Source organism: Pituophis catenifer, unplaced genomic scaffold (assembly GCF_029215685.1).
Source record: "Pituophis catenifer annectens isolate HBS135680 unplaced genomic scaffold, rPitCat1.0.hap2 SCAF_3, whole genome shotgun sequence".
Taxonomy (NCBI): Eukaryota; Metazoa; Chordata; class Lepidosauria; order Squamata; family Colubridae; genus Pituophis; species Pituophis catenifer.
The window spans coordinates 36,484,614-36,628,792 of NW_027256883.1; the positions used below are offsets into that span (position 1 = coordinate 36,484,614).

The 144,179-nt window shown below is 35.8% G+C and overlaps 1 protein-coding gene across 7 annotated transcripts; it reads left to right on the forward strand.

The window, feature by feature from the left end:
• The first annotated feature begins 19,779 nt into the window (after positions 1-19,779).
• Positions 19,780-97,838, forward strand: EYA1 (EYA transcriptional coactivator and phosphatase 1). Of its 7 annotated transcripts, none has more exons than XM_070942216.1 (18): positions 19,780-19,812; positions 21,252-21,379; positions 22,885-22,947; positions 33,714-33,791; positions 43,384-43,453; positions 43,734-43,879; positions 47,268-47,405; positions 49,561-49,643; positions 52,345-52,531; positions 54,952-55,088; positions 55,892-55,975; positions 63,914-64,003; positions 86,041-86,099; positions 86,294-86,454; positions 86,644-86,758; positions 88,508-88,629; positions 89,027-89,127; positions 97,261-97,838. In XM_070942216.1, the coding sequence occupies exons 2-18, from the start codon at positions 21,256-21,258 to the stop codon at positions 97,339-97,341; spliced, it is 1,839 nt and encodes a 612-aa protein (XP_070798317.1). In that variant the 5' UTR covers positions 19,780-19,812; positions 21,252-21,255; the 3' UTR covers positions 97,342-97,838. The 7 variants fall into 7 exon arrangements, with proteins under 7 accessions (XP_070798317.1, XP_070798319.1, XP_070798318.1 ...); XM_070942218.1 differs by having other exon boundaries at positions 47,283-47,405; XM_070942217.1 differs by having other exon boundaries at positions 43,737-43,879.
• The last annotated feature ends 46,341 nt before the right edge of the window (positions 97,839-144,179 follow it).

Here is a 144,179-nt window from a genome sequence, read left to right on the forward strand (position 1 = left end):
TAATTTCCAGCAAATTATTTCAGACTGTATCCCTATTTTACAGGATTATGAAAAGAATCTAAGTGCCAAAGCTCCCTGTAATAACATCGGCAAAAAGGCATTAAGTTGTAAACCTAATCTTGCATAGCTTCTTCTCCAGTAATATTACACTACTAACCAGAGCATACAAAACATTTGCTAGACCAGTTCTCGAATACAGCTCATCTGTCTGGAACCCGCACTACATATCGGACATTAATACAATTGAGCATGTCCAGAAATATTTCACAAGAAGAGTCCTCTGCTCGCAACAAAATAACTTATGCCACCAGACTTGAAATTCTGGGCTTAGAAAACTTAGAACTATGCCGTCTTTGGTATGACCTAAGCATAGTTCATAAAATCATCTGCTACAATGTCCTACCTTTCAATTACTACTTCAGCTTCAACCACAACAATACACGAGCAAACAATAAATACAAACTTAAAGTGAACTGCTCCAAACTTGATTGCAGAAAATATGACTTCAGCAACTGAGTGGTCAATGCCTGTAATGCACTACCTGACTCTGTGGTTCCATCCCAACCCGCAAAAAATTTTAACCTAAAACTGTCTACTGTCTACTGTTGACCTCACTCCATTCCTAAGAGGTCTGTAAGGGGCGTGCATAAGAGCACCAGCGTGCCTACCGCCCCTGTCCTAAATATCCCTTTTTTTGTATTCATTTTATGTATTCGATTCATGCTTATACTTATATATATTATCTAATACATACTTGACAAACAAACAAAACAAAATAAAATAAAAATAATTGCCTTGAGTGGTGAGTTATTGTTCAAGGAGTCATCCCTTTGTGATCCCTTCATATCATCCCTTTATATCACTGGGACATGAAAGTGATGGCGTGTCTCCCCTCCCTAATATATAAAAATAAAAATCCAGCCTATGCTATCTTGGCCACTGAACCATCTGCTTAAAGTCTATTTACCATCTAATGGTTTTAGGGTCAGATGAGTTATAAAGTGGAATGGAGAGCATGAGATGGGAGAAGTGACCAGTATGTTTTAGCAGCGTTTTTTTATACATTCTGAGAACTCTAGTTTTTCTTTAAAATGGTTGGATGCCGGCTGGCGGGCCCGTGGGGGAGGGCCTTCTCTGTTGCTGCCCCAGCTCTCTGGAACCAGTTACCTCCTGAGATCCGGACCATCCGCACCCTATTGGCCTTCTGAAAAGCGGTGAAGACCTGGCTTTTCCGGCAGGCCTGGGGCCATTGATCTCGCTCTTGCGATCTGGCGAGATCTGGCCATGAATGGTGTGAATGAGTTTTAATGTTTTTAATGTTTTTAATTTTTAAATGTTTTTTATAATGATTTTAAATGCATTGTGAACCTTCGGAGAGGGGCGGCATACAAATTGAATTAATAAATAAATTTTTCATACTATTTTTCTAGATTTTCTTCAGCTTCTTAAGCTCAGTGGTAGCAAAAAAGGGGTCCTGCTATCTTTATGATATGTTATGATAATGAAAATAAATCAGCCCATTTATTTATTTATTTATTTATTTATTTATTTATTTATTTATTTATTTATTTATTTATTTATTTATTTATTAAGCTTATATGCCGCCCTCTCTCCAGAAAGGACTTAGGGCGGTTCACAGCAATAAAAACAGATAAAATCAATATTAAATATTAAAAACCCTTAAAAACCCCTTCAGTCCAATCCGGCCTGGTGAAATAACCATGTCTTAAGATCACGGCGGAAAGAGCGCAGGTCAGGGTCCACCCGGAGCTCCAGGGGGAATTGATTCCATAAGGTAGGTGCGCCCACAGAGAAAGCCTGTTCCCTAGGAGTTGCCAGACGACACTGCCTGGCCGACGACACTTCAAGGAGGCCCTCCCTGTGGGAACGCACTGGGCAATGGGGAGCTGTTGCTGGCCGCAGATGGTCCGTCAGGTACCCCGGGCCTAGGCCATGTAGGGCTTTATAGGTAATAACCAGCACCTTGAATCTCACCCAGAGGGCAACCAGTAGCCAATGCAGGTCGCGCAGGAGGGGTGTAACATGAGAGTGTCGGAACACTCCCATCACTACCCGCGTGGCCGCATTCTGCACTAGCTGAAGCCTCCGAGTGGTCTTCACGGGCAGCCCCATGTAGAGAGCATTGCAGTAGTCGATCCGGGAGGTCACGAGTGCATGAGTGACTGTGCGGAGGTCATCACGGTCCATGTAGGGGCGCAATTGGCGCACCAGACGAATCTATTAGTAGAAAAGAGGTAGTAAACAACTGTTCTTCCTTCCTAAAAAATCCATTCATAGCAACATATTGGTCTAAAATGCTTATACTATATCTGATCAAAAAAATGATTTCTACAATATGATCTATGAATTAGTTATAGAAGAAAATGATCACCTAGCTGATGTGGTTAAAACTTTGTGGTAGTTGTGTGTGTTGGGTGAGGAGGGATTCGTATGTCAGTAGCTCAATATTCAAATTTTAAACACTGCATTATGAATCATGGCAGGATAATCACTGATGAACCTTTTTATCTTTTTAAAAAAGTGATATTCAATTAAGAATTAGGTCATATTAAGGCTTTACGTTTCAACAGGTTGGATTATCCGAGTTCTTCATTCCTTTTACAAGATGAAATAATGGCATTTTTCTATACTGTTCAGATATGTCTGTAGTTCTGTGTGTCATATTGTAAAACTATCATTGACAGACTGAAATGTAGCCATGGTACTGCATCTAAACACCAAGTCCTAGGAGGAAAACTAGAGTTAGGTTTATTTCTTATGTCTACAAATTAATTTGTGGTCCCTTATTATTACATTCATTAAATAATATATAGCTCTAATTATTTATATCACATGTCCAGTCAAAATGTGTATATGTATATTGGATTCATAAAAACAAGCTGCAAGATAAAGAAAAAGATGTCCCAAACATGAGATGGAAAACTGCTCTTCAAAATCAAGAGTGCTGAGTTATGATCTGAGAGAATTTATTTTGTCTCCAAACTATTCAAAATATATGTGAATTGGAATTGCTTTAGAATTGGTGCTTTGGAATTGGTTGCCATCAACATACTGGTATCCTTGGTTCTTACTATCCAAGTCCAAAAACTGACCATATGAGGGTGAGCAATCTGAAATTAAATGCAGGTAAAGCTACTGTTGGTCAATAGAAAACCAGATTCAGTTATTGTAGTTTAGTCTGTTTGGAATAGGCTTGAATTCCTCTCTAAATATGCAAGTGTGTAGTCTAAGGATGCTGCCAATCAGATTTAATGGTAATTGAATATTTTTATATTTATGCCCAATGTACTCTTCATGAGATAGGGCAAAAGTTTTGTGCTGGTTTCAAATAACAAGGTTCCCAGCTCCCAGGTAGCAAGACTTTGCCTTAAGTGACAAGAATAACTATTAAACAGAATGTCAATCAATCAATCAACTTATTTTTTTAAGGGGACTAAATGAAAATGAAGTTCAAGGAAAAGAATGATATATTTTTCAGTTTCTGTTGGGTTCAGATCTATCAGTGTTCCGTGTGAAAGGAAAATGTTATAACTTTAGCAGCATTATTCTGAAAAGTCATACTGAAAGATATTAAGAATCCAAATGAAACAAACAAAATGTTAAAAAGTTATGATATTTATGTAGTTACTTACATCTAAATTATATTAAAATAACCAAAATATCTTTACAATCCACAAGACATGTCACAACTTTTGAGCATGTTTCAAAATTGAAAGTTGAAAAATGTGATATGCCCTAAGACTCCATAGCAATCATGGAACCAGTTGAGGGGGCAATCTTACCTTTGCAAAGTTGCCAAAATGAAGGAATTGTCTTAAAAAAAATCAGGCAAAACAGCAGCACCAGTTTAAGCAACTGAAGCAGGAAAACAATACTTAGAAAATGCAGCAGAAAATCACCCCTAGAGGTAGCTTTGACAGTGGGTGAGGGGTGAGTAGAGAATGATGTCACCATACTGAAACAGTTGAGCACCAATAGAGGCGCAAACAGGTAATGCCGAGGTCAGAATAGCCTGAAACCGGATTAGTGTGTTACTAAAACAAAAGACAGTTGGAAACTATTCTTCCAAAAAATAGTTTCAACACTTCTGCAAAACATAGATAGGATTAAAAAGGCACAAGAATTTAAACCTTCACTTCAGTATAAATAGGGTTTGCATCTGATATACAGCAGGTATACAACTATTTTTCAATACTTCATTTTTTAAAACACTAAATTTGCTTATCAGAGATTTGCATCCTTGAATGCCTGCTTGTGCCTGTTTGGAGGTGCATTGCTTTTGAGAAAAGCCTGACAATCAGGTTTTTCCAGTAGCAGAAGCTGCATTTGGTGCAAAATGCTACAGAAAAACTGCTAACAGGTATGCAATCTCATATCACTGATATTGGAAGATCTACGCTGGATGTCGACTGCTCAGTTGTTAAATTTAAGATGTTGGTCATAACTTTTAAAGTTTTAAATAGTTTGGGGTTAAGTCATTGAAGACACAACCAGTATCTTAATTTATTTGGTAATTAAGAGCAATATAAGTTATTCCTTTGAGGACACCTCTAGTTACAAAGGCCAATTTATTGTACTTATAGGAAAATAGTCTTCTCATGTATGGGCTCCAAAATGTGAAATCTCTTCTCATGACATTCCAGAAAGGAATTTAAGACACACTTCTTTATTCTGTTTTTTAAGAATTGTTAATAGTTGATTTTAACAATATTTATATTGTTTAATGTTAAATAATGTCATTTATTGCATTTTGTACTATTATTTTGTCCATACTGTATATACTAGATTCTGGATTCTTTTGATGCCAGAACAAAACAAGAAATTGAACAAGTCTCTTAAAAAGAATATTGCTATAAAAGTATACATAATAAAGATATCTTAGATGTAGACAAAGATTTATAACACAAAGTTTTGATTCCCCCCCCCCTTATTCCCATGAACTATTTTTATCGTGTTCCCTGCCTATTCAGGTCTGTTTTATTTACCATTCTATACTCCAATTATGTATAATTCTTAATACTAAATATACTACTCTTTAATATTTTTCTACAATATTTTTTTATTTATTTAAACAAGCACAAACTATTTTCCTTTTAAATTCTTTTAAATCATTCTACTTGAACGATTTCTCCTTAGTCTTTTCCAATGATTTGCATGGCCCCAAGTAGACTGGGTATTGCATTTCCCTTGTTTCTTGAAGGCCCTAGCTTCTGTTGACAAGGAATTGGCTTTTTGAAAATTGGTGGTTGTGACTTCCTCAAGATTCCTTCCATTTCTTCACCTTGCCAGCTCTTGGCCTCTAGGGTTTTGTGCTTCCTGAATTTTCTCCTTTTCCACCACCATTTCTGTGTTATGAGATTCCTGAAGTTACAGCACCACTGGTGTTATGGGGGCCATTTTTTTTAAATTTGATTTATATGCCGCCCTTCTCCGGAGACTCAGGGCGGCTTACAATGCGTTAAGCAATAGCCTTCATACTTTTGTATATTTATACAAAGTCAGCTTATTGCCCGCACAAACTGGGTCCTCAATTTACCCACCTTAGAAAGGATGGAAGGCTGAGTCGACCTTGAGCCTGTGGAGAATAGAACTCGCAGTAATTGCAGGCAGCTGGATGTTAAATGCTGCCTTAGGAGGTATTAACCTCCTGGATCTGCCGGTGCATGCTATCCAGCTTCTCTTATCAGGAATGTTCTTCTTTCTGATGGGTAGGATATAATTATTCAACTGCAGCTTCCTCCCTTCCCAAGGTGTTACTGAAGCTCTCAGTGTGGCTTCAGCTCTTATTTATGGATTGATTATATATATATTTATATAGTTGGAGATCTCACATTTGCAACTCTGAGTAGTGCATACAGGATTAAAATCAGCAAAAGAGAACACAATACACCATAACAAAAATTTAAGGAAAGTAACAGTAACAGGAAAAACTAAACTAAGGTCATAAGAAAGACAAACATAGTGACAGAATCAACTAATCTCTAGCCCTCATGCCCAAGGACTTCCAGAATATTAGCAGGTTCAAGATTCCACAAATCTCAGGTGGGAAGGGTGCCAGGAGGGGACTGCAGCCGAGAAGACATGCTTCCTCAGTACAATTAGTAGTCATTTTTAAGAGATGGGAACTTCTTAAGCTGGCCTTCTTCCTTTTTATTGCTACTTAATGTTCCAGGGCAAAAGATCTAGCCAAGTTGTTCAGTTCAATTCTGTTTCTTTTTCTCTTTTTGAGATCATCTTTTTATGGTGGTTCTTTCTGAAGGTCTGCTGACTTGTGCTTCTTCAGCTGAACTCTGGCTTTAACTGCTGATTCTCTTTCAGTGCTTCAACCCAACTACTTCTGGTCCTGATCTGTCCTATCTTGTCCTTTTCTGTCTCTTGGGAAAAGCATGAAACACATAGGAGCATGCTATATGCTCATTGTTTCATTCTGGTACTATGAATACAAACAAACAAATAAATAAATCTTCCTAGTAATAAATAATCACTATCCTATACAGTGGTGTCTTTTGTTTTAGAGAAAATGTTCTAATTTTCAAATTCAGTCTCATTTGTTTACAATACTGTACTGAAGACAAAATTTCCTGAGATTTATATGATGTTTATGAAAAGATAACCAACATTTTCTATACTTATGGTGACATTTAATTTTACATACATATGGATTGACTGATTAGGCTTAACACAGATACCTGGAAACTGTTTTCACATTAGATGAGAAATGTGCTTAACTATTAATTACTATGTTCAATTGTTACTACCCTGAAAGTGTCTAAAGCCCAATAATAGTTAAAACTTTATTTGTATCTTGTCTGAAAAAGGTATCTCTTCTGAGTATTAGATAAGCAAACCAAAGCTGCTGTTTTGATTAGCCTATACACAGTTTGGTTTTCTTAACTTCCAGAGCATAAAGTCAAATTCAGTAGGATGAAGCAACTTGGTTTCCTGCAACTATCAGCCTAAGTAAACTTTAAGCTTTATAATGTTGAAAAAAGCCTGTCCAGATTGTATAGTTATTGACATTGCTTAAAAATATCTAGAATACGGGTGCTCTTTCGTGTGTTTCCAATAGCAATGTGATTACAGAGTTCTGTGTATTAAGTTACCACAGACTTTGAATTCTGACCTTCAGTCTAAAACAGCTTTAGAGGTTACTCTTTTTCCGATTTGTGAGACTGCAAAAAAGGAGCTAATGCTTCTGAAAGGAAGGGGGAGGGCAAAATCTTTGAAGCTGCTAGATTCCCTGCTCACATTGCTTCTGCAAATATAACTGCTTGGGTTTTAAGTATTTCTAAAAGTAAAATAGGAAGTTCTGTGTCTATCATTACTACTTTGATTCTAATATCTTATCCTGCCTGGTTTCAAGTGATGAGTGCAATCTATGGCAGACTAGTGACACTTATACATAGCACAAAATTAAATATATTGTATGAAGGATCCAAACAAGTCATGTTAGTTAACTAAAGTTAACTGATGTTAGGTAGGTATGTCTATAAAATGGACTTCCTTTTTTTGAGTTGGTCTGTTTTGATAGCACTATTACAAGCTCAATCCAATCCAAACATTCCTAATATATGATTATCTAATTGATTTGAATGGAACAAATTAATCATACTTGAATTCTTTCTTTTACATAGGTCACAGAAGAACTTAACAACCTATGTAATCCATGCTACATTGAAAAATCAGTGGTGAAATTTCCAACGATGTACTATAGATATTAATGTGAGAAACAAAGATCAGATTATAAATGCTGGATCTGGATTACTTCCAATGATCAGTACTCTAAAGAAAATTAATAGAAAATAATGATAAAACAAAACTTTTAATAGATAAAGGTTATTGCAATATATTTATGTGGATGCAATCTGAGAACCAGTTTGGTCTAGTGGTTAAGGGACCAGGCTAGAAACTAGGAAAATGTGAATTAGTCCCATCTTAGGTATGAAAGCCACCTGAGTGGCTTTGGGCCTGTCACGCTCTCACACAATGCCATGTTTGGGCAACTAATGTGGATACAATGCTTGCAGATAATGAAATATGGAAAATTGTTTAATGCATTGAAAAGAAAACAAAGGACATATCTTATTTTATACAATAACACATTGTAGAAATATAGATGGAGACAATAGGTGGGGTGAATCATATAAGATGATGGCGTTGAAATAACTGGCAGCCCTTTTGAATGAATAACATTTGCATAACATTCAGACATGTTATGCAAAGACCTAGCTCTCTGGAAAAGCTCTCCTAACTGGGAAAGGTCGAAGGAGCAGAAGAGAATGACCAGCAGCAGGGTGGACAGACTCAGTTACAGTAGCAATAAATACACCATTGGAAAGCCTAAAAGAACAGATTAGGAATAGATTGCCATGGAAAAAAATCTATTTGTGTCTAGGACTCAAAAATTACTACTTGATGTCACATAATTAATCAATGAATATTATTAGGGGATTGAAGTAAGAAAGAGAAGGCCTCATAAAAGTCCAGCTCAACCATGGCAGCTTATTTTGTGCCACGGCCAATTATTCTTAGCCAAATCACTGCCAAAGGCATTTACAAAGTTACTATTGTGACAAAAAATATATGGAGGAAATAGTACTGAGCTCATAGAGAAAAAGGTTGGATGTAAACCTAATAAATAATAAATAGTAAATGGAATTAAAGGTTTTACATTCTTTTTAGCTGCAATGACAATTAAGGACTTGCTTTATCTTTCTCACTGAAATCAATAGCTGAGATCTATTTTAAATGTTCTTAGATTTCATAAGATCTCATCCACTGCTAGCTGTACCATACCCTATTAAAGATGAAATATGTTTTTTTTTTCTTTTGGAATATTTTAAAAGACTTCAGGATGCTAATCACGTGGATGCTAATCTTTTGTCTTTCTCATAAAAGTCCATGAACTGTCTCAGTTATAATTTGGTTGTTGTCAATTAAATATATACCTATAACAATTATTATCAGTCATGAAAAATTAGTATTGTCTGCATTGAGTGGTTTATTAAAATGAATAATTGACAATCTATCTGGCAAATGACCATGATATTCTGTTCTCTTAGTTTAGGGAGTACATTTTTTTTCCTATAAATATTTGTGCACAATGTTTTGCAGAAAACTTATAAAGTTCCTGTGCTACTTTATCTTGACCTTCTGGGCAATAAAGTGTCGAAACTGCTTGTTTCATATGTTTTAAACCTCAGAGGAATTATGCATGAGAAAGAAACTAATTTTAACAGCTAGAAGTTCTAAATCTTATTTTACTATTAGTTACATATCAGTGTAACTGAAACATGTTGTTTTGGAAACAATTTATATTTTAAAAGTTCTTGATAGATAAAATTGAATTACACTTGCATCGCCTATAAACTCCAATAGGGTATGACTTTAATGTAACATGATGTTATAGAACCACAATGACAAAAGTAGTGGCTTTTTCAGTTTCAAAGGTTAGGGTTGGAAATATAATTATGAAAATATAATTCAACATGTCAGGCACTTTTTAGTTCTGCAAGTTTTATTAAACAAACACAATCTCATCAATTTTTCCTCAAAACAAGCAAAGAAGTCATTACTGTCAAATTTATCCTAATAGTAACTATAGGTGCAGGTAAGAAAGAACCACAAGAAGTTTGGGATGCTTAAAAAGTGTCAGGAATGAGATCTAAATGATATATGTGGATCCATCCTATTAGTACATATTTATACTGGGTAAGTTTGTTGGTGGCTTGTTATTCATATTTTTTTCCTGATTGAATGATGTTATTTTTTAATTGAAAGCAAGCCATTCTGAAAGTACTTTGAAGAGAAAGAAAGAAAAAATATAACTAATCAATCAATAAATCTGTCTGTCTGTCTGTCTATCATCTATCTATCTATCTATCTATCTATCTATCTATCTATCTATCTATCTATCTATCTATCTATCTAAAGAATTTGTGTCCTGATTCCTGTTCTAGAAGTAACTATAACCATAAGGACTTGCGGTCTTTGGAAGGATCTTCACTCTGCAAAGATATGAGTAAGATTTGCAATTGGTTCATTTTTTTTCTTTATAAACATTCATTAAATTATTTCGTTATTTGTATTAAAAACAGTGGAAAGAGCTTGAGAGTACAATAAAATCTAGTGGGAATGAAAGAAAATACTCCTTTTATCTCTTAAAATTTGGGGTTCAGATGCTTTTTACAATATCACGTGTGGTTAACAATAATATCTGTTGAATTTGGTCAGAATATATGAGTAATATCATTTAAATTGAGTGGTCTGAATAACACCCTCCTGAAATTTATGCATTTCTTCATAACTGGAGTAAATGGAACTTGAGATTTTTAAAAGTTAGAAAACAGAAATAGCAGATTTATCCTTCTCTAATTTTGTCTACTTGTTTACTCAAGGCATATACCGGTATCTCCTCTTAAAACTATCACTTGAAGCAATTAAGCTTTTTAAAAAATAAATGTATCGATAAGTGCATATTTGTGCTACTATGCCTAAAAAGAATTGCTGGATCAATATAGGTAACTTTAGAATCCAATAGAATTGAAATAACTCTGAAATTAAAATAATTTTCTTAATCATTATCTTCAGATTTGATCTGGGATACATTTTTATCAGAACTTCCAAGTACTGCATCTGCTTGAGGGTACTGGCAGTATGTCAGTTCCATATATCTCCAGAAGCATCATGTTTTGAAACTTCACAGCATTTCAGAAGCAGTTTTGTGATATATCACTAGGGACAGCTGTTCAAAAATATTTCATTGAATATAGTACTGTCAATGCTTGAATGTGCCAAAACTAGCTTTTATATGAACTTCTATTTTAAGGAGAGAAAAAAAGTACCTCTTAATACTTCTTCTAATATTCTTTGTGTGTTCACAATATAAATATTGTAGGCCATGCCATAATATATATCCCATAATATTTTCATCTATGTACAGTATTGCTAGTGCAACATCTGCATCCCAGCAAATGATTCCCATTCAGTATTAAAGTTACTTATGAAGTAAATTGCTATTTTAAAAAATCAAAGATAGCAAGATATTATCTGAAGTTGCCTTATGCTAACCATCTTTGCCCTTTGTTTCAATATTTGAAATGTAAGAGATTCCAGATTGTTTGGCTTTGGACATCATAGGCAGAGATCTATATCCGAATATGCCATACGCAGATTGGGAAGAATACCAGACAGACCATTCTCTCTTCATCTCCAGAAGTTACCCTAGAGACCAGGCTGCATTGTCCCCTTATGATATTTACAGTACTATCAAGCAAACAAAAAGCTTTTGGTTTAGTCCAGCAGCATAGAACGACTTCTGAATTTTTAATAGCATTTTCTTGTGCTGTATCTTAGTGATACTTGCTGATTTACTCAAAAAAGATAGTGTAAACTTTCCCAAAACATTTGAATGGAAGTATACCATCCTTGAAAGCAAATAAAATGTACCCTTTATTATTGTTTTATGGCATTCTGCATTGTCCTGGGGAGAAAGCAACTGTTTAAACATATTCAGAATAACTACAGTGGGCCTATGCAAGTTCATAAACTAAAGCACTTAAGTGTGGTTCAACTGTTTTAGTGGTCAAAGAAGTTCACTGAAGTATGATACCCTGATTTTAAATACATTAAGTCACCCTCATTGATTTCAGTAGAATTTACTACCAAATATGTTATGCATAAGTACTATAATTTGAGAGTGTGGATTGGATATTCAGTGACAAAGAGGAGGAAAATCAATGAGAAGTAATAGTTAACACTCCTCCCACAAAAGAATACACAGTCAAATTATAAAAAGCCACTAAGCACAAGAGCTTCATCTACTATGAAGACAAGATGAAATCAAATACTCAAAATTCTGTTTCCCTCAGATAATGATAATATAGGTGGCTAACTGCTGAAAAGCACTGTATTAAAACAAATGTTAGCATAAAACACATGTTCTGATGCTACTACCAAATTTAACACTTTGTTAAATATTTGCTAGCACAGAAATATAATTGCTTAGCAGCATGTTAGTTGTAGTCAAGAATATAATAAGTATACATCATGATTTTACTCAATAATGCAAATCAAAAGCAGATCATTATTCCCAGATTCATATGCACCTGTCTTATTTGAAATAGCTTATATGTTAATCATTAATCATATATGAATAGACATGATTTAAATACAGAGTACATAAAATTACTATTGATTTGTAACACTGAAAAATGCAAAATGTTTAACTAATATTGTATTGTCATTGGTAAGGTAACATTTTAAAATATCTTCTAAAAGAATTTGGTTTCAATCTTAAACTCACTTTCTTGGGTATAACTCTCAGTAAACTGAATTGGCCAGAATAGGACTGCACTGTTAAAACGTGTGGTTACTTCAAGTCCAGTGTTTGCCATACTGCCTTGTATTCTCTTTTCTTGCCTTTTAGAAAAAAAATCATTGTGTATTTCAAAATAAATATAAAACCACTTTTTCCAATAAAGTTTTGTATTAACCATATCCTTGAGAGATAAGACATTACTTTATATATTACTACAAATTAGTTAAATAAATTACTTATGGAAAGAACTCCCAAAATAAGGAGCATTCTATGTCATCCCAAAAGTATTTTACCTTAGTAAAGTGTTTCAATGAAATTAAAATATTGCATATGATTTTATTGGCAATGCAGATTAATATAACATTACAAATTCCACTTTGAACGTAAGAATTAAAAGAGGGGATATTTTGTGAATATATGTGTCATGCTACAGAGGCAGACCTAGCAGACATATGTGGATTTTGACCTTAACCTTCCATATATGGAAGTGTCTATCATGATTCTTTGCCTTCACTAAGCAACCAGATTCTGTTCAAGGCTGTCATGGCACAATTTCCTTCCCTTGTGGAAAGTTTACCCAATGTATTTTTTTCTGAAAATATGTAAGCTGGACATTGCACAATATTTTTGTAAAGTATGTTGAGGTTATAAGTTTTTATTTATAACAAACATTATTTGAAGCTAACTTTGTACAGTATTCCAATATTCAACTGTGTACTCATATTACTTCATGTTGCAATACATTCAGGCACAACTATACCCTTCATTCAAAAACAGTTTTTACAGATATTTTAACATGTTTTAACAAACAACCTTACTATCTTTGATAGTACATTATTTGTACTGGAATTGGACCAGTATTAATTTAGAAATGGGTGTGTGTTCTCAGATTGGTTAAATTGCTCAAAGCAACATATATTAGCTATCTGGATTTTAGATAGTTGTCTTATCTAAGAATTAGCTTTAAAAATTGTCTCTAAAGTATTGCCATTCAACGTTAATATTTAACATACGCAAAGGCAACTATATAAACAAACATATTAAGAGTCGTTGTGCAGAAAAAAAATGAGTAGAAATAAGGATAATGCAGAATTACTTCCACCCACCCCACCCCCCCAAAAAAAGATTGAATCCAAGTATTTGGGGTTTTTTTTTTTTTTTTTTTTTGCCCACCATTGTTTTAATCCCTACATTATAAACAGTTGAAAGGTTGCTGGTTATTCTGTCAAATTGCTGGAGGTTGGCACGGGTGAGGGGTTTAGTTTAGCGTTTAACCTTCTTGTTCTCTTTCGTATTTTTGCTTCTTTAAGGAACAACCAGGAACAAAAATCCGATACGCATCCAAACAAGTGCAGACGCGGGAGTTGGTATTGCTGGATCGCCTTCTTTAGCTGTACTTAAAGCAGATCTGGAGACTGCCGCGAACGCCGTTCTTGGTCGCCTGCTTTGGGGATCGGGCCAAGGCTTTTAAGTCCATCCGCACCTCTCCCATCCCCCAGCTTTGCTCCCGGCTAAGGAACCCGACGCCGGACTAGCCCGCTCGGAAGGTGCAGAGGGGGCTTTTCCGCGCCGCCCGCTCTGCGAAGCTCTACGTGGCTCGGGTAGCGCCGCAGCAGAAAGCCAGCCCGTCGGCCCGCTTCTTGACAGGGCGCGCTCAGCTGCATCTCTTCCCCCACCACCATCACCACCCACAGCTGTTTATGCACATGCCGCAGGATCCTTCATTTGCATACCAAAATTGCTTGCCAGCAAAGGTGGCCTCCGACGAGCCAGCCCAAGGCTGACTTCGATTGTTCGCATGTTCAAACCAATAAGACTAAGCTGTGGTTTGCATTAGGAATAAACAAAAGGGGACGAGTCGCAAGGAGGGTGTGTTGTTGGGGAGGTGGGGGGGAGGTGGGGAGAGAGGAAGGCGGAAAAGCCTCCGGGCTAGATTGGGGCAGACCTCCAAGCCTGGGCCAAGGTAGAGGCAACGAGCGAGCGCCGACGAGGCTTCGGCTGTTCCTTTGTCTGCTCTTCAGCGATCGTATCTGCGGCCGCGTTTGCGGAGAAGCCGAAAAGCGAGCGAGCGAGAGAGCGCCTTGGTTTGCTGAGAGAAGATTTGAGCGGGAATTTAGGCGCGCGCCGATTTGGGAACTGGGTGCTGCTGCAGACGGACCCCTCAGTGCCACTTCCGACTTTAAGCCTTCCTGGGAAAGTCCTCGTTGGCTGTTTTCAATTTCGCTCTGGAGACCCGAAGGCCCCCCCCCTCCCCGCCCCTCCCGCCGCCGCCGCCGCCGCCACCTCACTCTCTCTCCTTTTGCCTCACACAGACGCTTGGCAAGCACAGCCCGCGGCGGCGGCGGCGGCAGCAGAAGTCACCCTCACTCCGCTCCTCGCCCTAAACGCGAAATTGTCCTCCAGAGCGAGCGGCGCTTCTAGGCTGCGCTTGGAGTGGGGTCGGGGGGTTCCTGGTTTGTTTGTTTTGTTGTTGTTGTTTCAATCAGCACAGGCTGTTGAGCTTTTAAAGAATAAAACGATGTGAGCAACACTGGTTGCTTCACGTGAAGGGAGTCCCTAACCCGGGTGGATGCTGCAAAGCCGTTCGCTGTAAGTACAAACCTGTCTGTTTCGAAAACTGCATGGATTTGACAACTCTCCCTTCTTGTAAAACGGTGAGAAACCGCCCCCCCCCCACACACACACACACTTTTTTTGGCTCCGCTGAAGTTTTATAAGGAAGTCACCCGCAAGAATGCCCTATCTTGCAAAAACAAGTTTTCCAAGCAACTAAATGATCCCCCACCGAGGGATCATATGCACGTTTCTTCTCTCCCCCCCCCAATCCCTGTTAATACCTAATATACGTCACAAAAAAATTTTGCAGTCAAATTTGGCTCTTTATGTAGATGTCTTTCAAGTCATATGTTCTGTGCTTTTAAAGTATTTATTGTGTTAAATTTGGTTGATATGGACTGTTTAGTTTTCTCAAGTGTTCGCGGGTCACTGAAAATAAATAACCCAGTGATGAGCGATTTAAAAAAAGATCCTTGAATTGGTGAAAGACAATTCAGAAGGAAAGAAAATAAATTTGGAAGAAGGATGTGTGGCAGAAATGTTGACAGCTTACTCTGAAGGAGGAAATCCTGGAAAAATTGCTGAGCATTAAAGGATGACTTTATCAAGCTACCTGACATAATTATAATGTAAAACCTTTGGTATTTCTGGAAACTAAATGCTTACAATTAACTAGCTTTAATACACCACTGTATTTATATGAAGCTTCTGAATTTCATCATTCATAAAAAATGTAAGTTTCATTTTTGACCTATTTTATAAATGCCACCAGATGTTTAAAACACCCAAACCATAATCATGTTAAATTAGCCTCAGATAACAATGTAAGTGCACTTTACAAGATAAATGATAAAATCTGAATTCAGAATTTGAATAATATTTAAACCAGCTAAATATATTTTTCTGCAAAAGAAAAGTTAAACTGACAAATTTTAAGAATAGTATTCTAGAAAGTAGAGTGTTTTATTTATATTTATATTTATATTTTTCTTTAAAGCATACCCAATCTCATTGCTCATTTTTTTCTTGTTTTTCTGAAAGGATTATAGTTTTTGTTAATCCATGTCACATTTGTTTAAAACAAATGTATGTATTATTCAAATCTTACTATTTGGGTTGTAGCAGTCCCTTTAAATGACCTGTCTTATACTTTTGGAAGCTGAATCCCTGCACAGTGACAGATTTATAAAACAAGCCATTGTTTCATTTTTCATAAATACAGCAGGGAAGTACATGATTCCAAATCATGGAGAAAAAATGGAAGAATGGCTTGTTGTTGATGTTTTTGGGATTATTCATAGAATTAAAAAAGATCCCTGATTCAAGAGCAGAGATTGTATATATACTTATGAAAAGAAAGATCCATTTTGTACAAATCAAAATATTTTATTTTGACTTCCATGTCTATTTAAGACAACCTAGTCTTTAGTTTTATATTTGAGTCATATGTCAATATATTTCATTAGTAATGCCAATATCAGTTGGGTAAAGATCCAATGCTAGTTAAAACTAGTTTTAATAATTCATGCACTTTTGATACATGCATTATAAAGTAATTTTTAAGTAACTCTGTGTTTGAAACCGCCAACATTTGTGACTCTTGTAAGTCAACTTTTTTTTTTTAAAGGGGGGTTGAAAAAAGTAACTAAAAACTCTCGGAGGGGTTAGATTATAACTGGCTGAATATAATTTATTAATTCAAATATAAACTTTAGAGTATTTTTACTTCAGAGAAATTCCTTTTAAATTATAAATTTCTTTTTATAAGAATTGCTTCTAGTAATTTTTTTAAAAGTCTGGAAAACTAATCATTTAGACAAGTACCTTCACTTTACTTGCTCTGTGCTGCTGAGATTTAGAAACCCTTCCCATTTACAGTTTACTTTTCACGGAACATTATTAAATTTCTGGCTTCATACATGATTTTCTGTCAGATGCTTTTGATTTGTAATTTACCAAAGTATAATAAACAGTGCAAAAGTCATGAATTTTCTTCTGCATCCTGAGCTCTGTGGTAGGGAAAATGTGATAAAATGTGTACCTTAAGTTCTGTTTGATGAACTCTTAAAGCAAGTTTGCCTTCTGGAAATAATTTCTGGGGTTGAAGAGCATGGTATTAACAGATTTAATGTGGCTATTCATTGGATTGTTGGAGTAGTATGTGAGGTTTAACAAAATGAGAGAGACAAATTGAATATCAACAAAACCTACATCTGTGAAGAATTATGAAGTTAATTAGGAAAAAAAGACCAACTGAAAAGATTTTATAAGATGGGCACAATTTGGTATTATTTGTAAAGATATTTAACAGTGCACTTTTATGCAGGCCTGCTCACAAGTAAACTTTACAGAGCTTCATGAGTCTATTCTCACCATCCTAATTGTCACTGTAATTTTACTAAAATTTCATGTTTTTAGGAAGAATTAAAAAGCAGTTTTGTATTTTATCATGTAATGATTATATGGCAAAGAAGTTCCAGATTTTGTCTTTTTAAAACTTATTGATCTGATTTCACAACTTGATTTTTGCATATTGCAATAATCCTGTCTTTCATTTTTAGTGCATCAATTCTTCAGTTGATTCTAATTATTGCTACAAACTTCTGCTGTATGGAATGATTTGAGTAGTAAAGCTATGATTTTGAGCAGTTTACACTTTCTGAGTAAAATTTTAAGCTTCAGTAGATGTATATTAATTAAAGTACTAATAAGTATCATTCATCAATGTGTTATTCTCTGTAAATTGGTCATCATACTGTAATTACTCAGTATAGTATAATTTTGCATCCCCCATAGTCCTCCAAAAACATATGAAGTATAGTATTTTGTAAATTATAACTAATGTCACCAACATCTGTGTCTAATTGTTGCTTGCATTTGCATTCTTGAGTGTAGATTTATTTTTCCTGTACCACTATGTGGATTCATTTGACCAATCTAATAGGAGATTAGTAGTTTTAAAGTTATTTTGATTAAAGAATTATTTTTAAATAGTATAATGAATAACACATGGCTTAAATAATCCTTAATAGGGAAAGGATTGCAACTGAAGTATAACACAAAAATGAAGGTCTTGCAAATGAACTCTCACAGCCTCTATAATATTAAAAGATAAGCAAATATTTGTATTATATATGGTATCATATGTAATTCTAGTATACAAAAGACGCAAATATTGTATTATTGTACATGATTAGCACATTATATTATATATATTAAATATAATACAAATAATATAAAATATAAATATATATTATAGCAGTTAGTTTAAAATACTACAATATCTGTATACTTAAGAACAGATAGTTTTAAGCATTCTACTTTTCCATCTATAATTTATTCAAAATGTATTCAAGAAGCGTGAGGGAACATATCCTAAAGGCGCTGTTTTGAGTATTAGAGTAAAATGTTTCCATTTAACACTTAACGTCTTTTTAAAAAATCTTGAAAGAATATGGTTTAGTTGTTGCAAACATACACTTGATAGTTTGAATTAGCTTTTTATGGTCTCTTAAAAATACACTATGTGGCATTTTAAAACAACACAAGAAAAATATTGTAGTTCTATGTCTGTTACAGCATGCTTTTTGCCCTTATGTGTAACATTATATGTTGTCTGGCTGCTTATAGGAGTGGTGTGTGCTTTCTAAAGTAGTAATTCTGTCTAAGATTAAAAATAACAAAAACTACAAACACATAAGTGAGATTTGCTTAGATAACTTTTATGGCACTTAAAATGCCTCATCTCTCTTGTCTTTGTTCTGTGATCATCTAGAAAATGTCAGTTCAGGTTGGGTGGAATCCTGAATTCAGATTTTTTAAGATAATATATGCCATAGCTGGAGAAGTTTTGTTTGTACTTTTATGCTAGCGATGGATCTTCACCTGAGATACGTATATCACCTGCTCTTTAGAAACACATTTTCTGTCAAGTCTGTTCTTAAATACAGATTATTTACAGGTTATTTTGAAATTTAAAAGCTATTCTACATTATATAAGTCTGAAAAGATTCTGATTTTTTTAAAACAAAAAGTTAATTGTCTTGAAGGATAGTACTTATTGAGAACATATAGTAGCTTATTTAGCAATACCATTTTTGTATGTGGGATTCATATTTTAAAAGACTGCATTAAGTTCATTTTTTCTGAGGCATGTATGGTTATTTTTAGCTTAATTTAAATTAGTAGAGGAGGGCAGAGATCGAAGGCTACAGAATCTCTGGCCCAGTTAGACATGAAGAAACTTCACAGTTGATTTATAGAAGTATAACATAGCTGTACTTTACATGCTTAGCACTGACTTGAAATTTTTTTAAATTATCTGGAGTCTGAACTTTAAAACATAAATTGGGAGAAAAGATAAAAATTAACTTGCTAGGCATAAAAGACTGTAAAGAGTTAAAGAGTGGGAGGGAGATATATTTCGGTTAGTGATAATAAAAGCTGGCTGATAGATCTTTAGAGGGTGTTGGAGTGTTAGAGCGTCTTTCCTTAAAATTGCTTGCTCTGTTAATAGGTTCCTTACCTAGGCACTTCTTCCTAAACTACTCTAGGAAGACAGCTTTACATGTTGATTGGGGGAGGGGTAATGCAGTGTGCAGCTGTCATAGACAAGTGATGAATCACTATCCCGTCATTTGGCTGCCTTCCCCATGACATGGGCAGGAGGGGGATAGACCTGCTGGAGGAAACAACAGTTGAAGCTTCAATTTAAAGACAATATGTCTTTCACTGAAGTACTGTCCCCCTCCTCTTTGGTTAAAAAAGAGCATTATGATCCCCAGGAAGATTTCTTTGTTTAGTAAGATTAAGACCTGACATGAACATAGCATAACATAGATTTCTGTTTGTGTCCCTGGTTTGCAGGTGTAAAAATCCCAAGTCAGTTCAGATGTTGCTGCTTCATCCTTTCGCAGGTAAGGTTAAAGTGAAAGTCGCTTCTCTATGGAAAGAAAAGCTTAGAATGAAGTTGTGTTTGTTTACTTCAAGTGACAAATATACAAATGAGATTTGTTTCTTAAATTTAAACTGGAGAAATGTTTTCACTCTTTGGAAAATACTTTAAATATTCTGAAATGATTATTTTAAAAAATACTTTTCTGAATTAGAAAAATATTCTGTTGCTTGGAATTTTTTAATCACAGTGATACAGAGCCTTGTATATAAGTTGGAAAACTAGTTCATTTTTAAATATAGATTTGATAAACAGAGCCATTGTCAAAATAATTTATTACAAGAAAGTAGTCATCAGTATTGAAAACTAAATACATTATAATGAATTTTGAAAAATATGCTTCTTTGCATGGGTTTGACAGAATATGAGGTAAGTCTGGAAAGATTCAATTTAGTTGCTTATTGAACTTTGTCTACCTGTAAGTATAATTTCAGATAGTATTTTACAAAAAAAATCCTCCAAGCAAACTTGAAAATCCAAACTAGTAAGTTTATTAGCATTTTGGAAAGTCTAGAATTGATACCAATGATGTTTTCATATTGTAAAAATGAATAAAGTATTTTAGCGCTATCTCTTTATTCAAAAATCATTTTTATTTCAGAATATGTATTTTGACTATTGCCCTAACATATTTATTATACAAAGCACAAATGGAAATTTATTATAAAAACTGGTATATGTAAGAATTCCAGTATTTTACTAAAGAGAAAACATTGGCAATTTTGTACTTAGCTCAGTTTTTATTTTCTTTAAGTGACAGTTCAAGTACCGCAAAGTGCTAAGATATATTAATGCTAGAACCATTCATTGTGCATTGGTCTTATCCCTTTTCAGTGGGGCACACTTTATGTAATCCACAAAACAAACACGAGAAGAAACATAATAATATTTTAATGCTGCATTTGTTTCAATAGAAACAGAGGAACAATTAAGTAGTTTGCTAGAGTAAACACATACATCAGGAATATCTCATTCCTTGTCAGTCGACTGTAGGTTCAACGATTGCTTCAAGTGTTTTCTTTGGTTTGGAGGCCCATTAAATTTCAATTGGGTGGTAAATTATATGCAAGCAAGCAGTGTTAATTTTTAATGTGCTATTATTGTCTCTGCCACAATAATTTATACAAATACATGGATATATTATAAGAAGTAACTTGTTTTTGCTATGTTAAGGTTCTAATTAGACATTAATGCATTGTGTATGGAAAGGTGCAAAACTTCTTACCTGGGAATAAGATCCATTGGATTTTATTTCTCACAGACTTTCCAAAGCTATAAATATATGTAGATTTGCACTTACAGAAATGAGATTATGTGTTTGAGGTAGAAAAATTAATTGTAGACATAGCATGTGAAAAGTCTTGAACTGTTTTTCTATAGTTACTTTCTTTCTTTCTTTAGGTCTATGGAAATGCAGGATTTAGCCAGCCCACATAGCCGTCTGAATGCTGGCAGTGAGTCTCCTAATGGTCCAAAACTTGATAATTCTCACCTAAATAATAATTCCATGACACCCAATGGCACAGAAGGTTAGTTTCTGATCGTGTATGTTGCCTATTTTATATATATATATATATATATATATATATATATATATACCCTGTTTTCCCAAAATAAGACATTACCTAATAATAAGCCCAATCAGGCTTTTGAGTGCATAGCAATAAGGCCAAGAGCTTATTTCAGGGTTCAAAAAAAAAATGTAAGACAGGGTCTTATTTTCGGGAAAACACAGTAAAAACTTCATTAATTTACAAACAATATGAAATTTTGGATTAGGCCTTACCCATTACATTTGGGGTTTACTATTTGAATGAAAGTGGAGAATATATGCTGGAATGTTTCTCCAGTTCTCTGCATAAAGGCTAGGGATGATTAACCTTTTCATCTAGCTGTTTGTTTGTTTGCTGATTTTAAGTAGCAGCTTTGTTTTGGCATCTGAAAGTTACTATCATGACTTTCAGGTTTAGCATCTTGGAAACCAGACTTCTCTAGTAGATATGCAAGAATGCTTAACTAGATAAATTCTGCTATTGTATACATTTTAATGAATATAAGGTGGTGCTAGGAACCAATTATAATTAGTTAGTAGTTTATTTATAGATGTTTTGAAGCTTGCTGTTGGTAATGTTTCAGGATTTTTTTTAATCTTGCATGTTCATTTACCTGGTTAATTTGCCACTAAATGAAATATTGTGATATATAAAGAAAGTAATATGGATACTCTGTTGCTATCTCTAGTTTAGGTATATATTTAAAATATTATTTAGTATGAAAATGTGCAAAATAGCAATTTAATATATTAAAATGCATAAGCACATGGTACTATAGGAGATGCAAATGTAAAGGACTTGTTAGCGTTCCAATATGCATTGAATAAGGCAATTAGCACAGCAATATTTTAGGGAAACCACACGTACAATATGCTGTGTAGGATAAATTAACAATTTCCTTTGAAATATTCAAAAAAGGTAATAGGAAAATTTAACTTTTTTATAAGAAAGTTTACTATATTAAAAGAAAAAAGGTTTTGTTTCACTTGTACATAATACTGCATTCCTTTAATAGAATAGATGGAATAGAATAGTGGATAGAACCCATCCACTGACCATTGTCATCCCCCTTCTCCCAACCATCTTTACTCTCAGTTTTAATTAAAAATTACTTGGAGATACATAGAAGGACATCTAAAATGGGAGAGGTGGCGTTACTTTAAATCTTTTGGTTTGGTATATATTGTATAGGTATATGTATGATGAGTATAAGTATGATGATAACTATTTTATTCTGGAGTTAACAACTTTAACTAATTAAACCCACAAGGGTAACTCTTCTTTCTAAACAAACCTATCAGGATGTTAAGTTAAAATTATTTTAATGCAACAATTCCAAATAATTGAGAGAAGGAACAGAACTTAAAATGCCTTACCAATTTAAAAGAAATAAAACTTCTGATGGATATTATATACATGTAATTCTGTGACATATATGGAAAAACTACTAGCGTTTTATTTTCTTTGCAATTTCCCTTTAGGTGACATGTCTCTGCTCAGCACTGCAGACTGGTTGTTAAATGTTAATACTCAGACCACTGCAGGTTTGTGTAGCCAAGATGAATGCAAAATTGCTAGCATGCATTTTAAGATTTGCAAAGTTGTAAGATTCTGACTCTTGTTTGTTAGTGGTGTTAGTTAACTTTATTGAAAGGTAATTAATTCACAGTACTATGTACACATACTTGAAGTAAGCTTCATTGATTGCTACAGGATTTTCATGTGTGCCTATATAGAAAAACACACAGTGGGATAGAGTGAGAGTTGCTTTATCTCCTTAAAATGAATTCAATATTTGTTAAGAGGAGTTTCCTTTCCTTTTCCCTCTTACTTTACCTCGATTATTTTGACAAGAATTTGGAGGATACTCAGTTTTTTAAAACAGACAGATTATATTCATTTTTAAATAATAATGTTGGATTTTAACAAAGCATTTGTGGAAATGCAGTCCATATTTTGTTCTTCCATGCTTCATGCAAATTTATAATGTAAGGGGTTAGGGTTAAATAAATAGGGTTAAACCTATTTAGTTTACATGAAAAATAATAAAGGTAAAGTGTTCCTTTTACACAAATTCAACTCTTGATTACTATATCTCTCTAGTTTTTCTTATACACACAAATTCAAATGGTTTTCCATTCCTTTTTTCTACAATATTTCTTCCAATAATCTCTGCCTATAGTCTTGTGCATTCTTGGTGGTGTCCCATCCAAGTACAAGTTTGATCCAACCATACTTAGCTTTCAAGAGTTAGCTGAAATGTTTGCATTCTGCTATAGATAAAATAAGAAGACTGATTGAATAATCAGGTCATTGCTAGTTAATGATAAGTAAACAATTTGTATAATGTTTTAATAATGTTAACAATAATGTTACAGTATATGGAAGAAAGAAATTTGTGTTTCTATAGGGACTTTTTTGCATGTTATAAAACTGATTTCAAAGCAAAATTATATTGCTGTTGAATATATTTGAATTTTATACAATCCAAAGTGCTTTAAGTGATTAAATAGAGGAATATGAAACTGCTCTGTTTCAACCCCGTATCAGTGGTGGGTTTCATTTACCTTTGTTACTGGTTCGCTCGTGCGCCGCTTCTGTGCATACGCAGAGAGTATTTGATGATGTCCAGGGGGATGGGTGGAGCCTTCCGCCACCACTACTACTGGTTTGCCCAAACCGGGGCAAACCGATAGCAAGCCATCACTGCCCTGTATTCTTTCAATCCTTTCAAATGTACTGCAATATATTATTTTCTGTTATCCTTTTTATACCAAGGTATTATGAGTTAGGTGTAAGAAAAAAAAATACTTTGTTATAGTCCAATTTATTCCTGTAACATTCTTAGGAAACTGAGGCTACAATATATAGTATATACTGCCTTGGGAATAAACTCACAGGGCTCAATCAGACTCATTTGTGCATAGGACTTTAGAGTAAATCATAGTATCTGGATGTCATATGCAGGGGTGGGTTCCACTTACCTTTACTATCGGTCCGCAGCGGGAGCGTGTGCTTATGCGCATGCGTAGAAGCTTCTGCGCATGCACAGATTAGCCATGATGACATTGTGGTGGGTTGGCGGAGTAGTTCTATAGAACTATTACCAGTTCTATAGAACCGGACCGAACCAGGAGCAACCCACCACTGGTCATATGGCAACATACAGAGAACATTTTCTTAACCTGTGCATAAATATGTTTATTCAGAAGAAAGTCAAGATCAAATTGATAGGACTTGACATAAATTGCTTCAGTATTACTTATGTTTGAGACATCATTTTATGCATTTATATATTTGTAAGTTTTAAGATGAAGTAATTGAAACTCATTCATACTTTAATCACTGACAATTTATTGTACATCAGATCTACGCTCCTTTATTTAGATTTAGAACTTTGGTTTATTACTTGTATATTTTTTAAGAGTGTCTATTTTTTCCTTCTCATATATTTTCCCAAGGTAAAATGTACTGTAGAAAACTAAAGCTTAATTAAAAGTTGGCAGAGGTACTTAGATTCCTCACAAGAAATAAAATTATTCAAGTGCAATTTTCTATATACAGTGTGATACTATGATTATTATAGAAAACTTTAACTATTTAAATAGTTAGAGTTTCAGTGTAGCAGTTGGTATGGGAGATATGAATGTCAGGTTATCCTAAGTACAGTGGGAATTATGCATCCTGCATTTTGAGTCTGAATTTATAATGTAAAAGCATTTGAGGATCACAGCACTGTTATGAAAGGAGAAGCACGCTAAAGATTTCTTTTACCCTCTCTAGAGCGTATCAATTTTCTTCAAAGGCAAACTTGTTCATAGTAAAGATTTAAAATGATTATAATATTGAAGTTAACTAGTTACATTAGATACTGATTTTGGATTACTGTAACAAAAATGATGATTGCATATGGTATTGTATCAGTTGTAATATTTAATGATTTAAATGTTGCAATTGCACCATAGCATTGGTATTATTCTTTTTATTGTGCACCTGCTTACGTAGCATTGTTCTTAGAAATACCATAAACCATCTAACACTGGAAGTAGATATCTTTTATAGGGCAAGTACAGTACCCCAAAAGTCCAGCATTATGGATTCTTTTCAGCAACAAGTGCTGTTTACAGAGGAGCCAATTTTAAAAGAGGGATTTTGCTTTAGGGCAAATTATCCAGAACAACTAGGTGATTTGGGACTTCAGTCCAAAAATATATAATGTGCATGCATAGGTGATTTCTTTTGTGAAGAAAAGATGTAATGAATGGTTACGCAGAAACAGCCTTTTGGTAAGAAATATGTTAGTGGAGAAAAGTAGCAGTTTTAGAACAATAACATTCTGGTTTAATCTTATTGGATAAGGTTATAAAGGCCATATGGGCAGTTTCTGCAGATGAAGCACCAGTTCACTCTATTTTCCAAAACACTTGCAAAGTGAGAATTGCCTAGAAGGCCTATAGTTCAATTGGAAGTGGGCAAAAAATGTATTGCAGTTATTGTTGTTACTATTTTTTGCATTTTTCATCTTTCTTATATTGAATACCGAAGTATTCTGCTATTAAACATTAGCAATAATTATTTAAAGTGTATGTTAACTTTAAGCTATTATGGTCCACTTTGAACCTGGATAAACAGTTTCATTATAAGCAAGAAATGCATCTTGAATTCTTAGCTAAAGGTACATGGGACTGTACTTCGTTGCATATTTTAGAAATTGGAATATTGATATTTGTTTTATTTATTGATGAAAGTAGGCTTTTGAAGTTAGTTTTTCTAAATATGGATATATTTATTATCTCTTCTTGTTTCCAATTGTCCATTTGAACCATTTGCTGAAATTAAAATTACAATTACATATTTGGTCATACTATTCATATCAATAATTAAATCACCTTGATAATTAATGGATAAATAAAAGTCTACCTAATTTATTACATTTTTACTCTGCTATAACAGTTTTATAAAAGAATTCATAGAAAATAAGTTGCAGCTGTGAATTATTTACAGATGAACACAGTACTAATGACATTGTGGCAATACAACCATCAACAAAACTTTTCAAAATTATATCCTTAAATAAAATGCAAACAATACAGTATACAATAAAGTATACAGATTTTCTAATAATAGACCAAACCAAAATTGCTGAATGTGACTTTTTTTTTGAAAATTTGTTACACTTATATATTTATTTATTAATTTATGAAAGAAAAAAATAATTTACAGAGTGTTAGATGTGCTAGCAAACTGTAACCAGTAACTTCATATCATTATAAAGAATAAGTTTATTATATCTGAAACTTTTGATGGATCATGCATGAGAGGCTGTTGAAGGGGAAAATAGAGCCAAATGGAAAAATAAGAAATGAATATAGATGATTATGATTTATAGATGATGATTATAAACAAAACTAAATATGCATGTAACAGATATTACTGAGTTATAAGAGTTTGAATATACAGTTTTAACATAAATAATGTTGACTGATGAAACCAATATTCAGGTTTTACTGAGTATTTTGAATTTGAGTCCAAATCTCAAGGCTTAGTATCCATTTGGAGTCTTTCTGGTTTGTAACATATTGCTATTGCTTGCTGGGGGTACATTTTCTCTGGAAGTTCAGAATTACATACGGTACATGGAAATAATCCTTTATTTTATCCTAATTATGATAATCCTATGAAGGAGATTGGGTTGAAAGTGAGACTGAATGACCTCAAATCACCCAATGAGCTTCAATGACTAGGATGACCTGTGTCTCAGTCCTCGAAATCTAACACCTTAACTACCATATTACACTGTTTGATATATTTTATGTATTTGTACTGTCCTACCAGTTCCATTGTCTACATTTTGCCAACATTGGAATGTTATTCTTGGATGTATCATTCAAATATCTTGTACATCTGTGTGAAAATACAACATCGCCTTTGCCCTGCACAAGTCAATGTTAAAATGAGGTGTGTCATTCAACAACCTAACTGCTGAAATATAATAAAATGCTATAGTTTAAGGTATACTTAATGCCCTAGAACAGTGATGGCTAACCTTTTTGCCATTGTGTGCCAAAAGCGGGGGGAGTGCCCTCACCCATAATTCAATACCCCCCGTGCCCTGACCCCCCGTGCTCACCTCACTTTTGGCCCGTGACAGCAAAAAGGTTACCAGTGGACCCGGTAGGCCTGTTTTTCACCCTCCCCAGGCTCCAGAGGCTTTCTTGGAGCCTGGGGAGGGCAAAAATGGCCTCCCAGAGCCTCCGTGTGAGCCCTGTACTTACCTGGCATCCAAAACAGGCCACATGGAGACACCTGGGAGGGGAGGGGCAGCATGGGCGGGCCAGACAAAAATCAGCTGGCCAGTGCGAGTATGCGCGCTGGAGCTGAGCTAGGGCAATGGCTCGTGTGCCCACAGATATGGCTCTGCATGCCACCTGTGGCATGCGTGCCATAGGTTCGCAATCACAGCCCTAGAAGTAAACCAAAAGAAACTTTGGAAACATTTCTTTAGATCTTTTCAAGGGAGGGAGGGAGGGAGGGAATATAAATATATAGATTCACTTACATATCTAATATGATTCAGTGACAGTTGTCTGCCAGGATTCATAGGTTTTGACAGGGAAAAATATTGCCTATTTACAATAGGTATTGCCTACTTACAGACCTGTTTCTTCTGGAAGTTAAACCCATCTGCTTTAAATCTGCTCCCTAATTTAAAACTATTACAGAATGCTAAAATACTGATACTAGAGCCTTGTTTTTATCACTTCTCTGAAATTATTAAAATCTTGTTTAATAATTCGCAGCATTTCAATGCATTAAGTATATAGCAGATAAATAACTTGAGATGTTCCATGTCAGATATGTTACTTTTTAAAATGATGAAAGACCCTTTTCTTTAATAAAAGTAATAAATGTCTATGATACCATATTCTTTTGCTTTTACCATTAATAAAAATGTTACTTAGGATTATGATAGCATTGAAAAAATTCTGCTAGAGGTTTAGACTTCGTATAGCTGTCTAATGGTAAAAGCAAGAACTGCAGTTCTTCCTGGCTCTCTGATTTCAAATCTGACTGAATTTTTCAGCTTCACTAAGCTTCAGCTAATTCCATCAAAAATCCTTAATTTTATGAATATTCAAAGATTTTGTTTTCTATATATTAAAATATAACAACATTCTAAATTTAACAAATTAAATGGATTAAATAAATATTTGCTCTTATCTGTTAGATTAAGTGATGAATAATTCAGTCTGTAACAGGAAAAAAAATAGTGTCACCAAAACAAAATAAATGTGATATTTACATAGTGAAACAGACATCATAACAATCTATATATTTCAATCTGGATACATTCAATACTTTTTATGAAGAGTCATCTGGTGGGGTTACACATGGTACTCCATTATACATTGTTTTGGATTGATCTTAAATTTAAAAATATAATTTACTTATTTTGATAACTTTCACATGTCATATTAATAGACAATTAGGCATACAATCTGCTCATCAAGATACCATGCCACCACAACTTATTTTTAAATACTATTTAAATCCTCTATTTTTGTGTGTACATACACACATATAGTTACAGCATAATTAAAGGGTTAATTTCCTCTTTCCCTCATTGTAATCCAAATCTTGATTAAATTGTTTTTATTGCTGTGGTTATAAAATTCTGTTTCTGTTCAAATATAGTTGATGCTAATCCTTATGAATATCCAATACTGGCCATAAAAGCATCTATCCCAAGACTTTCGGTTAACTGTTCTATCTTCCTTCTGGCTAGCACTGCTATATTCATAGAATTTTAAAGTTTATAAGTTTTAAATTCCTTTCAGGTTTGGATTTTGATCAGTTTTTGATCAGTAAACCTTTGCTTTAGTCTCTTTCCCTATTTATTTAAAACATTAACCACTAACAATGGGAAGAATGAACAAAAATATCTTTCCAGTACCAACTATTTTACATACAGACAAGAAGATATTAAAAATAGCAACAGTGAAGTGATTCTTCCAAGGTACTATTACAATTCCCAGAGGACAACACTATAGGGCATGGGGATGGGGATGAGATCTCTTTCTCTTTTTTTTTTTTGCTTTTAATTTTGATTGAGGATTTACATATGCATTAAATGCACTGCTTGAATGATAGAAAGCTGTATATTCCATATTTTAATCTTTTGATCAGCTCCAAAGTGAAGATAAATTCTATGTAAGGGCAAATTCCCTCCATAATATTTAATTCAATTAATTATTTTAAAAATACTACAAAGGTTTACCAAAACTGATCAAAATCCAAACCTGAAAGGAATTTGGGGACCATAATATTTCTCATATAATATATAAAGCATTATATAGTCCCTAAAATTAATATTTTCATGGCAGAAGTATGAGAATCTATTGAAAGTATTAGATTATTGTCTGACTATGTGTCAGAATATTTTAAATAAGAGCTTGTCAGTTTTATACAGACTGGATTAAAAATACAAATCCATGTTTTTTATTTGACAAAATCATAAATATTGAATATTTTTATAAAAATAAATAAAATAAGTGGCAAATAATAAAGTTAAATATTTAGACTTAATCAACTTTCAACTAAATTAACTTTTTTCTCTATAAAACATTTTGTATATTTTATAAAGAGAGGGTCATGTATTTAAAAGGATTAAGGGTTTTAACTTTTAATTTTATATTAAAATTTATAATCTGTTTAAAGTAAAATCTGAAATTGGTGCAAATCAATTTTTAAGTGTCTTTTTATTAATTGTATTTTTATTCTAGACCTTTTATTTATTTATTTAAATGCTACCTTTCTATTTATGGCTCAAAACTGTTCCTATTATTATTCTGATGTTTTTTGTAGAGATTACTTTGTAATCAGTACACTTTTTTCAAAATGAATGTTCTGAGAAAATTGCTAATCAAAGATGTTTTTAGGTATGAATTTGACAATTATATGTAAGAACTTCATTTCTTTTTAACTTTATAAGAAAGAGAAAATAAACAAAAATGTAACATGCATCAGAAAACATTGCTGTTGGCACCATATGTGCTATTTTGCAGTACTCATTTGTTAACTTCATGATAATTACATGATTTTTTACTCATTCAACTCTAAACAGCTAATTTTGCTTGCCTGGTTCTTCGTTATTTGCTGTGTTTCTATAAGTAAATTTGTTAATATTGGGAGGAGGGAAGGAAAGAATACAGGTATAGTTAGGTAGGTAGGTAGGTAGGTAGGTAGGAAGGAAGGAAGGAAGGAAGGAAGGAAGGAAGGAAGGAAGGTAATGTAATTTTGTCATTACATTACATTACATTACATTACATTACATTACATTTTGGCACTCAAAAGAAGGTAGCTGTACATTTTGTAAGTGTGTATAATTCCAAAACAAATTCTATATATTTTACTAAATTTACAGAATTGTGTATTATGAAATAAATGCAACAGATGTGCCTTGGGATACAGTTTTCTTTTTTCATAAAATAACTTGCAAGTTATAACTTTTTAGGAGGCTACATATAGAACTCACCCACACACCTGCTTTAAAGACATCTGGTTGCTATCTTGGTGCTTAACTATGTGTTACATCATTATGTAGCATGTGCCCAATCTTTATTTGACTTCCATTTTTATGCACCTCTTGTATATGATAGTCTAGATTTAGATTAGGCCCACACATGTATCTTAAAAACAAGCAGAAATTATGCCTGACAGTTTGTTCTGGAGAAGGGAGCATTTTATTTTGTATTAAAGTATCTTATTCTGGAGAAAATTATGTCTGCAGTGTATTTGCTCTCTCCCTAGTCTGATTTAGGTCCTGTTTGTTTAAGAAAACTGTTGAATATATAATTAGCATATAGCATAGTTTGATCTTTATCAAATGTTCGTTTGTGTGTGTGTTTGTAAGTGTGTGATGTAGTAACCGTTGTAACAAGATCAGGATAAAAGGGATAAAATTAAGATAAAGGGAATATAATATTGTAAGATCATGTTAGATTTGGAAAGGGGAATAATTGGCAATATAGGAAAAATATAGTCAAAGCTAGGCAAAATTCCTGCAGTGATTGAATAAGGTTTCCATTTGCTCAAATAGTGGAGTTTTTAAAATGTGGTACAAGTGGTTTTTGTACACATTTGCTGCATTCCAAAGCATATTTTTCTTTAGAATAAAGAATGCATGTTGAAACAACTTACAATATCTTTCTGTTTTCACTCTTGAGACTGCTTTCAGAATATGTCATTTTGCTGCCAAACTTTATAGAGAATTCTTACAAGCTCTTACTCCTGTATCATACACTTTTAATTGCAGCAATTGTTATGTGCAGCAAAATAATTTTGCATCTGTTTCTTAATGCTTGTGTATGCCAAACAATCTAAAAAGCAATAATGTATACATGTATATTGTGTTTGTTTAATTGAATTTGATTTTTTTCCATTTGCCTTCATGATGTTTGGTGGTTAAGGCTTTCCTTAATAGCAGGAAAAGTTGAATATAGAAAAGCCCAGCTTCATATCTTACAAAGTAAAGTGTTATATTCTGTTCTCTTCACTTTCTTAGCTCAGTTTGGCATTTGTAGAAATAAAGTAACTACTGTTTCTTCTACATTATATACTAACAAAAACAGTGCAAATTGTTTAATATTTTATAGGTGCTTGAAGCCTATAAAAGAACTTTTATCATATCATGCAATGTGATGGAGATTATTCTAAATAAGTTAAATTCTTATGGAGATTGGCTTTGTTTGTCAGTTCCCATAAGTATTTGGGTCCTTGACAATCAATAAAGCTATAAAAACAATTCCTCAGGATTGAATAAAACATTTTCTAACCAGTCAGTAGAAATAGGAGATTTCATTCTAAGAGAAAGTACAATATATACTTTAGTAACTCAAAAAGGAGAGAAAGATAACTATAGTTAACACTATTTATGTACAGAGAAAGTAGCTACAGCTTTTCTCTTTAAAAAAGGCATATTTATAAATTCTTATCTTTATACTGATTTCCACATTGATAACACATTCTGTGTTAACTATCCAATTGGCTTTTTTGTATATTTTCTTTATATATGCAACAACTTTTAATGTAATATAATGACAACATCTGTTTTTTAATGTATTTTAGTTTTAATAACTAAATAAATGAGCTTGTCTTGTCACAATAGAAACTACACTACAGTTAGGAGAAGAACTTTAAAACAGGAATAAAGAATAGAATAGAATAGAAATGTTTGTGTGTGACCTCCTTTTGACACTGGGTCATGGAGAATTTCTAGACTGTATTTAATTGCTATTATCGACTTCATCTTGGTTCATCTAAACAAGGAATGTAGGGTGCTGGAGCTACAGTGAAGTCAAGGATTGGCTAGGCTGCTCATGAACATTAGGGAACTGGGCCCAACAGTCTGATGAATATACGCACCTCTGCATGCAGAATGCACACAAGTGTGCCAGGTCCTCCCTATGCTTTTCCCATTTGGAGCACTTTATTATCCCAGCAGATATGGAAAGTGATGGGTACTGCCTAGGATGCTGAGGGAAGCCCAGATGCCTGCCAGACTTTTCCACCAGTATACAGATGTTCTTTAGTAAAATTATACCATATGAAGAATAGAATAGAATAGAATAGAATAGAATAGAATAGAATAGAATAGAATAGAATAGAATAGAATAGAATAGAATAGAATAGAATAGCAGTTGGAAGGGACTTTGGAGGTCTTCTAATCATCCAAGGTCCCTTCTTTAACTCATGCTATCACCTCATAGAATAGGGAAGATTCTTGTCTGAAATCCTTAAAAGCACCTGTTGATCAGTGTAGATAATATTGAATAGACAAATGGTTTGAAATTGCTTGTATTCAGCAAGGGGAGCATATAAGAAGTCTGCAGCATATAAAGAATTAAAGCAGTCCGGTTTCTAATTACAATGTAATACATGTTCAGTATGGTAAAACATGGCAAAGAGATTAAAAGGATGAAAAATAAAATTATACAATTGGATGGATTTATTAATATTGTTCAGATTTGAGAATATTGACTTTCTTTTATGTTCATCACTTTTGATATTTCTCTAGAAAAATAATATATCATTTAACTGATTATTAATGAATTATTTACTCATTTTTAATTTAAGCACTTCTGGAATTGTATTCTATAAATGCACTTGTTGAGATTTGTGATGTGTTGCATTTTTGTATGTTATCCTACTGGATGCTTACAGTATATACGGGTTTTGCATGTATGCATGGGTTTGTGCACAAATAATAGGGTATATAGAACACATGTTATTTGTGGTTTTTTTTTTTTAGTTAAAACAGAGCCAATGAGCAGCAGTGAAATTGCTACTACTACAACAGACGGGTCTTTAGAGAATTTCTCAGGATCAGGTAAAAAATACAATATTTTCACTGTATTTAAATGTCTGCATTATAAATAAAAAAATAATGCTTTTAATACTTACTTAACAACTTGTTTCCATGGGAGAAGATTATATAGCAATAGCAATAGCATTTAAACTTATATACCATTCCATAGTGCATTACAGCATTTCTGAGCAGTTTAGAATTAACATTGCCCCCAACAATCTGGGTCCTCATTTTACCAACCTCGAAGGATGGAAGACTAAATCAACTAGGATCAAACTCCAGGGTATGGGCAGAGTTAGCCTGCAATACTGAATTCTAGCTTCTCTCTGTGTGTGTGTATATGTGTCTATCCATCCGTGTGTGTGTGTGTGTAATATATATTTCTTTCTTGGGATCTATAGTAATTGGCAAGGAATACAGTTTGGAGGTTGCAAATATTCCATGGGGTGACTGCTATAATAACAGATTTATTACTGCAAGATCATTAGGAAAAGAATAACATTCAAATCTGCCGGTTTTGTAATAGTTTTAAATCATACTGATACACTAACCATGGCTATTGAAAAAGATTAACACAGAACCAGAAAAGTTGCAGAATAGAATTAGATTCAAGGAAAGTACAAGAAAGACATGTAGGACATGCATTGTGTATAGTATGAAAAGAATCTCCCACCCTTTCTCATAATATTTTCAGAACAAATAACAGGATTTGTTTTTACATAATGAAGTATATAGCTAAACTCTGAAATCTAATTCTAGAAAATGTAATACGTTTCACCAACATAGACAGCCCTAAACAGTTATTAGACAAATTTATAGAAGATAAATATATTAATGACCATTATTTTTAATATACCCCGTATTTTCCGGCGTATAAGACGACTTTTTAACCCAGGAAAATCATCTCAAAAGTCGGGGGTCGTCTTATACGCCGGGTACCCGAATCTGAGTTGCTGGCGCTGACCGATGACACTTTGGGAGCGCCGGCAACATTGAGGGGAAGCTGTACTCCGAATTAGTTCCAACCTACAAGAGGTGCCAGGCAGTGCGCGGCCCACGAGAAAGGAACGCGTCCCCACTCAACCCCGGAATTCGGGTCACCTTCCTTCCTTTCCCAGCAGTCCACGGTGAAAGCGGCGGCGCGGTCGACCTGGGCCAGCGCCTTGCACACCTGGCTCTGAGTCTCCATTATGAGAAGCTCCATGCGACTTCGCATGTCTCCGCCCCAGTCGCACAGCTCTCGCAATCCGCTCACCGGAGGAGCCATGAAGTGCTCGCACCGCCTTGCCAGATCTTCCTCGTCCTCCTTTCCCCATGGCTTTTCCCGTTGTAATTGCTGCTGCTGCTGCCGCCGAGGCTGCTCCTTCATCTCCGCCCACCGCACCAGACCCAGCCTGGCCAGCACCGCCGTGGCTCCCGCAGTCCAAGCGGATCGGCACCTGGGCTCGCAGGCGAAGGGTGGGAGTGCGCAGCGATCGACGCCGATCGCTGCCACCCACCATCGCCCCAACGGGAAGAACCGCCCGGCAGCGATTCCAAGGAGCCCGAAGCGAACATCCTGGAGCAGCACGGGCTGGCCCAGAGGCTTAAACCCCGGGAGCCCAGGTGCCGAACCCCGCACAGCAGAAAAGACATGACAGCCGGTGCCCAGTTCGTTCTGCAGTCGTCCGGATCGGCGCCAAGCCAGGAAAATGCGCTGCGCACTCCCACCCTTTGCCTGCGAGCCCGGATACTGATCCGGATGGCTGCAGAAGGAACTGGGCACCGGCTGTCATGTCTTTTCTGCTGTGCGGGGTTCGGCAGCGATCAGCGTCGCTTGGATTGCGGGAGCCACGGCGGACTCCTTCCCCACGAGGTATTGCTCTGCATTTCACCACCTCTTCCAGGCTCGCAGCCACCCACCATCGCCCCAACGGGAAGAACCACCCGGCAGCGATTCCAAGGAGCCCGAAGCTAACATCCTGGAGCAGCACGGGCTGGCCCAGAGGCTTAAACCCCGGGAGCCCAGGTGCCGAACCCCGCACAGCAGAAAAGACATGACAGCCGGTGCCCAGTTCCTTCTGCAGCCATCCGGATCAGCGTCCGGGCTCGCAGGCAAAGGGTGGGAGTGCGCAGCGCATTTTCCTGGCTTGCTTACCTTAGCTCAGTGGTTGGGGGTCAAACAACCCTTTCACAGGGGTTTTGATGGTGGTGCAATACAGAAAAACGAGCGCAACCCTCGCCATCCGGAATGAATGGTGCTGTTGTGGCGGTGGGGGAGGGGGCGGCAGAAGCGGGAAGAAGCGGCGTTTGCGATGGCTGGAAGCTGTGGGAGTGAAGCACTACTTTCATTTGTACGGCAGCAGCATTCCGCCTTGGTATATTTGTGTCAGGAGTGGCGCAAGGCAGCCTTTGTTTCCTGCTGCCTGGGACTCAGAGTGGTAAGTGGCGTCTGATCCGGAGAGCTGCTGGATTTTGCTCTCTAATCCGGATGCCAAATCAGCCCCCTGCAAACTCTCGTCTCTCAAGGAGCGCTCCCTGAAGCGGGGCTGGAAACTTTGGTTGGACTGCTTGAGAGAGGAGAGCTTGCAGGGGGGCGATCTGGTGTCTGCAACGGAGAGCGGCATCCAGCTTTTTCTCTCCGCTATAAGAGCGCTGTAAGAGCGGCAGCCCTCATCTCCTAATGTTTGGGACTCGGAGCGGTAAATGGTGACTGGTCCGGGGAGCAGCTGGATTTTGCAGTCCCAAGCATTAGGAGATGAGGGCTGCCGCTCTTACAGCGCTCTTACAGCGGAGAGAAAAAGCCGGATGCCGCTCTCCGTTGCAGACACCAGATCGCCCCCCTGCAAGCTCTCCTCTCTCAAGCAGTCCAACCAAAGTTTCCAGCCCCGCTTCAGGGAGCGCTCCTTGAGAGACGAGAGTTTGCAGGGGGCCGATCTGGCATCCAGATTAGAGAGCAAAATCCAGCTGCTCTCCGGATCAGACGCTATTTACCGCTCTGAGTCCCAAGCAGCAGGAAACAAAGGCTGCCTTGCGCCGCAAATATAGCAAGGCAGAATCCTGATGCTGCACTTTCAGCAGACAGATGAGGGCTGCCTTGGCCATCGGCTGGTGCAAATATACCAAGGCGAATGCTCATGCCGCACAAGTTCAAGTAGTGCTTCGCTCCCACACTTCTTCCATCCCTCAGTCTCTCAGGGAGATGCTTGACTTCCTCTCAGCCCCAAGACACTGGCTGGCCCATGAGATGAGAGAGAGAGAGAAAGAGAGAGAAAGAGAGAGAATCAGAATGAGACAGAGAGAGAAAGAGACAAAGAATGAAAGAGAGAATGAGAGAGAGAGAATCAGAATGAGACAGAGAGAAAGAGACAAAGAATGAAAGAGAGAGAAAGACAGAATGAAAGAGAATGAGAGAAAGAGACAGAGAGAATCAGAGAGAGAGAGTGAGAGAGAGAGAATGAGAGACAGAGAAAGAGACAGAATCAAAGAGAACCAAAGAATCAGAGAGAGAATGAGAGAGAGGGAGAGAAAATGAAAGAGAATCAGAATGAGAGAATCAGAATGAGAGGGAGAGAGTGGGGAGAGAGAGAAAGAGGGGGAGGGAGAAAGAGAAAGTGGGGGGGAGAGAAAGGGGGACAGAGAGAAAGAGAGAATGAGAGAGAGTGGGGGGGAGAAAGAGAGAAAGAGAGTGGGAGAAAGAGAGAAAGGGGGGAGAAAGAGAATGAGAGAGAAAGAGTGGGAGAGAGAGAAAGAATGAGAAAGAGGGGAGAGAAAGGGAAAGAGTGGGGGAAAGAAAGAATGAGAAAGAGGGGGAGAGAGAAAGAGAATGAGAGAGGGGGGAGAGAGAAAGAGAGAATGAGAAAGAGTGGGAGAGAAAGAAAGAGAGGGAGAGAGAGAGAAAGCGAAAATGAGAGAGAGAGAAAGAGAGAATGAGAGAGAAAGAGTGGGAGACAGAGAGAGAGAGAGAGAGAGAGGATGGAGAGTGCCTGAAGGACCCCATCCCGTACTGGGAGTCCAGGTGCTTCAGCAAGCGGGGCACTGGATTCGTATTAGTGGTCTGCGAAATTTAAAATTATGAAGTTGGTGGTCCCTGAGGTCCAAAAGGTTGGGGACCCCTGGCCTAAGACCATCGGAAAACACATATTTTTGATGGTTTTAGGAATAACTTTATTGTTGGGGGTCACCACAACATGAGGAACTGTATTAAAGGGTCGCAGCATTAGGAAGGTTGAGAACCACTGCCTTAGTTGCTTGCCTTGCTTCGCTTGCCTGAATCCATTCCATCAGCAAGCAACTCCCTGCCTGCAACCAAGCAGGCAGGGAGTTGTGGACTTCAACTCCCAGAATTCCTCAGCCAGCAAAACAAAGCTGGCTGAGGAATTTTGGGAGTTGAAGTCTACAAGTCTTAAAGTTGCCAAGGTTGGAGACCCCTGTTCTATTGGGTACCGTAAGTTTTTTTCCCCTTTGGGATCTTTAAAAAAAAAATAGTTAATTGGGGTTTTTTTTAGTTCTTTTTTAGACCTAGCCATTTAAAGTTTAGGAAGTTTTAAATTTAGCTTTCATATAAAAATAAAAATAAAATAAAATAATATTTGTGCAGCTTTCTGAGATTTAGTGTGTTTCTGTAGTGTTTCACTCTAACTACACAAACACACAAAATCTCACAAAGCTGTATGTGGAATTTTGTGTGTGTAAAGTGTGAAAGTTGGGTTTTTGGGCTTTTTGTGGCTGTGTGAAGTTCCTGCTTGTTGCAGGGGCCATTTTGGGTCTAACACAGCTACTTTTACATTGTGGATGAGCCAGTTGTGTTGTGTTGTGTTGTGTTGTGTTGTGTTGTGTGTGTAAAGCGTGAAAGTTGTTTTTTGGGGCTTTTTGTGGCTGTGTGAGGTTCCTGCTTGTTTCAGGGGCCATTTTGGGTCTAGCACAGCTGCTTTTACATTGTGGGTGAGCCAGTTGATGTTTTTTTAATTTTTATTTGGTGTGCGTTGGAAGAGGGGTAGTCTTATACGGCGAGTATAGCCCAAACCCTATATTTTAACAGGAAAAGTAGGGGGTCGTCTTATACGCCCGGTCGTCTTATACGCCGGAAAATACGGTAGATTAGGTCTAGTAAAAGGGTTATGTTTTTTTAATGTCAATTGCTGGTGAGATAAGATGGAATCATTTGTTTATCTCAATTAGGAACTTCTCATAAGCATTTATTTGTCCATAGTACAGTAGGATCAGAAGACTGGAATAGAAAAAGGTTTTATATGATCCAGCTTAACTCTGAATCTTCCATGACAGAAATTGTGAAGTAATCACCTGCCAGTCTAATTCAAATAGTGTGCAATACAAATGGAAAACCTCAAATACTGTTAGCTAGGCTTCTAATTCATTATTTATTTATTTATTTATTTATTTATTTTATTTTATTTTTATACCGCCCTTCTCCAGCAGGACTCAGGGCGATGAACAGCCAAGGTAAAACATAGCATACAAAATTTAAAACAATTTAAAAAGATATTAAATAATTTTGGCCCACAATTTAAAAACACCCCAATAAAATCAATTACAAATTAAAACCAAAAGATGGGATCAAACCAGTCCGGCTAGATGAAATAAGTGAGTTTTAAGGGCCGGACGAAAAGTCCGGAGGTCCGGAATCATACGTATCTCTGGGGGTAGGTCGTTCCAGAGGGCGTGTGCCGCCACAGAGAAGGCTCTCCCCCCGGGGGTCACCAGCTGACATTGTCTGGCCGACGGCACCCTGAGGAGCCCCTCTCTGTGCGAGCGTACTGGTCGGTGGGAGGCTATTGGTGGCAGAAGGCGGTCTCGTAGATACTCAGGCCCTAAGCCATGGAGCACTTTAAAGGTAGTCACCAACACCTTGAAGCACATCCGGAAGACCACTGGAAGCCAGTGCAGCTCGCGCAGGAGGGATGTCACATGGGAGCGCCCCGCCGCTCCCATAATCCCCCACGTGGCCGCATTCTTGACCAGTTGGAGCTTCTGGGTGCACCCCAAGGGGAGCCCCATGTAGAGAGCATTGCAGTAGTCCAGGCGGGAAGTGACAAGTGCTTGAATGACCGTGCGTAAGGAGTCTCGATCCAGAAAGGGACGCAACTGGTGTATCAGGTGAACATGGTAAAAAGCCCCCCTGGCCACAGCTGTCATATGCTCTTCTAAAGACAGCCGTGCGTCCAGGAGGATGCCCAAGTTACGAGCCCTCTCCGTGGGGACCAATGACTCGCCCCCAATAACCAGCGATGGCACCAGCTGGCTATATCGGGACGCCAGAAACCACAGCCACTCAGTTTTAGAAGGGTTGAGTCGGAGCCTGTTTCTCCCCATCCAGACCCGCACAGCCTCCAGGCACCAGGACATCACTTCAAGGGCATCATTGGGGTGGCCTGGGGTGGAGATGTACAGCTGAGTGTCATCCGCGTACTGATGGAACTCCATCCCAAAGCCATGGATGATCTCACCTAGCGGCTTCACATAAATGTTGAACAGGAGGGGTGAGAGGACCGACCCCTGCGGCACCCCACAAACAAGGCGCCTCGGGGTCGACCGCTGCCCCCCTGCCAACACAGATTGCGACCGGTCAGAGAGATAGGAGGAGAACCACCGCAAAACTGTGCCCCCCACCCCCAACCCCTCCAACCGGCGCAACATGATACCATGGTCGATGGTATCAAAAGCCTCTGAGAGATCTAACAGGACCAGGATAGAGGAGCAATCCCTACCCCGAGCCCTCCAGAGATCATCCACCAACGCGACCAATGCTGTTTCCGTGCTGTGCCCAGGCCTGAATCCGGACTGGAGCAGATCTAGTTAGACAGCTTCATCCAGGTACTGCGGAAGCTGCCGCGCCACCACACTGTCAACAACCTTCGCAAGAAAATGAAGGTTGGACACTGGACGATAGTTAGCCAAAACAGCCGGATCCAGAGAGGGCTTCTTGCGGAGGGGCCTCACCACTGCTTCTTTCAAGGCGGCCGGCAAGACACCCTCACTCAAAGAAGTGTTAATAATCCTCTGGAGCCAGCCTCGTGTAACCTCCCAGGAAGCCAGCACCAACCAGGAGGGACACAGGTCCAATAAACATGTGGTCGCATTCAGCCATCCAAGAATTCTGTCCACGTCCTCAGGAGCCACAGGATCAAACTCCTCCCACATAACACTCTCAAGACCTGCCTCAATCATCCCATCTGAATTTACACAATCAGAGGCCAAGTCTTCCCGAATCTGAGCGATTTTATCATGCAGATACTACACAAAATCCTCAGCTCAATCCTGCAATGGATCATCCCGCGCTCCCAGATGGAGAAAGGAGCGGATCACCCTAAACAGGGCGGCTGGTCAGTTATCTGCTGACGCAATGAGTGGAAAAATAGCTAGATTTTGCCATTTTTATCACCACTAGGTGGGTCTTAATATGAGACCTCACCCGTGTTCAGTCAGATTCGGAACGGCTGGTCCTCCAACCTCTCTCCAGGTGTCTTTTCCGGCGCTTCATCTCCCTCAGCTCCTCGGAGAACCAAGGAGCTAGGTGAGTTCAGTGCCGGGTCAGAGGGCGCAAAGGCACGATGCGGTCCAAAGCCCCAGCGGCCGCACTATCCCAGGCGGCCACCAAATCTTCAGCCGAGTCATGAACCAGAGTCTCAGGAAATAGCCCAAGCTCCATCTGGAACCTGTCAGGATCCATCAGGCGCCTGGGGCGGAACCACCTAATCGGTTCCGCCTCCCTGCGGCGGGGTGTCGCAGTTAGAAAGTCAAGTCAAAGGAGAGAGTGGTCAGACCATGACAAGGGTTCAATGACTATATCCCCTGTATCAAGACCACTCAACCACTGACCAGAGACAAAAACTAAGTCCAGAGTGTGCCCGCCCATGTGAGTAAGGCCATGAATTAACTGAGTCAGGTCCATGGCCATCATGGAAGCCATGAACTCCCGAGCCACCTCAGATGTTTCACCAATGGATGGCAGATTAAAATCCCCCATGACCAAAAGCCTGGGGGTATCGACCGGCTCCTCGGCTTTGACGTTGAGCAGCTCGGGCAGGGCCATTGCCACTTGGCAGGGAGCCAGTTACGTGATCAACAGGCCCATCTGCATCCCACAACCCCACTTCACAAAAAGGGACTCACATCCGGCTATCTGCGGTACAGTGGTCTCCCTCGGATCAAGACCTTCCTTTATAATAACCGCCACCCCCCCCGCCCCTACCCTGAGCTCTCGGCTGATGGAATGCGCGGAAGCCTGGTGGGCACATATCCACGAGGGGAATCCCCCCTCCTGGCCCAACCAGGTCTCCGTAATACCTGCCAGTTCTGCTCCCCCCTCCTGCATAAGATCGCAAATGAGGGGGGCTTTATTTACCATGGACCTGGCATTGCACAACAACAGCCGAAGGCTCGGGCCCTGAGAGTCTGTGCAACCTGGGGAACGGGAAGAGCTTTGGGGACTGGGGCATGCCACTGCTCGAAGATAGTGAGTGCGCACCCCCACCACATGATATGGCCCCCTGCTCCCACCATATCTGCCCCTCCCACTCAGCGTATTGATAGAAAAGCCCTTAGTTCTTCAGTAGCAAATCAGCAAAGTATGAATAGAGATCCTGCTTGGGAAATTAATTCATCCATTTCTTGCTATCTCAAAAGCTAGATAGAAGATGTAGGAAACTGAAATACTGCTATATTCATAACTGAATTTGCTCTGTTTAAAAATTGTATTATTTTGTTGCTGTCCACTCCTCTATAAGAATTTCTGCACTGTGTGCCAATCTATTTATATAAAAACCACTGCTGCCAATTTGTGATTCAAAGAAAATGTGCTGTCAAGCTGGTGTCAGTAAATACATAGATGGATGTATTTCACCAGGATGATGTGTCTCCAGCCTAACCCTTCAGGTTTTCCAGAGGTGCGCTCATTGCTCGTATAATCGATTGCACCTATCCTGCTGCTGGTTGTCATCTTCTTCTCTATCCTTTCACAGCATTACAGACTTGCTAGGAGAACTGAGTCTCATATATTGCGCCTAAAATAAAGTAATTTGAACCTAGTCATTTGTGCTTTGAATGGGAACCCTGACTGATGAGTTCTATGATCCATCTGAAGAAGATTAAACACAACAAACATGGCCCTTAGGTGAAAAATATTCCTCAGCTTTGGTTTAGATAGTAATGGATTAAAAATCTGCAGTGATATAAAGAACATCCTGAGTTGTATAAATTTGTTGAAGTCAAGATTTTAAAGATATCATTTATTTTACATGAATAAGTGTTTAATATAGGTTTTTAGTGTGTGAGGAAGAAAGAGGAAGACAGATTTACTCATATAAAACGTAGAGTATTAAGGAAGAGGGGAAGTTGAAAGAAAAAAAGTAACTTCAACTATAATTAAATAGAGCCAAGTATGACAGGAAGTAAAAGTTATGAATGATCCCTTAGGAGCAATTGAAAAAATGTAATTTGTAATTAAGATACAGGGAGTCATCGTGCTAGTCTGACTTTAATAAATTATTACTTGACAATAGTTTAATAAACATTGTTAAATGTCTAAAGTTTCCTAACAAAAATAATATTTAGATTAGATATGTTCTGTGTATGTGCTTACACTTCCATGTGCTTTTTCTCCCCTTCCCTATAGCAATTGGGAGCAGTGGCTTCAGCCCAAGACAAACTCACCCGTTTTCCCCACCTCAGATATATCCTTCCAAGTAAGATATCTTTACTTTAAAGAGAAAAAAGAAGAAGAAAAGTTATACCCAGCTTTTTATCACTGTTATTGACTTCACCTGTTAAATTGTAGTTAAAATCAGTTTCCTGTTGCAAAAGAATGAACTTCAAAATAATAAAATAAATCTTTAGCTATAGAACTATATTAATGTACTTGCATATCACTAAAATGTTTAGATTGTGCCATGCACTTTTACCAATATGTCATTCTATTGTTTTAATGCATTTTTTCCCTATTTTCTATCATTTTGCATGTAACAGCAGACCATACCCACATATTCTCCCTACCCCTTCTTCGCAAACTATGGCTGCATATGGGCAGACACAGTTTACCACCGGAATGCAACAAGCTTCTGCTTATTCAACATATCCACAGCCTGGGCAACACTATGGAATCCCATCATATGGTGAGTGAAAGTGGAAAATGGCAACAGGTTTCCCTGTTACAGAGGGATAAGCAAAAACATTTTTTAAGCAGCTAACAGAATTTGCAAATACTGTTTTAAAAGTGCAAAAAGAACTTGACATTAAAAAAAAAAATAACTGTAAAGATTTTACAGTTTTAAAAAGATTTTAGTTAGGCTTGAGTATTTGAAACCTGTACATTGAATCAAGTGTTGGTGCTAAATTGAAGTAATCACTAGAGCGGTATACATCATTCAAAAGAAGTGGTTTGGAAGAAACAGGTGCACATGCAGGCATTTTTGAATTGTTAAAGCAGCTGCATCTTTTTCTAAAAAGTTGATTCCAGTTCTTTTGGCATACATAGAGATAGGGAGCATATGACAGCCCAGTTGTGCAAACCTGTCAAAAGATGCAACTGTTTTAACATTTTAAAAAGAGGTATTTGTACATCTGAAAGATTTATACAGCCCCAATTCTATTTGTTTAGTTGTGAATTTATAATCTGCTATAGCCAAGGCTGTGCTAAATGGTGAACAAAAGCCACCTTCAGTGTAAGAACATCAATAATATGCAATAATAGAAGTACAAAGTGAAATCCTGGATCAAGTTGCTACCTCTTTTCTAAATAGCTTACTAAAATTCAGATTTCTTTTTTAAAATGATAGAAAGATTTTGAGATTTTAAAATGTAATAAATGCAAAGCAGATTTTTCCTAGTTAATCTTGAACTGCAAACTTTTTTTGCAACTGGCTTCCAATGGTGGCAAAGGCTTTAACAGTTTTATTTAAGCATCATTATCCATCTCAATTAATTGGAATTGATCTATAACTAAATACATTGAAAGACAGCTTAATCACGTAAAGTACCTTGGATAATAAATATCGCCAATGGTTCTATGATAGATACTATATTACCTCTGGATGAAAACAAATTGTATATAGTACAATAGTCAAATGAATAAAACTGGGTTTTTTAAATATACATTTTTGAATACAAAATAAGATGAGTGTAAATCCATAGATAATTTTCTTATTTAGTCATTTGATCAGTTTTGCAATATATAAATTTTACCTATGAGTCTAGGTAAAAATGTTTTAAAAGATTAGATTCAAACATAAAATTAATTAAATTAACACAAAATAGCAAAAAAGCAGTAAGCTCTTATGCCCATATGTAAAAGCATAAATTTTAGAGGCTAAAAGGCTTAGATGAGCAGAAAGGCCCTTTAAAATATTAGAAATATCACAGAGTTAATAGCAACCACTCTTAAATCTTACATTACATATATATCAGCTTACTTAGTGTGGTGCATTTTTGAATGGACTCTTTTCCATTCCTCCATTATGCAATATAGTGTTGTTAAATGGGAAAAGGTAGTAGAGATGATTGAAGTGTATAACATTCTGGTCTATGATGTTTCCACAGGTTTTTTTTCCATTATATCCTAGCTTCAACATTTTTAATGGAACTTTATTTTATTTGTATTAGGGTTCAATATGCATGTGTAAATCCTCATAATTCTTATTACTATCATTACCAAAATTCTAGTAACATCATTTATATTTTTCCTCTAAAGAGAGTAAAATAATAGGAAAATCGTTTGAAATAAAGGTTTCCGCAGAATAATAGGATCAAATAAAAATTTACACCAAAGCTGTATATAATATTTCTGTAATGTCTGCTTTCCTTTTTCAATAAACCTCAAGGAGAAGATGATTAGCACCGAAGAAGGTCTTAGCTTTCAAGTTTATTCATAACACAAAAATACTTCATGTATAGCTTGAAACAATATTGGCATGATCCACTTGATGAGTTTCCTCTGTATGTCAAGTCATTATATTTATTTACTCCAAATAGATTGTTTTTTCAATACAATACAATGACTTGTGTTATGGAAACCAACCACAAAGTGAAAGTCATGTACAAGGCTTTCATGTAGCATTTCCAGGAAGTGTCAAGATGGTATAACTACTTTCCAGTACAGATTTTTCATGCAGTCCTTAAAGTTGGGAAAAAAATAGCCAAATCTTATGGCTAGTTGTTTGGTAATCTAACATCTTAACTTTCTCTAGACTGACTCTGTATAAATGGGATATTAAAAAAAAAAAAGTCTGTTCATATTGTTATGCTGAAGAAAAACGTTTCTAGATTGCATCTCTATATTTGCAAAGAATTTTGTTAATTTAATAAGGCTGAACATTTTTGGGTAATGATATGAATTTTATTTTTAGTAAGTATTTAAACCCTATTTTATTTATACCTATTTTAATCTATTCCTAAAGAATCTGAAGAAAGGACTGTAAAGTTAGAAAACATGAGTTGTTTAATGAACAGCAGGAATGGTTTTGAAGCATATAATCCCAATTATTGTGGATTCCTGGCACAGCCTCAATGGACATGTATTCTTAAATACAATCTGTGCTAAAAAAGATAATTTTCTCCTTTTAAATGGCTCTTTTGTCATAATTTGGGGTTGTAAACAGTACTAACTACAGAAAACTTAAACATTGTGTATATATTGGTCCTAGCAACTGATAAATATAAACATGGTTTAATTAATCATATGTTTAATATGTTAATCATATTAAAGTTCATAGACTTTATCGAAGTTCATAGACTAAATCAAAATATTGAATTTATTTCTTTTAGTAGGGCAAAAATGGATAATTCTTATATTTATGATATTTCAGTTTTAGGAAAATCAATTTTAATTCAAGATAAATCCCTTTTTATGAGTTGCAGTTTAGAACCACATAACTTCCACCTTCCTTGTTTTTTACTGCTACTTGGTATTTATCAGTTTCTAGTCATAAAGTATTTAATAGGAAGCACCCAGAAAAAATATATTAATGACTTCGTATTTGTTGAAATGAAAAAAAATTAAAAGTTTATCAGATACTTCATGTCTTCAAACTAAAATGATGCTTTATTATTACTACTTCATGCTGTCCATTACGTTTCTCTCTCTATAGAGAAATTTTGGAGTAAGATTTGCATTTACAAGGCCTTTATTTTCTATTTACTCAACAGTTAAACTCACCAAATTCTAAAGAACATAAATGTAATATTCTATGTTGAAATTCATTTTTCAACATAGAAAAATGTTGAAGCCCCACTGAACTCAATTGAAGTTGCTTCTTAGTAGACATTCATACAATTGCACTGTACATAATATAATCTAGGATTTGTTGATCAACAAATCCTAGATTGATTGTATTAGTTTACTCTAGATTAAGTATTTAAATTATAATGATTACATTCAATGAAATAGATAATCAATTGTGGTTTAGTATGCCTTTGCAGTTCAATGCATGGATCATTGTGTGATATATTAATGCCCTCTAAGTGTTGAAAATGAACAAATAGCTTTGCTATCACTAACTGATTTAGGTGCATTGTGGGCAGGCATCAAGACAGAAGGTGGATTGACACAAACACAGACACCTGGTCAAACAGGCTTTCTGAGCTACAGTGCAAGCTTTAGCACTCCTCAACCAGGACAGGCTCCATACAGTTACCAGATGCAAGGTCTGTATAAATTATTATAATTCATTTGGCTATAGCATATTATTTTGATTTATTAAATTCAAACTTTAATTCATTCAGTGAACCAGTTGGTGACAGTTATACCATTTAAATATTTTGTATTTAGGTATTGAGAAATAAGGTCATTCCACAGAAGTCCTGAATATTCCAACATAAATTATTACATGAATACAACATAGATATTTACAATGAAAATACCATGAATGTATATTGGATTATAAATATTCTAGCCTCCATCTGAGCTGAAACAGTGACAGTACAAGTTTTTTTATTGTCCGGAAATCAAAATATAAACATTTTTATACATGTTTGACTGCTATACTATCTGTACATATTCATATAAATTGTAGTTAGATGGGACAGGACTTATTGCAGGTTAATTGTTCTTGTGTCTGAACATCTGAATACAGTTTGTAAATAAGCATTTTTCATTCAAGCCACCAGTTTTAATGATTTTGCAATGTCAACATGTTCAAAATTGTTACTACTATTAGAATTCCATTTCTTAAAGTCTGAATCTTCATCATAATAAAATATGGTAGTGTGGAAAGAATATCAAAAATATAAATATAAGTTGGGAGTGTTGGGAGTGTTGTATCCATAAGTATGGGAGGGGGGTTGTTTCTGAAAATTTAAAATAATCTCTCAAATTAACTTGTTGGTACAATTTAGTTAATGTCGGAATACAGCTTTGCAATTTTTTAAAGTATAAGATATTACCAATTGCATATTAAATGTGTCTTCAATAGTGTACCTTTTTTCTAATAACCTGTATTTTTATGCCAGCTCAACTAAAACAATCCACCACCAGCAGTTCATCTCCTAATGACCCTGACCTAAGATAATCTCTTTATCATAAAACCCATCATAAGACCCATAACAAGACTCACTGATTATTCACAGCTTTACAGATTACGAGTCTTATAATGCCTATTCAGAATGATTACAAGTTAGGAGAAGAGAAAAGTATTTATATGAGGCATAGAGAATTATAGATCAGTGTCACCCTATTTAGCATATCTCTTTCTTTTCATTTTTGGGTATAAATTCAGTTTGCTTTAAAAATAGTTATAAAACTATGTCAAAAATATACATTGCTCCAACAGAGAATGAGTTTTTCTTCTTTTTCATAATCCCATTTGAAAAAATTATCAAATGAGTAAAACAGTTAAAGGGTTATTTACTTCAACTTTTCTGTATATAACAATATTTCTATCAATTACAGATTTTTTTCTTTATTGCTTTTTTTAAAAAATCCATCCTTCACATGTTTTCCTTCTAAGTATCCATATGTTCAAATTAGCTTTTAGGCATAAAAGGAAGTACAGCTTTGTAGAAAAAACATTAAAACAAGAAGGCCATCTGTCTATTTGGGAAACGAAATTGTCAGTGAATTGCAGTATCCAGACCCTTTTAGTCAGTGGCCTTTCTACTTGAAATGCCATGTAATAATACTTTGTGTATCAGGAGAAACAGTAATTTCTCAAGAAAGAGAAAAGGCTATATAGTGAATAACACTAAAATAATTTATAATTATCTGTGCTACCATTAGACATGACACAGGTTTGCCTTTAGCTAAAACTTTTCCTTTCTATAGCAAGAAGGTATACGTCATGATATTAAACTGCTTAAAATGAAAACTCTGAATACCTAGTTTCTTCCAGGATCAACAGAAATTAATTTTAACATAGTTTATGTCCTGTTCTTGAATGTCCCCGGTTAGCCACTATGAGAACAGAATGTGGAACTAAATATTAGAGATTTGCACTATATTTTGAATTCAAAGAATTATAAACATATTTTTTTTAATCTTGAGTTCAAAACAGATTGTTCTCACCTTACTATTTTGAACTTTGAACAACTCTGGTTCTGATTTGCAACTGTTGTTTTTGTTTTTGTTTGTTTTTAGTTCAAATGGGGCTAATATGTTGAGCACAAAATGGAATTGTCAAAACAGCACTGCAACACTTCCATTAAGATTGAAACAACCATGTTGATCTTAAGATTGTTCTTCAGTCTTGAAACAGAACATTTCAAATTCAAAATATGTTTTAGATCCCTGCTAGACATGTTTTAGTCTGACTGAATGTAGCTATACTAAAGATTTAGATACTTTCTCTTTAATGTTTTGTTTCAGGAAGCAGTTTCACAACATCATCTGGAATATATGCTGGAAATAATTCACTTACAAATTCTACTGGATTCAATGGTTCGCAGCAGGTAAATATGAGAGGTGGGGTTATTTGAAACATTTTTATCACTTTTTTTTGAAGTATCAGTGTACCTTTCCTGTAAGAATGAACATTGACTTCCTGTTCATTATTTATGATCTTAAATACATGGCACAAAAAGAATATGCAATGGAAAGACAAAAGCAGAAAAAGGAACACTTGGTAGAATTGTGGAAATTAATTGAAAAAGTGTTTTGGGTGGCTTGCAAACATGAGCATAGCATCTCCATGCCATTTAATGAAATAGCTCAACTTTTTTTAGACAAATCATAAAGAAAATGTTATTACATTATGAGTTGCCTTAATTTTAATGAGCAGTTGAAGTAGTTGGGTTGCTTTAATTAATGCCAGAGAAATGGTATGGTTTGATGACCTCTGAAGCATTTCTGAATATTTTTAGTGTTTACACCCCCAATCTTTTTCTTACACATACATACTCATGCAAAGAATACTAAAGAGCAAGAAATAATAAGCCAAAAAAAATTAAAGGCAAGCACTAAGTAAAATGAAATACAGCTAAATATAACTCACACAACATCACTTGATATACTTCTCTATATATTAATATCTTACAAAACATATTTGCTTCTACTGTGAGCTTATCCCACTTCCTAAATTGCCATTTGTTCTTTAAAAGTTCACCTGTCTCTTTTTAAAGATCACATCAATATCAGTAACTACAACTTTTTCTTGACCCACTTACTCTTGCTTGCCATTTTGATTTGACCTTTATCTAGTTTCTCTGTGATCAAACCATATCAGTATATTTTCTTCGCATGAATCATTCACTTTTGTATTTAATCCACACGTCTAACGTTGCTACAAGACCTTATAGATTTAGCCAAATATAAACCACCAAGAAGCCATCATACTTACTTTTTATTTGACATTGAACCATTTTATTTATTCTTACATTTCCATTTGCTTTTGGCAATCAACTTTCAGCTCATATGTTCATTCAGATCATTCCATAATTAAATGTACAATAAATCTTATTTCTCACCTTTGTACATTTCTGAATGATGTACTTAAACAATAAATATATAGTCTACCCATTTCATGCCCAACATAAAACCTAATTGAATTTCCCAGATGCTCACTGTAACTTCTAGTACTCATAATTAAAATACACCTTCCAAAGCACACTTACTGTAACTAAATATTATGTATGTTTTTGTATTTATTTTTGTTATATTTTCTTTTCACAAGGATGCAGTAAAATATTCTTCCAATAACATGTAATGGATGCAGTCTTCACATACATGTTAAAAAGTTGTACTACCACTCAAAAAGAAATCATGAGCATAAATTAAAATTTCCTCATTTATACCAGTTTTACTTGAAAACTTACTATGTTAACATTCTTACAGCAATCATTATTCCTTTTCCTCAACTATCTTTGACACTATTATGTATTTCCTTTTAGTTTGACACATATCAGAGAATGTATAAATCATTCTGTGCATAGAACTGTACTAGTAAGAGCAGTAGTGGATTCAGCTTACCTTCGCTACCAGTTTGGAACTGTAAGCGTGCGTGCTCAGTACCTCCTGCGCATGCGCAGAGTGGTCCATAATGACGTCCAGGTGGGTGGGTGGAGCCTCCCGCCGCCACTACCGGTTCGCACGAACCAGGGCGAACCGGTAGAAGCCCACCACTGAGTAGGAGTGAGGGTCCTCAGTGTTCTCTGAGCTTGGTTTTTTTTCTTGCAGACGTTTCATTACCAAAACTAGGTAGCATCATCAATGAGTACAACCAAGTTGTGGGAGCAACAAGTACCTCTCATTTCAACCCTGAGCTATAAATATTCTCCTTTATCAATGTAGTAGTAGTTCTTACAAAATGATCAGCTACATAAAGAAAAAGGAACAGGAAAAAGGAAAAAAATGATATTTCAGTGTGCTAATGGAATAGCTCTCCTTCTATCACCTTCCATCATCAAAGGGTGCCAGAGCTACCATTTTAAAAAGATTACAAAGCAAATACAGGTAGTCTTCAACTTATGATCTCAATTGAGCCCCAAATTTCTTTTGCTGAGTGAGATAGTTGTTAAGTGAGTTTTGGCCCATTTTACAACCTTTCTTGTGATATTTGTTAAGTGAATCACCGAAGTTGTTAAATTAGGAACACGGCTGTCAAGCGAATCTGGTTTATAGACTTCGCTGGTCAGAAGGTTGCAAAAGCTGATCACGTGATCCTGTGACACCATAACGGTCATAAATATGAGTCCGTTGCCAAGTACCTGAATTTTGATCACAAGACCATGGGGATGCTGCAACAGTCATAAATGTGAAAAATAGTCATAAATCACTTTTTTCAATGCCGTTGTAATTTTGAATGGTCACTAAATGAACTGGTGTAAGTCAAGGACTACCTGTACTTCACTCAGAAAAAGACAATTTGATATTATAGTAACTAGAACTTTGTGGTTTATTTTTATTTTAGTAACAGAATTTTAAAGCTTTTTAAAAATTCAATATATAACTTTCATTTTCCAAATTTAGTTCCATTTTTGTAGAAACAGTTTCTATAACTACCTGTTCTTTAAAAATAAATGTTAGAACAGTAATTTATTTAAGACTAAGGTAACAGAAAGTGCATACAGAATTTGAATTTATATTAGAAGTAAATAAAATGTAATTTGCATACTGGTGGAAAGTGTAATTCAGCTTTTCTCTTGCCTCTGATAGGAATATCCATCTTATCCCACCTTTGGCCAGGGTCAGTATGCACAGTATTATAATAGTTCTCCATATCCCTCACATTATATGACAAGCAGCAACACCAGCCCAACAACTCCTTCTTCCAATGCAACTTACCAACTTCAAGAACCACCAACTGGCATCACAAATCAAGCTATAACAGATCCTACAGCAGGTAATTGTTCTATTTTATTACCTCAATAAACATATCAGATGCATAAAGATAAATTTATGTTATTGTTTTGCCAGTACCGAAAAGATGGGTTGAAGGTAAATTGTATAGCAATGAATTTTCAGATGCATGATTTTCTACAGTTTTTGTAAAATAGTTAAAGTTTGCAGTAATAAAAATTGCAAGATGAGGAATAGTATTTAAAGAGTCTGATTTCCTAACCTAAACTATTTTAGGTGCTGGGCTAAGAGTGCAGTTTTGTAGCTGGTTATACTATATGTGAGTATGTGCAAATAAACTCAGTGAGATTTGTTTCAGAATAAGTTCATAAAAATAGTTCCAGAACAAGAAATTTTTGAGAAAAGCAAAACATTTGGCCACAAAACATTAAGTACAGGTTTTCCTGGTGGTAGATAGGAGGGAGATGTAGAATTGCATTTCTGCCTGCTATATTTAGGGAACTACAAACACAACCAAAATTTCAAACTAGAATATGTAAAACTGTTAAGGTAAATTTAATTCCAACAAATTAGGATCAAAAGATTATTATTTTTACTTGTTCTCCTGGAGACAACAGATGAGAAGAGAAAGAACTAGAGAAAACCACAAAATGCCATACAAAGACCTATAAATAGAAGTAGAATAGCTATGGCAAGGGGGTTGGACTAAACGCAATAGCGTTTAGACTTACATACCCCTTCACAGGGCTTTCCAGCCCTCTCTAAGCGGTTTATAGAGTCAGCCTCTTGCCCCCAACCATCTGGCTCCTCGTTTTACCGACCTGGGAAGGACGGAAGGCTGAGTCAACGTTCAGCCAGTGAGGATCGAATTCCTGACTCTGGGCAATGGACTCTGGAAGTCCTCCAAGATGCCTTCCAATCCAACCTTATTATTCTTTGTTCTATGTGCTAAAGCAAAGATAGTACCAATAGTAACGGGCACCTAAGGTTCAATCTCAAAACAACTTGTCTATAGAAAGTTCAATGTGTTGGACAACTTGTTTCTCTAGTCCCAGTTTTATTATGCTTATACTAAGATAAGGACTTAAACAAGATACCCAGGTTATACCTGTCTGAAGAAATTTTGTTCTGACTGGCAAACGGGAGAAGGAAATGTTTGAAAATTCATTTCATTGATTTTAGTGCTGAATGTGCTTATATATGATTAGAATTAGAGACATTGCAGAAGTAAAAGTTGGCATATTCAGATAAGAATTTCATACACTAAGCTGATTTAATTCTGGAATACATGAGCTAGTATTCTTCTCTTATTAAGTTATCAAGTAGCTGTTATTGGCTTACATCTTTAGATATCAATACTTCCAAATGAACAAGCACTCTAGTATTCACCTGAAAATTGTCATAAAACCATGAGAGACTTTTGTCTTCTCTTCCCAAAGAAAAATATTGCTACTTCAATATAGATTGAGTTTAAGTTGTCAATGCAATAGATTGAGGAAGGTCCTTATAGTAAAGAACTCATGGGCCTTCTCGGAAACAATTCTAACTAAATATAAGGGAAATAAATATATATTCAATTTCTTGAAGAAATTGAATTAATTATACAAAGGTAAACTGAAACTATTATTGTAAGTCTGTCATATTATGAACCCTGACCTTCCTGAAAATCTCTATGGGAATCTTAATTCGTATTATTTTCATTAACCCTATAATATAGTTAAAATTGATCATGAGCTTAAACCATGAGTAAGAATGTAAAATTAGGCACACATGTGCTTATTTTGATAAGTACTGAAGCCAAATTCTGTCCCAAATTTCTTTTGTACAAAGGACAGGTCTTTTGGCTACTGAAAAACACCACTCCATGATTTTTTTTCAGGAAAAAACAAACAAATCCAACAAACTCTCAAAAATTATTTTTTGTCTTATTATTTTGAGGCGTGTGGAGCAAGATGGGCTCCTCTTGCCATCTTACCCTCATTTCCAGGTCTGTCTCCCTAAGCCTAACCAGAGGAAATGGTAGGGACCGGCTGCGCATGCATTTAAGTATTTTCTGGGACGGGTTATTTTCGGGGAGGGCTTATTTTAGCGCATGCGCTCAAAAGCCCGATTGGGCTTATTATCAGGGGATGTCTTATTTTAGGGGAAACAGGGTATACTTAATTGATATCATTGAAATTTAGGCATTCTTGACTTTAGATGGGACATATTTTGAATTCTTAAAAATTGGAAGTCATTTTTTTTGAAGCAATAAGCATTTGATAATAGACAAGAAGTGAATTTCCTTTATCTAGTGATTGTTGCGGATAAGATTAGAAAGAGCTCTTCCAGGTTTGCTAATATTAACCCAAAAGTGAACACAAGATGATTGTATTGGCCAAATCTGTAGTCTACTTAAAATAATGAAATTCAGTAAGCTACAATTGAATTAAAATATGAGCAATTTTCTCTTCTCTTTTCCAGCAGAGTACAGTACAATTCCTACAACACCCGTTAAAGATTCAGAGGCAGATAGGTTGCGTCGCAGCTCAGATGGCAAATCACGTGGCCGAGGCAGAAGGAATAACAATCCTTCACCACCACCTGACTCTGACCTTGAGGTACTAGATACGAAACAGCTATTTTATTTGTATATTGATTCATCCTTTTCAGCAGAATTAGGGAGAGTTGGTAAGGAAAGTAAAGGTGAATTCATGAAAACTGTTAAAAATTAAGTGAAACAACACTTAGCAACACTTTTATTTTTACAATATTTTTACAAGTGAGTTTTATTCCACAAACTTATTCATCTTTAGCTGAACTCCTATTGTTTCTTTCTCAAGATAAAAGTTATATAATTTGTTCATGACTGATCAAGTTCAAACCTTGAATGTTACATTTTCCAAAGAAATAACTAAGTTATAATTAATGTTCTAGTCAGTTGATTGTGTTTATGGATACAACAAATAACTAATGAACTAAGACTGTGTGTTTCCATTGTATAATTTGTGTTTGAATTTATAATATTCAACAATTAATTGACCATACCCTTATTGCTATAAATATTTATATCTAGCTTGAACTAATTTTATGACAGATATATGTATGGACTAAGGCTATGCTTACTTCAAAAATAATTTAGAAGATATATTTTGAAAAGCAGAGGAATATGAGCATAGCATGTCACAGTACCTGAATTATTTTTAAAACTTGGCATAAACATGAAAAAGATATGGCTGCTTTAATAAGCAACTATTTTCTATCTTGAGAAATTTTGCAATATGTCATCATTGTTGACATTATATTATAGTATGGACATTCGTCTGAAATTGAATAAAAGATAGATAAGTTTATAATATGTACAACTTTCAGAACAATTATTTTAGGTAAAACATGACTGGTGTAAATATTTTTATGTTTATAGAGAGTTTTCATTTGGGATTTGGATGAGACAATCATCATTTTCCATTCACTTCTCACAGGATCGTATGCTAACAGATATGGGAGAGTAAGTATGAAATACAACATTTGTATATGTGTGCATGGAGAAGCAATCTATAGAAAAAAGTAAAAACTTAATAGGATAATAGGATGAATTATTGAAGCTAAAAGCGAAATAAAAAAATAATTGTCATTGGGGTTTCAGTTCTTCTGAAGCATTGAAAGTAAATAGTCAATTCTGGAGATCATCTGGAAATCTGAAAAGAAATAGCACCCTGGAAACATCCATATTGTAAAGAAATCAATACAAATGTTTCTGTGTAGTCATCAGGAGCTGATAGTGAATTCAGAAAACTTTTAACATATAATTGTAAAAGTAAAGTCATTTATAAACTTATATTGCTTTTCAAACAAATAAATAGATATTTGTATTTTAGTTGTAGTGTCTATATAACAATACACTAGGAATCCATGCTGCAACTTGTTCTCATGTTGACATAAAAAAAATTATGAATATTTAAAACTTTTGGTATTTTCTTTATTACTGGTGTATAAATTCCCTACTGAATTCTGGATGAGAAAATGCCACTCTAAAAAATAGCATATTTCTAAATACATAAAATGTCCATTTTTCCACTGGATGAAAGAAAAAAGGTACAAAATTATTAAATGAAATTTGTAATGTTAGAATTGTAAAACAAAGTAAACCCAATTTACGATATGGATAAAAAAAGTTGAGTTCCAGCTTTTTAATACTAGACATAAATATTCTATGGGAATTACATAAAGAACTTTCTATATCTGCCTGTCAGTATTATGTTATTTTTTTTTTTTAGATTAGTATATCACAAACTGTACTAATACAATGTGACCATAATGAAAAATAAATCTTGCTATTAAATAAATGGGCTGGTGAAAATTGGTTATATCATACAAGGTTATGATATGATAAAATATTTCATTGATGGATGGATTATGTGTCATCAAGTTTTAGTGACCAAATAGCTAGATTTTCTCCATGACAATCTCTCCCTAAACTGATTTTCTAATAAAATCTAATCTAATAGTGCATTTATGGCCATTGCCACTGAATTCACTCAGTTTTGTCCTCCTCCTGTATGTCTACTTAAGGAAATTATATATGTCTAGCCTAACAAAGAGAAGGATTAGGGGTGAAATGGCTAAATTGTCTACTTGATTGGCTGTCAGAAAGAAAAGCAAGTCAACTTATTCTCCAAAGCACCTGCGAGCAGCACAAGAAACAATGGCTGGAAGCTGGTTAAGGAGGATGGACTAAGTACTCCTGCGTTGGGCAGAGAGTTGGACTAGAAGATCTCCAAGGTCCCTTCCAGCTCCATAATTTTATGATTTTCAGCATTAAAGCCTTCTTCAGAGGGCTAGGTATGCATAATTTGTCCAAGTATAATAATTTGTGGACAGCTGTTTGTACCTCTGGTGAGAACTTTAGATGGGTTTCTTCTTTGACCCAGTTGTTTATTTTGCCTATCTCAGGAAACTTTTTTAACTTCATATTTCAGAAGTAAAGGTTCTCTCTGTTTAATTTTCATTTCCATAGAGTGGCACAGAGAAAATTTGCCTGCACGATTCTGACCTATATAAACCTATCAGGGCATCTGAATATCTTTTCCTAGGCCTTCATTGCTTCTACCAAGTGCTAATTTGCAGCATATTTTTTGAATGCTGGTTTTTTCCCCCCTGTTGCTATTGATCCTAAAAGGTAGAAACCATCTTCTGTTTCAATAATGGTTAGACCATTACTTACATGTTACTATAATCTAACTTATATTTTTTCCAGTTATTTATCCATTAGTCCTAAAAGAAAAGTGTATGTTTTCAGATTTTTTAGCAATAGCCTTGAATAAAGCTTGGTGAGAGGAGCACAAAGAAAAGTTTTTGGAGTAGCAAGCCTACATTAAAAGAAAGCTACTTGCATAACATTGGATGTAATTATTGTTATGGACATGAACAAAGGGTTGAATAAAGGGTTTAATCAATTTTTTTCACACTAATCATGATAGCAGTAAAAGTCATAGAGGAGAGAATTATTATATTTTCTCAGGAATAAAGTATATAATTTGAATGCTGTTGAAAAACAGTTTTTTGTGAGCACTACCTTGAATATAAACAACTAACAGCTGTGTAGATGTTATGCTGAAAAGAAAGTATAGAAGTAGTGGGATATGTTCTTTGAATATATGCAGTGATACCTTCTGTGCATCTGTAGCTATTGGTTTACTACTTATTAGTTCACCAGTGACCAGCTGGGATGCATTATGAAGTGGACAGGTCCTCCTGCCTGACAGCTGATTCTTTGAAGCCCAAATTGTCCCTGCAAAACATGGAGCAAGAATTGGAAAGTAGAAAAAGTAAAATAATTCAAATATAATATCAAGTTATATTTTGGCATTTTGTACATGAATGTCAGGCTTATGTATTGACTCTTTCTTGTTCTCAATGTCAAATACTGATTTTTAATTCTTCAAAGAGAAAATTGATTGTTTGCCAGTTTAGATTAAATGGAAACTAAATTGATTCAGATCAAGAAAGAGGTAGGAAATCACTGCAGAAGAACATATTAATTTTTAATTTTTAAAATTAAAATTTAATTTTAAATTAAACATTAATTTAACATTTTGCACAGTTAAACCTAAGCAACTCTGAATGTTATGGTAATCTTTCTCTTGCTATTGTAGATAGTCTGGAACTTGTAGCTGAATAGTGGTTGTATTATGTCAATTATACCTAATAACAATTAGGTATAATTGACATAATTACATATTAAGTACACCAAGGAGCCTTGGTGGCACAGCAGACTAAACTGCTGTTAAAGTAGCAGTTAGCTGCCAGCTGCCTGCAATTACTGCAAATTCAATTCTCACCAGGCTCAAGGTTGACTCAGCCTTCCATTCTTTCGAGGTAGGTAAAATGAGGACCCGGTTTGTGGGAGCAATAAGCTGACTTTGTATAAAATAGAACACCGTTCGGGGGGGCCAAAAAGCCCTACTGAGCAGGTATATACAAAAGTATGAAGGCTATTGCTTAATACATTGTAAGCCGCCCTGAGTCTCCGGAGAAGGGCGGCATATAAATCGAACTAATAAAATAAAATAAAATAAAATAAACATTAAAAGAAGACTATGAAACTTAGCTAAAATTCTGATAGTTTGTTTATGTACTGGTACTTATGGTTCAACACCTCATCATTTGAAGTTGTGTAGTGTTAACTTGAAATTGTTTTTTTTTTATTTAATTGTAAGAGATATATTTCATAACATGCTACATAAAAAGAAGGGGAAAGCCCAACTTCGTTCATAGAAGTATTCAATTCTGACTTTCGTGATAATTAGAAAATAAGGGAAGGGGAAGAAAACCTGAACTTTCCTGTTTTTCAACTTTTATTTCACCAGAAAACAAAGGGAGCAAGGATTTTAAGATGACATGCTAATACGGGTAGTAATAAATCCTAATAAATATGCTATTCATATTTATAAATGGTTCTTTTTAATTTTGCAATAATTATTCAGAAATGAATTAAAATAACAAAGATTAAGAGAATAGTTTTCCATTATTTTATCTCAGTCTACATGCCAGTTCTGGCCACTATTGTGTTGAATAGTGTTGAAGTATACAATCTTTAAAACAATGTTGTGCTTTTTAATATTTAGATTCTCTGTTAGGATATTTATCCTATAGACAGAGTGAACAAAGATATTTTATCTCCAAAGATGTATAGAGGGTTAAAACAGCTCTAAATATTGTGAAGATAAATTTTTTGTTCTAGTTGAATGTATATGAGAGTCTGTAGTAGACAACTGATATTAATCATCATAATAGGGTTCCATCACTTTGGATGTGGGAGAAATGAAGGTAATTGAATTAATGGTAATCATGTAGACAATAGGTTAGATTTAGAGAAGAATTCAGGACTACAAGCTTTGTTCACCATTGGACTCAGAAGTTATGAATATAAGATTTCTCCTCTCAATTAGTGTAAACCTGTACATGTCTAGCATTTAATTTAGCAATAGCTGAATTAGTTATCTCTTGAAAGCCTACAAATAGGAATTTATGTAGATTGCTTTTCCATTTTATTTATTTATAGTTTTCTAAATTTAAATAATAAGTAATATAATATGATAGAACTTTACAATAATGATCCCATTGTATAAAAAAAGCTACTTGCAAAATGGTCTATGAATAGCTAGCATTTCAACTTTACCTCATTTAACTCTTTCATGTTCTTTAAATTACTTGCATCTTATCTTAATTTCTTTATCTTCGCCTCCAATTTTACCTTCACTTTGGGATTGAATATGTTTATTTTTGGTTTTCTAATTTTGGTACTCAATTTTTTTGTAACTACCACTGCTATACTATAGGCAAGCTGATTGGTTTGTTTGATAGATATTATTCTGATCTTTGCAAGCATCTTATTCCCATCTTTCATTATAGCTGCCACAAAATTGCACTACTTTCTTGTGTTGGCAGTTTTTGTCTTCCTATTGGTGATTGTGCACATGCCATATTTTTTTCTTTTGATTCTTCTTGTCAGAGAGTTCATAAGTTGTTACAGTGCTGACCTGTACTTCTAGTTCTTTTGTTATTACTTGTTCTAAGTCTTGTAGCCCTGGACAACTATAGTATGGCCCCATAAGATCATAAAAAATATAAACAAATAAAGTTTGTTCTTTATATATATAGTATATATTATATATTAAAATGCAACCCAAGACAATTCCTTTCCACTTGATGTGGCCCAGGCAAGCCAAAGATTGAACAACCATTTTCTAAATTATCATTTATATCAGACGTTCCCTCTATATTTCCAATTTTTATTTCAGTGCTTTCAATGACTCTACTGTAGGTAGTCCTTGATTTATGATCACAATAGGGACCAGAAAATTCATCATTAAATGGTATGGTTATTAAATAAGATAGCACATGACCATCCCCAATTTTATGACCTTTTTTGACACTGTCATTAAGTGAATCATTATGGTTGTTAAACTCAACATCGCATGACTGCTACTTGCAATCTTTTCTATTGGCTTTCCCATTGACTTCGTTTGTTTGAAGCTGTCTGGAAAGATCACAAATGGTGATCATATGACCACAGATGCTGCAATCATCATAAATGCATGATAGTTACCAAGCACCCAAATCAGAATCACATTATTTGTAGGGATACTGTGATAGTCAGTGCAAGGACTGGTCATACATTATTTTGTTCAGTACCATTGTTACTTCAAACAGTGACTAAAAGAATAGTCATTGAGTATGGACTGTCTATATTGTTTTTGAGTCTATTGGGTCTATTGTCACACTTTTTCTGAACTTCTTCCAAGTCTGCATCCCTGAATAGTTTATTTCTAATAATGAACCTCCTTTTATCTGCTAATAGTTGTTCAGCAATATTTGAGTTTGAATAAATTCTTTCTAAAATTCAAACATTCACATAAAGTAGCTTCATACTGTTGGTTCCAATTTATAATAGGCCATAATGGCTTGGTTTTTGAATCACAGTATATTGTTACCTTTTTTGTGGTTGTTGTTCTTCCAATAATCCTACAGGGCTAAGCTCTGGTTGCCCAGGCATCCTGAATCCTGATGCCCACTTGTCAATAATTATCCATGAACTCTAACACCTGATGCGATCCTTGCTGAACCAGGCAAAGACCGATCAGGTCATTGAATCTATTACAGGATTCTTTTTCTATTTACTCACTATAGTTAATGGACTGACAGATACATATAGTCAGGCTCTTTGTCTGAGACATCTCTGGCCTGAACGACTCTGCTGATAAAATATACTAATGCCAGCAGAGCTGTCAACTTCAACAGAGAATCAAAACCCCATGCCCATGACAATGTGTGTCCATGGGGAAATTATTATTGTTATTGTGTTGTGTTTTATCACATAGTCATCCAGATGTTTAGACATCTTTTTCCTCCCAGAGTTCTGGGATAAGCTGATGTTGTTTAATAATGTTAAAGGTATCATAATAGGATGTAAGCTTCCAAGTAAAGCTGCCTTTTCCAATTGACTGATGGTGATTTTGTCAATGCTGATGGTATTCTAGTGGTGCTCCAAATGTTTTGGAATTGTACCCAAGGCAGTTATTATTATTGGTACTATCTTTCTTTTGCCACAGTCGTTCTACTTCTATTTGTAGGACTTTGTGTTTTGTGATTTTGTCCAGTTCTTTCTCACATGCACTATCCAAACTTTTTTGCCTTTTTTATTGACAGTTAGTAAGTCTGGTATGTTATGTGGAAGGGGCTTGTCTGTTTGAATTCTAAACCCCATAGCACTTCAGTTTTTTTCATTTTCTATTACCATGTCTGTTTTGTGGCCCCACCAATTCTTGCTTGTAGGCAAGAATTTCAGGTATTTCTTGCAAATAGCAGATTTAAATTAAATCTTTATTTTATTTAAAAGTCAAGAATTCTCTATGGCTAGTGATTTTTTTCTTTAAGAAAAGGGGAGACTACAATGAAATATTAGTCTGCATCTCTCCCTTCAACTTTTGCTTTCTATTCCATCTTTATCTTCAGATGTAATAAAATATTATATCTTCAATTCTTTTTCCAGTAAGAATTAAATTGTTCCTTCCATATGTGAACATTCTTATGTATGTATATATAAGTGTATACATATTAGGGAAGAAAGGGATAATATGAACCAAAAATATTTATTTGCTTGATTGATTGATGTGCCACCCATCTTATGTAGAAGCGACTCTAGCAGCTTCAGGAAGTTGCATATAGAGGATTAACAATCTGTGCCACCTGCATAGTTCCAAATTTGAGACCTTGAAATTGCTGTATCTTAAGGCCTATTACATAAAATATGCTTCTGATATAACAATGTCTACTAATATCAATTTCCAAGTTAAGAGTTTCCAGATGAGTATTTTTGTTGGCCTGCCCAGGCAAAACAACTTTTATAAAAAGGAAAAAAAATACTTTACAGTGACTTCACTGATATTCATATTTTAATAGGAATTTAGGGCATGCCTCAAAAGGGGGTGGGTTTCATACATTAAGTAGAAGTTTATATAAGCTGGTGCTCTGTATAATCAGAGTAACTTAGTAAGGTGTCCACAAGAAACTGTATAGTATTGGCTCTTTTTTAAAGCTGTAAAGACTCTTTTGTTTTTAAGAAGCCAATTTTGTTTACATTTATTTAATGTTATATTTTGCATTTCTAGAACACCATCTCCCTTAAAGAGGGACTCTGGGTTGTGTCTAGTAAAATATCAGCATATAAAAGAGTATATAAAATTAAAATTTTAAAAATTTGTAAGTGTGATGCTACTGGCTACTTATATAATAAATGAAATACAATATATGAGTATAAATTTTTGTCATTTTTATAAAGATTCCATAACAATAATATCCTGAACTATTACACAGAAACAGCAATAGCACTTAGACTTATATAGAGTTCCATAGTACTTTACAGAACTCTGACCAGTTTACAATATCAGCATATTGACTCCAACAATCTGGGTTTTTAATGACCTCCAAAGGATGGAACAAACTCCTGGCTGTGGACAGTATTAGCCTGCAATACTGCATTCTAACCAATGAGCCACCACAGCTCCTATCTAGATGCCCATTGTTAAGAAAAATCTGTAAATGTTTACCTCAATGATTATAAAATAATGAGTGGAACGGAGAAGAGTGGAGTGGAAACGGAACAGAACAGAACAGAACAGAATAGAACAGAACAAAGTAGAATAGAAATACAATAGAATAAAGTTTACCTCTAATGACCTGTTGCCTTTCCTTGTTGTCATAGTACCTGGTAATTGTTTTATTACTTATCTTTTTTTGTTGTTGTTGTTGCACAATTTGTAATTAGAACAGTTTTGGATCCATAAAAGTCCTCCTCCCCCAAGGCATTTTAACCATAACAATTTATCTTCTTTTCTCTAATAAGTCTAATTTTTTTCCTTTTTTTCCCCTTTTCTTTTATGAGGATCCCCCTACTTCTGTTTCATTGGGACTAAGGATGGAGGAGATGATTTTCAACTTGGCAGATACGCATCTGTTCTTTAATGATTTAGAAGTAAGTAATTATTATTTGAATGACACACTGAATTTTTGAAAGACTAAATAATGGCTGAGTGACCACTACTTTCTATGAAAGTACTATTTCATAAGAGAGGAAACTGGCAAAATTAGTGCTCTGGAGTCTTCTTTATCAGTTTATTTATACTAATTTCATGGTAATTGGTTGTCTGCTTCTAAGTGTAGCTAACTAATATGCATCATACTGTTTCTCATTGGTTTCAAGTAGCTGTCTATTGGATTCCTGGCATAGGTTGAGATAGGAACAATTCTTCTGTTCCTTGCTGTTGGTATCTCTACACAAATAATTCCTTCCCTACAATATTTACCCAGTTTGTTCCTGTGATTTGTCTTTCTCATTATTTCTACCCAAACCACTCAACTTGTGTTATCCACTTAAAGAAGCTTAATCTGTATCTACTGTTGTCTGTATATATATATTCTTTCAAAAATATAAATTATAATTTGTTACTTCTGGATTTAATGCTTATAATACCTGTAAAACATGTTGGAAATTTTAATGGTCATCATAATTTTCTTTAGTGTTATTAAGATATTAATATTTTAACTACATTTTAAACATAAATGTGATCATATGGTAATTATTGAGTAAGAAACCATTCTATCTTCCTAATAATTACTTAAATTAAATTGCTTAGGTCATTTGCTCCAATATGAATCAGAGAGAGGAACTGTGTTGAAATTAGGTGAATTCAATAATCTTGCATATGTTAAATGCCTTTTAAAAACTGGGGTTTCTGTCTTCCCCAATACTATACACTCTGTGCACAATTATTAGGCAAGCTGTATTTTGGAAGATTAATTTTATTATTGAACAACTACAGTGCTCTCAGTCAATCCACAATGTTAATAAACCTCAAACCTGAATATTTAAGAAAATAAAAGTGAGGTTATGGCTTTCTTAGGTGAAAATCTATATATGCACAATTATTGGGCAACTATTAGTGTGCAGAATTATTATGCAACTAAATTAAAAATCAAAATTTTCGAATCTCACTCATTTATGTGAAACTGCTGGGTGAGATCATCCGTGGTTTTGGGGTGGAGTTCCATCAGTACGCTGATGATACTCAGCTGTACATCTCCACCCAGGGCCATCCCAATGATGCCCTTGAAGTGATGTCCCGGTGCCTGGAGGCCGTGCGGGTCTGGATGGGGAAAAATAGGTTCCGACTCAACCCTTCCAAGACCGAGTGGCTGTGGCTTCCGGCATCCTGATATAGCCAGCTGGTGCCATCGCTGGCTATTGGGGGCGAGTTACTGGCCCCCACGGAGAGGGCTCGCAACTTGGGCGTCCTCCTGGACGCACAGCTGTCTTTAGAAGAGCAAATAATAATAATAATAATAATAATAATAATAATAATAATAATAATAATAATAATAATAATAATTTTATTTCTATACCGCCCTTCTCCCGAAGGACTCAGGGCGGTGTACAGCCAATTTAAAAACACAGACAAAACAGCAATTAAAATTTAAAATAATTAAATAAATTGGCTCAGATTTAAAACCCCCAAAAAATTAAATACCCCAATTTAAAACTATTATGTTGATAGTCCGGCCTGGCGGAACAACAGGGTCTTCAGTGCGCAGAGAAACACCCGGAGGTCGGAGATCTTACGTATTTCCGGGGGCAGTTCGTTCCACAGGGCTGGGGCTCCCACAGAGAAGGCCCTCCCCCTGGGTGTCGCCAGCCAACATAACTTGGCCGATGGCACCCGGAGGAGACCCTCTCTGTGGGAGCGAACTGGTCGGTGGGAAGCTATTGGTGGCAGAAGACGGTCTCGGAGGTACCCGGGTCCTATGCCATGGAGCGCTTTAAAGGTGGTAACCAACACCTTGAATCGCACCTGGAAGACCACTGGGAGCCAGTGCAGCTCGCGCAGGAGGGGTGTCACATGGGCACAACGAGTTGCGCCCATAACCACCCGCGCGGCCGCATTCTGGACCAGTTGGAGCCTCCGAGTGCTCTTCAAGGGGAGCCCCATGTAGAGAGCATTACAATAGTCCAACCGGGAAGTAACAAGGGCATGAGTGACCGTGCGCAGGGCGTCCCAATCCAGAAAGGGCTGCAACTGGCGAATCAGGCGAACCTGATAAAAGGCCCCCCTGGCCACGGCCATCATATGCTCTTCTAAAGACAGCCGCGCGTCCAGGAGGACACCCAGATTGTGAGCCCTCTCCGTGGGGGGCAAAGATTCACTCCCAAAAGTCAGCGATGGCACCTGCTGACTATATCGGGCGCCGGAAGCCATAGCCACTCGGTCTTGGAGGGGTTGAGTCTGAGCCTGTTCCTCCCCATCCAGACCCGCACGGCCTCCAGGCAGCGAGACATCACATCAAGGGCATTGTTGGGGTGGTCTGGGGTGGAGATGTACAGCTGAGTATCATCAGCGTACAGATGGCACTTCACCCCAAAACCACGGATGATCTCACCCAGCAGCTTCACATAAATGTTGAACAGGAGGGGCGAGAGGACTGACCCTTGCGGCACTCCCCAAGCGAGATGCCTCGAGGTCGACCTCTGTCCCCCTGCCAACACGAACTGCGAGCGGTCGGAGAGGAAGGAGGAGAACCACCGCAGAACGGTGGCCCCTATTCCTAACCCCCTCAATCGCTGCAGCATGATACCATGGTCAATCGTATCAAAAGCCACTGAGAGATCTAATAGGACTAGGACAGAGGAACAACCCCTGTCCCGAGCCCTCCAGAGATCATCCACCAACGCAACCAATGCCGTTTCTGTGCTGTACCCCTGCCTGAAGCCCGACTGGTACGGGTCTAGATAGATATGTGGCCAGGGGGACTTTTTATCAGGTTCGCCTGATTTGCCAGTTGCGTCCCTTTCTGGATCGGGACTCCTTACGCATGGTCACTCAGGCACTCGTCACTTCTCGCCTGGACTACTGTAATGCTCTCTACATGGGGCTCCCCTTGAGGAGCATCTGGAGGCTCCAACTGGTGCAGAATGCAGCCACGCGAGGGATTATGGGAGCGATGGGACGCTCCCATGTGACACCTCTCCTGCGCAACCTGCATTGGCTCCCGGTGGTCTTCCGGGTGCGCTTCAAGTTGTTGGTTACCACCTTTAAAGCGCTCCATGGCTTAGGGCCTGGGTACTTATGGGACCGCCTTTTGCCACCAATAGCCTCCCACCGGCCAGTACGCTCCTACAGAGAGGAACTCCTCAGGGTGCCGTCGGCCAGCCAATGTCGGCTGGCGACCCCCAGGGGGAGGGCATTCTCTGTGGCAGCACCTGTCCTTTGGAACAATCTGCCCCCGGAGATACGTAGGATCCCAGATCTGCGTTCTTTTCGTTGTGCCCTTAAAACTTTTTTATTTCATCAAGCTGGGCTGGCTTGACCCCCCCCCCTTAGACATTTTTAATTATTAATTGATTTCAGTTGGGTGTTTTAAATTTTATATTGGGCCAAATCTTGTTTAATTCTTTTAAAATTAATCTTAAATTTTGTATGTGATGTTTTTATTGTTGGCTATTCACCGCCCTGAGTCCAGTAGGAGAAGGGCTGTATAAAAATCTAAATACATACATACATACATGCATACATACATACATACATAAATATTCATTAAAATTTCAAACACAGACAAAATCAAATTTTGCTTCTGCCATAATAAAGGCAGCAGTTTATTTAAAACTAAACCACTAAACAAACTTGAGGAGCACTGCCAATAACCTTTAATCACAGTATTATTTTATTAGAAAGTATAAATATACCATATTTTTCAGACTATAAAATTCACTTGAGTATAAGACGCACCTAAATTTCAAAGAGGAAAACAAGAAAAAAAATCACTTTTGGCCTCCCCACGTCTAGTTTTTGCCCTCCCAGCCCCCAGAAGCACTCTGCAGGCCTCCCAAACCCTTTGTGTGTCCCAGTTTTTCCAAAAACAGGCCCGTTTTTGGCAAAAATGGGACACAAGGATGGGTTTTGGAAGGCGAAAAACGGGGCCATATTCAGTCTATAAGATGCACCAAGATTTCCACCCACTTTTTTTTGGGGGGGGGAAAGTGAGCCTTATAGTCTGAAAAATATGGTACATTATTTAGGCAGGCAAAAGAATCCTGAAGATTCACATACAACTTTTGTTGATCAAAGGTAATTGACAACAATTGCCCTTTAAATATTTCCTGATGTTTCTTTTTCCCAAAATCTAACAAAATGTACTTTATTTAATAGATGAGCTGATATTACTTAAAATTAGTGTGTGCAACCACTAAATGCGGTTTCTCAAACATCTGTCCTGTATTTCAATTTCATTTATGAAAGAGACTACTCAATGATATAGTAACAAGTTAACATAAAAATTATTACTTTGTATCTTAAATATGTAAAATAAACACTATTTCAAGTGTTGCCAGTATGGCAATTTCATGTTGCACACACAAACATAAACATGTTTCAATAGGAGTTAATCTGACCAAGTGCATATATGAGATTCTGAGATTCTGTGTTCTGATTATACAATATATAATTTAGTCCAAGTTTTGCTGAAAGACTATTCTATCTTGATTCTGTGCCAAATAGCCTATAGTTTTTCCTAATCAAAATGGAATATACATCCATATGTTTTTAATAGTTGCATACCATTATAATTGACCATAAGTATCTTAATTTAATTGTTAAATGTCAACATTCCAAGGATTTGGTCAGCTCCACTGTGTATCAAGTGTGACTTTTAAGTTTTATTATTTTGAACAGTAGTTCCTTACTCAAACCATAAAATTGATTTTGAAACCGGGATCTTACAAAAAGCAGTTTCTGGTATAGCATCAAGGATTATGATTCCAATTGAACATGTCTGAACTAGTGCTATGTGTCATGTTATTCCCTTTAATTAGGATATATTACAAAGAGTAATATTTTTGAGCAAAGTTTCAGATAAGCAATATAACCTAGAGATTCACTATTTGTATCTGTGATAATTACTAGCTTAGCTGACTTTAAGATGATTCAACAGATTCATGAAAAATAGCAGTATTAATGCCATGATGGCGAATCCATGGCACGTGTGCCCAAAGTGGCATGCGAAGCCATGTCGTTGGCACGTGTGGCCTTGCGTGTTTGCCTTCCGGATTTCTGGCGCACCTGCGCGTGCGACAATCAGCTGTCCTTTGTGCCTGCGGCAGTGCTGAAAACCAGCCTGCACATGCATTCCAGCCACTTGATTGTTGGGCATGCATGCATGCTAGAACCCGGAAGTTCAGTTTTTCCAGAGAGCGGCACCGATGAGCATGTGCGACGTTTACGCGCTACCTTTTCAGCACTCAGTGCTGAAAAGGTTTGCCATCACTGTATTAGCTTACTGGCTAACTGTAGCTACAGCCAATAAATTCAGAGGCACCATGGTCAGGAAGAACATTAGAATGGAGCTGCAGCTTTATGTTCTGCTTTAAGTACCGTTGAAAAACATTTTGTTGTCTCTATGACACAGAATACTGGATTACAGAGACTTTTTATTTGATCTAGAGGATTTCTTTTGTATCGTATTTCATCCCTCCCCCCCAAAACAGGCTATCCCTATTCCATAATTTTGAACATAAATATGTCAGAGTCAGTGGTGGGTTGCTCCCGGTTCTGTCCTGTTCTTTAGATCAGGTCATAAAAGCAGCGGGAGGCTCCGCCCACCCACCCGGAAGTCATAATTGACGATCTGTGCATGTGCAGAAGCTCACACAAGTGCAACAAGCACCCTTGCGCACTCCCATTGTGAACCGGTAGTAAAGGTAAGTAGAACCCACCCCTGGTCAGAGTAAATAATTTGTCTATGCTATCCATCTATCTTGTGTTGAAAACGGGGAAAATATGTGGGACTTTTTTTGCACCTACTCTTTAACATAGCTTTGGAAAAACAGCATGCTGTAATAAATATTGAAATTGCAGGCATGTTATGCTAGTGAAATCATCAGTTTTATTCATGATAGGTCATAGATAGATGTTAGATAGATGGATTAATAGGCAAAGTGACTATATTAGAGATGTTAGTTCTAATGAAAATATATGCAGATGTTTTAAATTTGGGGATTTTATTTCTGCTTACAAGATTACCTGTGTTTCCTGCTTCTTGCTGAGCTATGACAACACTCTTTATTAAAGTATTTTGGCACATCTGGTCTCAGGCAGAACCAGGAAGTGTAGAGGCATGAAAAAATGTAAAACAATGGCAGGGCAGTTATCTGAGACTTACAAACCTTTAAAAAGATTTGTTTCCCTCTACATTGAGCTTTGAATCTCTTTTCATTTAATGGGCAATAGAAGAACCTTTATAAGTTTATAGTATGATGCCTTTGGCTCTGGATCTTCCTGATTTCTGGCACCTACTTTTTTTCCTCTGAAGTAGACCAGTGGTAAGGTCATAAGTTTCTTTCATTATAGATAAACTGAACATGAAGCAGCAATGAATAAACACTGTAGCTCCTATGGTGTTTTCAACATCAGCTTATTCAGCTATCTGAAAGCATTGAATTATGTATAGGCTTGCAATACAATATATTTGACCTTTTGGTTTGTTATATCTATTGGGTAAGAACAGTATCTATCCATATACATCTATGCTTGTTTCAGCTATTACCTGTACATAGGATTTTAGTTTGTATAGTATAGAATGATCTGAAATGCTCCTTATCCTAAAATTATTTTTTCCTTTCCCTCTTTTCTTCACTAGCCAACTTGTAAATGGTTCTAATTTGACCTCACACACAGTTGGTATTATGCCCGCAGATTTGTGGCAATTGCAAACAAACTTACTAGCTCTGCACACCTACACTCTCAAATAGTGACAGCAAGTTGTTGCAAGCAGAGGACTTTAGAATGATATCTGTCCAAAAATAATTGTAATAATTATTTCTGAAACAAATAGTGTGGCACTATGGAATTGCAGCAATATCATTTTCAATTTTTTCATCTAAATGATTTTTCTGTAATGTCCTACAGTCTTGAAAAAAGCACTGTGGTATCTATGAGGTTTCTACACGCCAGTGTAAATATTTTATTTATGATGGAACAGACAGATGCTGAATACATTGGCACCAGTAGACACTTTCTTACTGAGTTAAGTTTTAAAGTAATATTCCTTATTCCTTAAATACTTTTTAGGTTTGATGCCCATTTTAAGACTGAAAAAGAATTCAACAATTTAGAAATTCTTTTAAAGTCATCAGTTTAATTAGAGAATCTCAAAATGATAACATCAATACTGATTATAATTTAGGGAGAAATCATATATATTCTATCCAGAAGTTTAAATTTATGGGTTTCTTATTTTTATGAATCTATTACTATGCAAGGGAGTGTTATTGACATTAGGATTTCAATTGGAATGTCTTATTGATAAAGGTATAATTACCTTAACTGTAACTGTTTCAAATGTAGATGAAAAAATAAACAGTGTTGCAGTTCATTATCTAAGAAATGGTCATAATATCTGCTAACATTAAAAAATATTTAGCAAAGGTTATCATTAAATTAGAACTGAGGTGCTTGCTTATGTTCCTTAAACTGCTTCTTATTTATTTTTCTACTATGAAAAATATATTAAATTAGTCTCTGTGTTGCCTGAAAGGAATAGTGTGGTGGTTGCCATATATATATAAATATAATATGCATTCTGTTGCAGAAATATAAGACATTATGATTCATTTTATAATTTATTGCAAAGAAAAAGATTTTCTTATTTCTTCAATTTCTGTGCCTTTTGCAATCTTTGTTTTAAAACCCTTTTTTAGAAAACTTTCTGCAAAAAGTTTCTGTAATTTTCTTAAAATGCATGTTGAAGCAATATAGAATTTAGAGGGGAAAATAAAATACAAATCCATCAGTTTATTGCTTAATATTCATAAATCATCATTTTGTATTTTAATGCATAGCTTGTTAGTTTGGTTACCTCATCCTAAAAAAACAGTTTCAGAAAATAGTGATTCATACTGACATTAATTATTGCTATTGAGGTGTCCAACTATTTCAATATGGTTTTCTGGTGCAGTTTTTTTCCTCTATGTCTTAATCAAGTAACCTCGGTATTTAGGGAATAGTTTCATCATCATAATAGCAACTCTGTTCTTTCCGTACTGAACTTTTTGAGGTTGAACTGATAAGAATTTGGAATGTAATCCATAAAGCAGATGGGTGCTCCAAACTGATAAAACTACTGATTCTGACATAAATATTTAACTTTCCTTGGATTAGGTGTTAGCATATTAACACAAAGTTATAGCATAATACAGTATTGCTCCAGGACATAATTCTGAATCTGAGTTATGAACATTCAGGCAGCAGCCATGGCCAAAAGTGTACCTTTATCCAATTTCATTTTATGCACAAGCTTTTACCTTTTTTGTTAGAGTGGCATATAAAACTCAGTGTTTTCAGTTATTATCTGAAAACCTAATTTAAAGGTGACCAGGTGGCGCAGTTACATCATAATTGTACTGCTGCCAAGTTCTTTGCATGGTACTGTACTTGACAGGTGTCTGAAAATTCACCTGCTCCAAAAGATTTTTCTAAGCTGTTGACAGAAACTGGATATTGAGAGCTTATAAAAGCTCCACTGAATTCAACTCATTTTCAGATCAGATAAAATGGTTCTATACAACTTTTAAAGCATCTTTTAAGGTATCTTTAAAACTGAAAAAGCTAAAATGTTTATTTCAAGTAAAACTGTTGGCCTCATTAAGGATTTCTTCAGGGACTTTCTTTTACATCCCATTAATATATAGGCTATATTGTTAATGATAAAGTGCAGCATTTCTGTAGATCTTGCCCTTTCTTTGAGCCATAAATAGTAGATTATTTTTCCTCTCACTCCAACTCCCTGTATATCCCATAGGGATATACAGAAAACTCCCTTTTCAGAATCAGGTCTGGCTAAATGCATTACACAGATACATTTCATGCTCTACACAATTGTAAATAAAATAAAAAGTTTATTTAAAAGTATTTTATTGTTAGATCTCCAAAATAATTCTTAATACATATCACCATAACGATATTATTTGAACTCTCTGTTTTTTCCTTTCTGACCTCCAGTGGCAAACTATAAATCTGTAAAAATCCTACTGTATCCTGAAATATTTATTAATTTTGTCCTCCCTATCCCTCCATTTTCATACCCCATTAGGTAATAATACTATTGCTATTTTGTTACTAGACTTTAAGCCATCTTGAACATTTTAATAGAAAAGTCAAGTAAATTTTTGAAAAGTAAATGTAAAAGTAGAGTAATGCTAAAAAATAACTTAGCATTCACCGTAAATGATGACCCAAAAAAAATGATATGGATTGGTGATCAATCAAATTCTGTCTTTAAAAGTCATAATATTTGCATGATCATATAATTAGGCCCCTGTCCTCCATAATGCTTATCATATCTTAAAACATTTTTAAATCGGCAAGCCTGAACTAAACATATCATTATAATGCTTTTAAAAACCATCAAGCACAAATGATCCAGTTAGGATAAAGTAAATAAGAAAATCCAGAAACCAGAAGGAGTATTTAATTTCACTTCTTAGGTCAAATATTCTTCTACAGATAGATCTGTATTATTATTTATTATTTAAATTTACTCTATGATTATATATCCTGAGTAGACTCTTAATAAATGGTCGAAAGTCACAATCCTTTCATTACCTTGAAAGATAATAAAGATAAGGGGGGGGGGGGGGAAATCCCATCTGAACATCTGGTTGACTCTGTGACAAATCATGATAATAAAGATAAGCCTGCTGAATTTTTCCAATAAATAATTATTGTTTGTTGTTGCAAAAAAAATGAAAAATTAAGTTTTTATATAGTTTACAATTATGAGACTTTCAAAAATATATGCTTGGTTGCACAAGTTTGTCAATTTGTATGAATTTTCTTAGTGCAAAATGAAAGGTACAAGACTTTAAATAGCTAGTATGTTATAGCTTTCTCGGTTACATTTTTTTCAATTTATACTATCTCTATAAATCTTAGAATATTTTCTAGTTTGTCAGTAACCATCTTAAACCACATTGCTACTGGCAAAAGTTGTTATTTTTTAAACCTGGAGCTATTGTTAACATAAAATGAGATTACAAAAATTGTTATGGTATAACTGCAACAACTTGTTCAGAAGAATGGCATTCTTCCAAGTTTGTTGTTATTCAATAAAGATTGTTATTTTGGTCATTTTAATTTGTGGAACACTTATTTCTCCTGGAATCAGATCCTATTTATTATTATTATTGTTCACCCATTTCAGCAGGCCCTAGTATTCAGTATGTTCATGTAAATACAGTTTTTTTCCTGTTACTATGAATATGCATGATTTTGTGTGGATTTTAGATCGCAGTGAATGAAAAACATCTGTTCAAAGCTTAGATTAATGACCTAGAAACAAAACATTAAATCCAAAATTACTGTAAAAATAAATTGTTTTGCCTTTCAAGTCATTACAAAATAATTATGGTGTGAGATATGACATTTTCAGTTCTACTGTATCATGTTTACTCTTAAGATCCGCATTATAATTCTGAAAATGGATTATTTGTAACACTCGATGTTTTCATTCCGAAATCCAATGTATTAAAATAAGGGATGAAAGTTTTCATAAATGCTAGTTTTCATAGTCTGCCATCAGTTTAAAAAATGCTCATATTATTGCATATGTACTGACTTTTGGCAATATTATAACTAGGTAAGTATGAATAGTTCCTTTGGAATATGTGCTTTTACATTACAACATTAGTAAAGATTACAAATTTAGTGAAAATATAAAGAGGCAAAGGGTTAACAGAGATAGGTCTAAAATGATAGATAGAAACGATGCATATTAAAATAATGAAAAATGTAGATTTTTAAAAAAAGTGTGAGATTTGTAAAATAATTTGATAAATATTTACTGTACACATGAGTGATTTGTCCTTATCCTTAATGGATCATGGACCATCTTATAAAGATTAATTAGAAAACTTCTGTCCTTTACAATCTGAAAGCTGCAACATAAAAGGAAAATAATAAAAAGGAGGATCAAAGAACAGACTAAGGTACTGGTTCTTAAAGACTTTTGTTTCTAAGATAAATTGGCTTTCGTACAGCTACTCCTATTCTGGATATGGTGGAAAAAGTGTCCACAGTGCATTCTCAGCTAGGGAGACCAGATTTTTTACAGTCCAGTTGAATAAAGAGATAATTGCAAGTCTGAAGTCCCACACAACCTCCTCTCACCAAAGCCCTTACCTGGCTCTGACTTGCAGAGATTTGTACGGTGACATTAGCATAATAATGAAAGAGGTAGATAAGCAATTATTTGTTCTGTATTCCCAGAAGACAGTAATGCTAGAAAGAAACAGCTATACAAGGACTACTATATAAAGCTACCATAGTTAATAGTGGTCCATAAGCACACAAAAGTCTAGTATTCAAGGAGATGCTACTGCCTGGACTTGTTATCTGATAGTCACATTGATCAGATTTAGCAGCAGTTTGCTTTTGATCTATCACTGTTGCTGAATAAAGTAATCTAGGTAAATATCTGCTGTAGAGTTCTATCAACAGGTAAATAGACAGACTTTAGGATAAATTATTAGATCTGAGTCAATTATTCGACATTGCCAGATTTCAACTAGAAATTTCAAGGCAACAGTATGAAGAGGGAAGGAACTTGAGTAGGAATCAGCATTCTCAGGACAAAGACTTCAAATACTGCAAGGTGTTTAATATTTGTGGTCAGAATTTCTATTTCATTCAATTTTTACATCTAGAAGTATTATTAAGGAACATTCTTAAGAGAAAGAACAAAAAGATTAAAACCTTTTACTAGATACAATGAAATCTGCATTTTATAATAGTATAAAGGTGGAATTGAGGCAGTGTTTTACAACTATGCCTGTTTATTCAGAGGTTCCTTTGTGTCTGTATTTTTCAAATTTTTAAGTGTGCTAAGATTAAATATATAGATATATTGCTTTATATGAAAAATGTTTACAAGAGGTTTTAAAATAATAAAGTATCCAACTTATTTATATATTTTAAAATATGTTAACATTGAAAGTAGGGTTAAAATATTTTGGCCTTAGTTTCTTAAAAGAAAACTCTACAACCATCTTAATGGCTGTCCAATTTAGTGCCGTTCAAAGCTATGATGTAACTGAAAAAGTAACTTTCCAACTGGTCAATGCACTTAGGGCTACTGCAGTGTCCCTGCAGTCATATGATTAAGATTCATGCATTTCACAACCAGCAGGCATTTATTATCATTGCAGCATCTCATGGTCATGTGGTCATCATCTGCATGCTTCACAGCCAGCTTCCCACAGGCAGACAGTGGAAAAGCCAGTAAAATGCAAGTTGCATTCATGTGATGTCTTACTTAATGACCTATGGTGACTCACTTAATAACCATGGAAGTGAGGCTATAAGTCTGTTGCAGTCACATAATGTCTCAACGACTTTTTCATTTATCAACAGGTTTGCATAATTAATTATAATTATTGTTATTAAGCGAAGACATGATTTTACCCTGCTTAGTTTCCCAGCATTGCATCTAGGATAATTCTTACTATATGGTTGTCCACAAAGTAGTAACTTCTCTGTGACCTGCCAAGAACTTTGTAATTGGTATTTTGCAATTATACTAAATGTAGAAATTGTATAGAATTAAAGAACATGCACTCTGAAATATTGTTACCTGTAATTAAATGTATTTAAAACTCTTGTTAGCTATTTTTTTCCCAATTTATACACATTTTGATCTTGTAAAAAAAAACCTATGTGATGGCTGGTATTATTCTATATATTATTTTGAAATACATTTTATTCAGTATAATTATTTATGCAGATTAGAATATATAAGATTGTTATCAATATCTATTTACATTGAGAAAAAATACGTTTATTGTGTAGAAGAAATTAGAGAGGCTATTTTTTAATGTACATGTTGTTGTGTTTGATTTTTTTTCCCTTGGACATTTTCATTAAAAAATATTCTTTTCAAAAATATGTTTGTCCAAATTGTATAATTTGGCTTCTTCTGGGTAATAAATAACATGTGAATTCTGATTCATAATTTAAGCCTATTGTTAAAACAAGCTACATATATTACTGCTAAGAGTTAAAGAAGTTCCAGGGATATTGATCAATACAGTGGAAGTATTCACACTCACTGCTAAAGTACAATTCTGAAAAATTATGGAAGACAAAGAATGGTCATCCTACTGGTGTTCCATTGGGACTACTTAGGACAGTGATGGCTAACCTTTTTGTCGTCATGTGCCGAAAGTGCACACACGATAGCACATGAGCATGCTAGCACTCATAATGCAATGTGTGCGCCCCCGTACGCTCCAGCCTCCTGCGCATGCACGCACAACCTTCTGCCGCCCTCCCATGCATGAGCACATGACCTTCCCACGCTCTCCCCACCCCTCCCCGTGCATGGGTGCATGACCCCCCTGCCCCTGTTTGGTTCTAGTAGGTCCCCCACAGTATCCTGGGACCAAAAACGGCTGCGTGGGAGGCGCACTGCACCCCCGTGCCCCATTTTGGGCCTAGTAGGCCTCCCTGCAGCCTCTTGGAACCAAAAATGGGCCACGGGAGGCACAACGCACACCCGCACATGAGCGCCGTATTCCCCATGCATACGCGTGTGACCCCCGCGCATCCCAAAAATCAGCTGACCAGTAGGTGCGCATATGCGCGGTGGAACTGAGCTGGCAATGGCTCACGTGCTTGCAGAGAAGACTGCGTGCCAGCTGTGGCACACGTGCCATAGGTTCACCATCACGGATTTAGGATCTTTGACTAGTGAGCAAAGCAAAGCTTACAAACTCAGGCATTTGTCAGAATTATTTTATTATGAGGTATCTTTGTTTTTTGATTCAGAATAAAAATAAAAGGGCAAGAATCATTACTTCTGACTTTGGTATATTTTTGAGTCACACATCACAATGAACATGGACAGATCCATCTGGCTTGTGGCAGTGTCTACTGACAGGAGGAGCTAAGCTGTATTGATAAACTGCTGTGTTTCAGAATGAAACAGCTGTGTTCCACTCTCATTGTTACATAAGCATGAAAAATTCTTACCAGTACATCTTAATTTTTCTTTTTGTGCATATAGTTTTCTTATTTGAGCAGAACTAAATTTACTACATAAAATTCATCAATATATACACAAAATATTATCTTCATATTAATATATATAGTATAAAGAAATTAGGTTTATAAGTGATAATCTAAATATCTTCTATATTATCTGAAGAAATTGTCCATAAGTGTACACATTCAGATTTCACAAGCATTTTCCTATTCTTTAATTTCCACTCTCAGGATTTTCACTTTAGTGTTTGTCCTCACAGTATTTGTTATTGTCATTTTTATTTATTTTTTTGGTAGGAATTTAAGTTGTATAAGTCCATTCTATTTTTTTTAAAGGAAATTCTTCAAGGTTAGTTTTAATTCTTTGACTGTTAATCCACAAATTGTCAAATTCAGTGAATTGGATTTCAAGAGCTCTCTTTGTTCTCTATATCTGTGCCTATCCCACAGGTAATCTGTACCTTTTCTCTACTCTCTGAACAGGATAATTATTGTGGGAAAATGGTTGCAAAATACAGACCAGACAAAGATGACAGGTTCACCAATAGTTGTTCCTTTTTCACATGGTTTTATGTTGTATTTTTAAAAGATTTTTGTGATAATGGGTTATGCAGTTCACAACATATTTTAAGCTTTTATTGTTCTCAACTGAGAGGCAATGAGTACAGGTCTGGAAAAAAAAATATGGGTTTTTGTGATATTTTTTTCACACATCAGCATTATGGTTGCATATAAAGATATATACTTTTGCAAATTTATGTTTTATGACTTTATAAGAACTGAAATTTACACTTTTGCTTGTGGTTCGAACTTGCACATAGAGATAATCCTTGATTTACGACTGCAGTTGGTATGGAATTTTCATCATAAATGTCTTAAAACGCAAGGCTCCACCAGACCCAGTTTTATGACAGTTTTTAAGCAAATTATATGGCCGTAAGTCCAAATCCATTCTGCCAAATTCACGATTTTGTTGGAAACCACCAAAAAACATTGCAGATCATGATGGTGGGAGGTTGCAACCAGTCATAACTGTGACCTGGTTGTTAAGCACCTCAAAGGGAGTCATGTGACTATGGGGAAGAGGGCAGCAAGACATTTTACAATGTTTGGAAATCTTATAGGCCATTATAAACAACCAGTTGTAAGGCAGGAACTACCTTACATATAAATATATAAAAGGTGCAATAAAATACATTTAATTCTTGTAAAAATAACCATGTACAAAAGTATATTATAAATAGCACACTTTTGAAATGCAATTAATATTTAATAGCATGAAAATAGAAACCAATTTTTGTAATAATTTTTATGTATGAAAATAATAACAGCTATGTTGGCCATGAGAAAAAGAGTCCAACATGGCTACAATTACAATTCAATGTCAATATTCTATTTAGAAAGAAATTTTAAATCATCACTGTAAGATAATATTTAATAGAGGTACATTCCTTCCCACTTACATAATTTAGTTTTAATTTACCTAGCAGAGCAGCTGAAATAATTTCTAATCTTGTTCATATGATTGTCTATGTTGATATCTCTCCTAGTTTCCCCAAGAGATCTATGTTAGGTACTATAGAAACACATTGATTCTAAACACGAATTTATATCTGCAAAATGTGAGAAGAGAAATGTTAAAAAGTTTGTTTGTTTTCCAGCAAGCTTTGGAATAGCTTTTAGCTTTAGTCTCAGAATGTGTTTTAATGGCACCCAAACTGAATTGGGTATTTCAATTATAAAAGTAAATAATAGCTGTAATCCCATCTGCTTATTTTTTTTTAACTTTCAAGGACTCTTTAGGATTTGCTAACTTGCAACAGTTTTCTAAAATTTGACTCAGTTTTAGGCAGAAGTTCATAAATAGTGGCAGCTCTATTATACCCTTCTAAATATCCCTTCTAAAAAGTGGGGGTATTTAATCCAGTGATATTGTTTATCTCACCATTTTGCAAAGACAACTATGACTTCATTTTTTATTTAGTAATATGTACCATTTTGCATTTTGATAACTTGTGGATTCTTTAGTTGTCTCACCAAGATTAAAGAATAAAAATTAAAAGGTATTAATCCTGAGCCTAGAAGTTTTATTATGAATCTATTATGAACATAAAGATCTACTCATTACACATTTTTTTCATTCCAATATTATAATTTAGGACATTTACTGCTGCTCTTAAACTATTGGAAATGAAAAATTCTTATCAATCTACTGCATTTTATCAAGATATCTATGGATAGATCCATGTCTGTCTTCTGCCCACCACTAGCAACCATACATGTTGCCTAAGTGCAAATTTCACTAAGTTTAGATTTTATGTCCAGACTAATAAATATAGAACTATAGCCTAAATGTACTGTGTTAAGGGTATTATGCAAATTACAAATCTATGCACCTGAGTATTTGAAAATTGATTCAATGTTATATTTGTGTGAATATTCTCCTTTTTCTAGTATGAAGAAAAATGTGTTTTTCAAAATACTATCAATTAATGGTGTTTCAATAAAAAGGCATTATACAAAATTGAATATGCTTTCAGTAGCAGGAACAGTTTTTGTCAGTTGAAAATCCCATGCAATTTAGAAAACAAATTTTAATAACAAAAATATATCTTTAGGTTTACACCTTTCAAACAGGTCAGTAAGTAAGACAAGGAAAAAGAAAAACTGAAAAGAAATGGAATAAACTGTATATCATTTCACATACCTGCTATTGTTTCAGTTGGAAATAATCCATTTACTTTAGTAGGTTTGATAAATGATTGTGGTATATTCCTTTTTTGGAAATAAAAATGGAGCTCTTAATTTGAAATATGTGTTCTGAATTTAAGGTGCTGGATTTTTTGTTTTTTGTTTACTAAGCAGAGATTTTTGCAGATATGTAAGCTTTGCAGTTTTAAACATTTTGTTCTCACACATACTTGGACCAAATTTCTCTACTGTTCGTTCAGTAGAGAAAAATGAAACAGGAGGATAATTGCATAATGACAGATAGGAGGGGAACAGAGAATCCACTGATCATTTCCTATGAGTTGGCCAATCTCCAACAAGTCTCAAAGGACACTGTGATGTGTAAAGGATAGAGGAAAAGAGCTAGTTTTGATGGAGCATTTCCCTGTCAGCTCGTTTTACTTTGTAAAGCAAATCACTGAAACAATTAGTTGACAGCATGGTGTTAGTTTCCTCATGGTAAATTAGGAAGATTAAGCAAACACAGGACTGCATTTTAACTATGATCAGCATGTTTGAATCTGTAGTCTGTAATGATTTCTAATTCTCAGAAGAGGCTACATTGGTAATATTATTCGTATTGTCCTTTTTAATCAAGTATAAAGGTATTTAGTGACTTTCTATGTCCTTCATTTCATTTTGCCTGAGAATGTCTTTGCTTTACATTTACTTTATTTTTTTTTAATTTACTTGAAGCACATGTTATCATTTAATCAAATCAGATAACATGATTTTGGAAGTTGCAAGATTTGTTGTTATAATTTTATTACATTGCTTTTCGTAACATACAATGAAGAATAAAATAGAGTTTGCATTCCTGTGTCACTAGACATTTGAGGAACATATAATTAATAAAATGATGTAAATATATGTACCATATGATCCTACTTCATGAAAAAGTTACCTACGAATTTCCACTTCTATTTTGTATTTAGTTATGTATTTATAAGCAAATATTGAGATAATATTTAACATTTATTTTAAATTTGTAAAAATGAAGGACCTGTAAACTAATTGTTTTGTATAGTGAGTTAGATTCTTGCAAAGTAAGCCTCAGTCTTTCCTATCTAAAGAACTTTTTGTCTTCCCTTCATTCCATGAACATAATTTAGGATAAATACTATCTAATTACTAAGGAACTAAATGTTATATATGAAGGATATATGGTTTCTGGAGACCAACTTGTACATGCACTTATCACTGCTTGTTTTGCATTTACTTTTGCCCATTTCTAATTTGGGCCTTCTTTCAGCATCTTTATCTTTTCTTTTACTTGTTCAGTGACTTCAGTCTGTCACTTCAATTAGTAGTATCTTTTATTCATTTAAATTAGTTTTCCAACAGTTTTCGCAAAGTGTCCTTGTATCAGTTTTAGATACTTTCTATCTCTTACTGTAGTTTAGTTGTATTGTTATAATTTGTTTACATTTAACGAATTATAGTTAAATGACATGACTTGGCATAATGTATTGACATTCCAATAAAAGACAATATTTGTAGCTCAGGATTGAAATGAGGGATCCTTGTATTGACATAGTTTAAATTCAGAATATTGATTATAAAAAATACTTTGCTAGTCAAACCTAAAAACAAGAAATAATAGTATTTCTACAAAAGTTTCACATTTTTCTTAGATATTATTTTTTCTATGTTTAGAATTCTAGATAGAGTCTAAGACATTTATGTTAAAGAGTAGCTATTTGCTTTAATTATAAATATGCACAGAACTTTATTAATTCCTTTTACAAATGTGTTTGGTAATTTAAAATGCATCAGAACTTTCTGAGAGGCTTTGAAATTGTCAGTCAATCAATTTCCAAAAGTATACTGGTGAAAATAAAGGAATTTTCTAGTTGTTAGCACGTGAATTATATTTGAATCAAATCTCAATTGTCCCAGTTTAGCAAATTAAGGTTTGCAGAAATTAAGTCTTGAAACCTATTGAAAGTCAAAATTGTACTTAACTTAGGTACTGAACAATACTACAAATACCTCTTTCTATTTAAAAAAAAAAAAAATCCAAGCACAGGATGTTTAGAAAATAGATACAATAGATTAATGAAGATTTAAATGGATTCTGTCAGTTAAATTTGTTGTGCGATTATTTCTGTATTTATTTATTCATCATTCCCAGAGTAAAAGAAACTTTGTTTCCTTTTCTACCTGTCTTTTGTAGTGGATACTAAACATTGATCCTGCTGACTAATTTTCCTGCTTTGATTTTTCCTTTTGTCTTCTTAATTGAGAATGGCTTCTCTTTACATTTTCTCCCCTTTTCTGTCACAATCATTCTTCTTTCGGTCTTTTTCTGTATGTTTGTTTTGAATTGTTTTCGATACTATTTCTTTCCCTGCCATCAAGATAACTCTTACCCAAAGCAGTGCTCCAATAATGCATCTCACTTGCTTTTTTTAACACCTGAAATTTAGTCAAAGAATGTTTCTAAAAATCTCACACTGATTAATAGCAAATAGTGGAATAGATATTGCATCGAATTTTAGGTATACCTTTTAAAATCCAGCTAGCTAGTATAGATAGGTAGATAGAATCATCTAGTTGACATGGAACATTTTCATTACCATTATAACAGGGCCTAGAAAAGTTTAGTAGTTTAGTAGCAGACCTCCCCAAGAAGCTAAAAAAATAAGCTATTTGTAATTTGACCCTAAGGAATATATTTGCTGTGATTAGTTTCACTCATTGTTTAAAAAAAAGATAAGAACTATAATAGTATTATCAATAATTTAAACAAAATGATTATTATAATAAAGTTTATAATATAAGTAGGAACTATCTTTTAAAATAGCAATCCTCTTAACACTATCTTTTTAAAATTTATGTGAGAAAGAGAAAAGGAAAAATCAACTGAATCCATAATTCTTGAGTCACCTTTCTTCTTTTATTTGCCTCATGAGCCTTTCCTTAGAGACTTTGAGACCTGTCCAAAACAGTGTAGGATATAATCCAGAAGGTCCAAGGATAAGAGCTCCAACAAACCAATAAAACTGTACCCCATCCATTTTCTTTCCCTGCTTCCCTTACACTACTTTTACAGAAATAATTTTTGAATTAAATTAGATTAATATTTCTTTTCAATAAAAAGGTGATTATGTTTTATATAATTATTTTCTTCTTCACCTGCAAGATCCTGAAAATATCAACAAAAGAAACTTTATTCTTGAACTTTTTATGTTGTTTTAAAATAACTATTCTGCTTGCAAATTTGAATGTAAATTACGATGAATAAGCAAAGTGTATATGTTTGTTTGGGCACACACTCAAAAATGCAAATATATAGATAGACCTTTACTTACAACCACAACTGGGACCAGAATTTCAATCATTAGTCATTGCAATCATAAGTTGATTTTTTGACAATTTTATGGATCTTGTTCAGCGAATCCAGTTTCCCTTATGGCTGTTATTTTGCCCGAAATCAGCAAAAAAGTTGAGATCACAATCACATGACCACTGGTAAATGCAAACCAGTTGTTGAGCACCAGAATTACTATTATATGACAATAGGGAAGATGGGACAGTCATGAGTTCAAGTGCAGTTCATGTCAGTTTGCCCTAGGCCATTGCACCTTTGAAATATTGTTAAATGAACAGTCATAAATTAAGGACTACCTGTAAAGCGCAAAGAACTGTACTTTTGCTAATTTTATTGGTGATGGAAGTATCTACTTGCATTAAATACAGTGTTAGTTCAGTGCATTGTTGGTGTGAAACTGAGAAATATGTCTTAGAGAATGGAAGTTTTGTTCTACTTTATTTCTGATTTCTCTTCCAACAATGGAACATAATTTTAATCAGAATAAATATACGGAATTGTAGAAGTACACTTTGTATGAAAAATGTGTAATTTTTGAAATAATTATATTTATTTTATTTTTTAAGTTTGTGACTTTGATTTTACTAAACTTCAGATTGTAGAGGTTTTGTTTTGTTTTATCCAATCTCTCTTTTGTCATCCTACCTATTCAGTATTTAAGTCCTAATGCTGTTTCATCTATTTTAAAGATATCCTGTGTTTTCTCTATTTAAAAGACTTACACTCATAGTCATCATGTGAGGCCATTCTTCGGGGGGGGGGGATGTTCTTCTTATCTGAGGTTGTTGACCTCAGGAAAGGTGAAGAAGGTTATGGGGTCAAAGTCTTTTCCTCCTTGGAACTCACTGCTTGCTGGGAGAGGGTTGGCTGAGAAATAGATGTTTTTTAAAACAAAGGTTAAGGGTCATGATTTTAATTCTGTTAGAGAACAGCTGTTTTGAGTTTCTTTCCACGTCTACCTCCCTTCCCTTCTTCCAAGCCCATAGAGAGATTGAAAAAAATTGTTCAGAGAGAACCAGTAACACAGAAATATGCAGCTCTGGAGTATTACAGCTTTACAAATGAATCATCTTTGCTATTGGTATTCACATTAGAACTTTTAAAATAAAGAAGCAATAGACTTTTAGTCTATTTAACTCTACTTGGAGTTAAATACAATCCTGAAAGGTGTTTTATTTATAAATAAAACAGCAGTAAAATATCACTACTAACAGTAGTAGTGAATCTGTTGTTTAATGTTCAGATAATAATGTATATTCATTTGTCTAATTATAAGCAGATAAATCAATATTATACATATAAAGGACTTGTTTTATGCAGTGGCTTTAAGAAGTAAATCAGAGAATTCTGAAAATCTTCAAAGTGTTTCTACTTTACTCTGGGTTTGCGCTTTTTAGAAAATGCAGAAATAGTGGGAAACAAATAACTTTTTCTTTTTTGTCTGCACTCTTCTAAAATGTTAGCCTCAGGCTGTGTTAGTGTGTGGCTCAACAGCAATCAGAGGTCATAGTTTCATTGGTGGTTAGCATCAGATTTAATTTTTCTAATAAGTTACATTTACCAAGAAATCTGGTTTGAGTTATACACACGCACTGCCTGAAAACCCTTTGGAATAACTTAAAACTTGAGGGTGGCTGAAAATGTATAAGAATATGCATAATTATTTTAACAACTTTCTTTCCAAATGCAGGGTTTTTTTTCCTAAATTGTAAGAATAATGTCTAAAATTACTTTTATGAATTAATCTATAGCAATATAAAAAGTAAATATGATTGTTGGTTTGCATGTCTTTAAAAATGGTTAGTATTTCTTGTATTGCAATTGGCAAATTAAAGTAAATATTGTGGATTTTTTTCTCCATTATAGGAATGTGACCAAGTTCATATTGATGATGTTTCATCAGATGATAATGGCCAGGATTTAAGGTACATTTAAACTAATGTAGGACTGTGATTGAAAAAGTTGAAGTTTTTGTTTGCTTGCTTGTTTGCTGCTTGTTTATAATAACTTCTGAATACCGTTATTTCTATTCTTTTTCAAGTCATCTAAATTGCCAGTATAATATTCAGTTATCTTGAACCATCTGATAATTTTTAAAACTTTCTTACATCTAAAACAGCACCTATAACTTTGGGACAGATGGGTTCCCTGCAGCAGCTACCAGTGCTAATCTATGCTTAGCAACGGGGGTGCGTGGAGGAGTGGACTGGATGAGAAAGCTAGCTTTCCGATACAGACGAGTAAAAGAAATCTATAACACCTATAAAAATAACGTTGGAGGCAAGTATCCATAATATTCCTGTCCATGTAGCTACTGTCTCATTGCTGTGTGAAGTTTTTGAATCTTATAGCTATGTTTTCCCACCTATTTACAGCTGTAAATTCTATAGAACTGTAAAACATGATAATGGATTATAGTTGACATGTAAATGCTACAATGCTTGTTCTCCCTCACTCATCCCCTGGCAGGTCTTCTGGGCCCAGCAAAGAGGGAAGCTTGGTTGCAGCTTAGAGCAGAAATTGAAGCCCTTACGGATTCGTGGTTAACACTTGCACTGAAAGCACTCACACTAATTCACTCTAGGTAAGTAGATTTCACATAGGTAGTAATGCAAACTAACTGGAGACATATAACATAAAAATACATTTTACAATTCTGTAAGTTACAATTAATACATTATGCACTTCTAGGAATAGTTGGTTTAATTAAAATTAAAGCTTTCTAAAATATGGCATTTTAAAATTTGGTGAATTGATGTGTAGTGTTGTTATAAAAGTGGACATGAATTGTTTCATTTTTCCCCTACTGCATCATGCTATAGTAGATTAGTTGATAGTGATGGTAGATTTAATTGATTATATAGAATCATTTAACTAATTATATAAAATAGTTTCTACATATCCCAGGCAAGATAGCAATAAAATTTAACTCTTTAATTTATTAAATTTATTCTTAGGTTCATAGCTTGTCTTTTCCAGAAAAATCAAGAAAGTATATAGACCACTTCCCCACATACAACAGTTTTACCTCACAATAATAGCCATATAAGGTAGATTTGGCCAATTACTATCTTTTCAGCCATACATTTCATAAATCTTGATTCTTTTTCTATTGTACTGCATCCTATAACTGTTTAGTTTCTGTCTTATGATGCATGCAGAATAGTTCTTAACTATAATTACACAATGTCAGAAAAACACCATTGTTAACCAATAGCATGCTGATCATCCAGCTTTCTTCAAGGGACAAAAGAGAGGAAAACATGCTACCTTCCATGCATTTGAAACATGGAGCATAAGGACAAGATTTCTCTGCTTTTGTTATATTATATCCCATCAAGCAAACCAGTAAAGGTCTCATCATTTTTTAAAAGGATCTATATGATTACAACACAAAAAGTTTATTAGAACACAAAAAGCTCCTCTTCTATCAAGCTCTATATAATTTTTTTTAATCCTTCTTTCCACTGCTTGCCAAGATGGGAGAGAGACAAGCTAGGAATGTATGCAGACTTTCAAGCTTTCCTCTCCACCAGTCTATTCTCCCACTAATAGAATTTGCTGGAATTCAAGTTCCAGAGTTTCACAGTAGGTAGTTGGCATGTAGACATATGTACTCTTTCTTCATAAACGGCCCTTGTCATTTTCCTCCTCCTTTTGCATAAGGAATGTATGACTCCACTCTTACCACTCTGCTCAGTCCACAATTTCCCAGTGCCCAGGTAGCACTACATCTGCATTCCACAAGTGTCCAACCAACTACAAAATGTTCACTATTGGGACACAGTGTTTCTGTGCTATGAAAAACTGGTATTTCCAGAACAGCTAGCAAGAATACCAGCACTCCAACTAAATTCCTGCAGTTTACCAGCATCACCAAATGACACTCTCTCTTTCTTAGGTCATTATGGGAAATATGATCCTATATTGAAGTAGAATAAACCTTCTTATGGTATTTTTTGAGAGGGGTGAGGGAGCAAGGCTATAATAAACACAGAATCTGCCTTAATACTATAAGGATATAGTATTAATATTCTCCATCAATTCTTGAGAACAATCCTACCTTTAAATATCCATCACTGATGGTCTGCTTTATACCGCCTAGTATCAGTCGTCTTAAGAACCAAGAGCCAGAAAAAGAGCAGAAACTAGAGAATTTGTAGTTATTGTATTTTGGATTCCATATGAATATAATTTCTCCATCTATGAACCCTTTCTAGCCTTAATTTTAGGGTAAATTTTCCTTCTAGGTTTTTAAATGAAACTAATAATTTGCTTATGGTGTTGCAGTATTTATTTGATTATTATAATATACTTTTTTACATTCTTCTAGGACAAATTGTGTCAATATTTTAGTAACGACTACTCAGCTTATCCCAGCTCTTGCCAAAGTCTTGCTATATGGTTTGGGTGTGGTATTTCCAATAGAAAATATTTACAGCGCAACAAAAATAGGTGAGTGTTTACAATGAATAGAATCTGTTATGCATGTTCAAGTTCATATTCTTCAAATTCCAAATCGAAAATGTCATTGAGCAGTTAAAACAGATCATATAATTATTTAGAACTAATTGTTATTGATAATTCTGATCTGGATCATTAAATGGTTTGTTATGCTTTCATTTATTATCTATGGTTTTGTTATTTGAACATTTATTTCAATTGCCCATTTATAACTTAATGATGTTAGCATCAAGTTAAATGAATATTATCTACTACGTACAGGTGTTCAGGAATAATTATTTTACACTATAAAGCAAAGGTGTCCAGCTGTTTTACTGCTTCCTAAACTGAAATAAACTACACTATTGTTTCCCAGATTGGGGCTTGATAATATACTTGAATTTTCCAGGAAAAGAAAGCTGTTTTGAGCGCATAATTCAAAGATTTGGAAGAAAAGTAGTTTATGTTGTCATAGGAGATGGTGTGGAAGAAGAACAAGGATCAAAGAAGGTAATGACACAAGATTTTTTTAAATAATACATAATTTAATCAAATAAATTATACTTTATTTTAATTAAAGTCTTCAGTGTCTCCCCCCAAGCATGACCATAGTGACTGGGGCTGATCGGAAGGACAGTCCAAGACATCTGGAGGCTATCAAGTCAGAGAAAGTTGCTATGTATACTTCCTCAGAAGTAGATCCTGTGGTAAAATAAGAATATTTTACAGTTACAAGCTAAAAATAGAAAATAAAGTCACTTCTTCAAGGATTTTAAAATAAATCACCAGCTCCACGCGTCCCCTGCAAATTAATATGTTGCCTCAAATAATGTTTTAGCCATTTAGCGGACTTCGTGGCCAAAGTCTTCTAAGTTGTGCCTTTAAAAAAAAGACTCAGAACTTTTGAACTAGTTATAGTTCAACAAATAGCATAAAACTGTATGTTAACAATCAACCTTAAGATCAAATAAAAACCTTTACCAAACACAAACATTAGCTGCTTTCATATACCTGTACTGGTGGTTTCAAGCTTGTTCCAAGGACTATGCTTTTGTAGTGGTGAACTAGTATGTAGTTTATTATTCTTAGCTCCTTTGAAAATAATGATCTTTTAGTCACACTGCACTGAACATTTTTTTCATTTTTAGGACCAATCTATCTCTGGTAATATACATATTTGTCTTCACTGATACTTTCTCTCTAATTTTCCTGAAAAGCAACCATAAAGGCTGATGCCTGGACCAGAAGATATTGAGGGAGGAAAGGCTTCTTTATTACACATTTGAACAAAATGGGAAACATATCTTTCTATGGGGATTTCTGGCTCTTTTTCAATGTAGCTTGGCTAACAGATAGCAGTCATCTTAGATTACCACCTCATACATGTACATATTCATGTGAGCAAATTCAGACAACACATTTGATTTTGCAGCCTTCTTAGTTACATGCAAAATATACACAAAAACTTTCATACAGCACCTTTTGTGACAGTTTGCATACTACAGCTGCAAAAATTCGAATATTAATGTTCTACTCACTTTATAAGTTTAACTTTATAGTAGCTCCAAAAGTTGAAAACAAGCTCCAGCACCCAAGGCTTTACAAATGATTAAAATCTGCATTTAAAGACCCCATGAAGCTCAAGAGGATCAGAACACAAGAGCATGCTCAGTATATCTTCTTCTTTATCTTTATTTGATTTGTATACTGCCCTACTCCCGAAGGACTCAGGGCGGTGAACAGCCAAACAGTAAAATACATAAATACAAAATTTAAAAAACAGGATAAAATTGAATTAAACAATTTGGCCCAGACAAATTAAAACACCCCAATCATTTAAAAAACAGATTAAAATTTGCATATTAAAAAGAAAAGAGGGAAAAGATTAGGCCAGGCCCGCCTGGTGGAATAAAAAGGTCTTCAAAGCACGGCGGAAGGTGCACAGATCCGGGATCCTCCGTACCTCTGGGGGGAGCTCATTCCAGATAGTAGGTGCCCCCACAGAGAAGGCTCTCCCCCTAGGGGCTGCCAGTCAACATTGTTTGGCTGACGGCACCCGGAGGAGCCCCTCTCTATGAGAGCGTACCGGTCGATGGGAGGCTATTGGTGGTTGTAGGCGGTCCCGTAGGTAACCAGGTCCTAAGCCATGGAGCGCTCTAAAGGTGGTAACCAAAACCTTGAAGCGCACCCGGAAGACCACCGGGAGCCAGTGCAGCTTGCGCAGGAGAGGTGTTACATGGGAACGCATGTCGCTCCCATTACCACCCGCACAGCCGCACTCTGCGCCAGTTGGAGCCTCCGGGTGCTCCTCAAGGGGAGCCCCATGTAGAGAGCGTTACAATAATCCAGACGGGAAGTGACGAGGGCATGAGTGACCGTGCGTAAGGAGTCCCGATCCAGAAAGGGAAGCAACTGGCGAATCAGGCGAACCTGATGAAAAATCCTTCCGGTCACGGCCGTCAAATGCTCTTTTAAAGACAGCCGTGAATCCAGGAGGACGCCCAAGTTGCAAGCCCTCTCCGTGGGGGCCAATGATTCGCCCCCAATAGTCAGTGATGGCGCCAACTGACTATATCGGGACGTCAGAAACCACAGCCACAGCCACAGCCAGTATATATATATATATATATACCAAAGCTCAACAAATCAGTTTAAATCGATTAAATTTTAAATCATCCTTAAATTCAACTACATTAGGGCATAATATTCAAAAAATAGAGACATGTACCAAAGCAATCATTAATAGTATTAGATGTTCTGTTTACATTTATAACACGCAACCTGTATTCTTGTAATCTCTGCCTTCACGCATCAACTTTAATTTCTCCATAACAGATTTTTGAAATTGCATAACAGATTTTTGAAATCAAGGTACAAGCAGTGTTTTTGTCTTTGCCCAGAAGAAGAAACAGACGCTGTACCATCAATATGCTGATACCTAATTATACCTCGGGTTGGCTAAGTGAGGAAACTAAAAACTTGTCCCAGTGCTTGGGGGTTGAATAGGCCTGAATGTGGGGACAAATTGGTTTTAACTCAATCCAACCAACATTGATATTGGGCTATAGATATTAGGGCCTCTGGATCTGAAGATTTTCCATTCATATCCTTGGATGGAGGTCCAGTTAGGATCACAACTTCTGCTTAAAAAGCAAGTGGCAACTGTACCCAGGCAGCCTTTACTGAGCAACCTCTATGCACCAACTGTGCTTTTCTGTGCTGTCTGAATGATGGTCTGAAGGTGGTTCTTCAGACAATCATTCATGTCCTAGTCAGACTCAACTACAGCAAAATGCTGCCCTGGAAAACTACTTGGAAGCTTCAGCTAGTCTAGAACATGTAGAAATGGATGCTTCTATTTTCCAAACTGCAATGTTTGCTGGTTTGCTTCCAGATGCAATTCCAAGTGCTGATTATTACTATAGCTATAAACCCTTGCAGTTATATTAGTGGCCAAAATTGTGGAAACCTTTTGGGAAAAGTGTATTTTTGAGGTTTGATGGCTAATAACACCAGGGTTTGGGTGGTTTTTTTTTTTTGTTTGTTTGTTTTTTTTTGACTTTCAAGATAATCATATTCCACTGCTGGAATGGCCTGGGAATAGCCCAGACCTTAACCCAATTGAAAATCTATGGAGCCAACTAAAGAAACTTGTTAATCAGAAGGGACCCAGCAATAAAACCCAGTTAATAGAAGCAATCATTCAATCTTGGTTTCACATTATAACAGCTGCAGAACTAAAAGACTTGGTTCACTCCATGGGAAGACATTGTAAGGCCATAATTCATGCTAAAGGTTACCCAACTAAGTATTAACTGACATGGTGATAATTTTTGTCTATCTCATTTTTTCTATGGTGATAATTTTTGTATATCTCATTTTTTCTACGTGTTTCACTTTTCTTCATATACTGTAACTGCTATTCTAATAGCAAATAGCTAATTCTACTTTATTGTAATGCTACAGTGACAGAATCTTGCAAGTCTGAAAGTACATTCCCCCTGTCTATCTTCTTTAACACCTGAGAAACTGGGAGGGTCTCTTCTGAACCTCTTGCTTTACCCACTATCCGTCTGTAGCAGTGGTGAAATCTAAAATTTCTTATTACCGGTTCTGTAGGCGTGGCTTGGTGGGGGGGTGTAATGTGACTGGGTGGGCGTGGCCAATTTTTTTTTACTTTTAAAACCATTTTTTCTACAACCTCTTTGGCGAAGAGGTTGTAAAAAATGCTTTCAAAAGGCTCTGACGATCCCAGCTGAGTTGCCTGATCAGCAGAGGTTTTTTAAAAAGCCTCTGCCAATCAGGCAACTCAGCTTGGATCGTCAGAGGCATTTAAAAGAAAAAAAGGTTTTTTTCTTTTAAAAGCCTTTGATGATCCCAGCTGAGCAGCGTGATCATCAGAGGCTTTTGTTTTTACTTTTAAAAGCATTTTTTGGCCGAAGAGGTTATAGAAAAAATGCTTTTAAAAGTAAAAAAAAAAGCCTCTGATGATTGTGCGGCTCAGCTGGGCATGGGGGAGGGGGCAGGGATTTTTGCTACTGGTTCTCCGAACCACCGGCCTCCATCGCTACTGGATCGGGTGATCCGGTCCGAACCGGGAGCATTTCAGCCCTGGTCAGCAGGCTATGCTCTCTCTTATCTGACCATTTTCTTGCCAGTGTCTCTTTGTCCGATCCATTGCAAATATTTATCTTGCAATCTATTTCTATATTTAATCTAAACAGCATTTCTTTTGTATTGTGATAATTGAAAAGTATACTGTGCTTGGTAAAAGAATTATGCACTTAAATTTGTGCTAACATTTAATATGCAGTTTTTAAAATGTAAAATACAATGTGCAATCCTGATCTTGTTTTCTCATAAATTTGGTGAGGCTTTATCTCATATAATTGGATGTAGGATTGTAAGCTAAGAAAGCTACTATGCTTGTGCAATAAATAAATTGATATCAACCATCCTCAGGAGGCATTACTTTCATGTGTTCTTTGTTGCCGGAAGGAATTTCCAGCCTAGGATCCAAGGCAGCAGCCACATTTTCTCCTGGCAAAACAACAGTTGAATTAAATGGGATTATATCAACAATGAATTTGGTAACCATATGTATTCATGCCTAAGAAAAACATCCTCCTGAGTCTGTGACCATTCAGATTCTTACCTCACCTCAAAAACACTACTTTTCAAGCTGTCTGTGACTATATTTATATGCCTTCAACGTAAAGGTCTCAATTGTGGTTTTTCCTAAAGCCAGAATAATGAAGGAAACCCTGTGGATCTCTTGTGCCAATGCTACCAGCAGGGAGATTTTCGTCCCATTCAGCCTGATCTTTTGGGGAAGGAACAAACTGTGCTGGCTCTTTGCCCATCATAGCAAATGCACCTTCTCTATTCTTTTGGCCTAAGTGTGGATGAAATTGCAGGAAGATGTGAGCTGGAGCCAGGGCAGAACTCTTTATAACACATGTACAGCACACGGGTGGTGTTATATAACCAAAGAATTGCAAATGTTCCTTCCGTTGCTGTATGAATAGTCAGAACACAAACTAAAATAAAATGATTTAAGTTAGGTACTCTTACATACCACGCAAACTAATTTTATTCAGTCCCAGTTGCTATTTGTCTCAAGTGGTCAAGTCAGAGTTCCACCCTGCCTACCAGCTGACAGTCAAAAAACAAGCTGCTATCTTGCCAGCTGCTCTTCAACTGGATGTGTCTAGTCATCTCTGCTGCCAATAAACTAATTCAAGTATGCTGTTAAAATATTATGGCTTAGAGCCTAGAATATTCTGTATTGGAGAATAGATGAATGGTATTCAGAACAGTATTGTATGCAAGGCTGATATATGGCAGTTGGATAATTAAAATATTTGTCCATGTAATAATAATTGAGAAAAATTATCTGGACTAATTCACAGGATAACTGATCCAGATAAGAATGATGATGTATGAACTTTCTCTCTCTCTCTCTCTCTCTCTCTCTCTCTCTCTCTCTCTCTCTCTCTCTCTCTCTCTCTCTCTCTCTCTCTCTCTCTCTCTCTCTCTCTCTCTCTCTCTCTCTATATATATATATATATATATATATATATATATATATATGACATGTTTACCATACTAGAAAATATCTCCATCCGAATATTACCAATATTTATCATAATGCTTGGTTATTTACCTAGCCTTTCCCAAATTATCACATTTTTCATTCATGAAAATAAAGGGTTGGGGTTTTTTTCAGTTCGAGCTTGTAGTATGTAAGATCAGTATGTTACTGATACTGGAGGTGTGAGGTGCTATAGAAAATCAGGCAAGAACTATTAACTAAACAAAGGGGGTTAAAACCCTTTTAATGTCCTAGAAACAAGATAATATTTAGAAGCAGTTTAACAAGTTCTGCTTTGATTTGCTGGAGATGAGGAGGAGCGACACCTGCAAGATTCCATTATTGTAGCTAATGTCTGATCTTCCAATAGAGTTCATTTGCTGGCCTGGTCTAGCCTAATGGGGCTGATGGGAATGATGAAGAGTTATTTTACATTCATTCCTAATTTTCCTTTCAAATTAATTGCTGTAGCTAAAAATGTAGTAATCTTAATAATATTAAAATATGTATTGATACTTATAAGTCTGTCCAAGCTGTAGCCCGTGTTGTGATGTTTGTTATTTTGAACAATTTTCTTGCTGATACCATATAAAGGAAAATATTAAAAAACAGTTCCTTGAACAAAATCTGTAATAAAAAAAAGTATAAGAACTTGTTGAGAATATATCTGTTCGGTCATTGACAGTATTCGCATTATTTACAAATACGTTTACATTATATATTCATACTTTCTTGTATATTGAATTTTCTTGTTGGAAGGTCAACATTATCAGTCTTATGAAGCAATAGGAAAGTTAAACAATGATATTATAGGATTTTTACTTAGACTACTTATTTGTCAACAAGAAGGCTGAAAGAAAATGTTTGGTAATGAACATTAATCATCACACCAAATATGTGACCAAATTAATCATTTTAGATTCTCTTTATTTTAGTTTCTCTTTATTTTGTTTCTGTCTCCCCTAACCCTATCAAACTGGCCTACTTGACTATTGTGAAAAAGAGTTTCCAAACAGCTTCTCAAATTAAACTATTGACATACATGTTGATGGGGATTTTAAAAGAAATTAATAGTTCAGATAATGAAACAGAAAACTGAATATTAGGGATTTTATGAATCCTTTGCTAGGATTCCAAGGGCTGCACATAGATTTCCAAATGAAGAATAGAGGTTATTTGTCCTGTTTTATTTGAACCTGTTGCCATTTTATGGTTGGTCATGATGGTTATGGAAACTTCTGGAGTGATATTTAAATGGAGTGTAAAGTGTTGTGGTTTAAAAGGACATTTGACAATCCTTCAGGTACACACTGTAAATAGCAACACTTAGTAATTTATTCTTTGGATTCCAAGTATGAATATTATTTTGCTGTTTTATACATTGGTACAAATGACAAGAATTAGCACATTGTTGACAATTAAGAATTGTTGACGTACTGTATTATCTTTATGATGCTTCACTTAAGAAGCTCTTTGTATATCCCAAACCTAAATTGGTTCAACATTTTTTTAATCAAAGCACTTTGTTTTTATTTTGAGATTGGTGTGTTCTGAAACATAAGAAATATGCTGGGCCTGATTTAGAGTCACTTGGCAAAAGAATCTCAGAATATTTGGCCTGAATTTGAATACATAATGAAGTACATATCAATTGTCTCAAAGGTGTTTTTTTCAAAAGGCAATTGGACTTTCTTATTTTTCCTTGAAGATGTTTTGCTTTTTATCTAAGAAGCTTTTTCAGTTCTGACTGACATAGATACATAGCAAATTATTATTCTAGTATGACTTTGCATTAGTGGGGTAGTTCATTGTATTTCACATTTCAGAGTAAATACATAATCATTTTTTCAAAAGTTATTAGGTTAGAGAATAAAATTATGGCTTTAGGCATTACAGCTTCTGGGTATTGGCCATTGACTCCAGCATCCAGAATTCTTAATGGAAAGCATTATCCTGAATAGAATCCATTTCAAGGTATATTTGTAATAATACTTGCAAAAAAAGTAAAATAGACAGGCCTTTAACACAATAGGTTTATTTAACATACTTGCTTTCAGTGTGGTCTGCCTTTATACCAGGGGTGAAATCCAATAGGTTCTGACAGGTTCTGGAGAACTGGTAGTGGAAATTTTGAGCAGTTCAGAGAACCGGTAGCGGAAATTTTGAGTAGTTCGGAGAACCGGCAAATACCATCTCTGGCTGACCCCAGAGTGGGGTGAGAATGGAGATTTTGCAATATCCATCCCCCAGGAGTGGGGAGGGAATGGGGATTTTGCAGTATCCTTCCCCTGCCACACCCACCAAGCCATACCACACCCACCAAGCCACGCCCACAGAACCAGTAATAAAAAAAATGTGGATTTCACCACTGCTTTATATGTTTTTCTTTGCTTACATTTAAGTATGAATTTTTTATGGGGTTGATAAATTTTGACAGTGTTCTTGCATTCTTGTTGACTTGGTTTGCAATATGGAATAGCTAAATACTACTGTGTTAATAAAACAACATGTAACATTGTCTCCCTATAATCTGTTTATATTGCTCACAGCATGCCATGCCATTCTGGAGGATCTCAAGTCACTCTGACCTTATGGCGCTTCATCATGCATTGGAACTGGAGTACTTATAGTAGCACTTTGTAACTTCGGAAACTCCCTCACATCCGTGGACGGTGTTCCCGAGTCTTGTTTCAGCACTGGCCTACAGAATTTTGTGATTTCATCATGTTGATGTGCAGCTGCAGATGGTCTTAACCCTTGCCCTTTCAATAAATGGAGGAGCACATCTTTGTCTTCAGAAACAGCTGTTCATTCTAGTACTGTGAATCCAATGAGAACAAGCCATGAGGAGAATGTTTTAGCAATGTCTTCTTACCACATTCACAACATTTAAACAATGTTCATACCTGTGAAGAGACTGGGAAGTGCTTTGTGATTTCTAGAATCTCCAGTGTGGTAGGAACACATCTTAAATACAGCAAACCTGATTGCACAACTAAGACTGAACTTTTAAAAAAATGGACACATTTTTAAAGGTTTACTTTTTTTCTTGCTTTTTTCTTCAGATCCAGGGTACTCTGTAAATCTTTACTTATTTATGAACAGATTCTGTTTTGACATCATTTAAATGTGGATATGTACAATATGTGGGAAGGCTATAACTCGTCATTGCCTTCTGCTCACAAAAAGATTTTGGTTTTAGCACATTGCAAAGTAGAAGTATTTCTAATTTAAGCAAATAAGTACATCACTGAGACAATCGTGTACAGGAAGAATGTTTTTGTGTAAATTTCTAATGGACGATGTTTTACATATTGTTTAGGCAAATATTATTGAATAGTAGTAATGGATTTTTGGTGAAGAATGAGGCAGTATGTGCACAAACTATTGTGCTGTGCCTTATAAAAGAATTGTGTATAATGTGTAAATTGAAATTTTTAAGATTAGTTTGTCAAGACCAAAACCATGGTTGTCAAGTGTCAATGAGGAATTACTTTTTATTCATTCTTTTAGGTTTTTTCTTTGCAAATTTATTATATCACAATATCAACTCCCTAGTTTTATCTTGCCTATAATAGGCTATCCTCTCATTTATACTTTGTACTTGAATGTATAAGTTCAAGTGTAAAATATACTTCATTCAAATCAGATGAGAAAAAATTGCATGGTTAAATTGTCACTTTTCTTTTAAACTGCATATGTAGGCCTGATTTGGCATTGTTTATGTGTACTTTGCCAAGAAAAGTAGCAGTTTACACATGAACATGTAATCCTAACTGATATGAAGCACATGTATTAGTACTGCTTGCAAACTGAGCACAGTGTTCTGTTTCTTTATTTAACTGGTTTGAATCATAAACTGAACAGCTCCTGTCCGTGGAAGGATGTTGATACAATAGAAGAATCTTCTTGATGGATAAAATCAATTTTATTGATTATTTGTCCCCCAGGAATTCCCAGAAATACGTTGCAAAGAAATGGGATATGTTCCAGAACAGGATTTTAGGAGAAAGGAGATAATGACAAAAATTGCCTTTCCCTACTTCTATTTTTACTTTCAGCAGCAATATTACTGGAATTCTGCCAATGAAAAAATATTTGCATTCAAGTCATTGTCTTCTCATGCAAATATTGAATGTGGAATCTATTCTTTTTGTCAGAAATATAGAGAACTTTTAAAAAAGATAACCTTGTGTAATGTATCATGATTTAATAAAATAAAAAAATATGTTTTTGCACTCAAAACCTAAATATGAGATGTACCACCCTATCTTAAAATAAAACAGGGAATGCTTTGGGGGATTCAGTCAATGCTGACTATGAAAATTAATCTTGCTCTTTTAAAAATAACCAATTTGTTGCAAAAAAAAATTACATACTTTAACAACCATATTCTATATGTCTTGCCAGTACCAAATTCAGTGAGCTTAATTCGAAAGTAAGCATGTCAATGATTGCAGTCTAAGTCTCATAAACACCTGCTATGGAAAAGGCCAGGCACAGTGGGAGTTAAGATTTTTAATATGGGTAATTCAGAAACACAAATCCCAAATCTTTTCTAACTCTACATGAGTGCAAATTATGCAGTTATGAGTGCACCCTAACCACATGGTGTTTACTTAAAATAAGAAGCTATAACATAGATTGGAAAAATGGCAATGCATATTTCTTTAAGCATTAAAATGCATAAAACCTGCAAACATTTTGAAATGATTTTATTTGTAAACCCACAGTTTGAAATGAAATTAAGAATGGCAAATGTCTGGTAGATCCTTAATTTTGACCGTTTCACACTAACAATCAGATTTTTGTATTGGTCCATTGCTGGCAATGGGCACAGTAAAATTGTTATTGCCAATTTTGTTTTTATTGTTTGTAGTTGTTTAATTAATTATACCCTTTCTTACTAACCTGCAACAATCCTGACAGTTTTATTTTGAGCTGACTTATATACTGTAAACCAGTGTGGCTTTCTTGGTCAGAGTTAATAACAAATGCATCTTGTATCTTCTTCAAAAAAATTATTTCCTACTATATTATACCAACACCGGTGTGTTTTTTAATCAGGCTTAAATCTTATTTAATCAGGATTCTTAACTATTAATAAAAGGGAAGGAGAAATTGGCACAGGTTGAGAAAATATATGTAATATCCTCTGAGCATCCATGTTTATAACCATGGCTAAACAAAGCCCTTATTACACCAAAACTTGCCTGAATCTATGCATGAGTATAAATTCTTGGCCTAAGTTTTAATACTGGGCACAGCTGGCTTATCTAGAAATACATATTTTACTTATATTTTACCACTTTCTTGATTTTTATTTTTGTGGAATAAACCAGCTTTTAAGCCAGCTAGTAGCAAAAGTAGCTATTAGGCAATATGTGTATGTGATTCAGCCAAGATCCAACCTGAACTTGTAATTTGATTTAAAAATTCAGTTCACATTCATAACCTGTAGGTTTAGCTGAATAAATCCAAATAGGCACCTGTGTGAAAGTTTGATGATTCCCCCTCAATTTGAATCAAAGTTTCACACAGCCTTATTGGGGCAACTCCTCTTTTTGTGGGGGATACATATTGCTACTGAAGTTTACGTTATTTTGTGGCTTATTTCAAACTATTTGATTGTAAATGTAGCCCTTCATCTTCAGTAACTTGATCTACCAAAAACAAGCCAATGCTAGGGACTACTTAGAGTCTGTGGTTAAGCAGACATGTAAGTCTTTTAATTGCGAAGCTGGTTTTTGTTTTAGGCAAAATAAGCTTTTTTCCTGCCACCGCTCCCTTTTTTTGGGGAAGGGGGTTAGTCTGTATGCTGACTAAAAGTATGTCTGGCCCTTGTTGTACGAACAGTGTGTTGTGTCAACCATTATGTACAGAAACTTTCCTCCATTCACTTTGCGTTTAAATTAATAAAATTGATTTGTGACATATAGCCATTTTGAATGTATTTGAATTCTCCCATCCCGTAACATTTTATTTATTTATTTATTTATTTATTTATTTATTTATTTATTTATTTATTTATTTATTTATTTATTTATTTATTGGTTCGATTTATATGCCACCCTTCTCCGGAGACTCAGGGCGGCTTACAATGCGTTAAGCCTTCATACTTTTGTATATACCTGCTTAGTAGGGCTTTCGGCCAGCCCTAAGCGGTGTTCTTTTTTTATATACAAAGTCAGCTTATTGCCCCCACAATCCTGGTCCTCATTTTACCTACCTCGGAAGGATGGAAGGCTGAGTCAAGCTTGAGCCTGGTGAGATTTGAACTCGCAGTAATTGCAGGCAGCTGGCAGCTAAGTGCTACTTAACAGCACTTTAGTCCACTGCACCACCAAGGCTCCTTAGACATCTCCTTTTCAGAAATCTAATAGCATATTATATGGGTTTCTTGGTAGAAAATTCTATGGTAGAAGGTTATATGTTGCTATGATGTATCAAGCCTCATCCAAAGAACTCAAGTGCAGAAGTGAAGGCAATAGAAACAGCTCACTAAATAGATCTCCATAGATTCAAAGTATTTTTGAGCGTTTTGCTAGGCTGGGATTAAATTCCAACAGTGCTTTGGAATATATGGGAATATACCACCTATATGAGGGTCCTGGGTGTTCTCTGAGCTTGATTGTTTTCTTGCAGATGTTTTATCACCCTAACTAGGTAATATCATCAGTGCACGTTTCAACCCTGAGCTACAAATATTCTCCTTTATTGATAGCACCTGTCTGCAACTCTTTTTTGTATCCCTTTTGGGATTGGTTTGATGTGTTTTAGTTTGTCTTTGTAGTTTGCTCTTCTGGTCTCTTGTATTCATTTTTTTATGAGGGGGGCTTTTGTAAGCTGCCAAAGAGTCATATAGGAGTTAGGCTGCCCATTTAAATAAATACACTCCTTAAAAGTAGGAAACATCTGTTACTATGAATACATGGCAGCCTTTTGCAGCCATCAAATCTAAACCATTGCATAGGTTTACTATTTAGGATTTTTTTTTAAACAATCAGGTGATACAATCACCTATATTAATTTTGGTTTAAATTTCTAAACTATCTTCAAAGATATGTCCCCATTGCATAATATAATAGTTTAGTTATGAGATTGCATGATGAACATCTAGTCACAGGTGAAGCTTTTACAGAGGAACACAATCCCATTAAAAAAACCCAAAGATGATGTCTTCATTGATAACCCTGGCCTGTAAAGCATTGAGGAATCCAGAAGAATTAGTGCTACCAGAATCCCATTGTCTGTTTCCCAGTTTAATATTTGTCTACTAGAAATTCACAAACCTACATTGTTTAATAAATGATACATCTTTTAAAAATTTTGACATTATTTTGCAGTGCACATCCATTTTATCTATTTACGATTTGAAAACTAAAAACTCAACCTTCACCTTAATATTGAAATGAAATGCATAATAACTTTTAAATATATATTTTCCACTAAAAATTCACTCTTTCATTTACAATTGCACGTGTTCAAACATTTATCCTGCACTACAAAATGTATGGTCAAAACCAATCAGCTTTTAGAGGAAAGGAATGTCATGATGATGATCCAAATTAGATATAAAGAATATAAACATTTTACTATTATTTATGTTTCTAGAGGGGGGGATACTTTATATTAAAGTATACAAATATATATATTTTTGTGAATGACACGGGCTTGTATGCAAATATGTTGTGGTTAAAAGATCTGCATAAGGATATATTTTAATCTATATTTCTTGAGAGAAGATTACATTAGATTGAGTCTAGTCTGAGTCCAGATCAGATGTATTAAAATTAATATGACTATCTTACTGATTTCAATTGGTATGTATAAACCTTATCATTGACCATCACCTTGTAATGGTGAAGGGGGCTTGCAACAATATGAGCTATACCTTTGGAAGTATATGAATGGTAATTTATGGCATGAGGTAATATATAAATTATCACCTAATAGCTACCACTATTAGAAAATAAAATAGCAACTTATTCCACTATTCTACTATGAAAGCAAAATGAACATTCGTAATCAAGAAAATGTCAATATGATACTGTAGGATGAGCCTCAGATTGAAGATATCCCAAAAGCTACTGAGAAAGAACGGAAAGTGTAAGTACATATTTGTATATCCAGTACAGATATGCCCAGAACTAAAATAAAAGTTTGATGCTGCAGGATATGAATACAATCCATACACAAAATGTCAGAATCAGAAACCAAGATGATTGTAATATTGTTAGAGGAAATCAAGATAGAACATAGATGTATTTGAACTCAATGAACAACAAATTGTTCAAAATTACCAGAATGTCTCATTATGAGAAGAACATCAAAATATGCTGAGGACAAGATCATAGAAGAAATGAAGTAGTCATCATTCTAAACAAAAAGATGAAGATGCAAATCAAAATATGATATAATGATTTCAGTTCAAGTCCAAAGCAAACAAATCAATATGATGATGATGCAAATGTATACCACAAATCTAGAGGAAGTGCAACACTTTTATGATGACTTGAAACACCCTGTTGACAGAATAACCAAAAAGGTATTATACTATTTGTAAGAGACTGAAATGTTAAAGTTGAAAGTAAAATAGCATCTGGAATAATAGGAATATTTGCCCTTGGTTCTGAACCAAAGCAGGAGACAGACTAATACATTTATGCCAAGAAAATTCAATGGTTATAACAAATGAATTCCTCTTAACAATCTCAAAGACATCTGGACATGGACATCACCATATAAATAACACTGAAATTGAATTCTCTACATTCTAGAACCAATAAAACAAGATCTAGCTGACTGCAACTCAGATCACAAATTCATTGCAAAATTACAACTTAAACTAGAACAAACAAAATCATAAAACCAACAAGATAGAATTTCTGCAGTATTCAATATGATTATGTGGTAAAGGTAGATTAGAATAACTCAAATGAAACTTATAACATCATTAAAGCAAACAAAAATAAATTTGGGAGGAAAGAGGAAAAAGCTATATGCAAACATACCCACAAGAGCTGAAGAAAAATAGATAAAAAGAACAGAGATAAATTTGCCCAATGTCAAGCTCTACGTAAGAGCAAGAAAAGAAAAGAAAAAGTTGTATTTAAGTAAGTAGTGCAAATAAGTTGAAGATAATCAAGTGAGAATGGACAATGTATTTCTTTTAGAAAATTACAGGATTCAAGGGAAACCTTTATACAAGATGAGCAAGATATAAGACAAAGAAGACAAAAGAACTCTTGGATAAAACTAAGAAAGTAGACAAATTGAGATTATACATACAAAGGCTTAATCACTAAAGCAGAGCCAGACGTTCTGGAAAGTAAGTTCAATGACCCCTAGAAAAATTATACTTGAATCAAGGCTGCAAGGTTTGATGAAATATCAGCAGAACTATTTAAAAGCTTACAAATGCTGCACTTCAAAGTGGCATATGGTTTGCAAATAGCATGGAAAACAAAGCAATGGCCAAAGAACTAGAAGAGATCAGTTTATACTCCACTACCAAAAAGGATGATACTAAATAATATTCAAATGTGTAGCACTTATCAATCAATTAAACTTGTCTCAATGGTTAGTAAAATACTAAAGATTTTATAAACTATAATCCCTAATCTCTAATTATAGAGAATACAAGAATTGCCAAATCAACATGTTTGGTCTTTGCCAAAGTTGTCTAGTTTCCTTTCACAGAGCTATCTTTAGTTTGACATACCTTCCCTGAAAGTCTGACAGGCATTTTCTTAAGAAATGGTTCATGAGGACTTGGAAGCAATTGAATTATAGAGAAGTTATAATTTGATTAATATGCAATCCATAAAATATCCATTTGTATAGTCATTGATAAACCACTGTATTCCTTTATTAATATATAGTTGAATCATATATCTGGATGTTCACTAAATATTCTCACTAATACTTAAATTTTGAACCACTTCTAATAGAAATAATAGCTTTTCTGAATCTATATTATCAGGAAAAAATGACTTAATGCCTATAAAAATAACAAACTACTCTGAACTTCTCTTTAATTCATACACTATCCAAGTAAATGGTTATATTCTTAAAGTGTTTCTAATACTAAACCAATGGTGGTCTAAGTTTAATGCATTTACTATGGTCAGACAAGTGATTTCTTTATCTTGGATGTAACGTAATGTGGTTTGTAACTGTGGTTAAGTTATGTTTTGCAAATCCAGTCAGTTTTAAATAAACCAGGGTTAAATTATGCTTTAATGTAATATGTTAATACAGTAATGGCATGACTTGTTTCATATTAGCCAAAGTGCCTTTGAAATGCCAAGATATGTCACCTCCTCAATGAAGCATTCCTATTCCATATGTTAATTGGCTACAGATCAATGCCAAAACAAAGGAAACAACATTGTGACCTAATTTAACATAGCAACCCAGCTGTAATGACGTAGCTTTGGTTGTAGCTGGTGGTAATGGTTGTAAACCAACAAATGAATGAATCCATTTATTATTTATTTATTTTATTTTATTAATTAAGCTTATATGCCACCCTCTCCCCGGAAAGGACTCAGGGCGGCTCACAGCAATAAAAACAGATAAAAACAGATAAAATCAATATTAAAACTTTTACAACTTAAAAATATGTGGATAACTTTTTATATAACAAACCCATATTTATATATTGGCATCACTAATTGGTTTGCCATCTGTATTTACAAAACCATGCACTCAGGAGGATTATCACCCCAAAACGAAAGGCTTACAAATACCATGTCCGTACACTCTTTAGAAAAAAATACAATCAACAAATACTGCAGAAAACCACAGTCCAAGAATTAAGGCTGCAGATCCTGTAAAACAGTTTCTGTTGGCCAACGTGTTTTGTGCATAACTCTCATGGTCAGGTTTTTAAAAACTTGATTGTGGACCATTTTAAGAGTTTAAAATCCTGCCAATCAAAAACGTTTTAAAGCTTAAGCATCATACTGAGCCAGATCAAACAGTGTTTGAGCTGCTTTGGGAAAAATCCAGACTTAACTGTTGTTCCTGTTCATTTCAGATATTCCAATTCATATACAGCCAGAATGGCATAAAAGCTATTACTCTGCAAATTGACTGAAGCATTGCATTCCTATGGTATTAAATATCAATATTGGAAGATATTTAGAATATAGATTAGATTATTGAACTCCCAAGGGATTCCCAAGTCGAGAAACCTAGGCATAATATTGTAAAGTTAAAGCAGACGTTTATATAGTAAAACAGATATAAAGTATAAATTCTCAATTTAGGTGAATGTTTGTTCTATTGCATGAGCAAAATTGAATTCTTACTATCCAAGGAAACACTTTTATGATATTTTTCTATTTGTTTAAATTATTCATATACTACTTTACATAAACTATTTCAAAGGGATCAAGAGTCAAGTTTCCAAACAACAGTATAGATAGTCCTTAATTTATGCAACAATTGGGAACAGAATTTCTGTTGCTAAGCAAAGTGGTTGTCAGTGAGTTGTGCCCAATTTTACATTTTTTTTCCCATAGTTTTAAGTAAATCATGCTGTTTTTAAATGAATCCAGTTTTCCCCATTGACTTTGCTTGTCAGAAGCTGGTGGAAAAGTCAGAAATGATGTTCACATAAACTTGGTGGACAGCAACCATGGTAAATACATGCCGGCTACCAATTTTTTTTTTTTTAATTGAAAAAGTTTTATTGGTGAAACAAACACAGTTTCCCCACAACCCTCCCACCCAACCCCCCCCTCCCCCTCCCCGACTTCCCAGAGCAGAACACAAGGTATTTCTATTAACTTTTAACAATAAACTAAATTGCTTAACCAACCATTAAACTAACACCCCCTAAAAAAAAAAATTCTTAACCCCCCATAGATAAAATCCTACTTCTTAAACATAATCCTTCTAATATCACTTATATAGCGCTTATACAGTTTTAAAAAAAATCATTCATAAACTATTTGATATTTTTTAGTCTGATACTTATTTTGAATGTAATCAATCCATCTTCTCCAGTCCTGTATATACCTTTCTTGTGTGTGATCCTTCAAATATGCTGAAATTTTAGCCATTTCAGCTAAATTAGTTACTTTCAATATCCAGTCATCAATAGTAGGCAAAAAGTCCTTCCAATGTTGTGCTATCAACAATCTTGCTGCTGTTATCAAATTCAAAATCAGTTTAGTCTCTGCAACTGTACAGTCCGTAGTTATACCCAATAAAAACAACTGCCGAGTAAATTTCAGTCTTTTTTAAAAAATATTCTGCATCACCCACCAAATCTTTATCCAAAATGCTTTGATTTTTTTACAAGTCCACCATATATGATAATAAGTTGCATCATCACAGTCACATCTCCAACATTTAGCTTGCACATTAGGATACATACATGATAATTTTTTTGGATCTAAATGCCATCTATAAAACATTTTATAAAAGTTTTCTCTTAAATTTTGTGCTTGTGTAAATTTCACATTTCTAATCCAAATCTTTTCCCAAGTCTCCATCATCACTGGCTCTTGAAAATTTTGCGCCCATTTAATCATACAATCTTTGACCAGTTCCGTCTCAGAGTCTATTTCCAATAAAGCATTATACAGCCTTTTAATATGCATTTGTTTTTGGTCTCTAATTTGTTTTACCAAATTCTCCTCATTTTGCACAAAGCCAGTTTTTTGATCTTCCTTCCATCTAGCTTGAAGCTGACGGTACTGAAACCATGTATAAATTATACCTTCTTTTCTCAATGTATCTAAAGATTTCAAATACATTACCCTCCTTTCCACAATAAGAAGCTCTTTATAAGTAATCACCTCCTGTTTTTGTTCTATACTTATATTTTCTATTGCATGTCTAGGATTTGCCCATACAGGTATCTTATAATTTAACTTATATTGATATTTTTTCCAAACCCTCAACAAAGCATTTCTAAATATATGGGCCTTAAATACTTTATCCACTTTTTTGTCATATAACAAATAGGCATGCCATCCATATAATAGATCATAACCTTCTAGATTCAAAATTCTCCCCTCAGTTAAGTTAAACCAATCACTAATTTGTGATAAGACCGCTGCTTCGTAATATAATCTTAAATTAGGCATTTTGAGACCCCTCCCCCCCTTTCACGTGTATCTTGTATAATTTTCATCTTTATTCTGGGTTTTTTCCCAGCCCAGATAAAGGTATTAACACCTTTCTGCCATTCTCTCAAATTTTCATCTTTCTTAAGCACAGGTATCATTTGGAACAATGATTCTACCAATTTTGATCACATGACAGTGGTCATAAGTGCAAGGCTCAGTGGTAAGTGATTATTTCCAATGCTGTTGTAACTTTAAAAAATCACTATATAAATGATTGTAAATTGAGAACTATCGGTAAAATAAAACACTCCATTTAAAGCAATGTATGCAGAGTTTGAAAATTATTTGGAAGAAATGCTTCAGGATTGGAGCAGCATCTGTTATTAGTAATCAGCCTTTTTTTTTTCAAACTTCCACTTGAAGATGAAAGAACATGCCAACATCTTAAGAGATGGAACTCTTAAAGCAGCTACTTCTTTTTCTTTTTTTTTAGCTGCCACAGAAGCTTGAAAAAAGCAGACTTTTTAATTAATAGCAGAGGATTTTTGCACAATGACTGAAGCGTTTCTTCCAAAGCATCTTCATGGCATGTATATTCTTATAAAGCAAAGAGAAAATACATCTTTTACACAAGGAAGATGAAAAAATGGAACTTCTCAGAAGGAAAAAAAAATGGAACAATAAGGGCTCCTCAATATTGGCCAGGGAACCATGGCAAGGATCAAGTGACACCAAAGAAAATTTCTACTTGCAAATGATCACAAAATAGAAGTCCACAGGTTCTTCTACCTGAAATCTAATATTCATTTTAAAATAGATGAAATTACATTTTAGAATGTAATAGAAAAATTGAAATCAAGCACTAAGCAAAACAATATCAAATGCTAATATCCAGGCAATTTTTACAATTTAAATTGCATTGAACCTAAAGTTGAATCAACTTTAGATTCAAATGTATGGATAATATTTCATCATATAGCAATTGGCAAGAAGCCCATCCTAAAAAACCTCTTAGAAGTACAATGTGAATACTTCTCCACAAACATACTCTGCCAGTTTTTAAGTAACTTGGGGTCTTTAACCCCTGATATTAGCTAACTTCAATATTTGAGACGCTTTACATCCAGCTATCAACACTGATCCATATTACAAAAAGTGTAGTCATTGTTTTGCAGTGGTAGCACTCTGCACTATTTGTGGATGGCCATTTCTTCCTACATGCTCACCCTCTCCCTGTTCCTCAAACTGCCCAAGCACCCATTTCAAGACCAGTTTCCATCTGGAAAAATACAAATAACTTCTTGTTTGGGAATACCACTTCATGAAAATGGCCTGCCTCCAAATGATCAGAACAACGTATTCTAAAGAATACTAGAATATTGTCTTACCAGAACATGTAGCTTTCACTCAATTACTGGCTTGCATTGCTGTCAATTTCCTCTTTTCTCAACTGACCTCAACTAGGTCAAAATCATTGTGCAGCAGTAGAAAGCTACAGTACTGAAATTCTCCAATTGTAATCTGAACTTTAATGCAGACTTCTTTTAATTCCTTTTCTGTTTTAAATTGCTTTTTTTTTTTTTTTTTTTACATGTGTGGTGCATTTAGAATTATTTTGGTTACTTTTTCTTGGCCAGACCACACTTTATGAAATCATTTGTTTTCTTCTGTACCATTATTCTGACTTTCATTTGAAAACATTACACATTTAAATAAACAATAGAGACCTAAATAAAATTCCATTCGTGCTTAACAATATGGTTTTGAAAAACCTTCCTTCTTCAACCATTCTTAAATTACATACACAATACGCAATGATCTGTCCTTTGACCACTTCATTAAAAAAAATCTCATAAAGATATTTCATGTGTTAAACTAGCAGAACTTTCTAAAGACTTACATGCATGTTTCTGTTTCCTGTTCTGACCTAGGCTTCCTTAGAAATTAAACAGCACAAACTTAGTCCTGGCAAATCTCTTTAATTCATACAGCTGTAAATTACTTTCATTTACAGACCGCAAGGCTTGATAAACAGTCTTTCAGAGGAAGGTTATCGACACCCACCTATCTCACATGGAACGCTGCCAAAGAGCTAATTTCCAGAGGCAGGGCAAGACCAAACTTGGCACAGAGTCACAAACAGAATTTTCAAATCTTGAATCGACCAGATGATCTAATTGCTTCCTGCAAAAGCTCATGTCCCGTTTGCTTCTCTTTTATGTCTTATGGGAGGGACCAATCATCTCCAAGCCTTACTCCCAAGTCGATCCTGTTTCCTTAATTGTTCCTGTCTCCTGGCAGCTCCGCGCATGCACACACTGGAAACAGGTTCATGCTGTTCTTCTGCCTCACTGATATCAGACTCCAGAGACTCCGAAGGCAGCAAAGAACTACCAGATGGCCTTGGTCCCCTCTCTGCCTCTGACTCACAACCATTGTCCGAGCCTTCCCCAGACTCCAGGACTGGTCCACGTTCTTCCCCAACCTCCTCACTGTCCGAATCTGCTGGCCGCTGGTGGGCCACAACATTTCCTAAGTTATTTCTAAATAAGTAATAGAGTAAAAATGCTTTAATTAAAACAATAAAGATAATTTTTTAATATTTTCCATCCAATTTACATGCATCTGCAGCACTAAAATTGGGCATCAAAACTAAAGAAATTTGCTTAACTTTTAACAACATGCTGATTCATATGTACTTACCAGCTTAAACATCATGTGAAATACACAGCCATCAAAATGCATAACGAATTTCTACAACTTCAGCCTGGTAGGTATGGTAAAGTTGCTGAACTACAGATAAATATAATGATATAAATGCAGAAGTACTATACTACAATTCCCATAATCTTCCATCCATCATAGCCAGTGGCTAACCTGGCTAGAAATTTCACAAATTATAGGTCCATGATCTGGGTAAGAGTCAAGTGCTAAAGGACACAGAAGCGACCCTTGATTTACAACCATTTGTTTAGTGACTGTTTAAAACAGGGGTGAAATGCTCCTGGTTCAGACCGGATCACCTGATCCGGTAGCGATAGTGGCGGGTGGTTCAGAGAACCTGTAGCAACAATCCCTGCCCCCCCCCATGCCCAGCTGAGCTGCACAATCATCAGAGACTTTTTTTTATTTTTAAAAGCATTTTTTCTACAATCTCTTCAGCCAAAAAAATGCTTTTAAAAGTAAAAAAAAAAAGCCTCTGATGATCGTGTGGCTCAGCTGGGATAGTCAGAGGCTTTTAAAAGGAAAAAAAAAGCCTCTGCCGATCAGGCAACTCAGCTGGGATCGTCAAAGGCTTTTAAAAACATTTGTTGTACAAACTCTTCGGCTGAAGAGGTTGTAGAAAAAATGCTTTTAAAAGCTTCTGACGATCCCAGCTGAGTTGCCTGAAGTATCCCGGGGTCATATGATTGCTATTTGCAATCTTCTCAGCTGCTTACAGCAAGCAAAATCAGTGGAGGAAGCTGGATTCCCTCAACGACTATGTAGATCACAGGTGTCAAACTCTCCATATCATGTTGCCGTCATGTAATGTTTTGTGATGTTTTTCCCATTTGCGGAGCTCGGGTAGATGTGGTCTGCATGTGACACATTTGACCCACAGGCCACCAGTTTGACACCCCTGAGTAGATTAACAAATTCAGTGATTCAGTTAACAACCATGGCAAAAAAAAAAAAAAAAAAAAAAGATTATAAAATTGGGTGCGACTCACTTAACAATTTAGCAATGGAAATTCTGGTCCCAACTGGACTGGACTGATCGGGTTTGATTATTTTAATGAGTTTTAACATACTTTTAATTTGTATTTTAATATGTTTTTATCTGGTTTGATTTTAATTGTTGTGAGCTGCCCTGAATCCTATGGAGATAGGGTGGCATACAAATCAAATCAAATAAATAAATAAATAAATAAACTGTTGTTGTAAGTCAAGGAATATCTATATTTTACTTGCTCTTTTACTTCAAGTAATGTTTAAAAAGCAAACCAAATAAATAATTGTTCTACTTAGAAAACTGCAGCACTTTCCCAACACTAATTAAACACCATCATATAAAGAATCTAATTCTCTATTACCAGTCACTTTTATTATCCTTTTAAAACCCAGGAGAAAGGGCTTATAAACTGATACCTCTATAAAAGGATAATTGATGTTTCATTTACTGTGATAATTAAATTTTTTACAAGAAGCTCCCTAGAGTTGGAGCCGAACACCCAGAGTAACCATTCTCTTAACTGTCCAGAAGATGAATTTTTAATATGGCTAATACAATATAAATAATTAAAGCGTACAATATTTTTTTAAAAACATGTTTATTCATTTAAAATTGTATAGACTATTGTTCAAAGCAAAATTTTCCCACTGTGGTTATATTGTAAAAATATAATTTAAAATTAAAATTCATTTACACCAAAAGAGCATACTATAAATAAAGAAAAAGATCAATAAATGTCCCCTTCAGAGCAAATTTGAAAATATTATAGTACCATCTCAAAATATTTCACTGGATGCCAAAAATAAATGCCAGGTATACCTTTGAAGGCAGTTTTTCAGAAATGGAAGGGACGCTTCCTTTTGCATATTATGTCTGTGAATGTAATATCCATCACTTCATGATGAATGAGAAAAGCCATTTTTCATATATACATTAATTATTTGTAATAAAGGCATGAAAAAATAAATAAAATGATGAATGTCAGAGGTTTGTATTTGGATCCAAGACACCTAGAGACCATGGGGTTACTTTTTTCTGTTTTCTGCAATGCTAATATCAATATAGTTACTAATTTGTTGTGGGCAGAACATAATTCACATAATCATCTGATTTCATAAACTTTCCTTTTTATAATGGCATTGTTCCAAATAAAACTATGCTATCTATTTGGATAAATTTATTTAATAGAACTTCTGAGAGAGTGTCTTATCCCTCTCAATTCAATGAATTTATGCAAAAATCCATTCAAAGATTATGTTTTTGCATAACCCTATACATTAGACAAGGCAATGTAAATACTGGAAATTCATAGATGTCATGAAATAGAGTAGTCATATTGTGAACATTCAAAAAATTAATAGTGTCTTGCATTTTTCTGAGTTTGTTTCTGTGACATATATGCTGTTTCTGCTGTGCATGGGTCTCTGCTGCGCATGCAGGAAATGCCCATGCTGCCCCACCCCTCCCAGGAGTCTCCACATGGCCCGTTTTGGATGCCAGGTAATATAGGCTCGCGTGGAGGGTCTAGGACGGTGAAAAAGGGGCCTACTGGCAGTCCAGATATAGGCCGTTTCCTGCCTCTGGAGGGCCTCTGGAGGGCCAGAGGAGGCCATTTTCACCCTCCTGTAGGCTCCAGGAAAACCTCCAGGCCCTCCAGAGCCTCCAGAGATTGAAAAAGAGGCCTACTGGAAGTCCGGAAATGGGCCGTTTCCGGTCTCCAAAGTGCCTCCGGACAGCCTGGGGAGGCTCTTTTCGTCCTCCCCAGCCTCCAGGAAAGCTTCTGGAGCCTGAGAAGGGTGAAAAAGAGACCTAATGGGAGTCCAGAAACAGGCTGTTTCCAGCCTCCATAGGCTTCAGGGAGGTCTCCTGTGCCCCAAAATGGGGCACAGGAAGGTCATGCGCGCAAGTATAGGAGGTCAGTGTGTGCATGCGCAGGGGGCAGGGCAGCACAGGGGGGGTGCGTACGCATGCACCGGGGGTGGGGCGCCCAGAGGGCATTGCATTATGGGTGTGGGCACACATGCACGCAACTCCCCTGCACTCCCCCCGCTTTTGGCACACGACAGCAAAAAGGTTTGCCATCACAATGGCTTAGGTTATGCCCATTATTTTTTTAGCTCAAAAATTATGCTGACCCAAAGGACAAAATATTATTAAAAGTGAAGCAGCCTCCCTCTAGCTGCACAAATGTAGACAGGACACCCAAAATGGTAAATCCTTGTGCATGTGTGGAAGCCTGTGTGCACACACAAACACACAGATAAAGTGGCTAACTCTTCTTTTCTTGAGAATGATGGGGATGTTCTAATCAAGCACTCTTGAAACCTGATCTCAGCATGCGGTCTGATTCTCTCCTTTTAAATTTCCAGCAATGATGAAATGATTTTATTCTTTGCTTTTGTTTGTGAAATTTGCTGCTTCCTTGCCAAAATATATTTAAGGATTAAGCAACCTAACAATTTAAATCAGTTTTTTCCCATTCCGCCTTGGTCTCTTGTATCCACCCACCTAGGTAAAATAGCTTGATTGAGCCACCACCAGGATTAATGATTGAGAACTAGTAACCCATACAAAGGCTTAACCTTGAAAAGCTATTAGCTTCTGAACAGGAACAAGAATGCTTTTCCTCCTAAAGCCAATCTGGGATTATAGCAAAATCTGGCAGTTCAGACTGCATAACATCCCGACAATCTGAATTGCAAAAACATTCATTTTAGAAATAATGTTGGATTGCTGGCTCCTTCTTCTTTCTTACGATAATTAAAATAAACAACAGCATGCTAAGCATAAATCCTATTGGCAAACTCTTCTGTGATGTCTGCTTTTCTTTTTCATTATGGACTGTTTGTTATATTTTTGATTTTTAAAATTTTTTGGAGTTTGTGATTACTTTATGGTAATTTATTAATTTATTCTTCACTTGTGAACTACTCTGGGTGACTCAGAAGAACAATAATTACAGAAGTACAGAAGAACGATAATTACAAAAAAATTGTTTCTTGTTAAATTATCACATACAATTAAAATATTCATCTACTGCAATTTTAAGCAAACATGATTGTAATAAAATGTTTTTAAATGTCAATAGACAAGTGTTTTTCTTATCACAGTCTCTCAAGCAAATGCTTTTTCATTTTAATTTCTACTAAAACAGTCAAACCCGGGGTGAAATGCTCCCGGTTTGTACTGGATCACCCAATCCGGTAGCGATGGCGGCGGGTAGTTCGGAGAACAGGTAGCAAAAATCCCTGCGCCCCCCTCCCCCATGCCCAGCTGAGCCGCACGATCATCAGAGGCTTTTTTTTTTTACTTTTAAAAGCATTTTTTCTACAACCTCTTCGGCTTTAAAAAAATGCTTTTAAAAGTTAAAAAAAAAAGTCTCTGATGATCCCACAGCTCATCTGGGATTGTCAGAGGCTTTTCAAAGCATTTTTTTCTGCAACCTCTTGGCCGAAGAGGTGATAAAAAAATGCTTTGAAAAGTCTCTGATAATCCCAGCTGAATTGCCTGATCGTCAGAGGCTTTTCAAAGCATTAGAAAAAATGCTTTGAAAAGTTAAAAAAAAAATTGGCCATGCCCACCCAGTCACATTACCCCCCTCACCAAGCCACGCCCACAGAACCGGTAGTAACAAATTTTACATTTTACCCCTGAGTTAGACATATTGTTCATAGTGCTTGAGACCAAGCACCACTACAGTGGACACATGTGATAAACCATCATCTGGTTTGTTTAGTGACATACTCAACAAGTAAAGGAATAAAAAGAGACAAGAGAAAAAGGGAAAAGGGCCAACAGGGAAACGATCAATGGAAAATGAAGAAAAGATGTGGAAGCTAATTTAAGTAATCTTCTTTTTAAAGAAAAAAATATAAAGAGAGTTGTTTTAGATATTTTAATAATTTTGATCTCAGGGGAAAACACTGCTTTGTAAAATAAATAAAGATCAGTTGAAGAGAATGTGACCTTGTTAGTTCAGAGCAGATGTTCAAGCTACATACAATAAATACTTGGAGCACGTACACATACGCAGATCTTCAATTAGGATGTCCAGGCGGGTGGGCAGAGCCTCCCAACGCTTTTACTACCGGTTCTAAAGAACCAGACAGAGCCGGGAACAACCCACCACTGCTTGGATGGTGAATGACCAGCACATATAGCAGAATACCTACATGTAGAATATTATGTAAGAGTGTTTCCTAATGTTTACAGATAAGTGAGACATTCTCAGACATGCAGTTGATTCACAAATTATCCTACATTGCAGAATTCCAACTGAATCTGGTTGAAGAGATTTTGCTGCCATATTCTTCCTTTCCCTCCTTCTTATAGCTGATCTAATTGCTTAAATAGTGTTTATCAGTCATTTGGTATTCTTCCTTAAGTGGCTTTCTACTTCTCTTTTTCTGTGGCAATCTTCAACCAGCTGAAGTATCAGCACAGCAACTCCCAGAAGTCTCAGCCAGCACTTTCAAAAGAAGGGCATAGGCCAAAGTCCCATCGTTCAGATTTATTGCTGGCTCAGGATGCATTCTCTACATTCCTAAGTGCTCACTGTGGTCCCAGTTCGACACCTTCTCTTATTAAAAAGGGATTTGCAAAACAACTAATGATATAAGACAACTCTCCTAAGTAATTAGGAACAGAGGAAGATAAACTGTATATCAAGTTACATCTCCAGAACTGTGATTGGTTTTCTCCAACCAAGAGTTGTAAGGACTGACTAATCACTCTACACAACCAATGACCCCTTTAGAGTTTCCAAGCAGTAAACTTCTTACATAAGGAATTTGTTACTACACCTTGAGAAAACAAATCATTTTGAGGTGTTGAAACAAGTAAAGATTTATTACAGAACAAAGACAACTGTGAATTAAACAATTCCTGAGATGGCAGACGTAACATTGGGTTTGGGGCTTAAAAAAATCAACAGCATTTTTATTCCATTATGACTACATCAAAGGGTGAGTAATAAGAGTTGAATATTTTGTGTTTTTAGCTAAAATTAGTCTTCCACACTATAGTAGGGCAAGATATATGTTTCTTTTTAAAAAGGTAATTTTGTCCAGCTTCACATCTACACACACACACACACACACACACACACACACACATACACATACATACATACATATACATATACATATACATACATACATACATACATACATACATACATACATATATATATATATATATATATATATATATATATATATATATTAGGACATTTGCATTGTATATAGTGTCCTTTTTAAAAATAGTATGAAATTATTGGTGACAATACCTGAGAACTTTGTCAGTGTTTGTCATAAATGACAAAAAAATTGTTGCACAAGATGCATAGTAGAAAGTCCAAAACAAAACTTTCTCAGAAGAAGAATAAACAGTGAGCAAAATACTTCTCCCAAATCTTTCTGTACTAGTGAGCATTTGCCTTCCTTCTCTCCAGGAATAGGTGACTTTGAATCCTTTGGTGTACTTTTGGTGTTCTACATGAAATCAGGGATTTGATGGAATTTTGAGAAAGCTAAGGCTGCAGCTTGATGCAGCAAAAATATAAAGTGATTTTTCCCTTTCTTTGGTTGATAGATAAATTCATTATTTTTAAAATTCTACTAAGCCTTTTGTACAGTTTAGCTAACACATTCCTGAGGTTTTCTACTTCAATATGAAAGAGAAAATGTCTCTAATTTTCGTCAGGTGTCAGAATGGTCTTGAAGGCTACTTCTAAGGTCAGTGCACTACTTGCATCCATGGATTGGTCACGTCTGTTTTAGATCATACTTGAGCTTATTATTTAGGAGCAACTGGCCAACTTTATGTAGCCTTAGGGCTAAAATATTCAGATATAAGTGGTACTTTGCTGGGAGAGTACCAAAAATATCAAGGCCATAAAGGTAAAGGTAAAGGTTCCCCTCACACATATGTGCTAGTTGTTCCCGACTCTAGGGGGCAGTGCTCATAGCTGAAGAGCCAGCGCTATCTGAAGACGTCTCCGTGGTCGTGTGGCCGGCATGACTAAACACCAAAGGCGCACAGAACGCTGTTACCTTCCCACCAAAGTGGTCCCTATTTTTCTACTTGCATTTTTTACATGCTTTCGAACTGCTAGGTTGGCAGAAGCTGGGACAAGTAACGGGAGCTCACCCCGTTACGTGGCACTAGGGATTTGAACCACTGAACTGCCCACTTTTCGGTCGACAAGCTCAGAGTATTAGCCACTGAGCCACCGCGTCCCTATATCAAGGCCATAGGAAAGATTAAAACAAGAACCAGGAGGACAGTGACCAAATACTTCTCTATATTCCCAAGAAAACAACAGTGGACAAGTTTCCAAGAATCAAGCTTGACTTGAAGGGCCCAGAAAATATCTTCAAAGTACCTTTGAAATGGACTATCAAGACCAAGATTTTTTTTTTTATTCTGTAAAATATTGTATATCACTTTCTGACTGTTTGGGATAACTTTTCACAAGAAATATATGAGAAGATGGGGAAAATAAGAATACTTGACAGGTCAGGAAGATGTTTCATATCCAGCAAGGCCATGGGTTCATTGGTAGCATCTTTGAAGACTTATGCTTGCAAAAAAAAAAAGAATTGCTGCTGTTCAGAAAAATATAGTCTTCTTTACCTTGTCTTCTGCCTGTGTGTGGAACCATAGTTACTCAATTCCAAATTAGTATGGCAAACGGGTATGTTGGCTATGCATTATAATAGTTTAAATCTCACATATTTTAGTGGCACCAGACAGGGAAAGTAGGAACCGACAACAGATATTTCAGATACAATTACCTCTAATATGCAGCTTCCTGACCATCCTAAAATGCTGGATAAATAAGATCTATTGCTATTATAGGAAAGCAAGCATTGTTGACCAATGAGAATCATAACAGAAGGAATGTCATGTTCTATTTCATATTCCTCATGGTTTCAGAACTATTCAGATTTTGTTCCCATCATATGCTATGGTAACAGAAGGGATTGGATTTTTTAAAATTCACATACTCTGACACTATTTTTCCACTATGTGATTGAACAGTAATCTTGTCAACATGCCTTTTGCATTTTACTAATGGTGCTTGATTTCCAAAGCTACATATGTAAAAACCACATGAGTTGGGCTGGAAAATAAAAATATAAAAAAGTCTCCTTATTTTGATATAGTACAATCAAAACCATTTTGTACAAATGAGTGTCAGATGTTTGCATTTTGTTTATACTATCAGATACTCTCCTTGTCAGAGTTGGTACTTTTCAGTAAATATCATTTGTTTAGACTAGAAGTTTTAGAGGGAAAACATTTTCTAAAGCCGTCTTTCAAAAGAAAAAAATCCAGCCGTCTCATGCTTGTAAATATTGGAAAACTACAAATGCCTTAGAATGCATCAAATTTAGTTCGTGGAATAATTTCATTATATATACTTACAATGCTGAAGGCCAGTATTTAATATTAGGCACATGTAAAACCCACAGGTGGAATTCTGCTTTCAGATCAGTTTTCTTGACCACAACCAACAAATTCCCACCGAAAATCCACTTGCCTACTCAAATTTCAGAGCTGATTTGTTTCTGCTGCCATCCTTCAATGTTACCAAATTGCTTGATTTAGTTAGGGAGCAATCTTACCCGTACTTTCCTGGAAATAAACCTCACTAACATAAAGAACCTTACATCTCAGTAAACATGCATAGAACTGCACTGTTAAAACCCAGTGGTGAAATCCAATTTTTTTTTACTGCCGGTTCTGTGGGCATGGCTTGGTGGGCGTGGTGTGGCCTGGTGGGCATGGCATAGTGGGCGTGGTAGGGGAAGGATACTGAAGAATCTCCATTCCTTCCCCAGTCCTGGGGAGGATATTGCAAAATCTCCATTCCCACCCCACTCTGGGGCCAGCCAGAGGTGGTATTTGCCGGTTCTCTGAACTACTCAAAATTTCCACTACCAGTTCTTCAAACTGCTCAAAATTTCCGCTACAGGTTCTCCAGAACCTGTCAGAACCTGCTGGATTTCACCCCTGTTAAGACCCCATATATTCTTATGTATTATCAGTGCAGATACAGGTAGTCCTTGACTTACAACTATTCGTTTAATAACCGTTCAAAGTTGCACCAGTGCTTTTAAAAAGCTATTTAGAACTGATCCTAGTACGTGTAACTATTGCAGTCATATTGTACCCGCAGTCATGTGATCAAAATTCAGGTGTCTAGCAACTGGTAGAGTGTCCTGGAGTCATGTCATCACCATTTGTAACCTTCCCAGGGGTCTTTCAATTAGCAAAGTCAATGAGGAAAGCCAGATTTGCTTAACAACAGATTTGCTTCATGATCTCAGCAAAAAGCTAATAAAATCAGGCAAGATTCACTTAACAACTGCTTTGCTTAGTGATGGAAGATCCAGTACTGGTTAAGGACCACCTGTATTATCATTCATAGGACTCCCTGAGATGTGTTATATTCCCACACGAAGTTTATTTATTTGTGAGAGTGAAAAATCTTGGCAGAAAAACTAAATTGTCACAACTCGCTGGTGTGAAAATAAGTAATACCGTGAAAATAAGTAATACCAATTGATGCAAAGATTGGATGAAGGTACAACAGCTTTAAGAAAGGACCTCATTTTTTTTCTTTCTGGATCCAAAAGAACACTGAGTAGACAAATGGGAGAACATCAGCATTGGTTTCAATTCTGACTTTGTTTGGTGGATTTTTTAACACAAGAATCTCAGAGCACTGGAGTCTCAGGAGTGACAGGAGAAGGTATATCTGTCAGCTTCCCATGCAGGCACTTGGCTGGGACGTTCCTTTTTTCCTGTTGGATACTTGCACACCCAAAGCAAATGTCAACTATGTAAGCTTTGCATCCACCTCAGCTTCTTCTTAAAGCCAGAAAATCATGCATTGTTCCAGTGTGTACTGCAGGAAATATATGCCTGAACACTTCTGATTATAGGGCCGAGAAGAATACTTCTGATTATAGGGCCGACTTGCAGAAAAATGAGTAGAAAAAAAGATTTCAAGTTGTCTTAAAATAAGTAGCCTCTTGAAGGCTTCAAGTCCAATAAGAAAATTCCAACCTACCCATTTTAATGCTATAAAATATGCATTACCATAAGTTAATTATCAGTGTGGATTGGCCATCCCTGGATAATCTAAAACCCTTCATAGCATTAAGACAATTCTAAGTTCTGATTTCTAAACTATCCGTATTTCAGCACTAAAGTAATAAAAATCCCAAACCAATTTGTTTCATGAATGAAGGCAAATATACATGTCCAAGGATAATGTTGCAAGATCCAATCTGGATCAATCACAGGGACCAGAGATTTAGTCTTCTGAGCTTTTGGACTTGTGTGGAGATGAGGCCTTGGCAACACAAGGAAACAACAGCCAATAGCCAGCCATCAACACACCAATCAACCAATAGGACATAATCTATTGGTTGATTGGTGCATATAAATAGAGGAATAGAATAGCCCAAAGCACACGTTCTGGTGGAGGGCAGTTCCTTAAGGATAGGCTCCAGCAGGAGTCTGAAAGCTCGGAAGCCTAAACCTCTGGTCCCAGTGACTGACCTAGATTAGATCTTGCAATTTATTTCACATGACTTTTAAAGGATAAGTTACCCCATCCCTGTTGGAGCTGTGTTAGACTAATATGATTCTGTCATTGCTTGAGTCTTAACGCACTCTTCTGGAAGGTAATCTGATTCTTCTTCCCATTTGTTCTCCATTCAGCCTCCAAACCTCCAAGCTTCCAGGGAGTTGTCTCACAAGCTGCCTTGCCAAACATCTATCAACAATTTAGGCAGCGTCAGAAATAGATAACAGAACAGGTGCACATAGTAAGGTACCTTAACATCTAATGATTACATGCGACTTTTTAAAAAAAAATACACAAAGCAATCCAAATTTAATGTTGAGAGGACTGAACAAGCTTCCTTCTGCAGTTAATTGAAACTAAACAGAACAGTAGCCACTTATGACCTGTAAAAAGAAAAAAAGGCAACAAAGCAGCATACCAAAAAGAGAGGGAGAAAAGAGTATACACAGACAATGTAAATTTAGAAATAATTACTGCAATTTAAATATTGTAAGAGGAGAGTCAGATTAGTGTTAACTATTCACTAGTACCCTTTGAGCAGATTTTTCAAGTGAAAAATTGGATTCACCTAACATATTGGCATTAAGCCTGTATTTATACTGTGCTGGCAGTCCAGCAAGTCTCTATGAAACATTGAAAGGGTATTTTACTTTCACTAAAGCTATAATCCAGGTGTCTCTTTGAGCTTTCTCACTATGGATACTATCAGAGGCCATTTTGTTGCCCTGTTTTGATATTCTATGCTTGTTTCCATCAAAATATCCTTTAAAGTGAAACAGCCGGTCCAGTGGTATCCTATTTGAATGCCACTGTTGGAAGCATTGAGGTACAGTCCTTTACTATTTGGACTTGAAATACTTTGAAAGGGACCTCTGCAATGACAGGTGAGGTGAAGTAGTGTCCCTTCACACTAATCTAACCAGTAAAATTTTGTGCTGCCACAAAATGCAGTCCATCTGCACTTGGGGAATTTAAATTTATTCAAAATCAGTTGTATCCCTTGATTATGTTGCTATTAAACTCGGATCTTGTTCATTTTGCCAGTTCTTCATAATTGTCAATGGAACCATATCATTTTTTTAAAAAAAATAATTATAATTATAATTCTTCCTTTTCTTTGCTATTGCTCACGTGTTCATTGGGCTGCTTGTGTGCTGTTTCTTTTCTCTTCCTTTTGTTTTGAATTGATGCATAACTGTCCATTTTGTGGTTCTTAATATCCCAGCAACCTCATCACTACAATTGAAAGTTACTTGTACCTGCCCTTCTTTCAGAAACAAGCAAAAATAAAAATGCCAGCTTCTGCTAGTTAATTTCAGCAAAAAGAAAGAGAGATTTTAAGCATTGTTCTCACATTATAGTACATTTTATAAAGTTTAGTTTCAAGTTTGAAACTAAATATTGAGTATTGTCCTCAACCTATCACATCATTCTTATTCCAGCAGAAATCTCTCAATCTGAATGAGGCAGGCAATCTGAACAATATCCCATATTTGGGCAGGAGTCTGTTCTTCAAGCTTGATGTTCAGTTTCTGGATGTTTTGATACCAAACTAAGTAACCTCTTCAGTGGGGTTTGAAGATGTTACCTAGTTTGGTTACAAAATGTCTGGGAGCTAAACAGCAAGCTCATAGAACAGATGTCTGCCAAAACCTACAACCTGAGCTACGAATATTCTTAACAATTTCTAATATCGCACATTATTTTTCAAACTTGGCAATTTTACAATGTGTGAACTTTGACAGCTTATATGTCCACACATCGTAAAGTTACCAGTTTTGAAAAGCACTCTTTTAGACAAAGAGGAAAAGTGTCTGGCTCGACTTTAAAAGGTCACACTACACACACACAAATAACTGCTGTCCAACATTGGTCAGGGAATGGGAATCATCATATGAACAATCCCTTTATTATGGCTAGCCCAAATGCCTACACACAAAAAATGGAAAAAAAAATGGTGCTGATCATAAATAGCAGCTGTTTATGAGATTTCTTATATCACTATAATTATTGCCAACAATGATGGAAAATGCATTTTTTCATGCAAAACAGCTGCTTTGTTTCTGTCAGATATCCCCATGAAATCAAAACCAAAGCTTTCATAAGTATAACCTGTAGCATAAAACCACAAAACCCGCTATTTTTCTGAATACATTCATAAGCTATCTCTGTATGTAGAAGTTATAACTAAGAAAAATTCTATTGCCTATAGCTATCATAATACCTTCCTGGGAATAAAAAAGAGCAACATGTAATTTAGAACAGCAACCTCAGCCAATTTCATTAAGTGCCATCTTAATTGGGCAGGCCTCTAATCATCACACCCATGGTAATTGGTGGTTCTACCAAATCTAAATATGTGTTTATGAATGAAGAATTCTAGCAACCGCTAATAAAAGTACATAATTCACCACATCAAGACTGCTGTCTTTTTGCCCTGAATTCTTAGAACTCTTCCCAAGGCTAAGCCATAAGGGACTGCTTTGCAATGCCCCATTCTTGAAGACAGCCTTATTCAAGAAGAGTCAATTATTTATTTTTAAGATTTTTTTTAATAAATAACACAAGGCAGCAAACATACCCAATACTTTTTCCCTGTCCTATTTTCCCTTCAACATTCCTGTGAGAGGAGCTGGGCTGAGAGAGAGCGACTGGCTCAAGGTTGTCTAGACTTCAAGTCTATGGCAGGACTAGAACTCACAGTCTCCTGGTTTCTAGCCTAGAGTCTTCAACATAAGACCAAATTAGTCTATTTACTTACTTATAAGAAGTTCTATTCCTTATATGGGCATTCCTTCACTTGAATATCAATTGAATTATTAAACTCTGCTACCTATACTTTTATGGTACAGAGATGCAACCCAGTTGGTAGTTTTATATCAGAGAGATCCCTACAATCAGAGAAAGCAAGTCCAATATTCTCTCCAAAAAGACGTGAAGTCATCAGTCAGTATGTATAGTAGCCAAAGAATGTTGCATATCAGTTCAGTTAGAAAATATTAAAATAAGGGAAGACTAGAAATGGCCTGAGAAATATTTGGCTGAGTGCAGTATCCAGGCCTTTTGGTTGGAATAAGATACAACTCAAGTAGGCACAGAGGATGGGTTAGAAGCAGTGGTGGGATTCAGCCAGTTCGCACCACTTCGGGAGAACCAGTTGTTAACTTTCTGAGCAGTTTGGCAAACTGGTTGTTGGAAGAAATCATTAGGGCAGAGAACTGGTTGTTAAATTACTTGAATCCCACCGCTGGTTAGAAGATATTATTATTAAAAATTTTGCTGCTTATTTCGCCATGGGGATACTCTGCTATGGCTTTTATCACAAACAAGTCATTATGCCACTTTGCCAACGATAGCAATATCCATGGAAGGCAATGGCATTGCTGGTGTGCACCGCTTGAGGTGTCACCACTATCAAGCTTTTGTGGTTCCATAATAGCACTCAGAACCATGCTGATGGCTCAAACTTCACACAGGATTTTGTCACTAGATTCAGTTGTTTAAATGTAAAGACAGAAATGTGGAAATGTCAAATGTCAAAAAGATACCAGGACAAATGATATCCATTTACCACATGCTGTTGTGTATGTGCCGTGTGTGTATACGTGTGTATGTATGTGTGTGTACACATGCACAAGCTGTGTTTCAGAATTTCCTTTGCTTCTTTGTGTTGCAAATGTATCATTAATATCCAAACATTTTGAGTGTACAGATTGTATAAATGTATGGGCATTTGTGCCATGTATTCTGGAATTTACCCATTATGGAATGTGCATGTAACCATAATTACAAACACTGGAATGTCAGCCATGTGCTTGCCCACAGAAAAATTGTTGTACCTATGCCAAAAAGACAGCAAATATATCACAGCAAAGCTGAATGACAGATAATGTGAAAATGATTATCACTTGTAATTTTATACACTACTGCAGCTTATTAGTTTTCATTCAGCTGCACGAAATCATTTTACTTATTTCAAATCAGTATTAGTAACACTGAGTTTCGTACAAGTTTATTGAAGGAGGGGGTGAAACCATAGAAAGAAAAGAAAAAGGGCAAAATTCAATCCTAGCCAATAACTAACATAGATCAATAACTCCAGAAACTGTTACTTTAATGTCTTTATATACAGAGAACAAATGTCAGGGATCTAAAAAGAGCATTCAGTTACAACAATTATATTCACAAGAATCAGAAAATCAGAATTGGAGGGAACTTTCTATCCTGGACAACTCCTGTCCAGGATAGAAATCTTCAGGCCATGCCAGACAAATGTCTCTCCAACCTGCAAGAGCCGATAAATAAAAAGACTTATTTCTTACTAAGCTTTCAAAGGATTATGTTTTTACTATTACAAGGAGCCTCCTAAACTCTAGTAGAAGAATTCAGCTATGGACAGTAATTAACTGCACTTATCAACTATTCTCAAGCAACAAACCAAAGTCAGGCATATAGATAATTTAATCATTGAAACTTTAGAACGAGGAAATAAAAAGCAAACCCCAATGCAGAAAATGCTGATGTATTTATGTGAAAGATAAAACTGAATTCAAATATTATAACCATTAATACAACAAAATGTATAACGCCAAAGAAGTTTTTCTTTTGTCTTGTTTAAATTCTCTTTTGGAAAATAAATAAATGTGTCTGGTGCCAAGGAGATGTGTATATAACAGAGGGGAGATTGTACAAGAGATCCAAACTGGCCTATGATTGCAAAAATCAGGAACTGATAGCACCATTTCTGATACATTTTTAACGAAAAGTCTAAACTTTTGTGACTGTAAATCACTTCCTCAGATGCTTCTATTGAATTGAATTACAGTTCATGAAAGCTTATATGTCTCTTAATAACATTTGCTAGTCAGTATGAGACCAGCTGATCATAGGAAAGGTACAAGTAGTCCTCGTTTAGTGATCTTTGCAGTTACAATGATGAAAAGATAAAGAAAAGAAATAGAATCAAGATCACGTGAAGTGTTAAAACCACTCTAGAATGCCTTGGTAAGGCCACACTTGGAATATGGCATCCAGTTTTGGTGGTCATGATTTTAAAAAGATGTTGAGACTTTAGAAAGAGTCCAGAGAAGAGCAACAAAAATGATTAGGGGACTGGAGGCTAAAACATAAAAAATGGTTGCCATAATTGGGTATGTTTCAGTTTAGTGAAAAGAAAGACTAGAGTAGGTGACATGATAGCAGTGGTCCAATAAAACAGCAGTGTTCCAGAGTCTGCCACAAAGAAAAGGGAGTCAAGCTATTCTCCAAAGCACCTAAGGGCAATGGATGGAAACTAATCACGAAGCAATGGATGGAAGCCAATCAAGGAGAGAAGCAACCTAGAACTAAGGAGGAAATTTCCTGTTAGAACAATTAATCAGTGGAACAACTTGCCTCCAGAAGTTGTGAATGCTCCAACACTGGAAGTTTTTAAGATGGTTGGATAACCATTTGTCTGAAGTGGTGTGGGGTTTCCTGCCTAAGCAGGGGGTTGGACTAGAAGACCCCCAAGGTCCCTTCCAACTTTGTTATTCTATTCTATTCTATTCTATTCTATTCTATTCTATTCTATTCTATTCTATTCTATTCTATTCTATTCTATTCTATTCTATTCTATTCTTTAAAAACGTAATTTTATGACCCATTCTCACATTTACAACTTTTGCAAGTCTGTCAGGAAACTGAAGCAAGATGATAAGTACAATCACAGTTTCTACTTTTAGCAACTACTTTTCTTAACAGTCAATTTGCCAGTCCCAATTGTGGTCACTAAATGAGGATGGCCTATATTCTATAACAACTTCAAAAGAGAAGTCAGCCTCACTTTTTCTCCTAGCTACTTGTCAAATTTTCAGTCAAGGGAACATTTGGAATAGGATTTACTGTATGTTGATGATCTGCAGTTATCAATAGAATCTAAGGGAGGATAATCAGTGGTGGGATTCAGCCAGTTCGCACCACTTCGGGAGAATCGGTTGTTAATTTTCTGAACAGTTTGGCAAACTGGTTGTTGGAAGAAATCATTAGGGCAGAGAACCGGTTGTTAAATTACTTGAATCCCACCACGGAGGACAATCCTAAAATTCCCACTCTCTTCTTTTGTTTCTTACAGGCATTTGAGATGGATCTTTCTGACCAGGGCATTCAAACAAGTGGGATAGTAAACTCATTATATTTATTTTCATTCATTCATTCATTGTCACTTATAACAAGGAGATCAAGACAATATTCCTGTCTCTTGCACACACCTGCTTTATCTTCATAACATCTTACAATAATGGTTCAAGGTCATTCAAAGACTACAACATTTGTCCTTCCAGTCTTATTGTCTTCACAAACTAATGCTAGTTTTCATACCATGTTCTAATATAATTTATTTGATTAAATAAACCTGTTTCAAACCTATGCCACAGTTTAATCATGGTATATAATTCATAGTGAGTGAATTTTCATCATGCTAAACAAGCTACATTGTCTACTGTAAACCCAGCCTTGTTCCCAGAAATGGTGTAAAAAGATTACCAATGACCAGAGACAGATTTTATTTGGCTTTTTTTTAAAAAAAAGTTCCTTCATTTTCTGAAACATGGTCCTTCTGCAAGAAGGTGTCAGGACCAAAGGTTGCATATGCCATTTTTGTACATGATAGGTAAGTCTTTCATTGCAGTCCCACATCTCCCATCTTGCATATACTGACGTTTAGCCCTTCAAGAGAGTTTGCAGATTGAGAGGGACCAGGAAGTGACCATCTGAAAACAGGTGCCTAATTATTCCCAAGTTATATCTTGCGTTTAAGGCAGAAAAGGCCACATGTCTCTATCTCTGAAAATAAAAATACAGTGAAAATAAGACATTTGCTGATCCAGATACCCCAAATCAGCTATCTGCAATTGCTGCTTCCTAAATTTAGTGAGAAGCATAGGTCTCTGTGATTATTTACAATTTATGGACCTGGCCAAAAGGTGAAAGGGGTGACACATAAATTTAATAAATGATAATAATCTTGATGTAAGCAACAAAATGAACATTTAGTTAGAAGGTGTAGTTAATTCTTTCACTAAACAAAATAGGAAGCAAGACACACATTGATCTTCTCAAAACAGAAAAATGATCTATTAAGGGTTTTGTTTATTACAATGTGAATAATTTTTCCAAATCTTACATTTACAGGATACTGAGCTAAATGCAATTTTTTTCATAACATGCTTAATTTGTATTGATGATCAGGCAATTGGGTTCAGTAGCTTCAATGTCCTTTTCTAACCAATTCTGTTATTCATTTATATACCCTAACTAACCCACTACCAAAAAATCCTACAAAAGCACTTAATCAATTTGTAATCTCGAGAAACTGCCTTAAAGTTTATATTTCTTGCTATAGATTAGATTAGATTTCTTCATTTAGCTGAAACCTAGCTGATTTTAAATAAAATCAAGAGGGGTTGGGCCCCATTACTACTTGAATGGGAGGCAAGTAGGAGATCCAAAATATGTGAGGCTGGATTGAAAAATGTCTCAGAAGAAGGAAATACCAACATCCTTATCTTAGATATGCAGTGAAAATTACATGGACATCTTTACGTACAGGGATCAAGCTTTTTGTGAGACAGTCTTTACCTTAAATTCCTAAAACAAATTGACTTTATAGCAGGTCTAAATTCTAAGGAAGTATCTGCCTGCACATGCACAGGTTAAAAGAAATGGAAAAGCACAGAAGTGGTACTATAGCTAAACAATTTAAATGATCCGAGGAAGCAGATTACCATGAAGATGATGTTGGTATAAGCAATATTCTGTGGCAAAAAAGTTCAAAATGCATTTTAAAAATAAAATAGCAAAGTGAACATCCATAACATGCTTCAAAGATCAGCACTAGCCTTGTTGGCGATTTCCTTCATCACCTGCCAGTGTCTGGAAGGTTGTCAGAGGTTCCTGTATGATATAATTCCACCACCTTTGCAACTCTAAACCCCTGAATATAAGGGAGGCTTTAAGGCATCAAAAGGCTGCCCACTGCTGGCTTAGGGTACTGTATTATCTCATTTATTCTGTAATCAATCAATCACAACACTTAGTCTCACCATAGGTTCTAGGGAAAGGGGATAATAGAAGGGGAAAGGGAGTTTAGTCTAATGGATTCATTTCCAAAATTTACCGGACTTGTTGAAAAGGTGATGGTATCATTTAGAAAAGCTATTTGTAGAGGTAATCAAGCTGTTTTGAGAAAAGCCAGTGTTGTCTAATGATAACTTTGAGGGAACTACAATAATCAACGTTTAAGCATGGAAACTCACTGGCTACATTCGGGCTTTGCCACTCTCAGCCCAACCTATGTCAAAGTTAAATTCTGGCCTCCTTGCAAGCTACTTCTAGATTTTAGGGAAAGGCAGAATATACATTTAACAAATACAAAAATAAAGGCCTTAGCCAAAAATCATCTTGGAAAAACATGATAGTAACTGTTGCTGCTTCTTATCCCAAATAGTCTTTGATTTGGCTTGTGCGGCTGTTTTAACAGGTTTAAAAAAACATGATTTTTATGTTCAACACTTGAAACAGAAAAGTAAATTTCCACAGAAACTATTCTATGTCCTGGGAGTAAAGTCTGGACAGTATAGTTTGGGGAGACAGCAAGGCGGTCCAGTAAAATTTGTTTGTGGCATTTGGCAAGGCTGATGGACCGGCAGCTATGTGGTTTCACCTGTTGTTCTGGCTCACAGAGTGCATATGTAGGAGCAGCAGGGCTGTGACAGGTCTGAGGAAGCAGCAGCAGCTGCAGAATAGCTGAGAACAGAGGGGTGGATGCCTCCTCATCTCACTGTCCCTATCCTCTGGCACAAAGCCTACATTACAAGGCTGTGCTGTGGAGCCGTTAGCCTTCGTCGGCTAATATCTGAAAGGACTGATACATGAGGGTGAGAAAATATCTGCTCTGCAAAACTCCCTAATAGAAGAACCCCAGCAGTTACTGAACTGCTTTTACTGAATTGCTAAATGATAAACTTATGTTAAGTACTATAAAAGTATGTGTGGAGTTGTGTAAGGGCTATTTTTGAGTAGCTCTTTGGTGATGTTTGCTGAGTTATTTCTCTGCTGCCAATATAAGATACCCTTTTCTTTTCTGTTATCCCATGCAGAATCCAAGAGTTCCCAAATTGGCATTTATAACGAGAAGCAATAAAACATTATTCCCATTTGGATGACATGGTGTGAATGATGAATATAGTGAGGATATACAAATATATTAACTTCTTGAAAAATATATGGATATATGAAGAGAGAAAGAGCGAGAGGGGGGCAAGTTCTGGCAGACTTACTTAAATAGCAAGTAAATTGTGGGAAATACCAATTATTTTTTCCCTAAAAAGCAAGCCAAGGAAGCTATGATTTGCAACTGAGGAATGGTAAAGGGCTGGACAATGGCTACTCTGTTTTGCTGATTGTTTCCCTGCATTAAATTTTCTGCTACCAATGTAAACATATGGCAGTAGGACATCTTTAAAGCTCTCCAGAAGTCTAACCCTCTCTTTCCTTAATCATTCTGCTCAAGCTCAGACAAAAACATTGAGGACTTTCTGACTCTTTTCTTTCTTCTTCCCTGTGGATGACATTATCAGAAGCAGATTCAAACTACAAACTGAAAACTCCTTTCTGGGAACAAAGGCAGAAACAGATCACCTTAGCAACCTCTAAAGCAGCTAGCTCTAAAGGCTTCTCCATCTTACAGCTCTCAGCTCACAATACCTGTTGCCTTTATAATTGACATACATATAAGGTTGCAGTGTTATGTACATTTTATGATATGTTACCCCAATTAAATAACTACCAAATAATCATGTTTGACATTGTACTACATTATTTGTGATAACTGCATATCTATCTAGAAAAATGATGTTTTGAGGCTTTGTTATTACTAAAGTGTCATATCTCAAGTTGACCTACCAGCAAAATAGTACCATATTTGACAGTACATTTTTCTACCGAAATCCAAATAAATTGTCTACAAACTATATGTTTTTGGCTGCATAGATAAAAATTTAGTTCAGTAATATTTTACCAACATGATGCTATAAGTCATTCTTAAAAAAAGAAAAAAAGAAAGAATACCTCCCATCATGCAGATAATACTGATCATTTTCAACTATGGGATTTTTTTTGAAAATTATTTACTTAAAGACATTGCCTGTTTTATTGTTACCACAGTAGCAAGGGCGTAAATGTTTATGGAACTACTGGTGTTAGAACAAACTTTTATAGCATTTCTTATATTAGTTGTATTGGTAAAATCTAACTTAGTTGAGGTTTTATTCTTAAACACTTAATCGAAAGATGGCGTACATGAACACATTATATAGTCTGAATTGTGGAAGGCTTTATTTTCAGATATTTTTCTTTCCTTCACTTTGAAGACACCCAATCCACCCATTTTTTCTAATCTGAAAATCGCTGTGAAAGGATTTTTATATAGGGTCTTACTTTGAAATTCATTCGAAATATGAAAGACAGAAGAACTGCAAACATTTGGGGAGGGAACAATTGTGCAATGAATAACAGAGCAAAAGGGACACTTCTGGACTTGGAAAAAGAAAAGAACCTGGTTATGGTCCAAACTTTGGTTTTACTGTAGAAGGATTGAAGTGCCAGAAAGGCATCTGATAGTATATATGGCTAGGGCTTCAAGATAGCAAACTGAGTATCTTGTTCAGTTTATTCATTATATCAGTATGACTACACTATGTTCATAACATCAGATTCTTGTCTGGGTCTTTGTTTATCCAGCTGACTTTTATTTGTTGACTCTATTTTTTGTCATGTGATCTCAATATTAGACTGTAATAATAGACATAGATAGGAAGGGACCATTTAGATCAGGGGTCACCAACCTTTCGGACCTCAGGGACCACTAAATTCATAATTTTAAATCCCATGGACCACTAATATCATCTGCCTAATGACTGGCTGTGTGGGCGTGGCTAGATAGTCATGTGACTGGATGGGTATGGTCAACTCGATGTCATCACATCAAGGGGCACCTTTACGGCCTCTACTTGCCCCTCCCCACCCAGCCACTTCTCGCCTCCCCATCCAGGCTCCTTAGGACCCCAACAGGAAGTAGTTGTTGGAGCTAAGCAGCCAGAGTTGGCAAAACAGCTCAGTTCAAATTGGATCTGACCAAGAAGGATGCTCAGCAGAAGCATCTCACTGAGGACAACGAGCATAGGCTTTCCAAGCAAAGGGAAGACGTGCGGGAGTGCAAGGCCAGGTACCAGTGCCTGGAGGCTTAGCTGGCTGAGATGGTCAGCCAGTTCCAGGCCATGATGCAGTCCCACTGGAACAAGGCCCTCTGGCTCTTCACCACCACCAGCACTTCCCTCCAGCTTTCATCCAAAGCCCTGCACCAGGAGGCTGAAGCAGACCTCAAGTTGGAATTTCTTCCCCCCTCCTTCCCCCCCCCCCACAAGAAGACCCCAAAGGGGAAGACTCTCTGCAGCAACACAAAGGTTCATTGCATGCATTTAGCCCAGGGGCCGTAGTTTGAGAACCCCTGATTTAGTGCAATATAAAAAATGCAAATAATTTTTCTGCAATTTTCACCAAAATTTTCTCACAGACCACCAGTTGGTGACCGCTGATTTAGATCACTAAATGTTCCCCACCCCCCATGCTATATACAACCTAGGAGCTTGACTCAGCATAAGGCAGCTTCCTGTGTTCTTAAAGAAAACCTTCTTTATACAGTGCCAAATTGTTACTCCCTTCCCCTCCACCTCTTGAGCTTCCCTCTGCTGCTTTCACAAATCTCTGGGTTGACCTGCTTGTTTCTATGTTAGAAGGAAGTGAAGGGCGGCAGCACCTTGAAGGATAATAGTGAAATCTGAGACAGAGAGCTTTTGTCACAATGCTGTTGGAGAGATGAATTCCCCTGAAGCCTCTCAGATTTCAGCTATGTGGAGAGACATATTATGAGATCCCATCAATGGTGACAAAGGTATAAGGATGTGTGCATCAGCATTCAATGCAATATACATGTTTTCTGTACTAACAGTGAGAATCTTTGTTTCATTTTTAAAGTATTAGGAAGTTTCTTTTCAGATATAAAATAACATGACAACTGCTGTAATAATAAAACATTGTCTACACATTTTTGTTTTATATTACTTATTTTACTCTTGTAAATGTTAAAAATGTGAATCATTTATTTATATATCACATAGGCATAAATGTTCCAAACAAGGGCCACATTCCATGAATAATCTATTGAAGACCACATGGTAGGATTAAAGCCAGCAAATAGAGGTTAGAGATAGTCCTAACAGGTTGGAGTTGATTATTAATTGTCTAATACTCCATTTTTTTTCTGACATCTTTCTTTCCAAGAAGCTGATTACAAAGGAGTGGTAGATAGCTCTGCTAAAGCCACGACTTGATTTCATTCAAAGAACTTTGAATAAGGCTGTATCCATTCCACATGAATTTAGCCTAAGACTATATGTATCTTAGGACTGACACCATAGCATAGAACAGTGATGGCTAACCTTTTTGCTGCCGCGTGCCAAAAGTGGGGGGAGCGCAGGGGGGTTGCACACACGTGTGCCCACACTCAATGCCCCCCACCCCGCCCCCCACACACATGCATGCGCGACCCCCCTTGTTCCCCCCGCTTTTGGCACGCGATGGCATAGTGGGCATGGTAGGCCCGTTTTCGCCCTCCCCAGGCTCCAGAGGCTTTCTTGGAGCTTGGGGAAGGCAAAAATGTCCTTCCTCACTGCCCTGGAGGCCCTCCGGAGGCCAGAAACAGCCTGTTTCTCAACTTCCACTGGGCCCAGAAGGCCCGAAAATCAGCTGGCCAGCATGCGCATGTGCGCTGGAGCTGAGCTAGGGCAATGCTCGCATGCCCACAGATATAGCTCCGCATGCCACCTGTGGCATGCATGCCATAGGTTCGCCACCATGGGCATAGAACAATAAAGTTATATACATTAAGCTTGTATTTAGATTTAGCTTCATTTTAATTCCATTGACATTAATGGGACTGTTTTGGCACCTGTTTTGCTGATATGCTGCTGTTGCTGCTTTGAGATACCCTCACATTTGTGCTTGTTAAAATAATGATACTAACTAAGGCAATTTAAAGTCATCTAATTGTCACAGGCTTCTAGATGTCAATCAACTGCTGAGGGCATGAGAAGGGCCTATTAATAATGGAAGCACTAACTCAATGTATAATGCAGGCTTTTCAGTTCATTACATGGAGCCGGTATACTTCTGGGAATCACTTTAATGAAGAGATGTTTTGTTATGAACAAAATACTATTGAAAGATTAGACAGATACTCTGCACTGACCTTACATTAATGTCTTATGATAACATACATCAAATTTCTTAGGATAATTGAAAACAACTGTGTAAATATAAATATACATACATGCACATGTACATATCTTGAAAAAGCAACCTTGTCCTTACCAGGGCAAATTGTCAGAAACTTTTTTCTAAGATAAAAATGCAATTGCTATTTATTATTACTATTGTCTAAGATGAGGAAGGACTATCCACACTCATGGATCACATGTAGCTCCATTGTGCTGCTTCCAGAATTACCATACATATTCCATTGAAATGCACAGGAACCATTGAAGCATAAAACAGTGTTCTGCCTGTTTATGGGAAAAAGCTGAATAAAATCTGTTAAGACTTCAGATGGTTTTAGCAGAAGCAAGTAGCAAGAAATGTTGCCCTTTTCACTTATGATGTTATAAAGATGATATTATTCTTTAAAGAAGAACAGGCAGTGCCTAACTGAAAAATATTCCCTTTCTCTATTCCAGATATTTAAAGATTATTACCATCCAAAATTCTCTTCATTTCCAGCTTATTTCCACAATAATCCTCTGGGAAATACTAAGGTGAGAGATGGTGACAGATTTAAAGCCAGCCTCTGAGCTTACTGATTAACTGGAGATTTAAATTCTCCCTGTCCTAATCCAGCATTAATCACTATATCATTTGAATAGTTTTCCTGCCATTGAAACAAGCAAAAGATTTTCCTCTTATTTCCATCTTACTTAGCATCCCCAAACTGACGTCTGTATTGGAGACATCAGCACTCACAATGCTAATGGAGGCAAAATCTATTTATTCCATCACACATCTCAACCTCTGGATTTTATCTGATGACGGTATAATTTTCCAGTGGCGCATAATGCAAAACTAAATTTATAAAAAAGGTGCATATGCATATTCAGAAGTGTTTACAGTGATAATGGAGCTGCTTATGACAGATCTGCCGCATGTAACATTGTGACTCATTTGAAGTCCTGAAAACTATTCTTCTAAGACGTGTTCCCATGTACCATGTACCAAATAGTAGATGGTGAAACTGCTAATAATAGGTAACTTTGGAAGCACAAGCCGCTTACATCAAGTTTGGTTCAAAATATAAAAGTGGTGATCTATTGGCAATTTACTGCTTCACAGAAGTTCAATAATCAAGGAGCTATAATTGGTCTTATCTTCAGCCAGCAAGAAAACATAGTTGCCCTCTGCCTCAGAAACATACAAGTTGTCTCTTCATAATAAGCAAACAGGCTTGTGAATCTGGAATGTGGAAAGTGCAATTTTGAAATATCAATATGTTTAACTTCAATTATATCTATATAGCTTGTTAATTACAGTAAGAGAACCTTTTGTACTAAGAGCTTTGGGAAATCTAATCTTCATATTTCTGCCAGACTAAATCGCTCATTTTAGCAAGGTAAATCAATGGGAGGAAAAACTTCTATAAGTACTATTGTCTGATGCATAAGATTTCAATGGTACCAGGAAGTGAATGAAGAAAAAAGGGTAGCCAAAGGATTAGGTTGGATATTAGTTGAAGATTTATTTATTTACCAAAACTATAATTAGGAAATGAAGCTCTCTTACAAAGGTAAAACTACAAACAAAAAATGCTTCAAGGCATGGAAGAAAGTCTGGGGTTTTTTGTTTTTTTAAAGCAAGGGTGGATTAGAAGAATCAATAGCTATTTTCAACCTAATTTCCCACACTCTGAATTGGGGATTACCCATTAATTAGTTTGCACCAGTTCCTTTTGAATAGCTATCATTCAAATGTTGATTGAATGACATTTAGCTAAAGTGCAAAGATTTGGAAAATAAATGTAGGCTATGCTTTGTGTATAATTTTGTGAAGCAACCAAGAGTCCAAATAAAAGCAAGTTCAGAATGGCTTTCCAATAGTTTACAGGAGAATAATCCAAGATAAATATTCATTTCTTGATGATATGGAAGCTGCAGTTAAATCAGGATACCATTATGTTGCAAGATGGAAAAAGGAGCTGCAGAATGTAAACAAATATTTACATTTGTAGTTTTCTTTAACCTGTAAACTGCAAATGTGTACAACTCTCAAAATTCTCACTTTCCATTTAGGAACGAAACTCTCCACCTATTTAGACATTGCTAGATTGGATAGGCTACTGTACAGCTGGTTCAGGCATCTAAATTTTTGATCTTGCTCTGCAAAGATCTCCCCAAATTGTTACCAAATTCTAATTTTTCATTTGATAAAATAGAGAGGTCTATAATACATGGCTAGACATTTATTAACTGAATTTTATTTTATTTTATTTTATTTTATTATTTATGTATTATTAAACTTGTTTGCCACCAACCTGTATATCCTGGATGAATTATATACATTTTCATTTTTGTCCTAACACTGTGAATTCCATTCCAAATGTGACCCTAATCCCAACCCTCCAAATTGCACATTTCAATGAACATAGTATAAAAGTGAAATGGTACAAAGTAAAACAAAAGTCTAGTTTTCAACTATGCTAGACAATTCAATGACACTAGAACCAATAGGCCACTAAAATCTATTTTCATTACAAACTAAAGTATTCTGATTTTTTTCCTCAAAAAATAGGAAAATTGGTAGTTAGGTTGTCCCCTTATTATATAATATTGCTGGTGTAATAAAGGGTGCATACCAGGAGTGGAATTCAAATTTTTTCCCTACCGGTTCTGTGGGCGTGGCTTGGTGGGCATGGCAGGGGAAGAATATTGCAAAATCTCCATTCCCACCCCACTCTGGGGCCAGCTAGAGATGGTATTTGCTGGTTCTCCAAACTACTCAAAATTTCCGCTACCGGTTCTCCAGAACCTGTTAGAACCTGCTGGATTTCACCCCTGGTGTATACTGTATTGTACATTATGTAAAAGTTTACTGCACTTTTTTAAAAAAGTAGGAAAATGAAAGCACAGCCAATGCATTTCTTGCCTCAACTGAGTCTTCCTTGTTTATTTATTTTATTTTATTTAGGGAATTTATATTGCCGCTTATTCTCACATGGTGACTCAAGGCGGCTTACAAAATATAAAATCTCATATAAAAACAATAAAACTAATAAGAGGCATATAATAAATTAGTATAATAAAATCACCCCCAACCCTACCCCGAGGACAGCACCTCACATGAACCATTTAATGGGCTCCATCCAGCTCTGGGTTTCTCAGGCCCACTGGCAGAACCAGGTCTTCAGCACCTTCTGGAAGAGTGCTAGAGTGGGAGTCATTCTAATCTCTGGGAGGATGATGTTCCAGAGAGAGGGGCCACCATAGAGAAAGCCCTTCTTCTGGGTCTCACCAAGTGTATTTCCCTAGGGCCGTGATGGCAAACCTATAGCACGTGTGCCACAGGTGGCATGCAGTGCCTACTCTGTGGGTATGTGAGCCATCGCCCCAGTTCAGCTCCGCTGCTCATGGCGCATGCCTCCCACCGGCCAGCAGGTTGTCAGGTCTCTGCCACGCATGTGTGGGGGTAGGCACATGCAGGGGCTGCATGCGCATGCACAAAGGCAGGAGCACATGGGGCAGCCATTCATGCATTGCATTTTGGGGGTTCAGGCATGCACATGCATTCACGTGCACACGTGTATACTTTGGGCACTCAGTCTGGAAAAGGTTAGGAATCACTGTCCTAGGGGATAGAACCCACAACATTCCCTGCCTCCCCACTCTGATGGGTCGGGTAGATGTGACCGGCAAGAGACAGTCCAGTCCCTCAGATAACCTGATCCCAAGCCATGAAGGACTTTAAAGGTGACAACCAGCACAACTTGAATTGCATCCAGAAGCAAATCGGCAGCCAATGTAGCTCCCTCAGGAGAGGTGATACATGTGCACACCGGGGTCTGCACAAAACCATGTGGACCACTGCATTTTGCACCAAATGGAGCTTCTGGATGCTCTTCAAGGGCAGTCCCATGTAGAGCATGTTGCAATAGTCAAGACGGGAAATGACTAGGGCATGAATTAGACTTCCTTTCTAATTTTATGGGATCAATGATCTGGAAATTGGTTCTTTGTTCTTAATACCTTTATTAAGAAACTAAGATACTGAAAAAACTTTTATAAGGTATATTACTGTAATTAATTGTCACTAACTGTGATGGGCTCAGTTATTAGCAAATAGCTTGTAGATATTGGGAAACCATATGATCATTATGCTATCTATGTCTCTCCTCTCTCTCAGCATTACAATCCTTTTTCTACAGTACAAATACAGTAAAATGTTTGAATGAATTATTTCCCTTCTTTTGTATGATAGATAAAATTCAATTTCTTTTGGAAAGACGTTCTATCAGAAAAATCAATGCCTTTGATTTGGATGTTCAAAGACAGCTTCTCTAGGTGCCCTCCAGACTGTGCCATTCCACAACTTCCAGAATGTTAAGAGCTGTAAACCCAACATCTGGAGGGGGAGGAAATCTACTGAAGGCAGTATTCATTCATATGTGGTTTCCCACCCTATGTTTTCTAATCCTTCAACTGATCTGGATTCCTGTTGCATAGCTGCACTGTCATATGCACATACTTCATCAATTTGATTAAGACTTTACATCATGCTATTTCATCACTCACTTATGCCTGGTGAATAATTTCCTCAGGAAAGGTTTTGTTCCAGATGTATAGGCAACCATCCATTCCACTCAATATAAAGGAAACATTTGTCTCTTGACTGTCTTTTTTGCATCATTCACACAAAACAATTAAAAGGCTTTTCTTTCTTCTGTTAATTGTTTTAAAATTAATTTGACAAAGATCTATAAAACTTTAGGTGATTCAAACATGCAATAATTTTCATTTAAGCCAATGTTTAACAAAAACAAATTCTCAAACTTGGTTCTTTGAATTTATCAAAGATGCTTTTTCTTTCTGTAAGTTTCTTGAAAACAATTTCTTGGTTCTGCCTGGAAATCTGGTGGAAAAAAATTCATAAATGATATGTATCTTTCATGAAAAATGAAAATTAAATCACAATTTAACATTTATTGACTAGTGATTTAGAATTGTATAGTACTGTATACCTGAAGGCATAACAAGAAGCAATGGATAGAAATTAATCAAGGAGAAATTTCTTAAAAGAACACTTAATTAGTGGAAAGTTTTGCTATCAGAAGTTGTGGGTGCTTTTAAGAAGCTATTGGACAACCACTGGTATAGAGTTGCTGCTTAAGCAGGGGGTTGGACTAGAAGGCCTCCAAAGTCCCTTCAAACTCTGTTATTCTGTTATAGGGTCACTTTTCCATTCTGAATCTACCTGAAATTTGTATCAGTAGATCTTTCTCTGGCTTGTTCTACCATCATTGGTTAGGAATGACCCAATTCGAATTCGTCTTTTAAAATTTGTCCCAGCCTTTAAGATACTGCTTGAGTCTGTGGTTCTAAAGTTTCCCAGTTCTGTTTAACAGTTATTTTTGGCCATGTAATACTTATCCAAGGTATTACAAAATTGATTCTTTTTTAATGCTGGATTTCTGAGCCATTTTCAAGACTGAAAAAAAATTAAATCATTGTGTGATTTCAAAAGAGTATGATTGAACTTACAGCCCAGTCCTATCTCTAACACTTTTTTTTTCTAAGAAGATGCCAGGTTCTTTTCTGTCAAGAACGTGATTTCCTCAAGTTTTGTATATCTTCAGCAGAGTCAAAACAAGCAGTGGGGCAACCATAGAGAAAAATGGATGTGGACATACTTTACCTTTCTGATCAGAGATGGGTTTCAGCAGGTTCTGACCAGTTCTGGAGAACCGGTAGCAGAAATTTTGGGTAGTTCAGAGAACCGGTAGTAAAAATTCTGACTGGCCCCGCCCCCATCTATTCTCTGCTTCCCAAGTACCAGCTGATTGGGAAGAAATGGGGATTTTGCAGTAACTTTTCCCTGGATTGGGGAGGGAATGGAGATTTTACAGTATCCTTCTGCTGCCACACCCACCAAGCCACACCCACAGAACCGGTAGTAAAAAAATTTGAAACCCACCACTGTTTCTGATACCCGCATTGCTTATGTGGCCAATCTTTTTATATGTTTGTTTGTTTTCTTAATTCATCAGTTTCATTCTCCCCTTTTAGGCAGGCTTTAAAAGAGGGCCAAACTAACAAAGATCTGAGGGACGCTTTTATGACATTAGGTAGAAGGCTGTTCAACTGCTATGACCTCACCAGGGCTGCCCACAAGGTGTTGTTAAAAAAGTCAACATGACAGCTGGGTCATAATTCTGTCCATTTTTTTATGTGTGTCATATATTTTTTTGTATGTATAATCTATGTATTTTTCAAGAAAAGATAGGTTAAATCTGGCTTTGGGCCCTAGCTTCTGCATACTGTGGGACTTAGCATTATTGCATACCAATGAACAGCTTACAGTAATTTCAATGAAGCATACATCATTTTATATTCATTTTATAAAACAGGAAGCAGGAAGGAAAAGAAAAACATGTTTCTATGCAAGACTCATAAAACTGATCATTCTTACAGATTTTCATTTTACATCTACTGTATTCCACCCTTGATTTACCTTTTTGGCAATTGTTACCAAAGGGGCAGTTTAGAACATCTGCAGACAATTTTTTTTAGGCACTAGTGATTTATAAAATTTTATTTCAAAGACATTTCCTACAAGATCTTGAGCTCTGTGGGACCACATGAATTTCCCCACAAAAATCCTTGGTTTCTTTCCAGAGTTTCTTTCATGACTTCTCTTGTCTCGGGGATTAAGCGGTTTTGCTTCAACTCAGTCATTGTGAGCTATTAAATCAAGCAGCCCAAACAATTTCTTTACAGTTTTGTCATCTTTCATTACATTTTTAAAAATAGTTTTGAATTTAATTTTCAATTGCGTTTGTGCTGGATTTGAGCTTCAGCTTGTACATATGCAAGCACATAACAACCTTTTGTTCATAATGTGACTTAAGCTGACAAAAGTGACAGGATACCTGATAATACATAAGTAGGTTGCTCAAATTTCCTTAGCTTTGATCCAGATATTAGTGACCATCCAAATCTGTGTCAAATGAGATATGTGTAAGGCACATTACTTTTTCAGTATAATATCTTATTTTTCCTATGTAATAATTACACAAATCCAGCTGCGTTCAATGGATCATGCTTCCATTTCTTATGGGTGGAATATCATGTAACATCCAGTGATATGATTTGCAGAGACAGTACTTTAAATCCTTAGTGTCTCTGGGTGTTCACAGAATTAAAACACAGAATTAGGTATGTGGAAGAGTAGGCCATTTTGGAAAAAGTATAACCAATTTCTAATATGTGAAAAGATTGTAATTAACAATTAATTTTTTTTTCATTATCTGTTAAGACTGAATATCCTGATTATACACAGGCACTTTTAAAAGAAAAAAAATCAAGTATCCTTAACTAGACATCAACTACCTGACCCTTGCAGGATCTAGAATATCTATCATCTCCCAAACTTAAGCTAAAATTCTAAAAATTATAAACTTTTTAAGAATCATAAGAATAGCTCAAACTTCTTAAAATTAACAAACCTCACAAAAAAAAGAAAGCCAAAAGCTGAAGAAATTTCAGAAAGTTCTGACATGAAATCTTATGACCTGCATCATTTACCATAAATAGTTTAAGAAATGTTCTAGAGAGGGTGCAGTGGCCTAGTGATTAAGATGCTGGGCTTGTCGATCAGAAGGTAGGAAGTTTGAGACCCATGCACCACATGACGGGGTGAGCTCCTGTTCTTACCTGAGCCCCTGCCAACCTAACAGTTTGAAATCATGCAAATACAAGAAGATAAGTAGGTACTTTGGTGGAAAGGTAACAGTTGCATGCACTTCAGTGTATAGTCATGTCAGCCACATGACCATGGTAGAGTCTTCAGACAATGCTGGCTCCCTCAGCTATGAAAGAGAGATGGACACCATTTTTTAGCCGAGAATCAGACAGGACTGGACAGGGGAAACCTTTATCTTTTTTTTAAACCTTCATATTATAGAGCAGGGGTCTCCAACCATGGCAACTTTAAGCTTTGCAAAGCTGGCTGGGGAATTCTGGGAGTTGAAGTCCGCCAAGGCTTAAAGTTGCCATGGTTGGAGACCCCTGTTATAGAGGTCTCCTTCTTGCAACACTTTGAGATTTTATTTCATCACGTGTTAGCTCACTAACAATAATAATTGATAGTCTATGAAAATAGTTTACCCCTATCTCAAGCTCAGGAATAAGAGGAAGCATATTTGAAGAGGTGGGAGAAACATAGAACTCTGTGCTCTTTATGCCCTTTAACACTAAAAGATTAATCTATGGTTAACCCTAGATGTTGTAAATAAAAAAAACACTATTATTAAGTTATTGAATATACCCTGGAAACCCTATCCTGTGCCCAATAAATTGGCATTCACAAATGATCCAAAACCAAAAGAAATGTTACTTTAGCTCTGTGTTGTTGCTTCTGTATAACATAGCACACTAATACATTCCTTGTTGTGCAATAACTATGATGAATGTGCAGAGATCCATAGAATTACCATGTTTCCCCGGAAATAAGACCCTGTCTTATATTTTTTTTTAATCCCAAAATAACTGCTTGGTCTTATTTTTGGGAAGATTTTATTATTTTGGGGTTCATGGAGCAAGATGGGGCTCCTCTTGCTGTCTTACCTGATTTCTAGCTCTGTGTTTAAATATTTTTGGGAAGGGCTTATTTTCGGGAGGAGGCTCATTTTAGCGCATGCACTCAAAAGCTCGATTGGCCTTATTATCAGGGGATGTCTTATTTTCGGGGAAACAGGGTACATTTCTGAAAATATATGAAACAGCAGCAAAAATTAAGTATTTTTGAGTTGTTAGTGGATAAAGAAAGAGGAAATCCAAGTTTAAGAGTTCAAAAAGGATAGAACTTAAAACTGGAGCTCAGGAATGAACTGAATGGTTTGGAACAAACTTCTGTTTTCCAAATTCCAAATTCATATAATTGATTATGGTAAAAGGATCTGTAACAAAGACTAATAAAGAGGATGAAGAACTTTAGCCAGTCAGAATATAGATCATGTCTTGATAAAATATATGTTTTCCTGAGAACTGTTAGGAAGCATACTGTATTGTGAGCCAGTGAATCAAATCATAATGGCAACTACTCAGCAGAGTAACAAGTTACTTATGCAAGTTCAGATGCAAAGCTATAGCAACAGACACCTGCCAGAACTTTTGGTATCTGGACAAAATTGAGTCCTGAGAATGATAGTATATTACACTGCCACATTGTTAAATTTAGAGAATCTCAGTCAGTTCTGTGCCCTGAGGTTATCCAAATAAGTGTCAATGAAGATTTGCAAATTAAAACAAGATAAACTTGTAATAGACTAAAGATGATTGATGGCCATGTTACTTTAACTCAGTGCTTCTTTAAACTGATTCAATTCTCACTTTTCTCAGTCCCAAATACTGTCATTACGCCCACGCAAAAAAAACCAGACTCTGTTGTTTTACACAAACGTCTTGGCAGCAGCAGTCTCAAACTGGAACCTTGAGTCACAAACAAGCAATTACAAATTGTTCTATTATCCCCAGGATAAACCCAAATTACCCCCTTGGTTCCTTGGGGATAATTACTCCCAGTCTAAGAATCACTGCTTTAGTGGGATAGTTTAGACTTTGAATACAAATTCCCTCCCTCCCCAAAAAAAATTCCCATCAAATTTCTCTCCTTCCTTTAAGCACACATACCACTCTGGATCAGAATTTG

Coding starts and splice junctions, on each gene's coding strand:
- EYA1 (XM_070942216.1), top strand. CDS start 21,256: ATGGAAATGCAGGATTTAGCCAGCCCACATAGCCGTCTGAATGCTGGC. Junction 21,380..22,884: donor GACACCCAATGGCACAGAAG/GTTAGTTTCTGA, acceptor ATTTCCCTTTAG/GTGACATGTCTCTGCTCAGC. Junction 33,792..43,383: donor AGAGAATTTCTCAGGATCAG/GTAAAAAATACA, acceptor CCTTCCCTATAG/CAATTGGGAGCAGTGGCTTC.